Source organism: Telopea speciosissima, chromosome 7, assembly GCF_018873765.1.
Source record: "Telopea speciosissima isolate NSW1024214 ecotype Mountain lineage chromosome 7, Tspe_v1, whole genome shotgun sequence".
Classification (NCBI taxonomy): Eukaryota; Viridiplantae; Streptophyta; class Magnoliopsida; order Proteales; family Proteaceae; genus Telopea; species Telopea speciosissima.
Window position 1 is genome coordinate 53,514,183 of NC_057922.1, and position 117,943 is coordinate 53,632,125.

The window sequence follows — 117,943 nt, forward strand, 5'->3', positions numbered from 1 at the left end:
ATAAATACTAATGATGGGGTCCCTACAGTCACTATTCTATTCTCTTTTCTCTTTTCTCCACAAGAGAGAGAACTCAGTGGGAGAGTCTAGGAGACTGTAGAAGATCCCCATCGTGGTTATTTGCAAACATCAATTGATGGATTGCTGTTGTTCGTGGGTAGATTCTTATCTCTTCTCCATCAACAAACGTGGTGTAAGGTACTCTTTACTTCCCTGTTTTTGATTCAATCGTGTTCTAGATGTCTGTAAGGGGATGGATTCGGGTTTTGACAAAACCCTTGCTTATTCTAACAAGTGGCATCCGAGCTGACCATACAGACCTAGGATCGATTGATTGTCAGTTTAAGAACATGAATCGAGGTTTTGACGGTGAAAAACAGATCTTTTGATCGGATTTTTGGCAAAATCGTACGTTTTGGCCGTTGGCAAAATTTTCCACCGGCAAAAATCAAAAATTTTTATATGGATGCGTAGTGCTCGTCGAGACGATCACAGTAATGTGTGGATCATCACCGGCGACGGTTATTTCAAAAAAAAAAAAATCCATAACAATTATGACGTCATAGGGCTGACGTCAGCAGTTGTTTGGGGGTCACATTTGACCCGGTCAGAACTAACCCGACCCAGGACATGAGTTTTGACCCATTTTTTTGACCCAGTAACCCGGGTGGGTGAGACGACGACTCGGTTAAGGCGAACTGGGTCCGATTTGGTTCGGTTAGGTTCAACCGTTCCGATTCGGATTAACTTTAAACAAAAAATAAAAAAAAGAAGGAAAATGATCAAAAAACTTCAAATGGACCGTGTGGGTTTGTTTGAATGAATTTTGAGACACGCGTTTTTTTTAGTGTGTCTATTTTTTCGTGCTCTTCGTTTTGATATGCAATTTGGCATATCTTGGATAAACAGAAACTATGGCTTTGGCGGTTTTTGCATTTTTCAATTGTTTTGGGAACAGAATTAACTGTTTGTTTTTCGAAACTATTCTAGAACTTTTTTTTTTTTGTTTCAGAAGCTGTTTTTCCTATTTTGGAATGCCGTTTTGATTGGATTCTGTCCTCGGATGCCCCATTTTACTTGTATTTTTCAAGGCTGACGTGTTGGGTATCCTATTTGAATATTTTTATTAAATTTATGGGACCTGTTAATGATGATTGTGTCACCTTCAAGTGACGTATGGGCGAGTGGAGCATCTGATTGGGCTCCGGTTGGTCTTGTTTCATTCGTAATTTTAAGACCTACCTACTGGTACCTGGTTTTGGGACGTTTAATACTTCCAGAGACTTGTTTTGGACAATTATGCTACTTTGAGCATATTTAGACTATTTTGGGTTGACCATTGCCACTTGAATGTGCATATCACAACACATTATGGACGATCAATGTGTTTACTTTCACATATATTGTTGCATATCAGGTTGAAGAATTATGAGAGGGTAAAATGATAATCCATCAAAGTGGCCCATTGAATCCTTTTATGATCCTGTCAAGGCAGCGAAATAGATGACATTAGCCCAAAGGCGATGTTACCAAAGATTGACGAGGTGATATGCGAATAGATTGGAAGGGATAGTGGTTTAAGGGTTCCAGTTGCCCAAAGGTGCTGGGATTTCTGAAAACTACTGATCTTTTCATGAAAAGGCAGTGTATCCATCTAAAGATAGTGTACTCAAAGAATTTGGGATGCGTGGCCTAGGGATTTTCTTACCACCCAAAGGTGGAGGAAAATTTCTGAAAGTCATCGACATCTCGCGGTAATTACAGTACAATAAATCATTATGAAATTAAGGTGCATAACCTAGGGGTTTCTTTATCACCCAAAGGTGGAGGGAGATTTTCAAAAGTTGTTGCTATCTCGCAGTACTTGAGTGTGATAAAGACATGTGCATTTGACCCGCGAGGGCAAAATACAATGTGATGATGATCATTGTTTGTGTTTGCTAGTAGTTTGTATGAATTATTTGCATTTGCTAGCTGATTTAATATGATCATATTGTTGTTGGAAAGTATATATATATCCTTGTTTATTTGCATGAATGAATTTTTTCCCACAAAATGTCTCTTTCAAATAGTCTTTTGGCATATATTCATGTTCTTTCTGGGAACAATTACAAGAGGTGGGTAGAGGACCTAGAAATTAATCTGGGACTGCTCGACCTTGATGTGGCTCTTCAAGAATCAAAACCTGCTGATCTGACAGATGCGAGTACGAATGCTGAGAGAGTTAAGATGAAAATGTGGATGACAGCTAATTGAACGTGCATACTGGTTATGAAGAAACTCATTCCTGAGTCGTTGCGTGACAGTGTTGAAGTGAAAGATACTGCCACAGAGTTTCTGACTGAGATAAAGGTTATTTTTGAGGTGTCTCAGAAGGTTGAGAAAGGGGATCTGATGAATCAGATTACGTCAGCTGTATTCGATGGTACTGAGAGTGTCAGAGAACATTTACTGAAGATGGCTAACAAGTTGAGGGATCTTGGGATGCCTATAGAAGAAGAACTTTTAGTGCATCTTGCACTTAAATCTCTCCCAGATGTGTATGCGAATATAAAGTCTGTAAATACTGCTCAGAAGGACAAATGAACCATGAAAGAACTGATATCTATCTGTGCACAAGAAGAAGGAAACACGAAGAAGAAGACTATTGAGAGTGCGAACCTGACTGAAAACAAAGGAGCTTCTAGAAGTGGAACAAAGAAAAGGAATCCAAGATTTTTCAAGAAAGGTAAGTATCATCCATACAATAAGAAAGGAGAAGCGTTGGTGAAATTTCATGCTACTGATGTGATCAGAAGGGACACGTGAAAAGAGATTGTAATGCACGAAAGGCTTGGCTGGAAAAGAAGGACGATGCAGAAGATGGCAAAAAAGGGGATTGAATTTTTAGTTGAATTAAATTATTTCATGCAAGCACTTTTAGTTGGATGTTTGTTTTCAGACTTTTGATGATTTGTTTGTTTCTGCTTGATCAGTGGGAGTTTTATATTTGATATGCTTGTTTAGTGGGAGTGCTTGAAAGGATATATGTTTCGTTTTAATTATAATGCTTTTGCTTGATGTGATGAATAGCACTTACATGCATGCATATGTTATTTGATGTGTTGAAGGCCTTTTGGTCTAAGGATATTTGATTGGCGATGAGCCAAGTCGTTCGGCTATTTCTAGCCATAGATGTTCGATTGGTGATAAACCAAGTCGATCGATTACCGGCGAATATGACGATATTCAAAAGTAATCTATGAGTCATATGATGCTCATGATGCGTTCAAGGACCCACAAGGAATGATGACGATATTTATATGATCACAGACGTGTACGACATTCCTTGTACAAATTTATCTCAAGACGGTTCATGTTAGTAAGTAAATCCTTGTTTGTAGCTGACAAAAAGTGATATGCCATATGTTGAGGTGTGTTTTCTGCTGTTGCTCGATATCGATGTATTTGCTAACTGGATCAAGGTTTAGTAGCATTATTATTGTATTGATTTCATGGCGACATCTGATAATGATGACCTTATAATTAATCTAGCCCAAGTGGGAGATTGTTAGGAATTTTTCAAATTACGACGAATGGACTTAATTAATTATCGGGTCGATCATTGATGGGGATCAAGAAATACAAGGGCTGACATGGCTTGCTACTGTTTTATTGAGATGGACCGGACCGGTCTGGCCCATTGTAGAAGTGGGTTAGGGTTTTGGGAAGTATTATAAATACTAATGATGGGGTCCCTGCAGTCAATATTCTATTCTCTTTTCTCTTTTCTCCACAAAAGAGAGAACTCAGTGGGAGAGTCTAGGAGACTATAGAAGATCCCCATCTCGGTTATTTGCAAACATCAACTGACTGATTGCTGCTGTTCGTGGGTAGATTCTTTTCTCTTCTACAGCAACAAACGTGGTGCAAGGTACTCCTTACTTCCCTGCTTTTGATTCAATCGTGTTCTAGATATCTGTATGGGGACGGATTCGGGCTTTGACAAAACCCTTGCTTGTTCTAACAGCGAGGTGGGACTATAAGTGACCGTGTTATTTACAGAAAACGTCAAAAAAAAGGGAAGTTGATTCACCCCCCTCTCAGTTTGATTCAGTGTTCACAACAATGATGATTAGTGGCTTCCAAAAATGATAAATTGTTCTTCACATCATGCCCAATCAATCCATAGTAAGTACAAAATATGGGTAGATGTTTATATGAGATAGGAATTGAACACTACTAATCCCTCTTCATTTAATGTGAAAAAATTGTTTTTGAAGGGCCGATCCACATTCATATTTATCCTGCATCGATTAAGACACATTTCCCCCTCTTGTAAAGAGATTAATCTCCCAAATTTGCAATGGAGTTCCGACCTTGGTGGTAAGATTCAAAATAATATCATTTGATCGAAGATCTAAGGGTCATCATGTTCATCAGAAATTAGACGAGTGTGTGAAAAACTTGCCATATAGATTATTGTAGCAAAGTAACAGTAAAAACTGAAGAAGAAAATCATCAGATATAAACACGCTAAATGGGGGACAGGAACACACTCAATAACGGACAGGATTACACTCAATAATATTCTGAAGGCTACGGAATTTGTGAGTGGTAGATCATGAAAAAGGGGGGAGGGTAAAAAAAGCTCTAGTGATTACTTCTCCGAAACATCTGCGAACCCAAATAGGGTTTTGTTTAACTATTTTGGGTTGACCATTGCCGACATCAATCGTCTTCCCGATAGTTAAAATGATAATCCATCAAAGTGGCCCATTGAATCCTTTTATGATCCTGTCAAGGCAGCGAAATAGAACTCGATGTTACCAAAGATTGACGAGGTAACCTCTCTCTCCCTCTTCTCTCTAAAGATAGTGCTACTCAAAGAATTTGGGATGCGTGGCCTAGGGATTTTCTTACCACCCAAAGGTGGAGGAAAATTTCTCGAAAGTCATCGACATCTCGCGTGTAATTACAAGACAATAAATCATTATGAAATTAAGGTGCATAACCTAGGGGTTTCTTTATCACCCAAAGGTGGAGGGAGATTTTCAAAAGTTGTTGCTATCTCGCAAAGATTTGAGTGCGATAAAGACATGTGCATTTGACCCGCGAGGGCAAAATACAATGTGATGATGATCATTGTTTGTGTTTGCTAGTAGTTTGTATGAATTATTTGCATTTGCTAGCTGATTTAATATGATCATATTGTTGTTGGAAAGTATATATATATCCTTGTTTATTTGCATGAATGAATTTTTTCCCACAAAATGTCTCTTCCAAATAGTCTTTTGGCATATATTCATGTTCTTTCCGGGAACAATTACAAGAGGTGGGTAGAGGACCTAGAAATTAACTGGGACCTGCTCGACCTTGATGTGGCTCTTCAAGAATCAAAACCTCGCGATCCGGACAGGATGCGTACGAATTAGAGAGTTAAGATGAAAATGTGGATGACAACTAATTGAACGTGCATACCGGTTATGAAGAAATTCATTCTGAGTCGTTGCGTGCGAGTGTTGAAGTGAAAGATACGCCACAGAGTTTCGTGAGATAAAGGTTATTTTTGAGGTGTCTCGAAGGTTGAGAAAGGGGATCCGATGAATCAGATTACGTCAGCTGTATTCGATGGTACTGAGAGTGTCAGAGAACATTTACTGAAGATGGCTAACAAGTTGAGGGATCTTGGGATGCCTATAGAAGAAGAACTTTTAGTGCATCTTGCACTTAAATCTCTCCCAGATGTGTATGCGAATATAAAGTCTGTAAATACTGCTCAGAAGGACAAATGAACCATGAAAGAACTGATATCTATCTGTGCACAAGAAGAAGGAAACACGAAGAAGAAGACTATTGAGAGTGCGAACCTGACTGAAAACAAAGGAGCGTCTAGAAGTGGAACAAAGAAAAGGAATCCAAGATTTTTCAAGAAAGGTAAGTATCATCCATACAATAAGAAAGGAGAAGCGTTGGTGAAATTTCATGCTACTGATGTGATCAGAAGGGACACGTGAAAAGAGATTGTAATGCACGAAAGGCTTGGCTGGAAAAGAAGGACGATGCGAGAAGATGGCAAAAAAGGGGATTGAATTTTTAGTTGAATTAAATTATTTCATGCAAGCACTTTTAGTTGGATGTTTGTTTTCAGACTTTTGATGATTTGTTTGTTTCTCGCTTGATCAAGGGGAGTTTTATATTTGATATGCTTGTTTAGTGGGAGTGCTTGAAAGGATATATGTTTCGTTTTAATTATAATGCTTTTGCTTGATGTGATGAATAGCACTTACATGCATGCATATGTTATTTGATGTGTTGAAGGCCTTTTGGTCTAAGGATATTTGATTGGCGATGAGCCAAGTCGCTCGCTATTTCTAGCCATAGATGTTCGATTGGTGATAAACCAAGTCGATCGACACGCGAATATGACGATATTCAAAAGTAATCTATGAGTCATATGATGCTCATGATGCGTTCAAGGACCCACAAGGAATGATGACGATATTTATATGATCACAGACGTGTACGACATTCCTTGTACAAATTTATCTCAAGACGGTTCATGTTAGTAAGTAAATCCTTGTTTGTAGCTGACAAAAAGTGATATGCCATATGTTGAGGTGTGTTTTCTGCTGTTGCTCGATATCGATGTATTTGCTAACTGGATCAAGGTTTAGTAGCATTATTATTGTATTGATTTCATGGCGACAATCTCGATAATGATGACCTTATAATTAATCTAGCCCAAGTGGGAGATTGTTAGGAATTTTTCAAATTACGACGAATGGGCTTAATTAATTATCGGGTCGATCATTGATGGGGATCAAGAAATACAAGGGCTGACATGGCTTGCTACTGTTTTATTGAGATGGACCGGACCGTCGGCCCATTGTAGAAGTGGGTTAGGGTTTTGGGAAGTATTATAAATACTAATGATGGGGTCCCCGGATCAATATTCTATTCTCTTTTCTCTTTTCTCCACAAAAGAGAGAACTCATGGGAGAGTCTAGGAGACTATAGAAGATCCCCATCTCGGTTATTTGCAAACATCAACCGATCGATTTGCTGTTCGTGAGGTAGATTCTTTTCTCTTCTCTACAAAGAACAAACGTGGTGCAAGGTACTCCTTACTTCCCGCTTTTGATTCAATCGTGTTCTAGATATCCGTATGGGGACGGATTCGGGCTTTGACAAAACCCTTGCTTGTTCTAACAAAGAGGTGGGACTATAAGTGACCGTGTTATTTACGTAAAACGTCAAAAAAGGGAAGTTGATTCACCCCCCTCTCAGTTTGATTCAGTGTTCACAACAATGATGATTAGTGGCTTCCAAAAATGATAAATTGTTCTTCACATCATGCCCAATCAATCCATAGTAAGTACAAAATATGGGTAGATGTTTATATGAGATAGGAATTGAACACTACTAATCCCTCTTCACTTAATGTGAAAAAATTGTTTTTGAAGGGCCGATCCACATTCATATTTATCCCGCATCGATTAAGACACATTTCCCCTCTTGTAAAGAGATTAATCTCCCAAATTTGCAATGGAGTTCCGACCTTGGTGGTAAGATTCAAAATAATATCATTTGATCGAAGATCTAAGGGTCATCATGTTCATCGAAATTAGACGAGTGTGTGAAAAACTTGCCATATAGATTATTGTAGCAAAGTAACAAAAAAAATCGAAGAAGAAAATCATCGAGATATAAACACGCTAAATGGGGACAGGAACACACTCAATAACGATGGATTACACTCAATAATATTCAAGGCTATGGAATTTGTGAGTGGTAGATCATGAAAAAGGGGGAGGGTAAAAAAGCTCTAGTGATTACTTCTCCGAAACATCTGCGAACCCAAATAGGGTTTTGTAACCTCGACATCAATCGTCTTCCCGATAGTTAGAACTCAGGGTAACCTCTCTCTCCCTCTTCTCTCTTTAAACTTAAGATATTACTAGTTATCTCGCTCCACTCATTCTTATTTCCCTCTCCATCTCTCCTATCTCTCCCATTTCTCTTACCAATGTTTACTAGTAGGCAAAAAAGTAGAATCATCTTTTGGAACGGCAGGGTCATTATATTCTAAGTTTTAAAACCTTACAAAAGTATCTACACTTATGATAATCCATAAGTAGCCACACGATGAGGAAGAAAAGGGCAATAATGTCATTCTACCCTATCAAGGGTGTATTGGCCATAAAATGTCTAAAACACTCTTACTATTCATAACTAACTCGAAGAACTAATAGAGTGGATTTATTTATTAATTATTTTGCAAAGTAGGGGTGGTATACATAAATATTTAAAACTCACGGGTGGACCTATAATTAGGCGTTACCTCCAACGGAGATACATGTAAATTACCCTTTATTTTTTATTTATTTTTTCATGAAAGAGAAAAAAAATAAAAATAAAAATAGCTATGTAGGAGAGAGTAGGAAACGCCTTAGGCTTAGAGAGATTTTTCCCATATATTATACGAGAAGCAGTTTTTTGTCCAGGAGTGTGGCCTACGCCAGTACTCTCATATGTCTATCTTTCTCCTCCTCAAAACAAGGGGGTAGAGGTGTCTTTACATATGGGAAGAGAGAGAGAGAGAGAGACTCAAGGCAATGCTGGTGTAGGCCACATTCCCGAACAGAGATATTTTTCCCATATTATACATACACTATAGAATATGTATTTGCAAGAGTTTCTAAATGAAGATCCATTATACGTAATAATCATAGGAGAGGATTCTCTGAGCAAGGGGTATAGGAAAGCGCATCTATGAAGTGTGACAAAACAAAATCTACAAAGGAGAGAAACAAGGTCATTTCATGCAAGGAGGAGAGGAAGAGGCACAAAGGTGCTAGAGTACCCTGCCTCGATGGCTTAGAGAACCTTTTTTCTGCGAAAATTTTAATAATACACAAGTGTTTCAAAAGACAACCCAATGTATGTACAATAATGTCCATATAAATTTTATAAGATGTGACTATCATGGAAGACACTTTATTTTTATATTACACTTAGTAAACAATTAATTAAAACAATCTAAACTATCACAAGAATCCAAACAAAAAAATGTAAACTAGGAAAAACAAAAAGTAATGCCATACTCTTTTTTTAGTAAATAAAGTAAGGTCATACTCATGAGAAAGATTATAGCAACTTGATATAATAAATGCACCATGATGACATTATACTATAATATAATCCAATTATTATAATAATGCATGGTTCACGTAGTAAGAATAATGATCCAAAGTGCCAATCAATTTTACCATTCACACTACTTGAACCAAGTATACCATTGCAAAAAAACAAAAAAAAGGTTTTGTTGTTGGGTTTAGATGTAGCACAAATACTATGCAATTTTAAAATGTAAATTTTTATTCCCAATGGAGTAGGTCAGTTGGCAAGAACCAACACCTCACAATAAAAAGCAATGAGTCCAATTTCCCTTAAGTCCTAACTCCTAACTGTCCAGGAAAACCCAGAGACCCATCTACAAAAGCTTCGTATAAAAATTCATAAGAAAATGATACAATTGGTCAAGATACACAATAAGGGTCATATCCATACTAATTTGCACTTTTCAACAAATATATAGGAATTAAAAAAGAAACGATACAATTGATCAAGATGCAAAATAAGGGTCATATCCATATTATTTTCCTCTTCTCAGCAAATATAATCTCTTTCTCTATTCCAAGTGGTTATTCTAATGCGCAATGAATTGTTACCCATGGGCTGAACTTAACTATTATACTACGTTTCAGAGATATATAAGAGATAGTGATCAAGCCAAAAGAACCTTCAATTAAAGATTGGGCGAGTTTTCATCAAGCCATAGTGAAAAAGGAATTTCTTCGCAAATGGCAACCATTGAGCTTGAATGGATGCCAATATCAGTGAAGGACATTTCTGACCTCCAACAATTAGAGAGACTAACATAGAGGGTAGATTCGTGGGTGTTTCCTTTATTTAGAAAACTTTTTTCTTTAAAATAATATTAAATCTAATACAAAAAAATGCCTTTAATTAAACAATGTCAAATCTATTGAGATGGTCACCATGATAGCATCAATTATTTTCTTTTCCACTCGGACTTTCTACTCTAATATGATGCATGAGGAAATGTCCTTCACTTGTGATTGTTCCTACTTGAATTGTAATCAAATGAACTGATTGAGTTGGCTCGTAATCGACTGGAGTTTTTTTTTTTGGATGAATGAAAGATATATTAATGAAAGCACAAGGAATCTTTCCCACCCAAAAAATAAAAGGGGAAAGAACATGGAAGAATACAGGAGAAAGCTCCAAACAAACAATAGACTAACCTATAGCCTAATCAAGCTGAAGGGAAACCATGCAAAGAGGAACAAAGGACAATATCTGACCCAAACAACTAATCACCTATATATAAAATTGACCTTCTTCCCATTAGGATTATAGGGAGGAATGGGTGGAATCACCCAACTCCCACTTTAATTCTTAGAAGCTAAGGAAAGACTCGTCCGATCCAAAATGACACCATTAGATAAAAAAACTCCCCTACCATTGTCCCCATTTGGATTATCAATTGGAACATCCATAGCCAACTTGGATTGGGGATCCAGATCAGTCAGTGAAGCTTGTAACAGACCTCCCAACATGGTCATCTTAGCATCTATCGATTCGACTTCATCCAATGCAACGTGATGGCTAATACGATCAATATAAATAGTGCCTCCCTCTACCATAAACCCATCTTTGACCACCAATTCATTCCCCACAGAACAAATACTAGAGAAACCTCCATTTATGGGGATCACAAGGGATGAAGAGGTACCACCTCCTAGGTTGACCAACTCAACATCACGTTCATCCACTTGTAAATTAATCTGTAGATTTTTGCCTCTCTCTTCAGAGTTTCCCTCAGCATACGAGGATCATTGTTCCCCCCGTGCTCAGCCCTTTATCACTTAAAAATTTGTGGCCTTGAGGTTGTAGCAGAACTGAGGACATGTGTTGCTCTCTAATAGGTTCCTCAATAACCGTATCACCCATCAGTCTAGTAGCCTCTATAGATTTCAGAATAACATAAGCTATTAGAAGCCAACAAATTTTGGAGATCAAAAGTTGGGATGGCACTTGGCCTAGAACTTACACCAAGAAGGGAAGTCTCGAGATTTTCCCCATTGCAGACACCAGGAGCCCAACTGTCTAACAGCAGGGTGGAAAGTTGTTGAGACTTGGGATTGGGTGTCATCCTTGCAACCAATGCTGTGGAAAGACATTTTTTTTTTTGTGAATGTCGTAGAAAGACATGGCCACTGCATACCATTCAAGCCAATGAGAGGAAAGGTAGACAACCTGAAACGCTGAAATTGGGTATGACCTATTCCATCGGAGGTAGATAACGAGACTGAATTCTTATGCAATGGAGAATCGCCAGTAGTTCTCCCCTCTCTACTCCACTAGCTTCCCACCATTTTTGGCTACCCTGCTTCATCAGAGGGCGAATTGAATCAAACTTGCAAGCTCCCGTATAATGGCAAAAAATACGACAGTTGCTACAAGTTGGTGGTTTCCATTTGTACCTAACAGCTTGGTAGAATGCAAAGCCCTCATCATATTCTACTAGCACCGAATCTGGGAGCTTCCTTTTCGCCGAGACTTCGACGCACAACCTCGCAAAGGCCAATCTATCTTGGGCTTTGATTCTTCCATCCGAGCAAATGGGCGATCCTATCACCAATCCAATAGGAGTACTGAGCCCCATTTCCCCCCATAGATAGAATGGCAGTCCTGGAAGGTTTATCCAAATTGGCATGGTGGATAAGCTAATTATCTGCAATGGTAGGTACCTATCCCACTGTCAAGAACGATTGGTTTTCTAGCAATCATCCACGGACCTTCTTCAAGAGCCTTGCATTTGTCAGTTTCTTCTGAAAATTTGAACACGAATGACCCATTTTCAAGCACATAGACTTCAACCTCAGCCCCAGGGTTCCAATATCTTAACAGCACCTCCCTCACTAAGTGAAAAGGAAGTCTTTTACCTATGAGATGCCCAATCAGTGTATTTTTCCATTTTAGAATCTCCGGTTCAAGTTCCTCATTACATATTTTAGCAACATTGGTGCTTGATGGAGGAATAAAGTGGAGATTTAGGCCAACACCACCTTTAACTTGCCCAAACTCAAACAATGAACTCCATGTATGTCCAGCAATAGGTGCACTTAAAGACTATTGCTGCCGCTTCGATGAAGACACATCATTAGCCTCTGAAGACCCTATGCATGGGAAAAAACACTATTATCCTCCTGCTCACTAGCTACTGGAGAATCATTCCCCACAAGCGGAGGAAAGGCAACCCCATCTGTGAGGGAATCCAGACAAAGGGGCTCTCCTCCCCCTCTCACACTTAGAATCCTCTACAACTACGATTACTCCAGTATGAACATCTTCACACACGTTATCTGGACCAAGATCTAGCTAAATGGTTCCCTTCTGGCCACCTCCATTCCTCTTCTTTTTCCCCATCAATCAGAAAAACCCATCACCTCATAAGCCGAATGTGTTAAGTATTCCAAAAGGTTATCGATTGGAGTGATTCCAATTAAACTTGATTCTATCCATATTGAATCAGATCGAGTTAGGCCGAGTCAAGATAAGTCCCATCGATTCAACTTAGTCTAACAGATTCTACAACAATTCCCAGATTGAGGGAGAGATGCGGTGTTAAGCTTGTAAATGCATAATATTTGATGTTAATATTTATTACTTTTAAGGATATGAGCAAACCATGCATAACGGGAAAAAAAGGAGTAAATTTTACCAAAAGTATCAAAACATTTAAGGAAACTATGTTTAAGGTATTTTACATTTTAGAAATTATATGTTTGAAATAACCAAGCACAAACAATGCATGTCAAGGAGATATTAATATATGATGATTAAATTATCAAACTATTCCAAGTTTCTACATAATATTGATTGGAAGATAAAGTTATCAATAATTACAAACATTTCCTACATCATTCTATAGTAATAGTAAAGGCTAATCTATGATTAGATCATATCTTTTTGCACGACTGTCATGAGAGATGTAGGAAAGAAGCAATAAAATTAATGTCACTATAATTCCACAATAACTATATGATATTCTCATTTATCATGGAAGGGCAACCATGGACAACTTTAGATATCCACCTCGTAAGTTTGTTAGACATTCATTGACCAAAACACCATTATATATATGTTGTTTTTTATTCGAACCCCTTCCCCTTCTCTTCAACATGGATTGGCTAAATCTAATCTGGCTGGTGGGGCAAAAAGGTACACCCAATAAAACTAGAAGGGGCTAGTCTATATTTGAGTACAATGATTTATTATGTAAGGACAGAAATGGTATTACATATTCAACACTTTACGTCACATTTTATATTTACCTGAAGTGATGTTTGTGTACGTATATAGCAGTGCTCAAATTTTTTCATCAAATCACAATGCCTAGTGAAGTATAACACTTCACTATTTGCCACATGACAGTACATAGATTTGTCCATGTGTTCAGCTTAAAACGAGTAGAGGAAGTAGCTAAAATTATAAAAGATGTCATTTTATATTTTATATTCATCTTTATTTGATGGAATTTTGATAATTTTACTAAAACTTTGAATTAGAGTTTTAACAACTTTCCTTGCTTAGTTTGGATTAAAATTTGATCATTAAGATGTACGTGGGGTCTTCTATCACATGGACTTACCCATGTACTACAAGTGGCAAATAGTGAAGCGATATACTTCAATAGGCATAGTGACACCTAGAAAGATCCATTAAAATATTCCATATAAAAATTATTTTTAACAAAAAAGTTATGTGCATGGTTATATATGCACACAAGTGTCAATTCAACCATTAGATAGATATGGGATCTTTATCCCCTGCAATTCCCTGCCCGGTCCAGTTCTCCTCATGCCTCTAACAGGGAGGACAATGACCATTCCACCCTTGCTCGAACATTCTACCTGGGGAGTCCACCCCCCCTCTTATTACATGCACTAGTGAATTGGACCAGGCAGAGAATTGCACGAGATAATTTGCCATAGATATGTAGTAACTGTTGGGTATATTATATATCCTTTTATATGTTCTAAAATAAGTCTACTTGAATAAGGAATGAGACTGTGGTGGGTCTCATTGGATAGAACCCGTCCAACCTTAAAATCCTAGTCTTTCATATAAATACTAACTGGAGGCAGCAACCTGCATTATTACAAACTTGATATATAAGGTGTAATGCTTTAAGCAATCTTGTGCTTAAACTTAAAACCCTAACAATAACAATTGTATAGTACCATTCTACTTCCTATTGGCGTCTTGAAGAAAGGTGGCCGAGTATATACAAGACAATGAATGAATTGAACCTTTTTTTTTTAGAGTTTGGGATAAAAAAATGTTTTATTTTATAAAATTTATTTATTTATCAATAAAATCCATTATGATAAATGCTTCCAAAAAGTATCATAATAGAAAAAGGGAGAGAGTTCTATACGATAGCCTCATATATTATTATCATATATGCTAGAGAGAGAAACATCCCTTTCTCTTACCACAAAAAAAAAAAGAACTGTCTTTTTCGACGGGTGTTGAAGTATATAAAAGGAAGTGCATAGTATTAATAATATGAAAGAAGAAAAATTATATGGGAGGGCATATATTTTAATGCCAAAATATAATTCGAATGAATTAGTACAATAAAATTCATGAGTAAAAAAAGAGGATAAAAGTCATTTTTTAAAAGTCACATGTGTAAGTTTAGTAGAGAGAAAATACGTATATTAATGATTTTTTAAATTTTTTTTTTTTTATCACTTTACACTAGAATTCACAAGAGAAAAAAGGATTTATATAAAATTCACATATGTAGTATTATTTATGGGTGTGAATTGCAATCCGGAAATGTTTACCAAAATCCAAACAAATCATTTAAACCATATACTAATCAAATTGCTTATGGTTTTAAAATATGAAACTATTTATCAAATGTTGTGGTTCAATTTTGAACCACTAAACTACTGGTTTTGAATTAGTTTAACCGATCAGAATTGGTAATTGTTGAACCAATTACACATATTAAACTGATTAGTCTTGGTAATATATATGGAAAAAATAATGCTAATTGGTCACGTGGTTACTGTACCTAAACACAAATCAATGTCTTTGTGTATGAAAAGACCATTCAATCCCTAATGAGATCGAAAATCGCATCCAAACCATGCTTCTGTGCGCACATTCATTGGCTACTGTGTTGGTGCAGGGACTACATGACCGGTTAGCATTCTCTTTTTTTATATTTGTATATAGGGTAAGAGATTGTTGTTTGATCATGTAGCCCCTCCACCAACATGGGGACCAATGAAAGCGTGCATATGGGTATCAACATCGATGAGATTTTTTATTTCAGGAAGAGTTGAGTTGTAATTTTGCACATTCCTATGTTTGGGTGTAGGAACCATGTGACAAAGCATCACTTTTTTTCTATATAAATTAATTTACAGGGAAAAAGATCTCTATTTGGTGGTGTTTCCTAAGTCCTCTCACAAGGCACCATGAAATGACACCTTTACCCCTAGATAGATACCCAGGCATGCTTCCCCATTGGCCAGATGCTTGTGTAGAGTCCATGCAACAAAGTAGAGATCTCTTGCCTTAATTTAAATTATTTGTATTTTTTAAATCTTAATTTGGGCATATCTATCGTGGTTAATTCAAGCCCATCATCATTTGATTTATTTATTAGGCTTATAAAATAGATTAGTTCCTAATTAGGCCTAGACTTGTTAACTCGAATTAAAAAAAAAACAGTTGACTTGAACCAATAATTCAAAACGCCAACAAACCAAAACCTATAAGAAGTCGGTTTAATTGGAATCATTTTATTAAATGGTTTCGATTTGAGATATTGGAACCGTTTAATAAATGGTTTGACTTCGATTTCTATCATTCATACTTTGAATCAAACCAATTAAACCCTTTATAAGAAAAAAACCCCAATTAAACCCTAGACTTCATTTGGTTGCAAGGAAAATTAAAAGAAAGGGAAGTGAAACTTTTAAACTCATAAGAAAATTTTTTGTAATTATTACCCCGAGTGAATATATCACTAAGTCTAAATCATTCTATATTTGGTTATTAAATTTCACTCTACTTTGCATACACTTCCCTTTGGTTTAAAAAAATAAAATAAAAGTTACATATAAAATGTATTATTACTAAATATGATAAGAAATTTAAGTTTCTTTTTTAGGTCTAAAAAAGTTCACGTCCCTTGCCCTTTAATTTTCCTTACAACCAAACGTAGCCTTATTTATTATTACTCTACGCTTTTAAACGTAATTTAGGTTTCTACGCTGTAATCCATATTTGTAATGTAGTTTAAGTGTCGGATGTTACGGGATACCCCAAGGTATTCTAACAGCGTTAATCCCCAAGTCAATCTTTGTTGGTCTTTCAGGATTAAAATAGCTAATCTGCATTTCTTAATTTACCTGAAGCGGAGAAATCTCATTTGATTTTGAAAAGAACGGTTCAGAGATTAGGTGTTTTATTCCCCTTATCTTATTTATAATGGGATTGAGAACCTTCTCCCTGTATATATATATAAAAATAGTCAGGAACTATATACCATAAAACCAATTGCAATTTGTCAATATTCAAAGGGTTTAAGGTATTCTGATCTTCCAATTGAAAGGTTTTTTGTTTGTTTTTGGTAAACCTTCCAATCGCAAGGTTGGTGATTCCTTCCATCTGAGTCAACAGAATCAGTTGCTATCACAATCACATTCACTGTTATCTGACCTGTATTTCTAGTGTTTTTTGTTTACTGAAAATGACAGAATGAAGGACAGAATCATTGTAACTCAGCAATCTCTCGGTTCAATTGATCGAACGGAGAAGAGAATTTCGTTTTTCACACTTGTCGTAGAAAACCCATAAGATTAATTTGTGTCCCGTAATGTTACTTTCTTAAGCCCATGATTTCTTCTCCTTAATAAGTCTCTGCTTTTCATCTTCGTCTAAAAGTCTTTGAAGCTTTCTTTTTGTGATCATGGTCCTTTAGGCCAGAGCTGGAGAAGGGTTTGAAGTTTGAAAGTTGAGGCAGGTTGAAGAGTTGTAGTTATGGACGGCGGTGATCCTGGCAGGCTTGTGGGATGGGAGATTCATGGGTTTCGTACAATGGAAGGTACAGAACCTTCTTCGATTTTCCTTTCTTGTCTTTATTTTTCTGTTTTTAGTGACGTTTGAAGAATTTTGTAATTGGGCGCTTTTGGTCCTTTCTATGCATGGATTGCTGGAACTGGGTGTTCAATTTTGACTCGTATTGTCTTCCGATTGTTGTTGGAGTCGTTTATCTGATTTCGTTTCCAGAGATGGGATTAACTACGAGTACCTTACTTATAAAAAAAAAAACTTTACTATTGTTAGGCTAATCGATTTCTTTCTTGGACTTTTGTTTCATAATTTCATCTATGTTGGTATAGTCCCTTTAGAATTTATAATTTCCCATAGTGGTGTCATTTAGTCTCTGTGATCAATCCATGTTTGGAACCCGTGGATCTTTGGCCCCCTGAAACACTGAATGTTGAATTCCACTGAGTGCTCAACTCAAAGATGGGTTTTATTTATGTGGGGCACCTCTAATGGACCTTTTGACTTGTTCAATGATGTGATCAATCCAGTATAGAACTAGAGATGTATGCATTTCTATAAGTATATGTTTCTTACCTAGTCTTCTCCTTGATCAGAAGATATATTCTATGTTTTATCTCAATTTATGGTTCTTCTTTAGTTATTTTGTTTCCTTTATCCTGTGAACAGATTTGGATGTTGGAACTACAATGAAGGAGGCCACAACACGGTGGCTGCGGCCAAATGAAATTCATGCAATACTCTGTAATCACAGTCGTTTCAACATTGGTGTCAAGCCAGTGAACTTACCTCCAAGTAATCACTTGTTTTTTCTCATCCTACTAGGTGTATTGTACTTTATTTTCATGTAAAATGCATGTTTACATTGTAATTTAGAAACCTGTAAGTTCCTCCACCCCTCCCCCCCACCCCCCTTTTTTTAATATATTTGCTTGCAATAATATGAGCTATTTGACTCATCAAAACAAAATATAAATGTACATGTAATGTTATTTTTTTTCCAAGACGGATCAGGGCCCTGGATTCCCAATAAAATAAGATAAAACCTAGAAACAGTTCAGAATCAGAGTTGGGAGAATGATGTGACTTGTCATTAATGATAGAGGGTCTATTAATTTATAATGTAGTTACAACCCTAAAGGGGTAAAAAGGTAAAAGGGGAAAATAAAATAAAACCCTAATGTAACCTAATGTAAGGTGCTAATATTCTAATCCCACAGTTCTCAACACCCCCCCTTAAGTTGGTGCAAATATATCATACATGCCCAACTTTGAGACCAGTGGATGAAACACCTTACAATTCAAACCCTTTATAAATACATCAGCAAGCTGATTAACAGAACTAATAAAAGGTATATAGCTGATTCCTTGCTCAAGCTTCTCTTTGATGGTGTGTCGATCTCAATGTGTTTTGTCTTGTCATGCTGGACTGGATTATGAGCAATACTGATTGCAGCCTTGTTGTCACATTAGAGGCGCGTAGGATCTTCAGAAGTAACTCCTAGATCACTCAATAATCCCTTAAGCCACATGAGTTCACAAATCCCTTGAGCCATGGCACGATACTCTGCTTTAGCACTGAACCGTGATACGATTGACTGTTTCTTGCTTCGCCTTGATGCAAACCCGAGAGGGTAAGCAAGCCAAGATCGAATCTGGAAGAGAATAGGTAGGTATGAAAATAGATAGCTAGATTGTAGAGCTGAAGTCCCACCTAGGCCAATCCGCAGGAGTCCCACCTGGGTTGCTGAGTCTCACAAGGGTTCTCACAAGAGGATTTTGTTTTCAAAATTCTGGGTTGCCTTTGAGAGCAGCCAAGACTTGCATTATATAGAGATGGAAATCTTGAGTACAGCACAATGACACTAAGAGACTCCTTTTGGAATTCCCCATACATAGATAACAAATCCTAAACATAGATATTTGCCCACAAGACATAGATAACTAAACCCAAAACATTGAACCCCAGCCCCAATACATAGGAAACATAAGCCAAGAAAATTAACTAACTATTAGAATTCTAAAAGACATTAAGAAAATTAACTAACTCTTGGAATTCTAAAAGACACTAAGAATACCAAAAGTATTCTCCAGCAGCTGTTCCAAAATAATGGACCCAAGTGGACCCAAAAAGAACTATATAAAATAAACTTAGCAGGGCCAGGTCGGGACAACAAGGACCTGCCTGTGGCTTGGGCTGGTGTTGGCTTTGGACCAAGATTTGGCCCAGGTTCTGGAAAAGAACCTTGTGAGCCAATTTCTCCCTACATCACACCATGTGACAAGGTTACCACCAAGGAAGGAACAATAACCAAAAGTAGATCTCTGATCATCAATAGACCCAACCCAATCGGCATCAGTAAATGCCACTAGTCTTAGGTTCCCATTATTAGAGAAGAGAATTCCTTTCCCAGGGGCAGACTTCATATACCTTAATATACGGTGCACTGCATCAAGATGAGACATCCTGGGATCATGGAGAAACCGACTAACAATGCCTACAACATAGGCAATATCGGGTTTGGTATGAGATGGTAGGAATCCTGAGAAGAAAAGGGAAAACTAGATCAACAAGTCTCAACATGAGACAAGTAAATTAGCCGACCAACAACTACCCTTGTACCACCACGGCACTAGGGCCCATTCTCAACATGTGACAAGTAAATTAGCCAACCAACAAATCTCTGGTACTGTTCTCTGTCAACTGGATCACCCATGCCACTACACAGCTGATGATTAACCTCAATAGGGGAGTCTGCAGGCTTACATCCAAGGATTCCTGTTTCATTGAGGAGGTCCAAGACGTACTTCCGTTGGGAAATAAAAATGCCCTTGTTGGACCTTGCAACTTCAATCCCAAGAAAGTACCGAAGAGGGCCTAGATCCTTTGTTTCAAACTCCTTTGCTAATAAAGATTTCAGATGGGAGATTTCGGCATTGTTGTTCCCGGTAATCACTATATCATCTACATATACGATGAGGGCTGTAATTTGGATACCACTTCTTTTCACAACAGGGTATGATAAGCTTGGCTTTGTTGATAGCCAAACTTCTGCATAGCTTTCAGGATGCAACCAAACCGCGCTCTAGGAGATTGTTTGAGTCCATAAAGAGACTTCTGCAATATGCAAACACGACCAGTAGTAGATGGGGAAGCAAAGCTTGGAGGTAAGTCCATGTAGAATTCTTCTTCAAGGTCTCCATTTAAAAATGCATTCTTGACATCCAATTGTTGAAGGTTCCATCCCAGAAGGACATGCAGTGGCATTACATGTCTTAACCAGAGTAGTAGTGGAAGAAGCGAGCTGTGAAATCTGGAACTGATTGTGTCACACCCCGCTCCCTACACCTAGGAACGTGTGACTAGAATACCCCTGTTATTCCATACTAACCCCAAGGATCTACGCTTTGCAGTACCATGATCACTGATCCCACATAACAAATCAAATTAGAGTGTGTGCGACCTATGGTGGTCGTGGCGGTGGCAGTGGCAGTGGTGACCTGTGGTGGTCGTGGAAGCGGTAGGAGGCGACCTTGGTCGCGTTAGGCAACGACAGCAGTGGGTAAGGTTGGCGGACAAGGCAACTGCAGCAATGGTGGTGGGAATGGATGGTGAAGAGTCGTGACGTAGTGAGAAACTCAAGAGTGCATGGTGCAGGTGTCGTCTACCATGCTAGAGGAGGAGGCTACAACCTCCAATAGGAAGCAGTGGCGGTGGAGAAGAACAATGCGAAAAACAAAAAAGATTTACTAGGGTTTTGGGCTCTGATACCAAGTTTAGAATCAGAGTTGGGAGAATGATGTGACTTGTCATTAATGACAGAGGTCCACTTTATTCATAATGTAGTTACAACCCGAAACGGATTACAGGGAAAATTAAGTAAAACCCTAATGTAAGGTTCGAATATTCTTATCCCACGGTTCTCAACAAAAACCAATCAATTTCATTCCGTCTCATGTAAGCAAATTTAAGATGTTGATTGGTTTGCCAATTATATCAGGCAAATTCAAGGTGAGGTTCAGAGGTATATTTCTTTGAATACTGAAAGTTACATAGAACAAGCTTATGCTCTCTCTCTCTCTGTTTAGTTCGAAGAAGGCAACATGGTGATGATTCAATAAAAGCTTCAAATGTTACCAGCTTGAACGGCCAGACCTTCTACCTTCTGAAGAAGTTTGTGGAGAATACTTAAGTGTGGGTGCTTCCACTTGGGTTTTGAGTCGATACAATTTCAATGTTGGAGGTTGTTCTGCTTACATTGGTATTGACAGGCATGCTCTTCAACTGCCAGAAATGTGTATGGTGGTTGACAAGAATGGGAATGTGGTTGATGGCCAACTTGCCTCTATAAGATGGGTCTTTAGGAATTCTTTGCAAAATAGAAAGGGAATCCATTGCCTGATTGCCTATGGATCTCAATACCTAATTCTAGCTGCCTGGTGTATGCCTCTGTTCGAGATTTTTGGTTTTCAACAACAATAGAACTTAGTTTTGTTAAGCTCACAGAATATGATTTTGATAGGCCCAAAGGTCTTGAAGGCCTAGGAACAGGCCCCATATCCCTCTCCTAATTTCTGATCTAGCCAAGCCTAAGCCCAAGCTCATTACCAGATCTAAGTTGAGTCGACCCAAAGACAAGGCCCATCACTTGCTTGCAGGCCCATAAACTCAAGGACCATAAGATATTTGTTGAAGTAACTCTTTACGAGTTATCATCTTGGGCAACGTAACCATTTTGGAGTTCTGGAACTAGTAAGTTGAGTGCAAAGAACAAGAGGTTATATGGAAATGTTAAAATGGTGGTTTTCTAAGTTACCTGACATTTGAAGATGTACTAGTAGAATTTGTAGTTCATCTTTTTAAGTATCTTCGGCTGTAAGATTCCAGCTACTAGTTTCTTTTGGGTAGTGAAGCTGGTATTTGGAATCCTACCGCAATCTGCTTATTTGTCTGGTGAGACTCCATAGATTCATTGTTGTTGTCTTCATTAAGCCTTGTTTAATTCCTGTGAGACTCCAAGCTTCTTTTATGTCCGAGTTGTTGTTCTCTCTTTTACTCGTTAGTTTCTGTGTAATGTTTTGTGCACTTGTTATCCTGCCAGACCTCAATCACATCAAAACCCAGTTCTATAACTTAGACTAGTCCCTATTTGTCCTGCATCTATTGCTTGGTAGACATATTTTTTCTATCATTTGGCATGTCAAGTATGTATATTAGAATCAAATCTCCATTCTCAACTTTCTTCTGCAGTCCGTGTGAACTAGGAAATATAATAGATCAAGACTCATGATAAGAGGTTTGCATGTTGAGGTTTCAAAGGGATTCTCTCATGGAATTTTATGCAATCTCCATATCCTCTACATGTTAGGCATCCACTGATATATCCATACATTTGGCAATGAGAATGATCTTGTTGTCTGAGTTCATTGCTTTTTTAGGTGAAACAAGATGTACTTTTGGTCCCCCCCCCTCTCTTCTGTTTGAATTTATTAATTTAAGGTTTATGTGTTATGACAACAGTAATTAGATAAACAATGATTCTCTTCAATGTCTTTTCTCCCAACCTCAGGTGGCACAATTGTTTTGTTTGACCGTAAAAAGCTGAGGAACTTCCGGAAAGATGGTCATAACTGGAAGAAGAAAAAGGATGGGAAGACTGTTAAAGAAGCTCATGAACACTTAAAAGTCAGTTACTTCCTCTGATGCAGCTTGTTTTGGTGTAGCATGCAACATATGCCTTCCTGAAATGTCTATAAATTGTGGTAGCTGAATGACCAAAATATCCTCTTAATTCTGTACTTGTGGGCTTTCTTTTCAGAATTACTGATTACATGTTTCTTATCTCCTGTGGAGCGTGAATACTTCAAAGTTCCAACCAAGCACATTCCTAGTTCACAACCTCTCATTGACTATATTCCTTTTCTGGAATTCAGAATATTATATATGCTCACATAATTCTAAAATATTTGTATTCGACTATCTCTTGTACCATGAAAGAATATCCCTCATTTTTTTTTCTTCTAACCAATTCATTGGATAATCTCTACTTTCTCTGAATCTCTTCATCTTCTCACTTCATCATACAGGTTGGTGATGAAGAAAGGATCCATGTTTACTACGCACATGGCCAGGATAACCCCAATTTTGTTCGTAGGTGTTATTGGCTGCTTGACAAGTATGTTGTGGTTAATTAAGTCTAGAAAAATTAACATTTCAACTACTTATTATTTTCTGTCTTTTTGGATGCTATAAACTTCTATATTTGCTAGTAAGTGTTCAATCAAATTTTCTGATTTTGGAATCTCCTGGTCTTTCCCCCTATTCTTTTTCTCTAGGAAACAGGAACACATAGTCCTTGTGCATTATCGTGAAACATTAGAGGTAACTTTGTTGGTTTACTATGCTTTATTAACTATTGATGTCAAGTAAGGTAATCATACATATATTGCATATATCATATTATCACCACATGTGATACAGTTGCAGGGTTCTCCTTCTACACCTGTTAATTCAAATTCTAGCTCAGGCAACTCTGACCCATATGCTTCTAGGGTTTTATCGGAAGAAATTGATTCTGGGATAGATCCTGCATTTTATGTTGGTGAGATAAACATTCCATGACTGTTCTGTAACTTTTTTAGTGAAAAATAAAAAGGACCATGTTATTCGATTATGGTGAAACTTTCCTCTTTGTTCTTGATCTTGCAGTTTTTCTTTACTGATATGGTTCTTGATATCAATAATATCCTAATGTATTGTTATTTATAATATTAGATTCTGTCTCTTCTCTTGTTGGTGAACCGGTAGAGCTTGGTGATAGTATGACTGTTAGAAATCATGAGATGAGACTTCATGAGATAAACACTCTTGACTGGGAAGATCTCCTCGCAGCACAAGATCCCAATGATCCTGCAGGCCCCAAGAGAGGTAATAACTTAGGATCTTTTCCTGATATAGCCAGCTGTTCACCTTAGAGACCAATAACTGCATTTTATTTATGACAGATGAAGTTTCACATTTTGAGCAACAGAACCTATATGAAATGAGCAACTCCAAAAGCAATGTAAGTCTATCCAGCCACAGTTACAGAATGTTCTTTTAGTGTTTAGTCCTTTCCATAAGTTGTCAGTAATACTGTGTCCTCCTTTTATGTTATATATATATTCTCCCAGATTGGTGAGCTCTGTAAAAGTCACCTCTTGCCACGTTGCAAGAAATGGATTACATGGGTGGGCATTGGGCCAACCTTTCCTTGACAGCCCAAATATATGCTATGTGGCAGCTCTATTGGCCCTCAAATTTGTTGGACACGTTGTCCACATCATATCATCTATCAGCCTAATAAGTTTCAGGTCAACTCGTTTTAAGACATGAAAACTTTGGAATTTGGGTGAAAATTCAACATTGACAACATTGGGGCAGTCTAACATTGAAAATACAAGGGCTTAAGTCTTTACATGGTCATCCGTACAATAGAGATGGTATTATCAACACATGGCTTATCCTCTTTCTTTTTTTTTTTTTTTTTTTTGGGGGGGGGGGGGGGGAGGGTCCTATCCAAAGGTCAGTTGACCCCATGTGGCAGAAGTGGTCTATCAAGGCAAGCTTGACTTGATGGCTGCCAGGGGAACCTTTGGTGATGCACACACAATGCCTTATGTGATATGATATGTATTATTGCTGAATTTGTTTCAGGTTAGTTGTCTCTTTTGTTTGTCTTGTTGTTTGAATCCTCAGATGCGGACATATGATACTTCACATTTTTTACTTTTCCATTATCATATCTGGGCTTTGAACTCAAAATGTCAATTCAATTCTGTTTTATGGTTCAGTCTTCTAGATTTGGTTGTGTGGGCTGCTTTAAATGACTAAGGTTTCCATATATTAATAGTTAGTGCTGAGGTATATCATGGTTAATCTGGCATGCATTAACCTATCTATGGTTTCCATGGCAGGGTACTCTTCTCCCAACAAACAATTTACCTGCAGCTGGAAGTGTTTCTGTTGATGTGAAACTTCCAACTAGTGATTACTTTCAGACAATGGGAATGAGTGACCACAGAAAGGATTCTGAAGAGCCTACAAGGGGAAAAGATGAATCCTTGTGTGTTTCCATTGAAGATTTGCAAACTCAGGACAGCTTTGGCAGGTGGATGAACTACATTATGACTGATTCCTCGGGATCGGTAGATGATCCACCGCTTGAATCCCCAATTTCCAGTGGTCATGAATCAAGCTTATCTGCCGTGATGGATTGTAATCATCCTTCTATTGAAGAGCAAATTTTCAGTATAACTGAAGTTTCACCTGCATGGGCTTATTCAACAGAAGAAACGAAGGTCCTTTTCATCCTTTGTTCTTAGGCAGTTCTTTATTATGTTGACAAATTTATTCTCACTATATTTCCATCCTGCAAAAATAGCTTGTTGTTTTGGCTTGCATATCTTATTTGAGCCTAAAACTATTTTGAGCCTGAGAAACAAGTCCCCCATCATTGTATTTCACAAACACATTTGTATATGAATTACTTATTGAATATTTTATGGACTAAGCGTTGAAATATCTTAGGGATATATGGACTTTCTACAATTGCAAAATAACATTTCTCGTCACTATCATGTTCATTAGAATGAGAGTATATACGAAAAGAATGGGTGTGATAGGATAAAAACCCTCTTCACCTCAGAATTCATCACACGTTTGAGATAGGTAGAGCAGAAACTATAAAACATTATATACTACTCTTGAAATTATTAAATGGCCTGGTATAACTACTTCGGAGTACTGATTGAGTCATTTTCTGTTGGACTAGAAACCTATCTTTTGCAGAAGACTCTCCCTTAAATGTCTAGATTCAGTCTTGACCTATGAAAGACTATCTGGGTTTTGATGATAGAACCAAATGGGAATCATGGATGACCTTGTAAATTTTATGGAACAAAGCAATGCAGTCTAAATTCTAAGGCTATCTATACACTTGAGTATAGTAGGGTCCACTTTCTGAAATTGATCCAAACAATTTAAAGCTGACAAAACTGAAGTCCATTACCGAACAGAATTACCAAAATTACCTCTTGATTATGAAGTCAAGATTTTGAAAATTCTCAAATTTGGAAAGTCCAACCACCCCAGATTTGATTTTTTTTTTTTTTTTGGGGGGGGGGGGGTGGCGGCTACCACTGGTCCAACCAAGGTTTTAAAATTGGGATCGCTGTCTCTTTCGATCTCCAAATCTGGCCTATTCTGAAGTTCTGTTAGTTTTCTGAAATCAGACTTCTTCTGACCTTACAATCCTGTTCTGAACTTCCAACCATCACTACCTCAGACTAGAATCAGAAAGGTGTTTGAGGAAGAAGATGGTGAACGTGATTTTTGACGCACTGACTTGAGAATTGAGATAAGTATTATGATGTGTGGATGGATGCATAACTTAGACTAGGAACAGCCACTTTTAGCGAGCTTCTGACCTATGCTACGGTCCTGTTTGTTGTTCTTGAGACATAAGTCTGTAATCATCCTTATTTAGCATTCCCTGAAGTTTCACAGATAAATTTCTTGGATTTTTCAAAATTTTTACCAATATATTCCCTTCTTCACCTATTTCCATTCATTTTAAAACAATTCAGTGCAGTTTTCCCTAAAATTCCTATAATTGCCTGAGGCTAAATGTCTACATGAATTGAAGACTGCTTAGAACTTAAGGCTACGTGGATCATGGCAAGCTATGAAGATCTGCATAGTTGTCAAGGCGGCTAGGCGACCTAAGGCGGTCAAGGGTAGAAAAAAACCAAGGCAGCACCAACAAGGCGCCTAGGCGACGCCTTGACATCTATTAATCTATGGTTAGCTAAGCAATCACAAGAAAACAATAATATGGGTCAAGTTGGATGGGCTTGACCAAACTTGAGATGGGCCAAGTATAGGATGATGTGCTCGATAGTTTGGCCAGTGTTGTATTAAATCCTTTTACAAGAGTTTTGGAGAAACTAAGTTTAATTTTGCAGGTAAGTTCAGTTCTATTTGCTTTGAGTTGTTGACCATGATTCATGAGTGTCCCTTAGGCCATCATCTGACAGCTGATGGTTTATAACATGAAGATCATAGTTGTCATGGCGTCTAGGTGATCCTAGGCATTGGAGGAGGGAAAAAATAAGGCGTCAAAACGTCGCCTTGACAACTATGATGAAGATAGAGCCCCCTCTCCTCCCTCTAATAAAGGCTTCTTCTTCTTCGGCCTGTTAATCTTCCTTCTCTTGTTGTATTTTAAACTTGTAACAGGGTAGAACCCTAGAACACCAGAACCGAAAAGAGGAACAGGGACTGTTTAGAGACTAATGGTCGAACTAAACAGTCCCCCCTCACTGCCTTTATTTATATCTTTAGATTACAAAGGACTCCTAATCATGTTAGGATCCACAAGCATAGACATAATAGGAAATAGAAGGAAAATTGAAACTAGACTAATCCTAGTTACAAACAACAATTAGAGACCATATAGGAGGACTCTCGATTAGACTGTGGGAATATTCTAATTGAGATTCTCCTCAGCGCTATATGGCTGATATACTTTAACTAAACTATTCTATTCTAATTCACCCAAGAAAAAACAGTAATGGTTAGTGGTGGTGGAAAGTGTCAGGGTGTCTCGAATTCCTTCCATTGTTTGGAAATCTTGCATTTAACATAAGATATGGTTGTAGATAGAATGGAATAACAGAAGATGCTACAGGATTCTAGTAGACAGTCCTAAATACTTGCAAGAAAGGCTTGGACAATCATAATAGTGATGATGTTTCTTGATTATGAGTGTGAATTTGTCGCAATAAACTTCCATTTTTGAGGAAACTTACTTTGTAATAATGGGAAACTTGTCATCAAATCATCCAGAATATCACGTATTTAGATTAGTGTAGCATCCTGCACTCTGTAGTCATCTGATCACAGAGAGCCCATTTTTTATTTTCTCAGTGACTATATGACAAGGATTAAATGGTAATTATAAGCTGTTGACATTTAATTAGTGTTTTCTGCAGGTCGATGTGATTGGATGTTTTAACAGAGAGGCTTCACATCTTGCACAGACCGGATTACTTTGTGTGTTTGGTGATGTATGTGTTCCTGCAGAAATGGTTCAGTTTGGGGTGTTCCGTTGTGTGGCATTACCACATAACCCTGGCCCAGTTAATCTCTATTTGAGTCTTGATGGTTGTACTCCCATTAGCCAAGTACTAAGTTTTGAGTATCGCTCCCCCATGAATGGCCGAGTGGCTCAACCAAAAGATGAGCGGGAAGAGTTTCAACAACAGTTAAGACTGGCGCATTTGCTCTTCTCTACGACTAGTAGTCTAAATCTTCTATCTAGTAAGGTATCAGTAAATTCCCTGAGGGAGGCAAAAAGGTTTGCACATATGATCTCTAACATCGACAAAGGTTGGGCACATTTAATCAAGTCAGTTGGCAATGGGATCTCGTTACCTCTAGCCAAAAACAGTTTGCTGGAGCTCTCTTTGAAGAACAAGTTTCTAGAGTGGCTTTTAGAAAGAGTAGTTGAAGGGTGTAAAACCCCTGCTCGGGACCATCAAGGTCAAGGAGTAATTCATTTGTGTGCTATCCTAGGTTATACCTGGGCTGTTAAACCATATTCATATTCAGGCCTCTCATTAGATTTTCGGGATGCATCTGGATGGACAGCACTTCATTGGGCTGCATACTATGGGAGGTATTTTCTTTTCTACTGCTTGAAATTGCAAAATATTTATTTTCACTACCTGTTGCCTTCTCTTTCACTCTGAATAGTTCAAAGCATTCACTCCAAGATTTATTTAATATTTTCTTCACTAGATGGCATCCTCTTGAGCATTTACATCAAGGCTCTCTCTCTCTCTCTCTCTCTCTCTCACACACACACACACACACCTGTGCGGCGTGTACACTCTCATATCTATTCACCTATGCATGCACACACCAGTAATTTGTTTGAGCTAGTTTTATTTAGTTTATGCTCTGATATCTTGTTGGAAATTGTGTTTATGAGATAAGATACATGTTCATCAACCATTCATCCCTACTGTAACAAATCGGGATCTGAAATCAGTACCTGCAAAGTAGAAGAGAGAGAAAGGAGAGATGAAGAGGAGAATTTTTGAACCATGATAGATTCAACTTGTTCTATCGTGGTACCCTGCAGTTTATTTATAACTTAGCAATTAGACTGTTAGTAGGATAGAGTCAATGTCTAACTACAAAAGGAATAAAAATAAGACTTAAACTTACAACAAACTACTAACTAAGCTAACCTATATCATGATAAGGACACTCCGCCTATCGTGATCACTAACAAAGAACATCACCACCAACTATACTGCAGGGGAAAATACAAAAATACCCCTGCAGTACATGTACATAACTTAACTCTTCCCCTTAAGCTGGAGAGTGTGTGTGTGTGTGTCATAAGAAAGCTCCAGCTTGGATTAACAAGAATTGATATTTAAAAGCAGCATCGGTCTTGAACATAAATAGCTATTGTTAACGCCAATATGCACAGAGAACTTCATTCTGGTAGCAACATCAACTCAGGCACACCAATCATCAGCAGAAAAAGTAGGAAAAAAAATTGTGTTGAATAAATCCAGCCAGCAACGAACAAAATAAGCGGTAGAGAACACTAATCGCAATCCAAAATTTCACAACATCACAAGCCCTTTTCAAAGAAGGCAGGTAGTATGTAGTAATCTGCACAAAGAAGAGTGAATAATGCAGCATAGGTTGTTGCAAACCATTGGTAAGAGTGCAGTATAGGTTACTGCAGACCGTTGATAAAAATGCAGTATAGGTTACTACGGACCACTGATAAAATGCATTATAGGTAACTGCGAACAAAGTAATAGCATAAGGTTGTTGGGGACCAACTAGCAGAGCATCAGGTTGTTGGGGACCTAGTAGCAACATCAGGTTGCTGGAGAGTTGTTGGGGACCAACTAGCAGAGCATCAGGTTGTTGGGGACCTAGTAGCAACATCAGGTTGCTGGAAACCAACCAAGCAGCAGCATCTGTGTTTTTTCTTTGGATAGTAGGCCCCAAAGAGAGTTGAACTCATGACCTCTTATTTTTGAGGTGTTGGTCCTTACCAACTGAGCAGCATCAAGTTGTTGGGGATCAGACAACGTAAGGTTGCTGTGAACCAGACGACATAAAGGTTGTTGTGGACCACTTCTAAATTGTATAGTTGCTGAATACCACAAATAACTAAAGATAAAATTGTTGCTGAGGACACGAGCAGATGACATGAACAAATAAATAATAATAATCTTCAGCCGATGACTTGAATAGAAAATGTAGATAATAACTCCAATCTAACCCATGTGTAGCTTTACACATGGACAAATAATGCAGACTGCAGCGGGTACAATAAAGAATATTCCACCATCATATGGCAGCAATAAGCCAATAACTAGCATTCCAAAAATCCCATAATCAAGAGCAGTCGTAAATAGGATCTTAGATTGGCTAGATTTAAACAAATCTGAGCAAATATTCGCCAATAATAGCAATAACAACCATCACCTCCATGGAAGTTCCAATCTTCAAAAAATTGCAACCCCAAACTGATATGATCTAGGGTCCACCAAAGCAATAAATTGCAAATATACGACCAATAACAGTTTTGTAAATTCTAGCCATTTATGGGCCCACTCAAACAAGAGAATACTCAAAATAAATTTACTAGAATATTCAAGGTGGTACTTGATAAATCAAAGGAGAAAAAGACACACAGGATATTAAGATTTATTGATTGTGTACAGACTCGGAAGGGATGATAAATTAAGGACAAAGGAGGATAGAATAAGATTGGAGGGGCATGAATGAAAACTCAAGTAATGAAATAAAGGAGAAGAAGAATAGTGAGAGGCAAAAAGGGAAAGAATTACTAAAACAAGGTAACCTGACTGTCTTCTACTCCTTGACAGTCACACAACCAGCAAACCTATCGACTTACGAAGCAACAGTAGCGCAACCAACAGCCAAAGGACAGTAACTCCAATCAAGAAGAGACACTTTGAAAGGGGAACAGCGGCGGTAGCATCTTCAAAACCCTATCAGCAGATTCAAGATCAAAACAGTAGCAGCAAATAAATCTTCAGCGATAAATTCTGTCCAGAAAATCAGAGAACAGGGCATTGCATAAGCAGTTCTTCTTCTTCGATCAGCATCAATCAGTATTAGAAAAAAAAAAAAAAACAGATATCATGTAGCAGGAACGATAAAACCTAGTTCAATATCCCTTTTTCAATTGACACTGGTTCTGTAGCCTCCGACAGAAACGGGAAAACGTAGTTCAGAAGCAAATATGATCTTCAGCAGTAGCAGCAAATCAATACCAAAAATCGAAGCAGTAGCAGATCGAAGAATCAATTAGGGGTTTCAGCAGAAACCAGCGGAGCAAGCAAATCAGCGGACCAATTCAGCAGTAGCAGCAGGTATGATCTTCATACTAATCAAATCAAAATCAGTATACTAAACCCTAGTTATTCTTCTTCTATTAACTAGGGTATGACAACTAGAAAAGGTTAGCATAGGTGGTTGTACACCACCAACCAGAACCTAGAATAACTCCCAAATAGCTATCAAGGAGAAGGCAAGTACTGGTTACAACTCTGATACCATGCAACAAATCAAGATCTGAAACCATTACCTGCAACATAGTAGAAGAGAGAGAGAGGAAAGAATGTTGGGATAAGAAGAGAAGAGAAGAGAATTGTTGAACCACGATATTTCAACTTAGTCTATGATGGTATCCTGCAGTTTATTAATAACATAGTCTAATTGCAAGAGGAATAAAAGTAAGACTTAAACTAACAGAAAACTACTAACTAAGCTAACCTATATCACGATAGGGGCACTCTGCCTAGAACATCGCCACCAACTGTACTGCAGGGGAAAGGACATAAATACCCCTGCAGTACATGTACATAACACCTACCTTAGCCAAAACGCATATGGGAAAATGCAATACAGGAATGATCTGATTTATACAACTGTAGCACAAAAATAAGATGTAAAAGGATAGGTGAAAAGCAGAAAACACCAAAACTATTTTGAGTGAATAGTTGTAGTTTAATGCTGTTTTGGTTCTAACATGCGAATCTGAAAAATGTGACATAAATAGACATACCCATACATGTATTAGAAACCTATGAAAAGTTATGGTGCAGATAAATCATCTAGAAGCCTTATTCTATTGGAAATAAGCCTTGGGTTGGGTTATGTAGGTGTTGGGCCTCTGATCCCATAGTTTTACTTTGTAATGGGCTTAAAAAATGGGTAGAAAGTAGGGAAACGGGATTTACTTCATTAGTTTAGTTAGAGTCCTGTTTTGAGTTAGTTTCTTTTATTATTTTAATTTCCTAGTCAGTTTTTGTTACCTTATTAGTTAAGGATTGAGTTAAGCCTTTCTTTTTTAGTGTTTGAGTCTTCAATATAAGTTTGTAAGGGGCTACAACCTTGTACACGAATTTGATTGATGAGGTTGAGGAAAAAAACATAGTTTGTGCTTTGTTCTGTGCGAGACCAAAATACAGTGAGAGGTCGTGGGTGAGAGACCTGAGTCTGAGAGAGACTACCCCATCTTTTTCTTCTCTTCTTCAATTTCTTGTTTTTTCTTTAATTTTATTCTTCTGAAGTTTCCTGCAAATCTGAGAACCGATCGAAGCATTTACTGTTGCTAGACCTAAAGTTTACAATCCTCTTGTGGACTGTTTAGCACTTGTGACTGATCTACATTATTTTGGTATCAAAGCCATGGAGGGACGGCAGATGAAGTCAAAGGTTGCTGAGTCTACTTCCCATTGAAGGATGATCGTGCAAGTCTGATTAGACATCTCTACCTGATGAGTTTTTTTTTTTTCAAGAAGGGGAGAATTGATGCACGTAAGTCACCTAGAGGGTATTTCATTGGGTTGGGTTATGTAGGTGTTGGGCCTTTGATTCCATAGCTTTTCGTTGTAATGGGCCTAAAATATGGGTAGAAAGTAGGAAAATGGGATTTACTTCATTAGTTTAGTTAGAGTCTTGTTTTGAATCAGTTTATTTTATTATTTTAGTTTACTAGTCAGTTTTGTTACCTTATTAGTTAAGGATTGAGTTAGGCCTTTCTTTTTTAATGTTTGAGTTTGTTTTTGAGGGTTCTAAATTTGATTAATGAGATTAAGAAAAAAAAAAACATAGCTTTGTGCTTTGCTCTGTGAGAGTATGGTGAGAGGCCCGAGTTGGAGGGAGACTACCCTATCTTCTTCTTCTTCTTCTTCCCTTCTTCTATTTCTTTTTGTTTTTATTATTATTCTGAAATTTCCTGCAAATCTGAGAACCGATCAAAGCATTCACTGTTGCTGGACCTGAAGTTTACAATCATCTTGTGGACTGGTCTACATAAAGTTATTTCGTGTTTATTGACCTCTTTCTAACACTTTAAAATCAATCTTAGGAAATCCTTATAATGCAAAAGTCGACCTCGAACCAGTGAGAGATCAATTGCAGCCAGGATCAACACAACAAGGATGAACAAATTGAATAACTGAAACTTTATTCCTTTTTTTTTTTTTTTTTTTTTGTTAATCTGTTTACATATAAAAGAAGAACATAGAAAAGGATAAGAAGAAGAAGAAGAGGATATAGAGAAGATAGAAGAAAGGGGGGGTAGGGGAATAGCCTTCTAAGCCGGGGTCTCTCATCCACAGCTATCCCAGCTGTTGAAGCATGGAATTTCTCCCATAACCGATGGCAACAAGACCTGAAAATTCTTTTCTCCTAATATGATCATTCCTTACAATAGGGGGAGGGGGGCTATTAATAGCTTAGGCAAGCTTACAAAACAGAATGTATTAAATAGAAACTTCCTAAAACCAAAATAGAAGGTAGTAAAATAGCAACTAATGAAAAATAGAAACTAGATGAAAATAGAAACTACCAAGGCTTTATAGATCCAGCCTTCTAAACAAGCAAGGAAACAAAAATAGAAACAACCTGAAATTAGAAGCTACCTAAATGAAATAAAATAAACTTTCTAAAACTGAAAATAGAAACTAAACTTCGGCAGCATTAGGATGGGATCTTTCTCCACTTGATGGCCCCATAAAATCTTCTAAAAAATATCTCCACACAAGGAAAATATGGTTTTTTCCTTTCTTCACGCAAACAGTGTCTTTTGGTCTTTTATTTTCTTCATGCTTCACTCTGGACTGGGGCTGTCTTAGGTGATGCTCCATCAAACCAACAAAAACTTGCCACATCATCAGACCAGGCTGCTTCTCACAGCAATCACATCCCATAACCTTGCTGGGCTGGTTTTGGGGCTTCTTCCTGCGGGCATATGGACTTGTGATCTACATCACCTTGTTTCCTCAAATCACGTAATGTACTACATAAAAAATTAATCTATTAACCAAAAGAGAACTATTGGGTTCCCTTTTTCATGGGGGTGGAGTAGTTAAAATCATGTAAAAGAAAGAGCGTATAAAGGAAAGGGGACTCAGGAACTTTAGTCCACCCAGCTTTACACCAAATTAAAAGCATGGATCAAGAGGGTACGTTAGTAATAACGTGTGCTAGGTGATATAGAATGCTTAACTGGATTTATCTAGACTCTCGAGAGAGACATACTTTTTGAAAGATGTAAAAAATATGTTTAATATATTTTGCTCCTCAAAAAGAAAAAGGTAAATGTTCCATTTTCTCCAACAAGGAGAGACATTATGTGTGCATATAGCAGTCTGTGGCATTTAATATGCCAACCCTTGATGTTTTGTTTTCCGCGTGTGTGTGTTGTATAACTAAACCTGTTTCAATCTGAGGAGTGACTTTCAATGTTTAGCTATTTACTACATTTTTAGTCTTTTACACTTGGTGATCTCCGTATGTAGGAAGGAAATGGTTGCAATTCTTCTATCCGCAGGGGCAAAGCCAAACTTAGTCTCCGACCCCACTCCAGAATTTCCTGGTGGACGTACTGCTGCTGATCTTGCATATAAGAATGGATATGATGGCTTAGCTGCTTATCTTGCAGAAAAGGGGTTAATAGCGCAATTGAATGCTATGCGCATATCAGTAAACTTAAGTGGCTCCCTGGAAACTAGCTACACAAACCTGGTTAACCCCATAAACCTCAGTGAGGATGAGTTGTGCCTGAAGGATACCTTGGCAGCGTATCGGACAGCTGCTGATGCAGCAGCCCGTATACAATCTGCATTCAGGGAAAATTCTCTAAAGCTACAGACAAAGGCAGTTCAGCTGTCCAATCCAGAGAACGAGGCTCGTACTATAGTTGCAGCTTTGAGGATTCAGCATGCCTTCCGGCACTATGAGATGCGAAAGAGAATGGCAGCTGTTGCACGAATCCAACATGGTTTCCGTACTTGGAAGATCCGGAAAGAGTTTCTCAATATGCGTCGGCAGGCTATTAAAATTCAAGTATGCTCATTTAGATAATGGCTTATTATTACTGATACATTTACTTATATACAACCTTGTGGACTTATGATATGAATGGAAGTTCCCTAACCATGGTGCTGACTGGCTTGGTTTAACCTATGGTAATAGCTGTCAGTCCAAGTGCTTTCTTTGTTGGACCAGTTCTTTTTACCCTGTCCAGTTGGCCCAAATTAAGCAAGTTAGCCCTGGTCGAATGGTTCACAAGTACATTCAGTCATACCAGCCCAAGTACCTCCTAACTACTTGGAGGGTTCTCTTTGCTTGTTTCTACCATTATTCATGTGTTAGTGTCTCTTTATGGTCCTGGGGCATATGTACTAGCAGTACTTTTGACCCTGCCAAATCTGCCCAAATTTTGGCAAGTCATTTGTAACTAGACACACCAAGGCCTCCCAACTACTGGGGGGGGGGGGGGGGGGGTTGCTACATAAATCCTGAATTGAGTCATGTTTGTGTGTCTCTTTATGGACTTTGTGCTGGGCATATGCATTGGCTAAGACAATCCCCACAAACCTTTCCCTTCCATTATATAGGATATTTTGATAAATTATAAGGTGGCTTGAATTTTTTCAACATCATGATTAGAATCATGCAGTTATGTTATATGTAGCTGCCTGATTTACGTGCGTTTTCCAATTCAGGCTGTCTTCCGAGGTTTCCAAGTAAGGAAGCAATACCACAAAATTATATGGTCAGTTGGAATATTTGAGAAAGCAATTTTACGTTGGCGTAAAAAGAGAAGAGGTTTCCGTGGGCTTCAGGTCCAAGTTGCTGAAGCTCCCGGAGTAAATCAGAGCCAAGAGAGTGATGTGGAGGACTTTGTTCGGATTGGCAGGAAACAAGTAGAAGAGCGTATGCAAAGATCTGTTGTACGGGTTCAAGCTTTGTTCCGATCAAAGCAAGCACAGATGGAGTATCGAAAGATGAAACTGGCCCACAGTCAAGCAGCGGTAGGGTTTTTTTTTTTTTTTTTTTTTTTTTTGTGGTGATTGGTGAATACTCCAAAGGTGTGATTCAGTTTATGTAGACCTTGATTACTCAATTATTTCTACTTTGTGCAGTTGGAATACGAAGGACATCTTGATCCTGAAGTCAGATGAGAGGTGAAGGTCTTGTGGGTCCATTACAGGTTTTAGTTCTAAAAAGTACACATTTTACAAAGTAATCCTTGACGAATATCTTTTTTTTAGTTTTTTGGTAGAATCCTTGACGAATATCAATGTATCAGTTTAACTGACCCAATTCAACAGGTACATGGTTGTAAATTCCTGTCTGGGTCATTGTAAATCCTTATGGTCTTCATACAGAAATTTTGAGTTTGGAGGCTGATCATCTTGTAAGAAATTAGTTGAATACATGATCTGATTTAGAACTCAAGAGTATATGATACCCCAAAGATGAATGCAGGCACTGTTTCATTTTGTGAAATTACTGTTAACCCATTATCTGCTCGAGAGGGTGGGGATGGGGTTGGATTTTCTCCCAATTCATCCTTTTAGAAATGATTCCAACAGCCTCCCCACCTCTTGATACGATGGCAAAAGAAATAAGGTTACAAATTATTTGATACCTTAAGGAGTGTCAATAAGAAAAATCCTATTTATAAAACAAACCTCAATAAAGATAAAGCAAGAAATAAGTATTAAGTGAAGCAGAGGAGTTCTTCTCTTCTGGCCAAACTTTTCTCCAGTGTCTCAGCTCAAAACAGCAAAAAGAAGGGAAAAGAAAAATATATTTCTAAAATTTTAATCACAACATAGTCAACAAAGCACTCTTTAAGTTCTCAGACTGAAGATTGGAGTAACTTGTACATATGTAATTTCTTAGATTGGCTGCATTTCTTATATGCAGTATGCAGGGCATAGATATATATAAGGCAAGATTACATTTTCATACAGAGAAATGCCTCTTAACTTGTTACTAAAACAACCAATGAGGGGCCTTCTTCTCTATAGCTTTCTCCTTGATGGTGTCTAAGGTGGGCTTCCATCCCTTACCAGAGAATTGCCTGCTCAGAAACTCTGGCCTCTCCTCAAATGCCTCCAACAGAGTCTCCAGCTTGTAGACCTCTGGTTTCTCCAGCTGACTACAATCCTGCCCATGAGACACAACCACATCACCTTCCATTCCTATTCCAGATGGACATATTCTGGCCAACAAGGGGAGAATCCTTGCCGGCGACAGAAAAGACTGTGATCTTAAGAGTAACTTGGCCTTTGAAAGAATATGGCGTGCGTCTTCTGCTGATAATGCTGCTGCCTTCCCTCCCTTCATTGGTAGCATTAGATAGATTTTGTAGGTCTCCAGTTTCTTATCTGCGGGTAATGGTACTGGTCTCCAGTTTCCAGCCATGAGGGATTGGAATTCAACCACAACTTGTTGTGGGTTCTCTAACATAAGCTCTGCAACAGCCAAAGGTTGATCAAACTCATGAACTTTCCCATCACACAGTATGACTTTGACCTTACCAGTGTTGTATGAAGCCCGGCGTGGGATGTAGTTGCCCATTAGAGAGACAGAGAGAGAGAGAGAGATGAAACTATGAAGGGAAGGGAAGAGACTATAGAAGAAGACCGGTGGTGGTGGTGAGGGAAGTGGCACCGCTTGGAACTGAATTCAGAGGAGGGTGGCGTGGAGTGAGTTTTTATTAACTTTTAAAGGGATGAGTCATGGGGTGGAAGGAAGGTGTTCGTTAAACTGCTCCATCTTGTGACTTCTTGGTTGTGTCTTGTGATGGATTTGGGTTTCGAACTGACCATGAATGGAGTCGGTGATCTAAGTGAATGTGTTAACTCTCAAGACCAATTAACTGCTCCTCAAATGGAGACAGAGAGAGAACGGGCCCCACAGTTCTAGATTTAGAACTGTGGGGCCGGTTCAGTGGTTCACCCGCCATCTCTTTTTTTTTTTAATTTTTTATCAATGTTTACCCGCAATCTTACCCTACCTAACCAACATGAAACGAAGTCAAGAAACAGTTCAACCATAACAGTTCTCTTAAACCCCAGTTTTGGGTCATAATTTAATGCGACCAAGTTGGGTTGAAGTTGAATGAGCCAGTCTGGTTCACATCAGGGAGGCCTTGTGGTCCAATAACTTTAGACAAGCATTACTAGGGGTGTAAGTTTGGTCATGTTGACCCGAGCCCAACCTGGCCCGCCCTGAGCCGGAATAGGGCTTGAGCTGGATTTTTCAATCCTGAGGGCTGGTTAGAGTTGAAATTTTCAGGCCTTGGGTTAGGGTCAAGCTGGGCCAGGGTTGAGGCTTCGGGCTAAGCCCAGCTTGACCCTCCCTATGTTAGGTTAAGTTTTATAATTTATTGTTCATATTTTACAAAAATTTTTTAATATCTAATTATTTATTGGTTTACCAAAAAAAGACTAATTATCTATTGAATGAAAATATTTACAATTTTAAGATTGGGCTAAGTTTTTTAACCCAAAGAAAAGTGTAATAATCAATTGAGTATGAAATAAACCAATACTCAATCACATGTGTCTCATTTTTTTAATGCATAGGATGATGCAAATGGCAAAAAGGCAAGGCAAGTCAAGGCCAATCAAGCCCTAGCAAAAATCAGGGTCAATCAGGGCCAACTCGGCCTAGCCTAGCTCGATCAAATTCAATCCGGGTCGAGCTAGGCTGGGCTGAGCTCGACAGGGTTGGGACTGGGCTGAGATATCTCAGCCGACCTAGAGCTAGGTTGGGCTTGGCTTGAACTAAGAAGACTTAGGGTTGGGCTAGGATTTTAAAAAAACTCGGCCCAACCTGGCCCTGTTTCACCCCTAAGCATAATTGTTTGGAGCAAGCTTTCCTCTTCCATGAGTAAAGGGAAAGTACACCCATCTACAGTCATTATTACTCTGCTCCGCACTTCTACTAGATAAAGTTGAATGTCAAAACTACCCCTCCCCTTGTTATGATGCCTATTCCCCTAGGTTACTACTCCAATGAATCACAATCAAAGGATTCTCCTTCACCGTGGGTGAAAGGAAACTAGATCCTGACTCGTAACTTTTTTGTTGTCTTCATTTTCCAAGTACTACCTGACTTGCTTGCATGCTTCATTTTAAACGATGTTGAACCGTCAAGTAGAAATTGAAACTTGTGTGACCATCTCCTGCAATAGCAATGACCTCTTCTCCTCTCTGTCCTTCCCCTTCCCCAATATTTTTGTAAGTTTTCTACCCCCACTACCACCATAACAGCCACAGGTGTAAATTGAATTCTTCAAACAATTTTTAAAGCATTATATCAAACACATTACTAGCTTCCTTGCATATGTTTATTCAATGTTTTGGGTAAGTGATATATGTTGTGTTTGATATGTTTTCTCAGAATAGATTCCGAGTCTAAAACGAATTAGAAGCAAGAAGATAGAAAAGAATCTTTTTAAAATACATTCTAAACCCATAGTCTATAATGAGAATGCATACTAAACACAACTATAGTTGCAGCGCGCTCACCACCTTCATCTTCTTCTCAGTATATATGGAGCATATTCTCTATTTGTCCTACTGTTTGGCTATTGCCATTAACTCCAAACAAACCCTATTGACCTTGTCTCGACCCATGAAGTGTTTGACGATTCTGCCCTCAAATAGGAATCATAATCTGATTGGTGGCAAAATTGGCTGATCTGATTGGAATCAACTGGTCCTCGATCCCAATTCCAATTTATCGGAACGTCAGATTAAAATTGATGGCATCCGATTCCCCGCCAATTTTGATCTCGATTCTAAACTTTTTTTTGGGTAAAAGATTCTTTTTTTTTTTTGGGGGGGTAGAAAGGAGGCTATTCATTCATGCCCGCTCAATGCCAAGAAAAGGAAACCAAGATACATAAAACAGATAGAGAGCATGATAAATACAAGGTATGGATATACTGTATCCAAAACCAAGGAGTACAAGTAGACCCGGTCTCACATGACATTGACTGGGTCATCCAGGCTAAGGGATGGGACAGAACCTCTTCTCTAGAGAAAAAGCTGTTGGCATAGCTAAAATCAAGCACATGCATAGACGTACCAAAAGATGGAGCCCTAAACATGCCGAAAAGATCAACACCAACTTGTCCACACTTGTCGACACGCTGCCACAACCTACTTTCAAATAGACTTGTCGGTTCGGCAGAGGGCTGTTGGATCGACAAGTGGAGCTGTGAGCGACAGTAAGAAGATCACCAAAAAGGCTGCCACAACCTACTTTCGAACAGAACTGCAAGGAACTGCTGGATCGGCGAGTGAAATTTCGTTTGGTGACAAGAGAGGGATGGTCGACAAGTGGAGCTGCGAGCAACAGCAAGAAGACCACCAAAAAGGCTGCCACAACCTACTTTCGAATAGAACTGCAAGGAACTGCTAGATCGGCGAGTGAAATTTCATTTGGTGACAGGAGAGGGATGGTGAAGATTGAATGGCGGTTGGAGCCTTGATAACTGCGGTGTAGGCACATAAGTCGATATCACCTGCAAACACAAAAACAAAGAAAAAAGAAATACCTCCCTTGTTTGGAAACCCTTTGGCGTTTTCCATAGAGAGCCCCGAAATTGAAACCCAAAGTTGAAGCATAGACACCGATTGGTTGTCGACGATAGGTAAACACCATAACTAATCGTAGAGTTGAAGCTCATGCAAGGGGCAAAATGGATCGGGCAGAACAAGAAGCTTCACGGGAGGGAGAAGGGAAGGGGAAGGGGGAGGGCAATGATCCATGACAAGGAGGATGCTTTCCAAGGCATGGTCGTCGTCATCATCGGCATCGTTGGCATCATCATCGATGACGGTGCCGAGGATCATGGTGGAAGGTGCAGAGGAGGAAGGAGGAGAATGGATTACATGCACAAATGGCGGAGATGACACACGCACTAAGGCAAAGATGAAACACGCACAACGGCGGACAAAACTACACGTACAAATGGAGGAAAACTAGGAATCCGTCTAGCAATTGCCTTGTAGAATTAGAACAAGATGTCCAAGGTATCCTTGGCGAACCGAAGCACTCGATCACACAAAGCACTCACCAACGGATCAGGATCGTCTCCAGGGAACCCAACGCCCAGGGTGATGCCAGGGGGCATCCAGCGGTTGAGCTATGCTGCACACATCTCGACGTACACCTAGGGATATGTGCGGCATAGCCCAACGGCTCACAGCACCCTAGGCGTGTTGGGCTCCCTGGAGACGAGCTAAATTCCGATTATGCCGCTGACACTTTCACTACTGTACCATTTGAGAGAGCAAGCGAGCAAGAGAGCGACAGCTTCAACGACATTTACAGCTCGTTTACCAATTAGAGCCAAACTTATGAATGTTGGCATCAAATGAGAGAGAGGGTACTAGAAGTTTGTAACCCTTTATGATTATTGCACATACGATAAAGAGAATCTTAAGTTTTATATTCATAATTTTATTAGGGAAAAAAGAAGTTGTCAGGTTGTAGCGTATGCTAGCACCTCTCTATGCCTATCTCTCTCCTACCTCCTATAAAATGACATATCTACCCCCTATTGAGGGGAGGAATGAGATAGACACAAGAAGACAATGGCATACACTACGTAGCTGGACATGGAACTCGATCCATTTTATTATTAGCAACTCTTATGGATTAGTTAGTATATAGTATATACAAAGAATTTTGCAGTAATTAATTATTCTTTTGTACAATTTTAATCATCATGTGTATCTATTAAATCTATCTGAGTATTATAACCCAACCCAAAGGCCAAGCCCTAATGCAACACCCTCCAACTCAATAAAAATAGGGAAGCGGTAAGCCTATGCAGAGTGGGCCCATTTATGAATCCTTGAGTCCATGACCATGAGTTTCGCTGTCCTAAGGCCCAAGCCCAGGCCCAATTCAAAGGGTTTTGATATTGAAAGGGTATTTTTGTCATTTAACATAGTGTTCGAAATAGGGTTTGAAGCGGCTCTATAAATTTTATAACGCTACAGTGATTTTTCTTCTTCTGCGCCATACAGGGCAAAACCCTAGCTCGTAAGTCTAATCCTTCTGGAAGAGATCTTAGGTACTCTCTCTCAAACGATCTCGTTCTATCCCCAATTTCTATTCTCTCGATTTGTTTGGGTAAAAGTTTACCATTTTCGTTTTGTATTACAGAGAAATGGCGAAGTCGAAGAACCACACTGCGCATAACCAGTCACACAAGGCTCACAAGAATGGAATTAAGAAGCCCAAGAGGCACAGACACACATCCACCAAAGGGGTATGGTGTAGGCTTGGTTGTTTTGAAGCTGTATTTAAAGTTTTTCACGATCTTCATTAAGACATGAACTCCTATGTGATCATTCCATTTATTTGCCTTATTTATTGTTAATTGTTGTGTTTAGATGGATCCCAAGTTCTTGAGGAACCAGAGGTATGCTAGGAAGCACAACAACAATACCGGTGGATCGGGGACAGAGGAGGAAGAGTAAACAATGGAACACTATGAAACTACGAGGGGTTTTTTAGTTGTAGCTTATGAAGAATGGTTTATTTTTGAAACAACATGTAATGAATGCTAGACTAGTTCTTCGTTTGTTGTTGAGAACATTTTCCTGCTTGCAGGAAGTGGTGATATTCTTTATAGTTATATTTTTGGGTGATTAATGGTTTCAATTGTCTGAGCCTATTCCTTTCTGTGAAAGATTTATGTATGTTTTTGCTGTGATACTGATTATCTTACACTTATCCTACACATAAACCGGAAATTATTGGGAAATTTGCTCAGATTTCTTTTGTATTTGATTTGTAGCTGCTGTGAATCTATGATGTACAGTGTCTGTAAATGTTAATCTCCAAGTGAGACTCTACCACCATGACCACTTCAGTGAGAGTGCATCAAACAGTTTGTGCTCGGCGCCCAGGGCCTACTTTCTGGTGGTTTGAGCTATTAGGTAGCTTCTTGTGTTTTTTTTTTTTTATATGTTGAGGGCCACAGCTGCTATAGCTTAGGAATTTTGATTGGCTTTCAGTATTTGTATGAATTGTCTGAAATTCAAGCTCGTGAAGCTAATGGCTCGAATGGATCTACCTCAATTTTTTCCCCCCTAGTTCTGGTTGAAGAGAATTGGTGGGGTTAAGCTATCAGACACTGGGTTATGCATCCCTGCTATGTACTCCTAATTTGCACATTCTGTGGTACTGTTTAGAGCAGCAGATGTTGAGTGCATTTTGTTCTCAAGGGAGCACTTCAATTTTACAGTTCTGTGAGGTTCTTTCTAATTTTCTTCCTGTATTCATGATGTACATGTACCAGCAATCCAGTGATTACTGCATAAGATTGCTGAATTTGCTTCTGTCTACTGCAAATCTCTTTTTTTTTTCCCTAAATATTTCTTTGTTCATGGATGGTGTTGTGGAGCTTATGTTGAGGGTTCATGATGGAGACTGAGTTCAGCAGGACTGACTGAATGCATCATTTTCTTGAGTTATTGTAAAGGGTTTTCTGACAATGAGTTTAGCTTTTATTGTTACTTGAATCATGGTTTTGAGGATAAGATTTCCAGGTCACAAAAATTATTGTTCTGGTGGCTCTGAGGAAGTTAGAACTTGTTCTAAACAGTTTGCTTTTGTGGTAGGTGTGTGGAACCTCTGGTATTTAGATTGATTGATGAATTTTTGCATACGATAGTATCTTTGTCTATTCTGTCTTGAGCAGGGTTTTAAAAAATCGAATCTGCTTAGCCCCATATTCTGAATTAATTCTAATCAGATTTGGATTGGGATCAATTGGACCTGATTCATAGGCCGATTCCAGCTTTTAAAACCCTGCTCTTAAGTTCACTGTTCAAAAATAGATCTGAATCGTCCTTGACTGATACCAAATCTGGAATGTTCTTGAGAGGTCGATTCTAGGGTTTTTGGGACCAGATAGCTGGGTTGAGGGGCTGATTTTAGTTTTTTGGGGATCGATTCCATCCAATTGGATTTTAAGATTCTGAGTTTAAAATCCTTTGCTTAATCATTTCACATTGAAATTGATGTATGATTGGAAGGTTCTTGGTTAATCAATGAGGTGCATTTGTTTTACCTGTTTAATAACGACTGAGATGCATGTCTGCTTGATGAGCCAGCCTATATACATGAGGTGCATTTGTTTTACATGTTCTTGGTTCCTGAACGCTTGTGTTTGGATGTTGGAGTAGGCTGGCTCATGAAGTACCAGGAAATAATATGAGAAACTTGGTGTAATTTCCTAGTGAACGATGAAACCTGTGGGGTGAACGGATGGGAAACTTTGATCCACGGTTGTCTTCTTCGTTACTTTATATTTGTCGACTTAAATATCTTAAAACAATAGTCCAGTTTTTTTTGTAGAACGGTAGGAATGGTGATTTCCCTTTAAATTTATTTATAATGTTTTGCAATACAGACTACAGAGAGCGTTGGTCCTGTGAGTGCATGGGGGCATCAAATGCGGATGCAGTCATTTTGCTTCATGTGTTTGGACGCACACTCCTGGACACAGTTCTATTTCCCATTTCACAAACTCCCTTCCTGCATTGTTACCTATTTCAAAGTGATTATCTGAATAGGTTAGATTAGTTTAGACAGTTTAGATCTGGCTAAGAATTGATATATTCCATGTCAGGCTTTCCTTTGAGAATTGGTCCGAGCCAAATTGGAAAGAATCAGGGTGGGCCAATTCGTGAAACCCTATGTCTGAATGACACATGTATAGATGTTTTTAAAACATGTGCTTTTCTTTATTGTTCATAGTAAAAATAGAATTTCGTAATAGAATATTAAAAAAAGGTAAGAAAATGCTAACTAGTTGTGTAGCCCCTGCACCAATATGGTAGCAAATGAAAGTATGTATAGACGCATTGGTTTGTGTTTAAGCATAGATTAATGTGTTTTTTTTTCCCCCAAAAATATATAAAAATGGTTTTCCATAAACGTCATTTTCAAGAGTTGTCATTGTTTTGTATTTTCTTTCAAGTACACATGTAATATAATAAAAAAAAAATCTTATTTTCGTCAACAATAACGAGAACATATCAATTGAACTCAGACCTCTCCCATTTGCGAGGGAATTGTAGTGGATTACGTAGGTAGCTTTAAAGGGAAAAGTGAATGCGACAAGATAAGCAAGCTCACCTTTTGTGCATTAATTTACCACATCCGGAGAGAACACAACCTTACAAGATAGAAGAATAAATTCAAAAGAATTGTTTGGATTTGGGAAGCCATTTCCTTCCAGATCAGATCTATATTGAGTCTCTCTTTTGGTCCTTGGGTGGATTCTCCTAAGAATCGTCATATTGCTACTTCTTGGAACTTTCCCATCCCTCCTTAAAGGGGTAAGGTTTTGATGTTTTCCTCTCTTTTGTTTTCCCATTTTTGTTTTCCCCTTTTGAGGCATTCTTTTGCCTTTTTTCCTTCCTTCCGATCGTTTATTTGATAGAAACTTAAGTGGGACGAGAGATTTAGGGTGAAAAAATGCTGATGTGATACTTTAAATCCCATTTCAACCTAGAGTAGTGAACTCAAGAAACAACATAAAATGTTGTCTGCTCACATGACACTTAAAAATCCTATCCCCATGCAATGACACTTGAATATATGAACTGCACGACTTTGGTTACTGTTCATGAGAAAAGTAAAAATCTTATCCCTATTCTCCAACCCACTATACAGTGAGACCCAGTCCCACAACATTCCCAACCCCATCCTCCCCGTCAAACATACCACCCCTTCTTGTTTTCTCCTTTTGGGGTATTTTGGTTTTTTTGGTTTCATTAAATATAAATTTTATTCACCGGGAAAAAAAAAAACAAAGAAGATATCCACGTGTCTAATAAATCTTATTTCAGCAAAAATATTCTCAATATTTTACATAAAATTAGAGCAATTTGTAAATGACTAAATGGACCAAGTTTCGGAGGGAGTGCCATTTTACTTCCAGGCGAGCCCGTTACCTTATTTTTTTAAGGTCAACTGATGCTAAATGGACCAACTAATACTAAGTGACTTGCATAAGAATTTGATTGCAAAACTACATAAATAATTAACCAGCCGTGAAAGGCGCTCAAATACAAATGACACCTGCAAATTTGGGGTCTGATTCTTCTTGAAATACTGAACAGAGGTGCCAACCATTCCATTATGTGGCATTTGGGCTGATCTATTATGAGACGTGCAGCTTCCAGAGACACCCTAACAGGTAACATGATCAAAATCCTCAGTGTGGAGAAGCTTATACTGCAACTGGTTCTCTGATTGGACTAGAAACACTAGAGACCTACCACAGAGAAACAGAAATTGGAAAAAGGGGGAAGGAGAAACGAATTTCATTTTCAATCTATATAATCTAATATCCAATTACAAGCGCAAAGGAATGTAGACATTATTTCTCCAGAAGAATTATCATGTTGAGTAATACAATGTTGATTTTACTGAAAACTCAGGCGGGAGGGACAACTTCGATGCCTTCCTTTAGCCGCCCAGCAGAACAAGTGCCCCTTCGGATCATCAGTTCAATGTTGAACGATGAGGAAAGAAAGGAGTTGATCTCCAAAATGGGAGAAACGAGGAAAAGTATTTATTTTGGTATATGGGGGGTGTGGGCTATGTATGTAGAAAGGGATCAGTCTCTATCCATCCATCCGGATTTTTTTTTCTTTGATGGATTACTTAGCCTCATACTGGGTGGTTGGGACCATTGTCAAAACAGTACTAGAAATTTTCCCTACCAAATCAGACATTTCTTACCATATAGACTAACATCTATTTCAGTTTGAGATTTAACAGTAGACTGACATCTGCTGTCAACAGAAGGAATCAGAAGCATACCTTAGCTGATTTAAAGAGCTCATCAAGCACTTCTGACAAAGTCGGATGTGCATGAACAGCAAGTCTTATATCCTGCACAGTGCCAGAGATGCCAACCATAAGAAATTGGTACATTATAATACGGCAATGTTTAAAGTTGAACGGAAGACCAAAAATTAATTCTTATAAGTTGGAAAACATTTTATACTGTAAAACAGGTCCACATAGTACAAGGTCTCAAATAATCAACGTTTTATGCTGATTATGTTGGATCAAATACCGATCAAAACTGGTCCTATCCGACAGATGACTGCACCATAAGCCAGACCCTATGGCTCCTCAGCAGTCTAAACCATACATTCCTCCACCCCTGATGGTGCAAATCCCTTCTCCACTAGTCAAGTCCTCATCACTCCAGTTATCCCTTCTGTGTATTCGGCTCCTGCACCCGTCCCTGGTGTGTATTCGCTCCCCCAGTATCTGCATGTGTGTGCATGGTTTGAATTTGATTCACTGCTGCTTCAATTTTTTGGCTTTATCCACAACATTGTCGATCTTTACCACCTTGTAAAGCCACTTGGATATGCAAGTGGTTACTTGCAGACTGAAGCGAAGAGGATCCAGAATGAAGAGAGAGAGGGGGAGGCCTTACCAGAGTCAACGGATACCCGGGGAGAGCACTGCCGTGGAGACCGATGATGGGTAACTAGTTACCAGTGACACGGTTTTCACACGACAGAGCGATGGACAGAATTAGGGAGGAAGAGTAACAGTCGACTTTTCGATGGAAATTGGGGTTTCAAAACCCTAAAAATGCATAAACAGTTCCACTGCTGCCAATGGTGCAACCATTCATCCCTTTGAAGCTACCAGTAGCTGTGAAAGCTAGATTGATCAACTTCTTCCTTCATCCTCGTCCACCCATGGTGCTCTACCGGGGAGATTTGCAACAGTGGTGGGTGGTAGAGCTGAAGACATGGAGAGGGAGGAGGGAATGCCGGGGAAATTATTATTATTATTATTTCTCTCATCACTTTTTCCCTGATCCAGATTTTCAGATTGTTGTATTGGAATCAGGCGATTCCATCTGATTCATCGGATTGGAAATGGCGGAGACCAATTCCTTCCCTGTTTCCGGTTACTTAAAACCATGCAAGTAGCAGTTCACTGGGATGGCATAAAGATAATTCAACATGAAGGCCTTGCAAAACCTTCAGTGCAATGTGCTTCATTTTTGTCATTCAAGGGCAAAAAAATTACCTGAATACGCGTGCCCAAGGCTATTGCATTGGATGCTTCATGGATGAGGTCTGCAGCATGCAACCCAAAAATATGAACTCCCAGAATCTCTCCATTGTCAGGCCTGTATATCAACTGTTTGAAGATGCAGAGAGAATTTAGAATAAATGGTAAAATTCTCTTAAAACAATAATTTAAATCAACAGAAGATATATGGTTTAAAACCTGGAGAGTTTGTACTAGTCATGTAAATCCTAGTATGTGTCACAGCTTTCAACTAACTTTAGAAGCAACCACTGGTTAATCCTGTGATACTACTTCTGCTCATTTGCAATGTATAGGAAAAATAATCATTTACATAAATAAATAAAATTACCTTAGCCAGCCCCTCTCCTTCATTTTCTGCTAGGGCCTTTGTGTTAGCCTTAAAGCTAGTCTTGGCAACACTTACTTCAAATCCTTCCTTTTCACCTTTCTCCCTTGCTTGAGGCTGCAAATGTTTAGATTTTTGTGCAGTCAAAAACTGGAAAATCAAAGAAATGCTCCACAAGATCCCATAACAAAATTGAAATTTAGAAGAAAAAGGAGCGGGAAAAAAAAGATATTGAAATATATCCTACATTTTCTACCTAATACAGCTTGCAGCCTTTGGATGGTCTTTGTTCGAATGTCTAAAGTTTTCTAAGTTTTAAAAAGAATGCTGAAGCAAGAATTTGGTGAAAGGAGAATCTATAACATCTGAAGATTATGTGGAGTTATAAATGCCTTTTATTATTTTTTTTTTTTTTTTTTTTTTTAAAATGTCTTTTCTACATGTATATTCTGGGGATAATCTCTTTCCCCTTCATAAATTTTTTATTGTCTACAAAATTATACATTCCACATCATGATATCATCATTTAGTGCAGTGGGTGGAGGGGGAGGGGGGGGGGGGGGGGGGGAAGAATATGGATGATACTATCACATAACTTCACCAATACAATATTACAGAATTACTACCGAAACTGAATAAGCCTTCAAATGTTCCTGATCCCCTATTTCACTATTTGCATGCAAGTTTTCTGAAAATTTTTGTTAATTTAATTGAATGTCTCTTCAAAATAATATTAATAATAATAATAAATAAATTGGAATTGCGAAAGCAGATAACATGTCAGGCTACAAATCTTGTGTCAAGACTATTATAGGGGCTAGTAGTTTTTACAAATCCATAGGGCATGCTTGAACTATACTCAACTGGCTGGAACTCTTGATAACGTCATTACAGAAGTCAAAAGTTATTTCTTTCCTTGATGCTTTGATTTGAAGATAACCATCCTGTTTACTTACTAACTTACCCTTTATGTATATATATTAGCTTAAGTATCCGTTTGCCGGGACTGAACCTGGACCAGTCTTGCAATCCATGGCTATGCTTGACAGTTGACACACACAAACAACAGTATGAAATTGAGTTACAGCACAGATTTTTTTAATTTTTGTACTATATGAACTCAACAAATATCCAGTATTATCAAGCGCTTCATGCACAAGCCATCAAATATGTAAGCCTCAACCTCCTAACTGTTAGAAATGTGACACAACACAACACCCTGTGATATAGCTACACTTGATGTTCCTCTTTCTTTTAACAATTAATAGTTGAACATTTTCTATCCATTGAAGACCATTAGTTTACATTCACACGCAAGCTCATCAAGTTTGAAGGTACTGCGTGTAGATCTTAATTGTCTTCATAGAGACATTTGTCTTTTCATACGCCACATCACTAGAAACCAAGTAGTGACACAGCAGTTGGACATGACATCTATTTCATGGAAAATGGGAAATTCCAGATTCAAGTCAAGGATGATTGGACAAGTAACTTTCGGCAGGCCAATCCCAAAGTTGAATTCTAAATAAACCGGAAAGAACACATCCAAGTTGGAGTTCATATTGATGATTATAATAGATATATGACACTGAGAAAACCATAGTAATTGACATATGTGGATCTTTGCAGAATTTTGACAGCAAACTGTGCATATAGATGTAATGCACCAACAGCATGTTGTGTGTTGACAGCACATATATTACCAAGCAATGCATCTCTATTACTTCTGAGATGTACTTGTTGTGATAAACCCAATAAAGGAGGTGTTGGACATCAATCATCAGTTTGTCAGCAAGCACTGAAAAATATATATCCAAGACCTCAAGCATAGGCTGACCACAAGGCTTCAGATAAGGCCTAGTGAGTTGTATATCCATGATAAATAAGAAAACACAGGTAATCTTTCATGGCATGAAGACAGGTCGCAAATATATAGACAGTGCATAATAACACAACATTGAGTTCAAAGGAATAGAACCTACCTCTGTCAAACCAACCATACTAATTTCAGGATGAGTGAAGCAGGCTGCCGGGATGCTCAAATGGTTTAGCACATGATCCTTCCCACCGACTTGTTCAACAACTACATAATAGGTAATTGAATAGGTGAATTGATAAATAATTAGTGCAAGTATTGTTTGAGTGAGAGGAAGCAGAAGACAAGAAGACAAAAAAGGTTTATACCAGATATCCCTTGTGCGCTTGCAGCATGAGCAAGCATCATTTTCCCATTTGCATCACCAATGCAATATACATGTGGAACCTGATTAAACAAAACCTCATGTTAGTTACAACAGGCAGTATTTCAATGAAAATTTGTTAACAAAGGAAATTCATATCAGACCAGATTGCCATTCTTGTCAATTACTCGCATGCGCTCATCAACAGGAACAAAACCACGTTGCGTTTCTACATTAATCTGCAACCAAGATTTCAAACCAACTCAATTCTCTAATTGCAAAGTGATCTTCTTTAGCATTTCTAGTTCATAAGATCATTAACATACTTACATTTTCCAAACCAAGTCCTTTTGTGAACGGAGCCCTTCCAGTTGCAATAAGTGCAGCATCCACCTACAGTGATATGTAGTACATTATACACAGTTGTTGGGAATTCTACAGCAGCACTAAACACCACTGAAGCATTAGGATTTTATTTTTCCTGGGAGCAGAGAGGGTGATTTCATGAATTATAGATGTTTAAATAAATGGGTACACTTCTGCAGGTAGTGGACACCACATGCCAACAGAAAGCCAATGATTTTTATTTGAAAAGGTGGCCTAACTGCCAGAGCAAGGCAAACACCTCATGAACAAAGCAATGTCACACAATGTTTTCTACTTCATAGATCATGCCTAACCTACAGTATTTTATTTTAATAACTATTAAGACTATAAATATAGCAAGTCGAGCTTTTATTTCATTTCTCCTTTCAACACTTAATTAAGGTTCACCATTTCACCACCACCATGTGGGCAGACAGGCATGTTATTAGATGATGACATCACACATATTGCATTTGTCAACTTTTAGCCCCTAACAACCTAAAAAGCAGGGAAGTGCTGAAAAGTTAGTAAGAAATTGACACGAAAATTACAAGAAATTTCATTAGATCCCTTTATTACAAGAAGGCAGTTTTGTAATTATGAAACTTATGACTGAGGTTTGAGCCACTTTCTTGCTCATATGGGGCTGAAACTTGACCAATGACTGGGGTCTGGCGTCCTCATGCCACAGGGCAGTTTTTAATACTTGGAGAACCTTCCCAACTCTTCAAAAAACTTCACTTGAAATAGTAAAAAAAAAAAATCCCTACATTTCTTGAGAACAATGTAATGTAAGGTTTGCCAAGCTACAGAAATGGCTAACTTTAATCACTTTTTCAGGTCCATAAGGTCAGTGTCTACGACCTTAGTAATTGAATTATAGAAATAGCATTTTCTCCCAATACTATAACAAGCAAAACATGCTTAATGATTTGCTAACTCCACTTATTTCATGAAAGAAACAAGTAAAGTCCTGTACAACTAGTTCAGAAATTTATATGAATCGTGTCAAATCTGGATAGGTTACAAAATATGTTGACCAGGAACTAAAACCAAAAAGATATCCAGCTACATCAAAATGATTAAAAATGTATATTAGTAAATCTATCCAAAAAAAAAGGGGGGGGGGGGGGAATAAAACTATAAAGGCAACAGTGGAATGTAGATTTCTTTGTCATATATCATCAGCCAACAGCTGTGATTACAATGTCTCCCTGTCACAAGTCACCATTATGGAGGAATCACTGATGAAGTTGCACAAACGAGTAATATTGAACTATTGCTATTAGGTCTCTCTTCTCAGGATGAATCCATATGTTTAGCAATTTTTTAAAATCATATCATATGGAATGTCTTTTCTTTTTTCTTGATGGTCTAGCAGTCTGATTGACAGGTCTGACAGTCCAAAACGATCCTGCCAGTTGAGTGTAAATGGCCAAAACAACGAGCAGTGACAATCTGAATGGTGGTCGTACTCTTAGTGTTCAAGTTCTAGGATTTTGTGGGACCAGGGTTCAAATCCCTCTATTTGGTTGTTTTGTGATGAGATTAAATAGATTACACAATAATTATCAAGTCTTGCCACAACTTACTTACGGAGTAGTCGTGGCATAATGTCATGAAGTTTGTTAAAGGTTATGATAGGGGGAGTGTCCCTATCATGTGTTATGTTGAGTTGTAGAGTTTAGGTTCATGTCTTCTTTCTTTAGTCATTTACCTTTATTATAGTTAGACTTAGGCTTGGTTATTACTTTCTATTATAATTAGACTTAGACTCTTAGTAGGTTTCTTACTAAGAGTTGGTTGCTTGTTTAATATAAGGGAGAGGCTGTCCATGCTAGAGGCATTCTATTGCATTCTGTTCCTATCGTGTTCACCTGGTTCCTTTTTTCTCTTCATTGATTCTGGTTTGTTTTCTCCTCGATTTTGTCACATAGTATCACAGTGATGAAGAAGAAAAAAAAAGGAAAATCTACTGAGCTGCATACGTTGGTGAGTCTTCGTGTGTTCTGCTGGTTGAGTTGGGCGACTGCTGTTCCTCAATAAGCTTCGTTGGTCGTCTTATTTTTCTTCCCGGTGGCTGCTGGTAGGAAGAACCAACTGCAATTGCTGACTGAGTAGAGTCTGAACTGCTATTTGCTTCCCTCTTTGGTGAGGTTTGCCCATATGCGATCTTCTGTAAGGATAATATCTATTGGTACTGACGTCATCGATACAAGCCTCATCCGGGGGTGATGCCAGAAATTCTGCCATTGGAATCTTGAACACCATCGTCTTTTAACACTAGATCTAGAGCCAGGTGCTTGATCATGACCACGATCATGGTTGTTTCAGCCACTGGCACAATTCATCATCCTTCCAACAGAGTAATGTGTGAAAGTTTGGTGGGAAAAGTAGGGTTTGGATAGAGAAAAGGCTGGACAAGTTACAGTACAAAGGAGGAAGAGCAAGGGCTGTCGATGCTACTGTTGATCAAGGGTTTAGCATATTGTCTCTCTTCTGTTAAAAGTCTTGGTTTCAAACCTGATGCTGATCGATTCATCCCCCTTCTGGATTTGTGAGTTGCAGGAATTGGTTTCAAAATCTGGTTTTTGCAACCAGAGTAGAACCTGTACCTAGCGCCACATCTTCAATCAGATTGATCTTATTCACTTGTTGCTTGCTCTTTGATCTGCTACCAGTTCTATTCGATAGGACTTTGAGTGGCAACTCTTCGGTCCCCCCCCCCCCACAGGTTTCTTTGTCTGTTTTCAGCACACCTCTTCTTAAATGTTGTTGGCTGCTTGTTTCGAAGGTTGAAGACAACCTTCACCCCCATGATTTTAATAGCTTTTATTTCTTATTTTGTTTTCCAAAACAACCTATCTCTGTTGCTAGGCCTTGTATCATGTATGACTTTGAATAGAACTGATTGGAAAGCAAGGATCCATGTCATTGACCCCATTTAGTTGGGATAAGGTTATGTTGTTGTCTTTTATTTTTGTTATAAGATTGTCCCCTTACAATAAATCCTATTTCCTTTCATAAACCAGCTCTCATTTTAACTACTTACCCTTTTAAGATTGCCTCTTATTTAGAACCTTGCCATCCTATTGTAGATTTCAGTTTATTACAAGTTTTCCATTACCCTCTTATTAGTTCCTTTTCTTTCAATTTTACTTCCCGCTTAGTCCCAGCTACTATTTCAATACCAAAGGGGTCCTAAACTGTCACCAGATTTCACGGAATTGCGATTGGTTTTGTATGTTTGCAATTTTATTGCTTTGATGGACCCTAGATCATATCAGTTTGGGGTTGGATTTTTGGAGAGTGGTATTTGCATGGAGTGGTGTTGGTAACTTGGTATACTGTTCTGTAGATGGTATCTACTCTTCGCATATGAAGATTTTAATGCTCTCTTAATATTTATTTACATCGGACTGATCTGGGATTTTATTTGCTACCGCTGTTTTTGGTACGGGATTTGAGTGCGGATGGTCTTTCGTGATGCTGGTTATTGCGGACATACGATGATGGGTTATCCTTTCTTGCATCCTTTGCATTATTTGTCCACGTGTAGTGCTACATGTGAGTAAGAGATTGGAGTTATTTTATTGGAGATTGTTACCAGAGATATTATTATTGTTATGGGTAAATTACACTGCGACTCCCCGAGGTTTGTCCTAAATACGGTGCGACCGCCTGTGTTTCTAAATTATACAGCCAGCACCTTTAAGTGGACGGTGATAAATAATAAAATATAAAATGCCAACTTTGCCCTTCTAACATTTATTACCAAAAACCTATTCAAACCGTCTTTACCGTTGCCTTCTTCCCCACATCTGAAGTTGCTGCTATCTTCTCCGAAGTCACAAGACCTGCAACTCCACCGTACAGGTATGCCCTTCTCCACCTGCCATTGTCTCTCTCTTCTCTCCCTCATCTCAACTACCCCTGTCTTCTCCCTCTCTTCTCTCTCGTATTTCCATTCTATTCTCTATTGTATTTCGTTTTTTTTTTCTCACGCCTCTCCCTTATAGCCATTAACCCTCAAATGTTAGCTTTTTTCTTTCTCAAAAATAAGTTAATATGAAGAAGATTAACATTGTATCGAGAAAACATGGAATCTTCACAAGCCATTTTAAACATTAAAAATTGCAGAGAGAGAGAGAGAGAGAGAGAATGAATAAACGGCCACCAACAACTATGGCCCCATTGGTAAGAGTTAAGAGTTGTTGAGGTGGAAATCCTTTCCCTTCTCTTCTCCATAGAGATCTATTCTGTCCGATTGTGGATAAAGGTTGTATAAATAGGCCCTACTCTCCACCTTCTCTTCATCACTTCTCCCAATATTCTCTTCTTCTTCTATCATTTATACAGACTCTCTGGTGTGTGTGTTGTTGTTGTAAAGAATCAAAGAATGGCAAAGGCTGCGAAGAGAATCCCTCATAACAAAGAAAAGGCTGAAGCAAGAGAAGGACACGATGGTAATCAACAGCTACTGCAAGAAGCTCCGATCTATGGAGATCTGTTGGAGACAATCCTCACCCGCCTCACCCTGATTGACATGGTGGCTGCGTCTCGTGTCTCCAAGTCATTACCTCCCTTGTTGTTGCAGGTCATCGCCGGTCGTCGCAGGTCTCGGTGATGGTCTCATCAGATCCCACGTCGCCAGTCATCGCAATTCTCGATGACGGTCTCAATAGACCCCACGAATGGTTCGTGTAGCAGGCAAGGGATGGAGTTGAAGATGGCCTCAGTAGATCACCATCTTGAGAACCCTAAAATGCATCTTCCTTATCATGCCTTCGAGTAGCAGAGGAAGAGTTGAAGATGGCTTGAGGCAGATCGCCAAAACCCTAAACCCGCAACTGATTTGAGTAGCAGGGGAAGGGGGTGTGAAGTTAGGGATGCCCTATGGGCAAAATGCTAAGCTCACACCCCATTAGGGGTATATTAGTCATTTGAAGGCATCAATTACCAACACCGTAATACCTAACTAATGGAGTGGGCCTGACTGTAACAACTAACCTAAACTCAGGGGATCTGGCCGTATAATTTAGAAACACGGGGTCACATTGTATTTAGGACAAACCTTAGGGGGTCGCAGTGTATTTTACCCTTATTATTATTTGCTCTAGTCATAACTGAAGATTATTATTATTTTCTTGTTCATGTCATTTGCTCGTGTTCCTCAACAACAATTTGTTACTTGTGGTTTTCAGCAACAAGATTCTTTTATGCGGTTCCCAGCAACCTTATGCTGTTATCATTGGTTTCTAGCAACCTTATGTTGTGCTATGTGGTTTGCAGTAACCTATACTGCACTTTTACCAGTGATCCGCAGTAACCTATACTGCACTTTATCAGTGGTTCACAACAACCTATGTTGCACTTTTACCAATGGTCTGCAGTAATCTATACTGCACTTCTACCAGTGGTTCGCAGCAACCTATGCTGCACTTTTACCACTGGTTCGCACCAACCTATGCTGCATTTTTATCTGTCTTCTTTGTGAAGATTACTACTGGTGTTAAGATATACCAGAATACCAACCGTGAGGGTATTCTGGTCTTTTTTCCCTTTTTATTTTATGTTATTATTCTGTTTTATGTATTCCTGGATTCCTAGTCATATTTCGGCTAGGACTAGGGTTATTTTAGACTTGTGATTTGTATTTTTCATTCTATAAATAAAGGACTTGACTGATCTAATCAATCACTCAAGTATTCTCCCAATTCTCTTTTCTAATATGGTATCAGAGCAGGTCTCTCTGATCTAGCCTGGTTCCTAGCCCCCCCCCCCCTTCTTCCATTGTCCTCTTCCCCATCCTTATTCCACTCGATCTCCATTCCCCTCCCCCCCAACTCAAATTTCTTCCCTTTTTTTCTGTTTTTCTTCTCCAATTAGGGCAGATCTAATGAGGTGATCTATGAGATAGATGCTGCCCTAATTTATCACCTCACCAATTGATGATTTAAGAAGGTTTTTGGATCGATAGCTGCTGCCCACACTTCTGCGATTTTTTTTGGAGTTCTCCCCTGTTGAAGATCAGATTCTCCTTGCAATTCAAGCTAGTTTTCTTGGGATCCAACACTGCAGGTTTTCTGGACAGCTGCTGTCTCTGTTTCTCTTCCCACCATTGAGGCATCTATCCATATCGATCTCCTCTCCAGGTTTTTGAAAAAAAAAATAAAAACCTGCTACTTCTCGATCTGGTTTGTTTCTCCTCTCTGTGTGGGCTGTTGATTTGAACACATCTGCATCAACTTTCAAGGCTGCTTCTGCAGTATTTTCTCACTGGTTGAAGACCTCTCAATCTCTATTTGAAGACCCCTAAATCTCCATCAATTTCTCTTCTAGGGTTTTACTCAAAACCCTAACTATCGATTGTGGATTTAGGGCTGCTTGTTGCTGCCAAAGGGATTCATTCATCTATCACTTTTTTATTTCTGTTTTGCTGCCACTGTTTTGTCTGCAATATGGGGGACTCAGAAGTGACCACGGCCAACTCTGGAGTTGATTCTCAGAAGCGGACAGAATTCCTCCCTTATGCCGCATCTATTAAACTTGATGGATCAAATTACCTCATATGGGCCAGATCTCTCTCCTTGATTGTGGCTGGTAGGGGACTCAGTGGGCATCTTAATGGCACCTCCAAACAGCCTACTGAAGAAGGCACTGCCAAGACCCGATGGGTTGCCAATGATGCCATGGTTGTCTTTTGTCTTGAACTCTATGCCCCAAGAGCTTTCCCGCCAATATCTTCTTCTTGAATCCGCTGCACAAATATGGGCTGCTGCTAAGGGCACTTATGGACAATTGGGGACTGATGCACAGGTGTATGACATTAGGAAGACACTCCAGTCTACTACCCAAAAGGAGCTGTCCGTAACTAAGTACTATGCTGTCCCCAAAAGTCTGTGGCAACAATTGGATCACTATGCCCCCTTTCAGCCCACCACAGCTGCTGATGTTACTGCTTATTCAGCCTATGTGGATAAGTTTCGTGTTTATGATTTCTTGGCTGGTCTTAATGCTAATTATGATCCAATACATGTGCAAGTCCTTGGTAGGGTGCCTTTCCCTACATTAGAGCAGGCCTTCTCTTATGTTCTTACTGAGGAAACACGTTGGGCTGCAATGATTACAGGCTGCTGGTTCTAAAGCCACTTCTTCTGACTCTACTGCCACTGCTACTGCTGCTGCCCCTCCAAAGGAGCCTGTCAAGTGTGAACATTGCAATAAACTATATCACACTAAGGCTTAGTGCTGGAAATTACATGGGAAGCCTGCTGATTTTGAGGCTAAACGTGGCCGTGCTAAACCTAAAAACAAAGCCAATCACACTGAAAGTGTAGCTCCGGCACCCACTGCTCACAATAGTTTCTCCCAGGAAGATTTCCAAGCTCTCCGGCGTATGTTACAGTCTTCCACTACATCTGTTCCTGCCGGTTATTCCACACCATCAGGTTCCCACTTTGCCCGCTCAGGTATCTCTTTTGCTGGTCACTGTGCATCGGTTGTCTCCTCTCCCTGGATTATAGATTCCGGTGCCACTGATCACATGACAGGTTCTTCTAACCTTTTTTACACATATTCCCCTTCTTCTGGGAAAGATAAAGTTCGGGTGGCTGATGGTTCCCTCTCCTCTCTTTCAGGCAAGGGGTCCATCAGTTGCTCTCCTTCACTTACTCTATCCTCTGTTTTGCACATTCCAAGATTTATTACTAACCTTCTTTCTATTAGTAGTATTACCAAAAATTTAAATTGCAAAGTGACTTTTTTTCCTACTCATTGTGTCTTTCAGGAACTGGACTCGGGGAGGACGATTGGATCGGGTAGGCTGCATAATGGATTGTATCTCCTTGATGATGGGCCGCAACAAGCTTTACCTTCCCAATTATGTCAGTCATCTTCTTTTTCTTCTGAATTACACCAACGGCATTCTAGATTAGGACACCCCTCTTTGGGCACTTTAGCTCTTTTGTTTCCTACTTTGTTTAAAGATTGTAATAAGGAAGAATTTTTTTGTGAGCCTTGTGTCTTGGCCAAACAGACACGATCCATTTATCCTATATTTAATAAACGCAGTGATGCAGGTTCATCATAGATATTGGCTCATTTCTTTAGACATAGGCCTAGGGTTGGGTTATATACATGTTGGGCCTTTGTTCCCAAGGGTTTTCTATGTATAAGGCCACTTTAATGGGCCTAAACTAGGGGTACATAGGTTGCATACGGGATTAGCTCAATACTTAGTTTATTTTTATGTTTTCTAATTGAACCGGTTCAAATTGGTTGCATCCAATTGGTTCAATTTAAGTGATCATGTGACTTGGTTAAGTGATCATGTGATGTAAGTTGGGCTGGATTAGGACTCTATAAGTCCAGCCATGTTTTGAGTCTATTTCCTTTAGTATTTTAGTTTCCTAGTCAATTTAAATTACCTAATAGGTTAGGGATAGGATTAGACCATTCCTTTTTAGTGTCTAAGTCTATTTTTGAGTCTTCTATATAAGTTTGTAAGGGAAGCCAGCATTGTACACGAATTTGATTAATGAAAAAAGCTTTTGCTTGTTGGCTGCCATTGTTGTTACTCCTGTGCTCCTTGTGAGTGTGCATCCTTGTGGTTCTATCAAGGTGGAAAGGGACTGGTGGAATCCGGTTGACTCCTTACGCCGTGACGGCTGGGAGGATCTTCTTCAAATTCGAAGGTGGCTTTATCCTTCACAACTATCAAAGCTTGCTGCCAGTGGAATCTCTAGTAAGTTTGACGCCAAAATAATTCTTCTAATCCTCTAATCCTTTCCCCCAATTGATCCCCTTTATTTTTTGTTTGAATCCCATAAACCCTTACTCCATTAAAGCCCAAAACCTGCAACTCAATTCTGTCCAGAATTGCAGAATTTCAAAACTCATCCAAACCCTAACCTTTTTATACCATATTGACCCCCTAGACCTGCCCATTAATACCCTATAAACCCCTTTCCCAATATCCAACCCAAACCCTAGGAATTGACCTAAATCCTAGTGTTGTCCATTCGAACCAGCAGCCCCTTTTGTTATTTGATCTGGTTGTTTGGCTCCTAGTAGGTCTCCTACCTATCTAGGACTACATTAATTGGTATCAAAGCTATGGCGGAGGGAAGCTCCAACCAAGCCTCAAAAGACCCACCTCCATTCGTTTTTAAGACCCGAGTTCGTCTACCCAATGGGAGCACAACCATATTAATTGTTGATGAGAGGCGACGTAACAACATTATTTCACAATCCATGGTGGATATGTTGTCCCAATCAGGAGAGATTTGCATCATGCCTACAGGTAAAGTCTGTGTTTAATTTAGGTGTTCTTCATACCATGATGGTGCTTGGTGTCAGCCGGTACCACATTCAAAGAGTTTTATTTGCAGTAGGTGGTGATTGGTTGGACGAGCGACAAGGTTGGATTGAACCTGAAAACAACTCGTGTGTCCTACCTGATCGACACCATCTATACCATTTATTTACTCTAAAAGGGTATAACCAAAGGTGACCACATCGACTGTACAACCACAGGGACTGCCGAACATGTCAACTCAAACGCAAGTGGCATCGACTGTGTTTGAAGTTTCACCAATGGCAGATGCACCAACAGAAGATCCTACTGAAGTGATCTATGTTGAAGAAACCAATATAGATAAGGCTGAACCAGTAGAAGATGAAAGGCTGATTGAGAGCATTCCAAAGGAAACCAATGACCTTCAAGATGCTGCTCTTGAAGAGGTGGAGCTTGTGTCTCATGCATTAGATGAGAAGGTTGCTAACACTGAAGGCTCTATGGATGAAACATTGACAATTGCTGTTGATTCACAGGCAGAACACATAGAGTCTGTTATGCCACCATGGTTCTTCGAAGAGAAAGCTCCACGCATTAAAGACTTTATCCCCAATGTTCCTGCCTCATCGGAATTTTGTTTGGGGATAGTCAAAGTTGTTGATCACATGTTGATTCCCCCTCATCACGGCAAAATTCGAGGACGAATTTTTTCAAGTTGGGGAGAGTTTATGCAGGCTCATCATAGATATTGGCTTATTTCTTTAGACATAGGCCTAGGGTTGGGTTATATACATGTTGGGCCTTTGTTCCCAAGGGTTTTCTATGTATAAGGCCACTTTAATGGGCCTAAACTAGGGGTACATAGGTTGCATACGGGATTAGCCCAATACTTAGTTTATTTTTATGTTTTCTAATTGAACCGGTTCAAATTGGTTGCATCCAACTGGTTCAATTTAAGTGATCATGTGACTTGGTTAAGTGATCATGTGACAACTTAAGTGGTCATGTGCTGTAAGTTGGGCTGGATTAGGACTCTATAAGTCCAACCATATTTTGAGTCTATTTCCTTTAGTATTTTAGTTTCCTAGTCAATTTAAATTATCTAATCGGTTAGGGATAGGATTAGGCCATTCCTTTTAATGTCTAAGTCTATTTTTGAGTCTTCTATATAAGTTTGTAAGGGAGGCCAGCATTGTACACGAATTTGATTAATGAAAAAAGCTTTTGCTTGTTGGCTGCTATTGTTGCTGCTCCTGTGCTCCTTGTGAGTGTGCATCCTTGTGATTCTATCAAGGTGGAAAGGGACTAATGGAATCCGGTTGACTCCTTACGCCGTGATGGCTGGGAGGATCTTCTTTAAATTCGAATGTGGCTTTATCCTTCACAACTGTCGAAGCTTGCTGCCAGTGGAATCTCCAGTAAGTTTGACGCCAAAATTCTTCTTCTAATCCTCTAATCCTTTCCCCCAATTGATCCCCTTTATTTTTTGTTTGAATCCCATAAACCCTAACTCCATTAAAGCCCAAAACCTGCAACTCAATTCTGTCCAGAATTGCAGAATTTCAAAACTCATCCAAACCCTAACCTTTTTATACCATATTGACCCCCTAGACCTGCCATTAATACCCTATAAACCCCTTTCCCAATATCCAACCCAATCCCTAGGAATTGACCTAAATCCTAGTGCTATCCATTCGAACCGGCAGCCCCTTTTGTTATTTGATCCGGTTATTTGGCTCCTAGTAGGTCTCCCCCTATCTAGGACTACATTACGCAGTTCTTCCTTATTTCACTTAATACATTCTGATGTGTGGGGACCTAGCCGTAAGACCTCTCTTCATGGCCAGCGATGGTTTGTCACCTTTATTGACTGTCTTCCCGTTTCACTTGGGTATACCTTATGCATAACAAGAGTGAAGTCTTCTCTTGTTTTCAGCATTTTCATAAAATGATCCAAACTCAGTTTAATGCCTCTCTCAAGATTTTGAGAAGTGACAATGGGACAGAATATATGGACGGTGAGTTCCAAAGATACCTCTCTGCCCATGGCATTTTACACCAAACTAGTTGTGTTGATACTCCAGCCCAAAATGGTGTGGCTGAGCGAAAGAATCGCCATCTCTTGGAGGTGGCCCGGGCCCTAATGTTTGCCCATCATGTTCCTTCCTTTTATTGGGGGGATGCTGTCCTTACTGTAGCCTATTTGATTAATAGGCTGTCGACTCGGGTTCTTGCTTCCAAGTCCCCTATTGAGCTTTTACATGGCTCTTCCTTTTATATTGTTCCCCCTAGGGTGTTTGGGTGTGTATGTTATGGTGGGGATACTAGATCTCCTGGCAAACTTGAGCCCCGCAGTCTACGCTGCATTTTCTTGGGTTACTCTGCCTCCCAAAAAGGGTACAAATGTTATTATCCTCCTGCCCGCCGTACCATGGTCAGTATGGATGTTATCTTTCACGAAACTCTCTCCTATTATTCGTCCCCACCTCTTCAGGGGGAGAGTTCTAGTGAAGATGTGTTGACCGTTGACCCCCCTCTTAGGCATGTTTATGAGGAACCTACTCCTGCTGTTCTGAGTATGCCTACCCTGCTTACCCCTACCCTTCCCTCCACGTCAGGGGGAGATATTCCTACACAGGGGGAGGTTCCCCATTCTCCTTCAGGGGGAGATGTTCCCGCACAGGGGGAGGTTCCCACAATTCCTGCTCAAGGGGAGGTCACCCCAGTCCAGAGAACCATTGGTGAATTTCAGCGAAGGATTGATGTGATAAATTTGAAGGTTTTTTCAAGGAATAGGACCAGAACTAGGGAGCTTCAATCCACTGTGACACCTGTTCCCGTCCAATTGCCAACTTCGGCTCCGGAACCTACTTCTCCACCTGGTAATACTTCTTTGGATCTCCCCATTGCTGTTCGCAAACGTGTGAGAACTTGCACTCAACACCCTTTATCTCATGTTGTTTCTTATGATGCTTTGTCTCCATCCTTGCATGCATTTGTTTCCTCGCTTTCTTCTGTTCGTATTCCTCAAAATTGGCAGGAAGCTCTTACAGATGGAAAATGGAACGCTGCAATGATGGAGGAAATGGACGCCTTGAAAAAAAATAACACATGGGAACTTATGACTCTTCCACCAGAGAAGCAAACTATTGGATGCAAATGGGTGTTTGTAGTGAAACAGAAGGTGGATGGAACTGTGGATAGGTATAAGACACGTCTCATGGCCAAAGGATTTACTCAGACATATGGGATAGATTACCAGGAGACCTTTGCTCTTGTCGCTAAGCTGAATACTGTCCGAGTACTATTATCTTGTGCAGTTAATCTTAGATGGGACTTACAACAGCTTGATGTAAAGAATGCCTTCCTCAATGGGGAACTCGATGAAGAGGTTTACATGGAAATTCCACCAGGGTTTTCTTCTGACAGCAATCGAGGCAAGGTTTGCAGATTGAAACGTGCTCTCTATGGGTTGAAACAATCCCCCCGAGCATGGTTTGGCCGTTTTCACAAAGCAATGGTTTCTGTAGGCTACAAGTAGAGTAATGCAAATTACACTCTCTTTATCAAGAGAGTTTATCAAGAGAGTAGGCGAAAAACTCACTATCTTGATAGTCTACGTTGATGATATTGTGGTCACTGGCAATGATAGTGTTGAGATCAGCAGGTTGAAGACATTTCTTGGCCAAGAGTTCGAGATTAAGGATCTAGGAAAACTAAGGTATTTTCTTGGGATTGAAGTTGCCAGATCTTCAAAAGGCATCTTTCTTTCCCAACGAAAGTATGTCCTAGACCTACTGACTGAGACTGGTTTGTTAGGATGCAGTCCTTCAGATACTCCTATGGATGCAAATGTTTGTCTCAAGGAAAAGGAGGGTGATCCAGTTGATAAAGTGCGATATCAAAGACTAGTGGGAAAGTTGATTTATCTCTCTCATACTCGTCCCGATATTGCGGTTGCTGTTAATCTTGTCAGTCAGTTTATGCATGATCCCTATACTTCACACAGGGAAGCTGTTCTTCGAATTCTTCACTACTTGAAGTCCGCTCCTGGGAAAGGAATTCTCTTGGCTCCTCATGGTCACCTACGCATTGAGGCGTATACTGATGCTGATTGGGCAGGTTCCCCAGACTGTAAGTCTATTTCTGGTTACTATTCTTTTGTGGGTGGTAATCTTATCACCTGGCGTAGCAAGAAGCAAAATGTGGTGGCCCGTTCTAGTGCTGAAGCCGAATTTCGTGCTATGGCACATGGTATTTGTGAGCTACTCTGGTTAAAAAGTTTTCTACAAGATCTTGGCGTTGCTATTCGTCTTCCTATGATGTTGTATTGCGATAATAAGGCTGCCATTAGTATTGCACATAATCCGATACAGGACAATCGCACGAAGCATGTTAAGGTGGATTGGCATTTCATCAAAGAAACGTTAGAAGAAGGCCTTATTTGTGTTCCTTATGTGAAATCTGCTGATCAACTTGCTGATATGTTTACCAAGGGACTGCCTGGACGGGTCTTTCATCCTAACTTAGTCAAGTTGGGCATGCTTGATATCTTTGCTCCAACTTGAGGGGGAGTGTTAAGATATACCAGAATACCAACCGTGGGGGTATTCTGGTGTTTTTTCCCTTTTTATTTTATGTTATTATTCTGTTTTATGTATTCCTAGATTCCTAGTCATATTTCAGCTAGGACTAGGGTTATTTTAGACTTGTGATTTGTATTTTTCATTCTATAAATAAAGGACTTGACTGATCTAATCAATCACTCAAGTATTCTCCCAATTCTCTCTTCTAACAACTTGCCTTCCTTGAGAAGGGCTTATGATGTTTTTATTGTTGCTATGATATTTTGGATTGCAGTTGGTGTTCTCTGCCCCACTTATTTTGTTCGTTGCTAGCTGGATTTATTCGACACGAAGAGTTTTCTCTACCATTGCTGATGATGATTGGTGTGCTTAAGTTGGTATTGCTACCAGAATGACGTTCTCACTATGCTCACTGGCATCTACGACTGCTACATATGTTCAAGACTGGTTCTGTTGTTAATATCTATTCTTTTTTTTTTTTTTGTTGCAACCGAGTAGGACATAGAGATTTATTGAAGTGTTAATATCTATTCTTGTTGTTCCAATCTGGAGTCTTTTGACAGAAATATATACTCCAGCTTGAGGTGGGTGTTAAAGGTTATTCATGATAGGGGGAGTGTGCCCATCGTGAGTTATGTGGAGTTGTAGAGTTTAGGTTTATGTCTATGTTTCTTCTTTACTTATTTACCTTTATTGTAAGCCTTTATTGTAATTAGACTTAGGCTTGGCTATTACTTTCTATTGTAATTAGACTACTCTTAGTAGGTTTCCTACTAAGAGTTGGTTGCTTGTTTCCTATAAGGGAGAGGCTGTCCACAATAGAGGCATTCCATTGCATTCAGTTCCTCTCTTCATAGATCCTCGTTTGCTTTCTCCTTGATTTTGTCACAAAGTTCATATTGATGTGCCTGATGATCAGGGTTCGAGTATCCTGTACTTCACTTTTTTTTTATTGGAAATGACATGAGGCAGCTCAACGGTCAGAACGATTGAAACTGTCCGATTGTCAAAACAGGACAGTCTACTGGCATGTAAATGGTTCTTGGGCACCTTGCAGTCAGATGACTAGTACAGAACAATCCTCCCTTTTCAGGCAATGGTCCAAAGGGTTTGACTGCTGTCAATCCATTCAAATGGCATGTAACATATTAATATTTACTAGTCTACATTTTTATCTTACAGTAGTTGCACATAGATCTAAGTGCTGATTTATACTTTGTGTCTCTCAAGCAGCACCTCTGACTCTGGTTTATTCAACTGTTTTGATTATTACAACTATGCAGCTCCAACAATCTGTCTGAATAAGATAAGTGCAAGTCTAAGAGATGAAAAATTACCTCCAAAGTATCTTTTGGCTCCTTTGTCTTTGCATCAATAAGCTCAATAGTGACAGGTTTTCCATCCTTTGCCGGAGTGATCTGTAGCAAATGTCAAAGATGTTACCTTCTGACCAAATACAGAGGAAGAAAAAAAAAATCAATTTTCAATGACGGTATGGTAATCATTGAAAATAACATTCACCTTGCTTGCAAATACACCAGTATGGTAATCAATTTTACGAGGATTTATGAGAACTCTCTGGGCTAACTTTCCGATTTCAGGATCAAAGCCAGGCATAAGCTGATCCAGTGCTTCAATAAAAGTAACCTGTGTAACCAATTCGTTGTTAACATAATCCCATTCAGAAAAATTTACGGTATCATGAGGGGCAAACAAAATTTAGTAGTTCCCAGAGCAAAAAACCTAAAGAAAATTGCAAATATCAAATAAGAAACCAACAGATTTTGGTACGGAAAAGATTAGGAAAATGACCAAAACTGACTTAGATTGAATGCAGTAATAAAAATAAAGGTAAAGAAACCAAATTGAAGCAAAAAATTGTAGAAAATCAAACAAGCAAAGATTAATGGCAAAAAAAATTGTGAAACAAAACGAAAAGGAACTGCATGAATTCACAAATAGAATTTCTTCATGGTTTGACACTCAATAGTCCACTAAATAGTAGTGGCAACAAGGAATGTGAGCATTTTCTTATTCAATTTGGAACTTGAATAAATATCATTAGATACATGTGTGAGTTCAAGTCACTGAATAAAAGCACTGGAAATTCAAGCAAGGATTCATGTCTTCAATAATATTGAAAGATGACACAGTACATGCCAGTTCTCGAGTATGAATTGATTGAACATAAAGTCATATAGTGGTTCAGTAACAATCCCCACAAGAACTGAATCCATCTGATAGACTCAGAGTCCCTGAAATGGATGAAATAGCGAAGATCATATGCACTATGAAGGTGGCAATGCATACAATCAGCAAACATTTCAAGAAGTTTGCCTATGCTATGTCCAAACTGCCATTGTGCAAGCAATGGACATGACCAAATGCTGGATCCAGTATGGGACAGATTCACTTGCAAAGAATTCAGTTCATAAAGCAAAGCTTATATGCAAGCTAATTCCAGAACTTATACATAGAAAGACTAGTCATTAGTAGTTGAACCACTATAAAAACATTCGTAGCAGTTAGATGACTCTTTAGTAACCCAGGATGACCCCTTCGACACTTTTCCTTCGGAGGTGGAAAAAATGATATTTGCTCACTTACCTCTTTTCAATCCTAGCCATTTGCACCATGCATAGTTGTCAGGGCGTCGCCTAGGTGTCCAATCGCCTTGGGCTCCTTGGTCGCCTTGCGTCCAGGCCCCCTCCAACGCCTTGGGTCACCTAGACGCCGAGACAACTATGACACCATGTGCTACTACATGACTGACTGGAAAAAAGGCACTCACTCATTCAAAACATGAAGGTAATCATTAGAATATGCCTACCTCACTTCCAAGTGCCGTATACACATCACTGAATTCAAGGCCAATGTAACCACTTCCTACAATTGCTATCCAATCAGGAACAGACTCCAGCTTGAGTGCATGATCACTGGTAATTACAGTTTTTCCTGCAGGACATTATGTAATAGTATTCAGTAATTAAATGAGCAAAATGTGAAAGAATTCATGGTTTTGAGCCATAACCAAGAGTTAAAAGAGGAACTAAAAAATCAGTTTTGTTTTTATTATTTGCTTTTCAGCTACCTTTAAGAGGGCGGGCCTTGGTGCAACAGTAAAGGTTGCTCCATTGTGACCAAGTGGTCAGGGGTTCAAGTCTGGAAACAGCCTCTCTATGAAAGCACAGGGGTAAGGCTGCGTACATTATGACCCTCCCCAGACCCCGCAGTGGCGGGAGCCTTGTGCACTAGGTATGCCTTTTTTTCCGGCTACTTTTCTCCCCGTGCATTCAACATATCCATATTTAGCTCCTATATCAAAATGTTTTGATATTTAGTAACTATGTTTTCAATCTATCATTCACAGAACATGTGTAGCAATTGTTTAGGGTGTGGGACATAAAGGGAAATCAGGCCTAAGTTTCTGCAGATAGGGTGTGATTGAGTTAATGCCTAATGCTACTTTGTAACTACAGAGATGGTGAAATAAAATCAGTGTGTTGGAATAGGTGAAAGGATCTAGCTGCGGGATATAGATGCAGGTCTACAGAAACTGATTATAGGTCAATTGAATGAAACAAGGTGAAAGGTTGGTTGATTCTCAACTGCTGATCCCTATCACTTTGGACAAGTTCCTTGTATAATAGTAGCTCATTCTTTAAACACCTTGAATATTTTATTTCCTAGAACTTGCATGAAATGCCACTCAAATACAAAATGGTGAAATTAAAAATTACTGTTTTCAATGGAAAAAAATATAATTTTATAATAAAAAATATAGCTAACTATGGGGACTTTAGCTCTTACCATCAACTTCGATGCCCTTGGGAACAAAAGGAACAGAACCAGTAGCAATAATTATATCTTTTGCAGTAATAATATTGTCAGAGAAGCCAACTTTTCCATATTTCACCTTTTGTGGACCCTGACATGAAACATCATATAAAATCATGATACCATAATAATTCATGGAGATAAATTCTACAGAAGAAATTACATCAGTAATATTTTGATGGCAACTCTACTTTTGGAACATGAAATGGATAACTTGTATACCATTTACCATAGTGAGAGATCTGGTTTCATATTGCACACAAAAACATTAATGACTTACCAAAATTGTGCCGACACCTGTTAATATATCCACACCAAGAGCTTTCATTGAATTGGTCAAGTTACTACGAATTTTTGAAGCAAGATTATTTGCATGATCAGCAACTCCTTTTCTGTCATACCCAGCAGATGAAACCTACCATCAGAAGATATATGAGTTGTCAGAGCAGCATGGAATATGTTGCATATTGTAATAAACAATATGATTCTAGATGTGATGTATGACAGTCATTTGCAAAGCCCCTGCACAACCTTAAACAAGGCTGCAGTTAATTATAAGCAACACAATCGAATTAACTTACCTGAGTACTAAAATAATGTTGAAACTGCCACAAAGGCGGTTCCAGGTAAAGAAAAACAAGAAGTAAAATTATGTTGAAAGAAAGAAATAAAAACCTCAAAGCTGGACTTTTTTAGATTGTTTTGCACTCATAATCTAGCATCACAATATTATTCCATATTTGAAGTTATTATACTGTGGTTACTACTCGAGATGCCTTATCACATCCGTTGCAAGCATGTCTTAGCAATCTGCAAAAAGCCATACATTATTCCATAAATTAACTAAGGCCCCGTTTGTTTGACGGGGAGGATGGGGTGGGAATGTTAGTCCCACAGTGTGGTTGGGGAACAGGGGTGGGATTTTTACTTTTCCCATGAATAGTAACCAAAGTGCTTTGTTTCTTGTGGGACTTTGGAATAACATAGGGGTGGGATTTTCAAATAACACGTCAGCAGACAAAGCATTTAATGCTGTTCCCTAAGCTTTTGTAAGTTCACCACTCCAGGTTAAACAAACAAGGATGGGGTGCGATTTTGAAGTGCCATATCAGCACTTTCCCACCCCACCTAAGTCCCCGTCAAATAAATGGGGCCTAATAGTCATTACCAAGAAATTTTACGCTACCAGGAAGGCAAAATAATTTTCTTGTAATTTATTTGATGGGAGGAGATCCTCAGTGCTTCGCAGAAGGTTTTGGGAATAATACTGGAAATCATTTCATACTGTTTTCATGCAGGAAGAATGTGATGTTTGGGAACTTTTTTTTTCCTATCTAACTGCCCAATGGGACTTTAACTACAGCTACAAAGGGGGGGGGGGGGGATGGGTTCCTTATGGGACAAATAGGACATTAAATAGGACATCTAGAGGAATGGTAATAGTGGTTTCACTTTGTTGGCTCCAAAATTGGCAGTTCTTTACAGATTTGTTCCAATCAGTGGCAGTGTCTAGCTTCAATGCTTTCTAAGTGGTAAGTGGGTTTGGCTTTTGGGTCTTCCCCTCAACCTGCTTCAAAGATATTTAATAGGAAATGTGTGGTTCATTATTGGAGGTTGATTAGAGGATGATATCTTGGAGGGAGTGTCTTATGCTTGTGTCAGTTACACTGTTTTCGGTTTTGGACTTTGGGGGGCAACACCACTTGGATTTTGGTGGTTGACACAGTCTTCTTTTCAGATCAGGTGTTAGTTGATGAAATACAGTGGCCAGAAGTGATGAGAGAAGTGAAACCAAAGCCAAGCTTCTTTCTAACTCCAGTCCGACCGTTAACCCTCTCTAATCAAGGATTTAGAAGTGGCATACCCAGCATCTGCCAATTTTATTAAAACTGGCTCTTGAAGGATCGGATGACTCTTGTCCTTTTCTTTCATGTTTCATTTTCCACTTGCAGCTTCCACTCTGAGTCATCTGAAACCCAGGCCGCCTTCTTATTTTCCTTTTCTTCAAGGATCGGAGGACTCTCTTCCTTTTCTTTCATGTCTCATTTTTTCACTTGCAACTTCAGCTCTTTGAAGTCATCTGAAACCCAAGCCTTCTTCTTATTTCCCATTCCTTCAATAAAGCTTCTTCCTATCCCCACCCCGTCATTACCCCTCACCCCACCCCCACCCCCCCTCCCCCTCAAAAAAGAAAAAGAATCCATAAGAGTCAAAAGATACTGGAAAGCTGCATATGTAAGTGTAACAAACAACGAGTCAACCCAATTATAACTCAACCATTACTTCCATTAAACTTCATTTGAATAGATATGCCTTTCAGCATATTTTCAACAAATACATGCGACCATTGCATGTTAATTTATGAGACAAGCCTTAACGTTACAGGAAAACCATGATAGACAACATTACCTGCAAACCCAATGCCTTCAAGTGATGCTCATTCTGAAATTCGCGCATCCGACCACTCACAGCAAGCAGAGCTTTAGAAGGAACACAACCTCTGTTTACACAAGTTCCTCCCACCACATCTCCCTCAATGATTCCAGTTTTCATCCCCTGTAACCAGTGTTAATAATCATTTTCTCATGTCATGCATGAATCCATCTCAAACAGTGGGAATTGAAGAAACAGATAAAACCATGTCAAACAAACCACACATAAGTAAGCACCATACACTGGAAAAATTGTTACCGGATCAAATACAGAGCATCCAAATCCAGGTAAAGCTGTGTATAGCAACTAACAAGTGAAAAAAAAAAAAAAAACAACTTTGATCTTTTAACTATTACTAAGCATGAGGCATCCCCAGAAGATGATTACAATAACAAACATTTTGAGCTGTTTCTTCACCCGTGTCTATAATTTGATTTCCCTCAGCAAGATGAGACAACATCTTCTTACACTATCCCGTCCTTAGTTAGTAAGTTCGGGAACGGCAATTGAACGGGAACGGATACGTACGGCAATTAAACGGACTAGACAGTAATAATACTTTTCAAAAATCCGGCTTCATAAAACGCATACAGTAATAATACGGTACGCGTTTAATACGGGTATAATACGGCATAGACGGCAATAATACTTTTAAAAAAAGGGACATATATTCATTATATAGCATGCATTCACCACCTAATAAACAAAATAATATCATGATTTTATTAACTAAAATAAACACAATAATATAATATGCTATATAACATCTCTAAGATTATCATTTAACATACCAAAATATCAATAATCTACAAGAAATGAATGTAGATTGTCTGAAAATGACATGAGCAAGTTGATTATCTTATCATTAAATCATTCTTCCAACATTACATTTATTTCTATCTACAATGAGATAACCATATATTTTTAACCAGATGTGTTCTTGTGAAGGGGGATGAGTTCCCACTAATTAACCAACACAAGACAAGAGGGAGAGTTCCAGATATGGATCTCCACTGTACACATTAGCTACAAGAGACAGAAAAACAAGAATAAAATAAAATAGAGATTGAGCCGTTCTCGCCAATATCACACCAGATTCATTTGCTTCACTACCACCATCAAAGTTCAAAGACCAGAGAAACAAGAGGAGAATACAAGACTTAAGTGCCGCTTTGTTGAACGGAGATGGCGAGGATGATTGGAGATGGAGGGCGGCTACTGTTGCCTGCTACGGTTGGATGTTCAACGCAAATCGAAAGGGACGAAAGGGAAAGTGAAATCGTTTCCCTAAATTCTAATCTTTTGGGTAATTTTTTTTTAAAAAAACAAACGTATAATACGCGTATTATACGAGTATAATACTCGATCGATTAAAAAACGCATTTTTTATAAAAATACGGGGACAGGAGTATTATACGTTTAAAAATATGGGGACGCGTATAATACGCGTATGATATGTGAATTTACTAACTAAGATCCCGTCTACCGTCTATTAAAACAAGATGACCTGAGTAAACACTAAGCTGACTTGGTCTAAAGCTGGAGTTACGGATTGCCCATCCCATTGGAAACGTAACATAGCATTCCAAATAACCACTTTCAACTAATAAATAATTTTAAAAATCAATTATCTTCATTTCCATCTACAGTATATAGGGGTCGTTCAAGTAGAGTTACAGACAGCAGCACCCAAACCAAAATTGTTCAGTAAACCATGGTGCTCTGTTATAAATCCCAGCTTATTTTTACTTCTTTCTATTTGAAGGATTGAAAGCGTAACAAACCAGTAGAAAGCTTACGTGATCTGAGCTCAATTGTGAAAGACGAAAGATTCAGTATCAACTAATTATAATAACTGAAGACCACTCTCCTCTCATTAGCGATACAGTTAAATCGAAACTTAATCATAGCTACCAAGCTAAACTTTGGAGAACTGCCAGGATTTAAAAATAAATAAAAAAATAAGGAAAAAGCAATACCTTCTCGACAGCATGAAGAGCAGCTCCATGACCACCGACGCCAGCTCCAATAATAACTAGATCGTAGTCAAACCCCTTTGAGGAAACTCCATTTTGGGACAACGAAGCTGATAACTCCCTCGAGGAGGACCTTCGTCCCGACAGCACAGCTGAACGAGAACCAGACCGTTTCAAAGCACAAAATCCAAGGGCCTCTCTTCTGAGACCACAGAAACGGAGATTCACAGGCTTGAGAGCATTGGTATTGATGAATTCTACCGAACGGTCAGATCTGGCAATGGCGGGGGAGGAGTGAGATGTAGCTGAAAGGGAGATGGAAGCCTGCATTGCTTCAATTCAATTAGTTTCAGTTTCAGGAGAGAAAATGAGGAGCAGAGAAAATACAGGAGATTAACAGGCTAATAGGGTTTGGGTGGAGATTTGTTTGATGAAATGAAATATAGTTTGGGCTGTTCTGGTTTTGGGGTTTAACTGTCGAAGCCCTCCTCGACAGCTCCGTTGCAACCTTGTGATGGGCGGAGTTACCTAAGTGTGGCAGATCACCTACTCTTTCCCATTATTTTCCACTGAAATCCTCTCTCTCTCTCTCTCTCTCTCTCTCTCTGCTGAGTTGGCGAGGAACCCACGTTAATTATTAACAAAATCAGGTCAATAGTGCGTGTTTTTTTTTCCTGGTAAATGGTCAATAATGGTTGGATGATCTAATCAAGAACACAAAGACTATCTTTGGAAAAGTAAGAAAATAAAAGATCAAAACAAACACTGTTTGTAATGGCCAGTAGGGGTGTAAGTTTGGCCCTATCCGCCCTCAACCCAAACAGGGCTGGGTTAGATTTTTCAATCCTAACTACGGGTTAGGGTTTAAATTTTCAAGTCCTGCATCAGGATCGAGCTGGGCCAAGGTTGAGGCATTGAGCTAAGCCCAGTCCGACCCGCCCTTTGTTAGGTTATGCTTTACGATTGTTTGCACTTTGTAATTTTTGTTCAGTAACTAATTATCAATTAGTTTATCAGAAAAAAAAAGGAAATAATTATCTATTGTACGAAAATAATTACAATTTTAAGATTGGATTAAGTTTTTTAACCTAAAGAAAAGTCTAATAGCCAATTGAGTATGAAATAAACCAATACCTAATCACATGAAGCAGGGTAACTCAACCAGGCCCTAGCAAAAACCAGGGTCAATCAGGTCCAACCCGACCCAACCAGGCCCGATCAAGGTCAATTAGGGTCGAGATGGGCTGGGCTAAGCTGAGCTTGACAGGGTTGGGCCTAGACTGAAATATCGATCTTAGCCCGACCTAGGGCCAGGTTGGGCTTGGATTGAACTAAAAGGACTCAGGGTTGGGCCTAGGCTGAGATATCTCACCCCTAATAATGGGGGATAGAGATTAGGTAATAGTTCATAATATGAACCCAAACCAATTTCGAACCAGATTTGGATTAGCCCAAATAAATGATGGGTTGCTCTCTCTCTCTCTCTCTCTCTCTCTCACACACACACATAAGTCATAACTAAATTATGAGGCACCGCTAGTGTCTTAACCAAAGGCTTTGCTTTCTCTTTAACCAATGCAACAACAAAAATATTTAATATATATTAAAGACAAGCTATTTTGCACTTACCTTTCTAATAGTAGGTAGAAAGATATGGGGTTAAGCGGTGGTGGAGTGAGCCCAGAAGGAAGCCATCAAAGAAAAAATATTACAGCAACAAAAAATGTCGATTTCAATCCGTGGAGATCCAGCCAGCAAAAGAATTGCGGACCACGGAGATCCATCTCGCAGGAGTTGATCACCACAAGAACTTAATTTCAACACAAGATAAACAATTGGAGATAAACAAACTCGGCTACTATAATGGAGAAGGAATATGATCGCACATGGAGAATGTAATTTTAGCACTTGAAAGTTGTAGCAGCACCAAGGGCGTTGTATCGCAACTCAACAAGTTGGATGGTCATGCACAGATTCCGGCAACGTGAAAACAAAAACAAAAGAGCAACATATGCTCTGATACCAGTATTGTGCTACAATGATTGTAGAGATGTTCCACCAAGATGAGTTCCTACAAATCCAAAACACACAGAGAGAAAGAACAATAGAGTAATCAAAAGATTAGATGGGATTGCTTTTGAGGGCTCCACTATAACTGAGTGTTTCAATCCTTTTCAAAGTCTATTTGTATACTCTTAAAGTTTCCGTTGGAGAATAACGCAATTCCATTCTATTAGGAGTCGCCCCCTCCCAATAGTCTATCTTCATCCCTTCCTATACGAGATAACCCAAGATAGACGTTGGATGAGACCAACACGGCCACCTCACCAACAGAAACTAAAGGCTATACCAAAAGATTTAATGATATAGTAGTTGGTTATTTATATGTTATGTTTCTAGCATTAGTGACAACTCTCTAGTCCCTATCCAAATTAGAGGTTGTATTGTTCATATCATTTCTAGGTGGTAATTTGTTATTTTATATGGAAGCACAAGAATTATTACATCTTTCAAAATGGTTTCGTTGTTAGGACTCGGGTTGAACTTATCCATAAAAACTAGTTGTTAAGTAGAAAGTATCCAAGTCCTTATAAGTTTTCACGTCGAATTTGTCATGCCGATAATCATTTTCATTTTTTCACATAAAACTCAACATTTGTTTTTATAATTCTTTAATTAAAATTTTCACTTGAATCAATTTGGATTGTGGGCATTTCCTTCAGTCTCACTACCAAGACTCTTATACTTGTGGGCTCATGTTGCCAGAATAAAATGGATCAATTTCTATGGATTGTAAGGAAATGATCGATTTTTCTTCAAGAAAATAGATATGAGCTTATATGCCTACAGTATAAATCTTTGCATCGAGTTACTCTTATCTGACATGAGATCGTTGCTTCTTTTTTTTTTTTTGGGTAATCAAAGCTTTATTGCTAAGAACATGTAGTACACATGGATTTTGAGTTACAAACATCTAGAAACCATGGAGTAGAAATTGGCCAATCAGTCCTACATATCAAGGGCCAGGCCCTCTTGAAAAGGGAGTCAGCCAAACCATTTCCCTCCCTTGGAATGAAAGCAAAAGTACACAATTCTAAATTTGATGCCAAAAAGGTGATATCTTGGATAATAGGGATCACCGAAATTGGAGGATCAATGTGGTTGCCGCTAAAAAGAGAAATCAATACTTTGTTATCAGATTAAAAAATTAGATGCTCCAAACTATCTTCAATAGCTTGAAGGATGCATGTCTGAATTGCCATTGCCTCGCTGATGAGAATGGTTGAGAACATAGCTAAATCAGAAATAGCATGTCAAGGTCAGCCATTATTGTGACGAAAAATAAACCCAAGGCCTCCATTAGAGCTACCAGATACTAGTGATGCATCGCAATTAAGTTTTAAGTAGCCTCTTGTTAGAGGCTCCCATAATGACTCTTGCAGAGTTATGTGAGCTATCAATGTACTATTTGGTTCAGGAGAGCATGAATCTCGAAATTCATTTAAGGCCCGCTAAGCTTATTGAATGACTTCATTGGGAGACCATGAATGCCTTTTGAAACGAAATCATTATGTCTGCCAAATATACTATGCAATAAAGTGTGGGTACCGTGATCGGGACCCCCAGAGGACAAAAATATGTATGGGAATGGTGTGAAAGGCAAACCCACCGTCCGCCCCCAAGGTGGGGGTGGTCTTTTTGCGACCCGTTTTTGTGTGGTACGTATCAAATTCCTCATTTAGATTCATGATTGGGGATAAGGGGGTGAGGTTATGCTTCATACATTAAAGAAATAGGAGTCACTATTCTAGGATTTGGGCCTAGGACCCAACAAGTAGTAGCCCAATCTCTCGGAATTGGAAAAGGCTACATGAATCCATATGGTCTGGTAAGAGATTCTAGGTAAGTGGTCAGGTTACAAGGATGGGAAGGTATTAGCACCCCACCTGCCCGGTTAAACCAGTATTTCTATCAGATGCTAGATTTCGAATGTTCTCCCGTAGTAACATGTCCTATATTAATATGTATGATTAAATCATGATGCATTAAATACTAGGAAAGGAAAAGCAAACATACTATTTATGAGTTAGAAAGAACTATGTACATTAAACGAAATAATTTAATAGTCTACATTGTGCAAAAATGAAGAGGAAAAAAAGTAAAAATGTATACCTGTACGCAAAACAGATGAAAACACGAAAAATGCAAGATGCAAAATGTCCCCCGACTCAGGTGGAGAAAAATGGCTGACTTATCCTTCGTTGGATAGAGTAATGGCTGCAAAGGTTAGGTTGGATGCTGAGAATTTGGGCAAATGGTTGATCCTCGAACAGAGTAACGATGTTGCAGAAGATTTGGAGGCCAAATACTCGATCTTCGAACAGATTAACAACGTCATAGAAGATTTGGAACCCAAATGCTCGATCTTTGGACAGAACGACACTATATGGGACTCATGGGACCTACAGAGGCAAGGTATGGGAATTGGTTGGATAGGCGGATTCGGGTGACCCGAACTACAGATAGGGTAACGGGACTAAGGATTTTAAAGTTGAGGATGGGGCGGACCCCAGGACAAGCGGAACAAGGCTTCGGACACAGAAACAAGCGAAACAGGGCTCTGGGAGCACACTTCCTAAGAAAGAGTGTTCTGTTCAAAATTCAAATGAGGGGGGTGACCATATTTATAGGGGTCCTGGGGCGCTTCGCGGCGGCGCATAGGCCTTCCGCGGCATCATGACCCTAATTTGAATCACTAAGTCACCGCAGCTGCGGTGGCTCAATAATTCAAATTTTTTTTATCCTCGGTGTTGCGGGATTTCTTGGCTTAGGTGCATTTTTTTGCTTTTGGGAGAGGTTTCGAGGTCTCGGGAGGGTCTTCGAGAGACATCATCAATCATCTGTGTCCTGTTGTCGTCATCGATGGGGTGGTGGTGGCAAAAATGCAGTGTCTACATAAAGCTGCAAAGGGATGTGGCCTCACAGTATATTTTCTTCCCATGGACTCCTAAAGCCACCCAATTCTCAGTCCAAAGTTGTATGTTTGGCAATTTCGTAATTGGGGCAATATAGGATAGTGCACTACCAATCCACACTGCCCTTGCAAAGGGGCATGCAAGGAGGACATGACCAATTGTTTCCATAGCCTCTCCCCAATGTACACACTAAGTACCCAAAGGAAATTTTCAATGGGATAAAGCTACCGCCATGGCTAGTCCATCTACGTAAGCACGCCACAAGAAGGATATAATTTTTTGTAGGCTTTGAGAAAACCATATTTGTTTCCACACCCTTAATGGCACCACTCTTCTCGAATTGGTTGAGGATGCCAAAGATGAGGCATCACTCATGTTTTTAGCACATAGGACATGGTAGGCGGACTTAACATTGTAGCATCCATTTGGGAAACCACCCCATATAAGGAGTCATTCATTGGAAACAAGGAAAGAGGGATCTCAAGGATCAACTTAATGTCACTAGGGTGAAGGTAGGCTTCAATGATTTGGGTATTCCAACACCTATTCTCCTCATTAATGAGTTCGGAAACAAACATTCAGATTTCAAGTTCGGGTTCAGGACTCACCATTTACTAGCACCTCGTATTCTATAAACATTTTATAAAGCGCATTAGCGCATCCAGCAAGCTGAAAAGCTATTGCGCGCTAGCCTGCGCATCCATTTTGAATGTTTTCCTTGGTTGGTCAGGTCAAGTTTCTGCTTGGTGCGCTTAAATGGTTTTTTTTAGGGGTGCAAGTTTGGCCCTGTCGGCCCGAACCCGTCCTGGCCCGCCCTGAGCCCGAACAGGGCCTGGGCTGAGATATTTGGCCCTGAGGGCAGGTCAGGGTTGGAAATTTTTGGCCCTGAGTTAGGGTAGGGTCGGGTCGGGTTAGGGTTGAGGCCTCAAGCTAAGCTTGGCCCGGCCCGGCCCGGCTCGACCCTGATTTAAGTTATACTATAAAATATATATTGATATAATTTATACATTATAAACTTTAAATTTCACCCACATTTTTTTATATAATATATTATATATGAAGACAATAAGTGCTATAATATATTTTATTATATTATTATTTTATGTAAAATTGATAATGTTCTTCCCGGCCCATTCCAGGTCATGCATTTCTTTCCCTCTCCCCATGATCAAGGCCAATTCTGAGGGTGGGTCAGGGTTGGATTTTTCTAGCCCTGAGTCAGGGTCGGGTCGGGCTTGGGCCCAGCTAAGGGGACTTAGGGTTGGGCTAGGATTCTATAAAGCCCGACCCAACCCAACCCTATTGTAGCCCTAGTTTTTTTCATTTTTTGTTATCTTGGTAAAGAGAAAAGAAGGAAATATACAGATTATGCCTGTCAAGTGAGGCCTTCGGGGGAGCTCTCTTAGGGTTTTGATCGCCGCCATCAAGAAGAAAAAAGTGCCATCGATCCTGCAGAATTCGTTCATTCTTTGAATGCCTTCTGCCGTTTAGCATCCTTGCGATCTTGTCCTAATCGCTGGTAAGTCTCCTTATTGCGATCCATGTTCCATCGCAACCTCCTTTCTGTCTTTTTGTGTGGAAGAAATTGTTGATTAAAATTCCTACAGATCTCCGAAATGTCTTAATGAAGCCTCTACGCCAGCTTTGTTGTCGGGCCCTGATTGTCGACAAAAGATCCAAAGAAAAAGAATAAAGCTACGGGAATGAATTTCAATATCAGGCGGTACGGGAACCATGTTATCCAACAGATTAAAGATTTCTCTCTGAATCATTTCTTTTTCACAAATTAAACGGAGTTCAAATAAGACAAGACACAGATGTAAGTGAATCTAATCTATTTGCGATCCCGATAGGATGGGAACATAGATCATTAGATGATGATGATGCTATGGTGAAATATCCAGTCGAAAGACTTAGATTGCTGGAGAAAGGTGCTGGAAAAGTGCGAGTTTTTGCCATTCCAAATTACTTAAAGCAAGCAGGCTTTACTGCGTCCTGCACATGATTGGTGCATGAAGGTTCTTCGTACCATAGTGCAAACGCCCTATCACGTAAGGCGCTATGGTAAACAACCTATCGCACTGCGGCCCCCTTCCTTGGGGGCCTCCACTTGGTGGGTCACTTCACTCCACTTCCTTGAACTGGCTAAAGTTGCACCAAGCGTTGGTTGGCACTTTATCGAAATAATCCTGCTAGCAGAGGTTCTTATGTGCTCGTTAACCTACTTGATAAAGATGGGAATTCTAACTCATTTAAGTCGATGAAAACTACTACTGACTAGTGGCAACTAGAATGAAATATTATTTGATCGTGGAAATGCCATGTCAGGTGCACCTATCAGAATCGAAACAGACCAATTACCAAATCCACCTATCATCGCCGGCATAACCATAAAATTATCATTAAAGAAGCGTGAGCCGCTATTAAAACATTATACAATTGATGATTCCCACCAAGAATTTTCTTGCTTTGGAAGACGGAGCTCACCATATTTTCTAGGAAGCGATTCAGTCTCCCGAGTTAGGGCCGGTTCGAATAGTCTCAAGCTTGATTCAAAAATGCCATCCTTGGTCACTACTGTCAGTGGTAGAGCAGGCTTTGAGGCAAGATCAGAAGAAATCGAGAGGGAGAAAGAGTCCGGTTTCAAAGGCTTGATCAACTTTGTAATCATGGATCATCAACAAATCCCTAAATGCTTCTATATACTGTCGCCACGGCAAAGGTTCAAGTAAGGAGAACTCTTAGATTCTCAAGTTTTATATACTCTTTATGAAAATCCATCTCCACCTATGTTGTGCCCTTCCTCCCAAAGCATTTCGTCTGATAAACGTATTGGTATCACCATGTGGTGGTTTAAGCTAAGTAGCCTAGGTCGAGTTATGCTCAAACAGAAAAGAAAAAACAGACTTCACGCCGACTAAATCTTCATTCTAATCTAGAAAGATCGATTCTCAAGCCCTTCGGTTTGGAAACTACCTCTAAACCCCTTCCGGTAACAAAAATAATCAATCGGCTTATTTAGGTATGGCTAGTTTTCTCATTTGATTCCTTCCCCCGAATCGGTTCATCAAATCATTCTGTCACCTCTCAGAACTTCCATTCAGAGGTGGGAACGGTTGAGATAGTTTTACGATTTGAAGACCAAGTCAGAGACTACTGGACGTCTTGCAGAGCGACTCTCAATGAGGACGTTGATACTTTTCTATTAAAAAAAATGTTTTTTCACTTAATCCGCCTTTACTAAAGATCAAGGGGAACACTTGTACTCCGGCTAATAAGGGAAATGTTTTCTTTTCAAAAAAGAAAAGCCCAAATGAATTAGTTGGTACTAGAAATGTTAGAAAAAGTGAACGAAAAGAGTAATAAGAAGTGAAAAGGACAGAGACACTTTCCAACCACTTCCAATCAACTAGTTACGAATCAGTAAGGGTCTGTTAAGAACTTGTCTTAGCAAAACCTTGCCTCAGGGTCATCAACTGAAATTACTGATGCTTACTCATATGCTGGCCGGTCCGGTTAAATCCAATTTGATCTACCTTAGTCTATACCTAAAATATCTGTTGTGCTCTTCCAATTGGTTCAAGGTAAGCAGCTGAAGCAACTGCTAGGGGTACCTATCTAACTGTCTCTGGCGTTGGTTTTCTAACCCGAAGTGACAAGTTACACTGTTCAAAAGAGTGGTTTAGTACAAGCTCCAGCTTAGGTAAAGATTTAGTAGATATGCATCCAAGAGAGGGTGTTGTAACTTGAAACTGGGAAGACTTAGAACCCATTGGTCTTTCAAAATTTTGAATTGGTCCCCTTTCCTATCCTACCAAAGAACGCTTATAAGAAGTACTTTACATCCGACTAAGATACTTCGCCATGCCCATGACAACTATCATCCCAACATGGCTTGCAAGAAGTCATATCTTGGAAAATAAATTGCGTTCATAAACGTAGCCCATGGACAGTTCGAAAATTACATAGACGCCATGCTACTTTGACAGGTTATCTTGTTTTGAGTCTCTAAAACTCAATCCAACACTGAATTTCGGCTGACACAATTTTTTTCCCCAAAAAAGAGACCCAATGGAGTTTTCCCCCAATAGAAATAGGCTGCCTCTTGAAAAGTCTTTGAGACATGATGAATTACACTTAGTGTGAAACAGGGTCAGGTTGGGCCGGATGTTTTAAAACCCTAGCCCAACCATGAGTCCTCTTAGTTCAACCCAAGCCCAACCCGACCCTAGGTTAGGTTGAGATATCTTAGCCCAGGCCGAACCCTGTTGGGCTTGACCCAGCTAAACCCGGCTTTGATTGACTCTGATCAAGCCAGGTTGGGTTGACCCTAATTTTTGCCATTTACATCATCCTATGCATTAAAAAAATAAGACACATGTGACTGGGTATTGGTTTGTTTCATACTCAATTGACTATTAAACTTTTTTTTTTTCAAGTTACAAAACTTATCCTAATCTTAAAATTGTAAATATTTTCATTCAATAGATAATTAACCTTTTTTTGATAAATCATCAGATAATTAGATACTAAATAAAAATTGTAAAATGTAAACAATAAATTATAAAAAATAACTTAATATAGGGCCGGGCTGGACTAGGCTTAGCCGAGGCCTCAACCTTGACCTAGCCCGACCGAACCCAGACCTGAAAATTTCAACACTAACCACCCTCAAGGTTGAAAAATCTAGCTTAGGCCCTGGCAAGCTTACGGCAGGTTCAATTGACTGGGCGAAACTTATACAAATGGGACACATGTGATTGGGTATTGGTTTGTTTCATGCTCAATTGACTATTAAACTTTTTTTCATGTTAGAAAACTTATCCCAATCTTAAAATTGTAAATATTTTTGTTCAACAAATAATTAGCCTTTTTGGTAAATCATCAGATAATTAGCTATTAAACAAAAATTGTAAAATGTAAACAATAAATTGTGAAACATAACCTAACACAAGACCGGACTGGACTGGTCTTAGCCGAGGCCTCAACCCTGCCCAACCCGACCCTAACTCAGGGCTTGAAAATTTCAACACTAACCCGCCCTCAGGGTTGAAAAATCCAGCTCGCGGGTTCAGTTGACTAGGCCAAACTTACATCCCTAGATTTATACTGCTAGAAAATGAGAAATTTCCCACTCTATAAATTTGATACAATTCAGCGATTTCCATTTTTCTGTATCGTTGACTTTGGAAGGAATCGAAGATGAATCCCAATTCCAACCTTAGGGATTTCAATATAAGCAAGCACTAGAGAAGAAGATTGAATCTCAAACTCAAATTGAAAAAGGATTTTCATAAACAGAGGCAAGGAAAATAGGCCACAGACATGATGAGCATTTTTATATTGATCACTTGTAAGGGGAGGGATAAAAGACAAAACAAAAATTCCTACAAAAATCAGTATTTACACACTACAGTAACTACCCATTCCCCAAAAACGATTACCCAGACGAGCAGAACTCACGAAGCTAAACTCCGATTACTTGCGGAAACTGGTACCCACTGATTTTGGCATCTTCACAATCAAAATAGGGCACTTGACGTTTTGCGCGCAGTGATTACTCACACTTCCAAGGAAAGCCCTACAAAGATCACCATTAAGCGTCAGTACTGAAAGCGCCTGCAAATTCACAACTTGAAACAATGGTCTTTGATTGAATGGAGAAAAACATTCATGATTGATGAACCAGATGAAATAACAAACCTCTTGATGAGACCGTAACCATGGGTTCCCATGACCAACAAATCAGCAGCGAGCTTCTCAACCACTTCACATATCACATCCCTCGGATCCCCATTCCCTACCTTCGTTTGCACCTTAATCTGCATAACCAAGAAAATGACTGCTCTGTTCTAATTCTAAGTTCTAAACCAATCTGGGTAAATGCAGAAAAACTTTCATTTTGATAGTTTGCTCACATTAGGAATATCCTTGCAGACGTTATTGGCCTTCTCCATTACACAATCCGCAACATCCGCCCTGTATTTCTCCATCGACGCAATTATATCGGAGGAAAACAAATACCCTGCAAGATTCAAGTTCAAGATTTTTAATTGTGAAACCCCTAAAGCTATAAAGCTAAAGCTATATCAGAAAGAGGAAGGAATACCTGTTCCATCCATAACAGGGTAGACGGAGCTAGACGGTTTGGCGTAAAGGAGGATAAGGGTGTCTTTCGAATCACGGGAGACTACGTTCTTGAGACACCAGGATAGCGCATACATGCTCTCCTGTCCTTCGTCCACCGCTACCACAATCCTGCGTTCGTTCGCTTCCGCTTCAGCCATCGATGATCAAACCCAATTACAATGATCGAAATACGCAATGGAATAATAGACTATGAGAACACTTCTCTCAGATTAACGAAGATCTAGAGAGAGATTGCAAAGACTATATATAGAATGACTAGTGAGTGGTGGATGAGTCAAACGCTCTCGAAGAAATTCCAGATTCAATTCGTGAACTTTTTTTGTATTATTTCCAAGGGGCCAGTGGGCCACTGATGCATGGCGGTTTGTGGTTTCCGGCTTTCAGCGGCTGCTGTCGGTTTTGGTCACGAGGGGTCCGCCAACGAATTAGTACCCTCTTTATCAGTTTATCTACTTTCGTGGCAAATCGTCTTGTGCAAGGCGGTGCATAGTGCAGCACACAAGACAAACACTCTATCTCTTTGACGAATCGTTGATGAACCTTCTCTCTTTCACATAATTTTTTTTTGTTTTTTTGGTAAATTTATCATAAATTATTCAAGACCAAGTATTCCTTCAGCCAAAGTAGATGAGAATCCAATCACCACAAGCTTCTTGACAGGCGCAAGAGGGTATTTTGGGAATATGTTAAAATTTTATAAGATTTTGGAAATCTTAGGATGGTGGCCGAACCCATGGCTTGAGGTATCCGTATTAAATTGCCTTATCCAATCAATATTGCAGGGTTTTAAAGGTTATCGATATCTGGCCGATACTGTATTAATTAAAAAGTACAGACAAGGAGTATAATAGTCCAAAAACTTATTTTTTTAAAAAAACTAAAGATAAACTTGTCCGATATGACCGATCCATACCAATACCGTACCAGTTTTAAAGGTGAGCAATATCCAATCCAATACCTTGCATTAAATTTAAAACCATGGCTTAACCTTCACTGTGTTGTGAAGGAAAACTTCATCCAATTATTTTTGTAAATCACACATTTATTTGTGTTATGTGGAACAATTTGAAGAATTGGAATAGGATTTTTTTTTTTTGGTAAAAATTGGAATAGGATTACTTGATCTTTCAATCGATTAAATCTATTTAACCCTTCTATAGAAAAAGGCCAAATGACATTAAAAAACCGGTTCCAATATTGATCCAAAGATCCAAATCGATCTAGGTCAATGTTGATACGATCTGGATCAAAATTTGCCAAGATCGACCCGAATCTCAGATCCATGTGTTTATACCTTGAAGTGGAAAGATGATATGGTAATTTTTATTTTTATTTTTTTTTTTTTTGGGTATTGAGTTTTTACGGTTAGATGTGTGAAAAAAAAATGTGCTTGTCACTCTCTTGTAATTTCAAAACAGTATTAACTCATTTCATCAATGTAGGGCATACTTGTGCACTTGACGTGAGATTTTTTTTTTCCTAGTGATTAAGTTTAGTAGAAAAGTTCTCTGAGGGGGACACAGGTAAGGGTGTCAATCGGTGCGGTTCTAGTTATTCAGTTTGGTTGCAGTCCGGTTTACATTTTGATAAGGTGAAATCAAAATCGAACCGGATAAGAATTAGCCAAAAGTAGAATCGTTTTACATATGGTCCGGTTTTATCGGTTTCTATTTGGTTTTTGTTATCCGATTCACAATCGGTTTGTGTGTATCGTTTTTGAGAAACAGTATGAAGACAACCTCGGTTTTCAAGACCTCTAGATTCTTGTGTTTCCCCATTCTCTCCCCGTCTCCCTCATTTTCCATGCCTATGTGATAAAAAAAGACTTCCCATCTTCGTCTATCCTCTTCCTTTCCCATTCTTTATTTTTCTAATTTTTTTTTCTTTTCTTCTTACATGATAAACAAACTATTTCTTTTATGGGAAGTAGTTTTCTGTTTGGGAATGTGGCCAACGCTAGCACTCCCATGAGTCTATCTCTCTGTTCCTCAAAATAAGAGGTCAGAGGTGTCTTTTCATATGGGGAGGAGAGAGATAGACTCATGGAAGTGCTAGCTTAGGCCACACTACCGGATAGAGATCTTTCTCCCATCTTTTATTTTAGAAAGTAGGGTTTTTTAATTCATTTTAACATCATTTTCAATTCATACTTGAACCCAAGACATTTTACTTATTTTATTTTTCAAGTATGATGCAATAATTATTGTTGATTAAATTAATTATTATGTTATTAATTAATCCAATTGATGCATGGGTTAGCATTCAAGTAAGAGGCACCGGCAGTGTGGGCTACGCCAGCACTCCCATGTGTCTATCTCTCTCCTCCTCAAAACAAGGGGCTAAGGTGTCTTTTCATATGGGGTGGAGAAAGATAGACTCATGGAGTGCTGGTGTAGGTCACACTCCCGGACAGAGTTCTTTTTCCTTATTTTAAAAACCCTGTTGTTAAAAAAAAAAAAAAAAAGGCGCATAAATCACCACTAAATAACAAACATTTTATTCAGATGTGTATTTTTGCCATCTGACCCTTTCACTATAGCTAATCCTTCAACCCTCTCCCCAACCCCCTCCCCCCACCACCCCAAAAAAAAAAACTAACATGGAAAAACAGCTATTTGGGTTTGGGGGAAAAATTCTTCCTCTACGTTTGAGTGTAATTTCTTTCACATTTTTTTTTTTCTTTCTAATAATCTAAATATGTGGGGTTCATGTGGGTGATGTCTTTTTCAGAACAACTATGGGCGTGATGTGTAGACTCATCCTCACATTGGCGTCGTGGGGAACCCTCTCCCTTGGTCTGGATGCGTAAATCAAACTTTGTCATTCAATCCTAGTTAGATCTATGTTTTCCACCAAATTCACAAAATTCTTGTCTTTTTTTACTTCAATCCAACTCTTTTTTATTAAATAATTAAACAATGATTCATTTTTAATCTTTTTTCTTGTCCTTGTAACTCTTCAACTTCAACTGTCACACTTCTCATTGTTCATTTATTAATCTATGTTTCACACATAGCCAAACTATCTTAATCAACTTCCACCCTTCACTTATGGAGAGAGTATTCCCAAGTTCTATTGAGTGCATTTATTTTCAATTCTATATTTTGTGGTCCTTCCACAAGATTCACTTAAACAATCATACCACTTATTTATTTTTTGGACCAAATTTTTCTTGAGTCACAGTGACCAAGGAATTTCTTCACCGATGACCATCATAGCATTTGGATGGGCATGGCTGCATAAGGGAACTTTGAAAAACATTTTCAATCTTTAACATATAGAAAAGAGTAAATTTAGCGATAGATTTGTGGGTGAAGGAGAACGTTTGCCTTTTTTATGGGTACTCCAAATGGTGTTACAAGCAAACTTCCCCACTCCATTCCACCCAAATCCGCATGTGAGGCAGGACTCAGATCTTGTTCTTCACTATCACTAATTGTAGACTTTACCACCAGGCCAGGGATGGTACCTCATGGTTCAACTTTCAGATCCATACGGTATGTTTTATCTTTATGAATGCATTGCATTGATTACTTAAACTTTGAAAAAGATCATCTTCAATCTCTCTTATGGGTGATTGAAACAAGATGATAAATTAAAGAGTAAATGTCCCTGCAATGTCATAGTGCAGTTTACTTCTCACGTGAATGTTTTTTATTGAATGTCCGAGTCTTATACCTTTTTTTCATGACAATCATTGGTTTGGCGTGCAGATTCCTCCCCACATTGATATCCTGGGGAACCCTCTCCCATAAATTAATATTTTCTTAAAGAAGAATGCTTGCCCTAAGATAGTGTAACAATACAATGTAAGATGTGCCATTGATCAATACATTTGTTACACTATATGTACTAAAATATGTTACACTTATATAAGGCTAACATAAACATCTATCTTTTTGAAATATTAAAAAGTGTCCCTTACTTTATTTTTGTGGAAAAAACATTTTATAAACTAAACAAACCAAGCAATTACAGTGTCTAAAACAGAGAGATTAATGTTGTATTTGGTATGCATTTTCTAGAATGCATTCTAGGTCGATTTCGCATTCTGGGACGATAAAAGCAACTATTTTTATCTTCCAAGAATATGAAATTGACTAAGAATGTATTCCAAGAATTCATACCAAACACTACCTAAGTTTTCAATCAAAACTCTAGAAACCAAATTATGAGCTATCGAAATTATGTCTCTATCAAAAGTGTTTAGTAAGATTTCTCCTTGTATCCCACAAAAGAGTAAAGATCTCCCAAGGTCAGTTCTCATTTTCTGCCTCCAACCACTACACTAAACTTTGGCAGTCAGTCCAAACGTCGACAATTGTGGTGCATAGCTTCTTTGCTCTTTGCAATCCACTGAAAATGACTCTTGCCTCTGACTCTGGTGCGCTCCCTGAGAGATCTAACCAAAACACGTTAATTCAGTTGTTAAATTAGATTAATAGATACTCAAGAAAATAAAAATGAACACACAACAAGGCATAGTAGAAGGAGATCCAAAATGGAAGGAATTACTCGAGTATAGGAGGTTTGAGGAACCATATGCACAGTTGAGCCATCATCTCCACCACATTGATTTTCATAGTTCGTTTCTTAGAAGAAGACTGGTTATAATCCTTCTCAGTAGTGAGCTCACACACCAAAGATCTCATGTTATCAAAGAGGAAGAAGGGATGTTTGCCTCTAGAAAGAAGATGAAGGGAAAATTTAAGAAAAACCTCTAATTCAACAACCTCAAAAGAAACATCTTTAATTAGATGGAGATTTCTACATCAAAAGAAACGGAAGGCAATCGTAGAACATGGAATAGAACGTTGTTGGAATTTTAATTGTTTTTAAAAATAAAGATTTAAAATACCTTTCAATTTTGTTGGGTGTGTTAGAGGATTGAGTCATTTCCTAATAGATACCTAAATAGCCAATGGGTGTCTATTGGAAGATTTGTTTGAGTGGCTAACAAACAAGCCTTATAGGAAAAAACATGATTTGAGGCATATCTCATCTTTTGGAGACAATGCTTAGTGGTCTCTCTTCCTCTCCAGTATAAAGATAGGAAGTCATGCTCAGTCTCTAACAATTGTTTTTTAAAAACATATTTAAAAGCAATTTTAGTTTATGTTTAGGACTCAACCCTCTAACAATGTTCTCCAGAAATTGAAGAAGACATAGGAGGAGAAAAAGAGATTGCACGATTAGGATTCAAGCATGTTTGGGAGGAGGAACTAACATGAAAATCAAAAGAAGCAAAATTAAAAGACAAAGGGAAAGAAAAGAGAAACCCCAAAAGACGTATTATAGAGTATGATTGTTGTTAGCAATCCATTACGAGGAAAGAATGCATTCCGGTTTTGAATCAATCCTAAGAAATAAGTAGAGGAATCAGAATAAGAGATAAATAATAGCCCATTAATAGAATGAGAATGGAAGCTTACTGCTATCATTACAGCTCCAGCCCACTTCCCTCCTATTCATCCTCAGAAAGTGGGCCTTGCAATTTTCAGAGTATAGTTTGATACCAACCAACATCTGTTGTACCCTTAGAGCTTACATGGGTGGGTATTTGATTGAATTGGATTCCAAAATTTAACACATGTGACATCAATCCTTAGATTTCCAATTTGCATTGATCACTTGTAAGGGGAGGGATCAAAGACAAAACAAAAACTCCTACAAAGATCTGTATTTACACACTACATTAATTACCCATTCCCCAAAAATGATTACCCAGACGAGCAGAACTCAAGAAACTAAACTCCGATCACTGCAGACACTGGTACCCACCGATTTTGGCATCTTCACAATCAAAATAGGGCACTTGACATTTTGCGCGCAGTGATTACTCACACTTCCAAGGAAAGCCCTACAAAGATCACCATTAAGCGTCAGTCCTGAATGCGCCTGCAAATTCACAACTTGAAAGAATGGTCTTTGAATGATTGATGAACAAGATGAACTGACAAACCTCTTGATGAAACCATAACCATGGGTTCCCACGACCAACAAATCAGCAGCGAGCTTCTCAACCACTTCACATATCACATCCCTCGGATCCCCATTCCCTACCTTCGTCTGCACCTTAATCTGCATAACCAAGAAAATGACTACTCTGTTCTAATTCTAAGTTCTAAACCAATCTGGGTAAATGCAGAAAAACTTTCATTTTGAAAGTTTGCTCACATTAGGAATATCCTTGCAGACGTTATTGGCCTTCTCCATTACACAATCCGCAACATCCGTCCTGTATTTCTTCATCGACGCAATTATATCGGAGGAAAACAAATACCCTGCAAGGTTCAAGTTCAAGATTTTTAATTCTGAACCCCCTAAAGCTAAAGCTAAAGCTATATCAGAAAGAGGAAAGAATACCTGTTCCATCGATTGCAGGGTAGACGGAGCAAGGCGGTTTAGCGTAAAGGAGGATAAGGGTATCTTTCGAATCTCGGGAGATTACGTTCTTTAGACACCAGGATAGCGCATACATGCTCTCTTCTCCTTCGTCCACCGCTACCACAATCCTGCGTTCGTTCACTTCTACTTCAGCCATCGATGATCAAACCCAATTACAATGATCGAAATACGCAATGGAATAGACTATGAGAACACTTATCTCGGATTAACAAAGATCTAAAGAGAGGTTGCAAAGACTTTATATAGAGGGATCGACTAGTGAGTGGTGGATTAGTCAAACGCAGAGCCACTGCTCGAAGAAATTCCAGATTCAATTCGTGAACTTTTTTTTATTATTTCCAAGGGGCCAGTGGGCCACTGATGCATGGCGGTTTGTGGTTTCCGGCTTTCAGCGGCTGCTGTCGGTTTTGGTCACGAGCGGTCCGCCAACGAATTAGTACCCTCTTTAACAGTTTATCTACTTTCGTGGCAAATCGTCTTGTGCAAGGCGGTGCATAGTGCAGCACACAAGACAAACACTCTATCTATTTGACGAATCGTTGATGAACCTTCTCTCTTTCTCATAATTTTTTTTTTGTTTTTTTAGTAAATTTATCATAAATTATTCAAGACCAAGTATTCCTTCAGCCATTCAGCCAAGATGAGAATCCAATCACCACAAGCTTCTTGACAGGCGGGAGGGTATCTGGAGGGTATTTTGAGAATACGTTAAAATTGCATAAGATTTTGGAAATCTTAGGATGGTGACCTGAACCCATGGTTTGAGGTATCGGTGTTAAATCACCTGATCCAATCAATATTGCATGGTTTTGAAGGTTACCAATATCTGGTCAATACTGTATCAATTAAATGGTACGTACAAGGAGTACAATAGTTAAAAAACTTATTTTTTTTAAAAATCTAAGAGTAAATTTGTCCGATATGACCGATCTATGCCAATACCATACCGGTTTTGAAGGTGAACAATACCCAATCCAATACCTTGCATTAAAACCATGGCTTAACCTTCACCGTGTTGTGAAGGAAAACTTCATCCAATTATTTTTGTAAATCACACATTTATTTGTGCTATTTGAAACTATTTGAAGAATTGGAATAGGATTATTTTTTTTTTTGTGGTAGGAATCGGAATAGGATTAGTTGATCTTTCAATCGCTTAAATCTATCTAATCCTTCTATTAGAAAAATGCCGAATGACATTAAAAAAACGGGTTCCAATGTTGATCCAAAGTTCCATATTGATCCAGATCAATGTTGATCCGATCTGGATCAAAATTTGCCAAGATCGACAGAAATTTCAATTCCATGTGTTTTATACCCTGAACTCCTAAAGTGGAAGAATCTTGGCTCCGTTTGGTGGCAACGGGAATTAGAGGAAAGGGAATGGAAATTTTTCAAACCTAAAAAAAAAAAATTTATATTTTTTTTTTAATCATTACCCCATGTGATTGTATAAATTACTTAAATTTCTTACCATATCTAGTAAAGATACATTTTACATGTAATATTTATTTTACATTTTAAACCAAAGGGAAATGGATGCAAAGTAAAGTGAAATTTAATAATCAAATATGGAATGATTTGGAATTAGATCTATTGTCACATGGTGTCACATGGGGTAATGATTAAAAAAATTCATTTTTTAAGTATGAAAATTTCACTTCCTTTCCCTTTAATTCCCCTTACAACCAAACGGAGCCAATTCAATGGTAATTTTACGGGATTTTTTATTCTTTTGATAATGAAATTTTGCGGTTTGATATATGGGAAAAAAATTTGTGTTTGTCACTCTCTTGCATATTTTCAAAATAGTCATTAACTAATTTCATCAATTTAGGGCATACTTGTGCAATTGACGTGCCATATAAGAGATTCTTTTTTTTTTTTTTTTGGTAATTAAGTTTAGGAGAAAAGTTCTCTGAGGGGGACACAGGTAAGGGTGCCAATCAGTGCAATTCTAGTTATTTGGTTTGGTTGCGGTCCGTTTTATATTTTTGATAAGGTGAAACCAAAACCGAATCGGATAGGAATCAACCAAAATCAGAATTGTTTGGCATACGTTCCAATTTTATTGGTTTCTATTCGATTTTCGTTATCCGATTCACAACCGGTTTATATGTGGTTTGTGTGTGTCATTTTTGGGAAATAGTATGAAGACAACCTCAATTTTCAAGGCCTTTATATTTCTATGTTTCCCCATTTTCTCCCGGTATCCTCACTGGCTCACTCATCATATTTCCCATGCCTCCATGCCTATGTGATAAAAAAAGATTTCTCATCTTTGCCCGCCCTTTTCCTTTCCTATTCCTATTCCTATTTCTTCTATTAGAAAGTAGGGTTTTGTTAATCCATTTTAACATCATTTTCAATTCATACTTGACCAAATAAAATATATAGTTAACCCAAGGCATTTTACTTATTTTATGTTTCAATTATGATGCAATAATTGTTGTTGATTAAATTAATTAATCCAAGTGATGCATGAGCTAGTATTCGAGTAAGAGGTACCGGTTTTTAATTGCTTTAGAAGAGCAGTTTTGTGGTACAGATCGAAACCGAACTGAGAAAAGAACCTACCGAATCAAAACCGGATTATTTTGTGGTGCAGTTCGATTCGATCATAAACGGTCGGTTCTAATTCCATTTTGACACCCTTAGACACAGGGGCTACACCCAAACACAATGGGGGTGAAATGACTGCCCCCTCCCCCATGAAAGGCGGAAATCTTGCCCCCAAGATGCCAATCTATACACTTGCATTGACTGTTGTGCGCGTGGCCCCTGTGCTCCCCCACTGAGAATACTCCCCCTTAAGTTTATTAAGGAAAGCCCTTGGGGAATCTAACTCCATGTAAGAGATTCTTTTGCAAAGTGGATACTTTTAATACCCCACTCTTATTTTTATGGAAAATAATCCTCTTCAATTCTTAAAAGTGTGCAGTGCGACAGTACCAGGTGGAGATGTCGACACTTGGCAGCTCGAACATCCAACAATCTGAGCTCATTGATATGGACCGTTGGATGTTCTTGTACACCTACAAACCATTCAGATGGAGTCCAGAGGAGGAGAGTGGATTTCATCTAGAAGGCTTGTACGTGTACGAGAATGTTCTCGTATGCGAACCTAAGCTGAGTCCTTTTACAGGGTCTTCAATGCTCAAGATCCTAGTTGATGAGGCATAAAACAGCCCACCTATCAGAGGCTGCCATGTGGCCGACCCGACCTCAGCCCGACAATCGAGTTGGGCCGAGCAGAAAATTGGGCCGACCCCATATCCGATAAGTCACCTGACAAAGCCTGGTTTGAGCGAGCTGGCCGGTGGCTGAGGCCGAGATTATACGGGTCAGCCATAGACTCCTAGCCGACCTCATGGCCGAGACCGACCTCCTCCCGGGCCGACCTCCATTGCCGACCCCACGGGCCGACCTCGTAGGCCGAGCCCTCCTCCATTGAGGCTCTCATAGCACCCCACCGGGGATCTCCGAGCCACGTCAGCACATCCCGAGAATCACGGGATAAGAACCGAGCCATGATCCCAGCGCAACACGGAATCACACTCTACATGGACTCTTACCTTAATAAGAGTCCGACCCCGAAAATAACTCTCCACTCCGCTCTACGCGAGAGAACCTTCCGAAAGAAGGACTCCTACCATACTAGGACTCTCCCAGCCGTCTCATCTCCTCCTTATTCTATAAATACCCAGGTATGGAGCTCTAGTCGAGATCTGGCTTTTTTACTACGCAGTTACGCTGTCGCGTTGAAGACCTGACTTGAGCATCGGAGAGTCCTAGGCCGGAGCCACACCGGCCCTCTTGCGCTCATTGCTTGGTTTTTGCAGGTTCATCCACGGGCGAACCAGGTACCGGAGGTTTTCACACGCAATGATTTGGCGCTGTCGTGGGAACGACATCGCAAGCATCGCTGTTTCGCCAATTCCCGAACAATAATAATGGTGCATACGAGGTCGTGGCAGCATGGCTCTACTTCCCGCACGGAGGAGCCGCAACCCGTTGTGCCGACGAGACGATCACCGCCCCCGAAGCCTCTCGGCAGGGGATAAACAGAAGACCCCCTAGGGCAGGTGGTGCGCAGCCCATCACGGGCACCATTCCACCTCCAGAGAGCGGGAATGGGGGAGGTGCACTAACCACGGTCGCGGCTAGCCGGGTACAGGCCGAGCCAAGTTTGGACGGGAATGTCCTACCTGCACCGCCGCCCTTGCCGGAGAGTTTGGACCCAGAAGCCCCGACAAATAATCGACAGGTTATGGATTTGTAGCTGCAGATGCTCCACACCAACGAGATGCTGCGCGCTTCATGAACCGGATGGCCCGAGGTGGGCTGATGGGTCACCGCCGGCCGCGCTCCCTCCGATTTACCGCTAACAAAGAAACTTGCAAAGCAAAATGGTGGCCGGCGTAGGGCCGAGCCGAGTCGGGCTGCGTCCTCGCACCCGTCTCGCCGAAGACTCCACCTCCGCGCCCAAGAGGCGCTCGACGGAGTGAATAAGAACATCGCTAAAGCCCGCGAACAAGGCGGAAATTGAACCAGCCGGCTCAGAGCAAGGAGGTCGCATTTTTGGACGGATCGGAGAGGACGAACCGCCGAGGATATTCCGAGAACAAAGGAAAGACCCGGTTGAAAGGCGCGCGTCGAGACACGGAGAAGGATCGCGTCATACTCCCCGGCGCGAGCTCACCTCCCCGAGAAGAACAACAGGGGAGCCCCGAGGGTCCAACTTCCAAGAAGAAAAAGAACAAGGAAGGATGGTGAGGACCGAGTCGACTGAATGGCCGACTACAGGGACGACCGACCCTATCAACCCCGGGCCGAAGAGCCAGTTGGCCGAGCACCGAAACCGAGCTGGAGAAGCGGCTACGAGATTTGGCCGAGCAAGTGGAGGGGTTGAAGAAATAAGCGACCCCGGATGCCTACTCTTTGGCTCCAAGGCCACCCTTATCCTCCCGAGATCATGACCGCGCCGCTACCACACGGTTTCAAACCTCCCCGCTCGACAGGTATGACGGGACGATCGACCGATAGATCACATCAACTACTTTAATGCGATGATGACCATGTACGGGTAACCAAGATCGTTTCTTGCCAAGCCTTCCCCGCATCCTCAAGGGCGCGACCTCATGGTTTTCCGGTTGCCGCCGACCCATAAAAGCTTGCTCAACTCGTCGAGCCTTTGTCACGCGCTTCCGCAGTAGTATGAAACATAAGAAGACCACGGTCAACCTCCTCACGTGAAGCAAAGGCCCGACGAGTCGATCCGAGCATTCGTCTCCCGCTTCAACAGGGAATCCTTAGATATCAAGGATTTGGATGAGGCCACGGCCCACACGGCTATGAGCAACGGATTGGTCGACATGGACCTTATCAGGGACTTGGCCCGTAAGCCGACAAGAAACCTGGCCGAGCTCTTGGAGAGGTGCAACGAGTTCGTAAATATGGCCGAGGTCCTCCAAGCCCGGAAGGGCAACGAAGGTCGTATCGACAAGAAAAGGCCGACAATGCACGACCAAGAGAAGACAAAAGGCTAAGGATGGATCGCCGAGGTGCGACAGGTCGGATCGAGCTCGAGCCCCGACTACACGCCTTTATCAATGCATCTCGCAAGGAGATCCTGATGCAAATACAAGATGGGGGTACATCCGCCGACCCCGACCGATGCAAGCGGGGTCATCTCGGAATCCCAACAAATATTGCCAATTCCACAAGGACATCGGTCACGACACCGAGGATTGTTATCAGCTGAAAAGAGAAATCGAAGAGCTGATAAAGGCGGGCCACTTGAAGCGATATGTCAAAGGAGGCCGAGAAGATCGTGGAGGTCGGCGGCCCGATGACCGAGATCAAAGAAGAGCCGAGCCTAGGGCCGAAAACAGGCGAGTTGAAAGAGATGAGGACAAGGTCCGAGCCGAGAAGAAGGAGGACGAATCCGGGCCGAGCAATGGCAAGGGAGCCCCCATATACACTATCCTCTGAGGGCCCGGCAAGAGAGTACTCAAAGGCTAAGGCAAACGCCGCTTCTGGCCGGAGTAGCCGAGATGCCCGCCAAGAAACTCAAGCCGGCGGTGACTATCTCCTTCACGGAAGCCGACCTCGAAGGTATAAGTTTACCTCATGACGATGCTTTAGTGGTGCAGGTAAAAATTGCGAACAGACCCGTACACCGTGTATTGGTCGATACCGGCGCATCCGTGGACCTTATGTCACTGGAAGCGTACCGACAATTTGGCTTCGGCGACGAGGCGCTCAAGCCCGAAGGCACCTCGCTTCACGGGTTCTCGGGAGCGGCCGCAACCATCAAGGGCTCGATCGATCTACTAGTCACAATTGGGCTAGCTCCATGCCAGGCGACGATCCAAGTCAAATTCATGGTGGTACGGTCGGTAGTGGCTTTCAATGCCATACTCGGCCGTCCTTCATTGACCGCCCTCCAAGCCATCATCTCCCCGACTCACTTGAAGATGAAGTTCCCCACCGAGAACGGTGTCGGCGAGGTCCGAGGCGACCAAAAGAAGGCACGAGAGTGCTACGCTACTTTCGTCAAGCAAAACAAGGGTAATGTTCGAGGAATGGCCATGTGCGTCGTACATCTCCTCGAAGATCAGCGGGATGAGCTTATCGAGAGAAGAGGGCGACCCGTGGAAGACCCGACCCCACTTCATCTCAGCGAAGATGACCAGCCAAGGTGGTCCAGCTCGGATCACTACTAAATGAAGATCAAAGGAGGCGGCTTGGAGTTTTCTTAAAAGCGAACGCCGATGTCTTCGCCGGTCGGCCGACGACATGTCGGGCATACCCGGACATATAGCCGAGCACCGACTCCATGTGGATCCGGGTCGGAAACCAATCCGGCGTAAGAGAAGGAACTACGCACTTGATCGGCAAACCGCAATCAAAGAAGAGGTGGAGAAGCTTCGCCGATCGTGGATTCATCCGAGAAGAGAAATTCCCGACCTGGTTGGCTAACGTCGTCATGGTCCCTAAACCGAACGGGAAGTGGAGAATGTGTGTCGACTACACCGACCTCAACAAGGCCTGCCCAAAAGATGAGTACCCACTACCTCGGATCGACCTCTTGATCGACGCCACGAGAGTCACGAGATGCCGAGTTTCATGGATGCGTACTCGGCTACAACCAAATCATGATGCATGAGGAGGACGAGTCGCATACGGCCTTCCGAATCGACCAAGAGAATTTTCGCTACAAGGTCATACCGTTCGGATTGAAGAACGCTGGAGCGACATACCAGCGCCTCGTGAACTATATATTCCGCGAGCAGATCGGAAAGAACATGGAAGTCTACGTGGACGACATGTTGGTGAAAAGTTTGAAGGCCGAAGCACCACTTGGCCGACTCGGGAAGAAGCCTTCGGCATATTGAGGAAGAACCAGATGAAGCAATCCCGCCAAGTGTGCATTCGGCGTAACCTCTGGAAAGTTCCTCGGCTTCATGGTCTCTCGTCGAGGCATCAAGCCAATCCGCAAAAATCGAGCCATCCAAGAGATGAGTCCTCCAAGGACGATCCGAGAAGTACAAAGGCTAAACGGACGTGTGGCGGCGTTGGCGCGATTCATGTCGAGATCGGGCGACAAGTGCCTACCGTTCTTTAAGGCCCTAAAGAATATCCGGAACCCAAAAGATTTTATCCGGTCATCCGAATGCCAAGAAGCTTTTGAAGAGTCAAGAAATATTTGGAGAACCCGCCTCTTCTCACCGACTGAACCAAAAGAGGAGCTTCAAATCTACTTAGCCGCCACTCCCGTAGCGGTCAGTGCGGTGTTGATCAGGGAAGAGAGTCGAACTCAAAGGCCGATATACAATATCAGCCACGTTTTTGTTGATGCCGAGACAAGGTACTCCGGGTTCGAGAAAGTAGCATTCGCTCTAATCACGGCTGCAAGGAAACTAAGGCCGTACTTCCAAGCTCATCCGATCGTGGTGGCCGACCGACCAGCCACTCAAAAAAGATATTACACAAACTCGACGTTTCGGACGGCTGATTTCCGGCAGTTGAGCTAAGTGAATACGATATAAGCTATCGACCGAGGACGGCGATAAAAGGACAGGCCCTGGCCGACTTCATCGCCGAATGCACGGGGCCCGAACATGAGGTTGGAGAAGAAAAGACAGTCGAGGAGGTCGGGGCTACGGCCGACCCTATTTGGACCATGAATGTTGACGGCTCAAGCAATTCCGGAGGAAGCGGGGCCGGCCTAATACTTGTAAGCCCCGAAGGCTTTCTGGTCCAATATGCCCTAAGGTTCAAATTTCCCGCCTCAAACAATGAGGCTGAGTATGAAGCCCTTCTAGCTGGACTTCGAGTCAGCAAAGCTATGGGCATAAAGCGGTTGAAGGTGCGAGGAGACTCCCAACTCGTGGTCAACCAGGTCAACGTAGACTACGAGGCAAAAGACGAAAGGATGATAGCATACCTGGGTCGAGCCAGAGATCTGATCTCCGAGCTCGAACACTTTGAGATGACTCGAATACCGAGAAAAGAGAATGCCGCGGCGGACTCCTTATCTAGGTTGGCCGAGGCCGACCTCCAATATCTGAGCCGGTCAGTATACATAGAAATATTGGAGAAGCCATCCTTACAAGAAGAAAGCATAAAGCACATTGAAGAGGATGGGCCAACCTGGTTGGACCCCATTGTCAACTACTTGGAGAATGACCTCGCTCCCGGAAACCGAGACGAAGCAAGGAAGGTCAAGATCCGATCTTCCAAGTACTGCGATCGACGGAGTACTCTACAAAGGGCAATCTCGACCCTCTTCTCCGATGTCTGGGACCGAAGGGGGCCGAGTATGTATTAGCCGAGGTGCATGAGGGAATATGCGGGAGTCACATGGGCGGCCGAGCTCTTGCATACAAGATACTTCGGCAAGGATTCTATTGGCCAAGAATGCAAGAAGAGGCCATGAAATACGTGAAGACGTGTGAGAAGTGCCAACTGTTCGCGCCAATCCCAAGCCGACCAGCAACAAAATTAACCTCAATGCTGAGCCCAATCCCATTCGCTATGTGGGGAATGGACATTCTCGGAGATTTCACCCGGCATCGGAAAGAAAATACGTAGTAGTGGCGATCGATTACTTCACCAAGTGGGTCGAGGCCGAGCCCCTTGCCACCATCACCGAGAAGAACATGGAAAAATTTTTCCGAGATAAGGTCATCTACCGGTTCGGGCTACCAAAAATTCTCATCACTGATAATGGCACGCAATTCAATAACCCGGCCTTCCGAGAATTCTGCGAGCACTTCCACATTGACTTCCGACCCATCTCGGTAGCTCATCCACAAGCAAATGGACAAGTAGAAGTGTCCAACCGAACATTACTTGCCGGCATTAAGAGGAGGTTGGATGAGGCCAAGGGGAGATGGGTGGAAGAACTCCCAAGCGTCCTATAGGCATATCGGACGACTGTAAGAACTCCAACCGGGGAGAGTCCATTTCGCCTCGCTTATGGGACCGAAGCCCTCGCACCGGTTGAAGTTAGGGCTTCATCGTACCGAGTGCTCAACTTCGATGAGAAGACCTATGAAGATGGGCTGAGAGCCAATCTTGACTTCCTCGATGAAGTCCGAGAAAATGCCCTACTCCGAAACGCGGCGTACCAACAGAAGACGGCAAGCTACTATGATTCAAGAGTCAAAGAGCGGCATTTTCGTCAAGGGGACCTTGTTCTCAGAAAACTCAGCGCATCCCAGCCGAGGCAACAAGGAAAATTAGCACCAAATTGGGAAGGCCCGTACATAGTCTCCAAGCAAATTCGCCCTGGCACATATCGCTTGCAGACTCCGGGAGGCAAGAAGGTACCGAGACCTTGGAACTCGGAAAATTTGAAAAAGTTTTTTCAATAATTGAGCATGCTTGTATTCGGCTTCAGTTCCGACATTTGATTCAATAAAGTCTTTTCTCCAACACTCAATGTATGGGCAAGCTCCCAAGTCAAAATCGTAAGACCGGTCCTCATAGACTAGGCCGACATCAAAGACCGACCCTCATAGGTCGGCAGCCAAGTCATAAGACCGGTCCTCATAGACCAGGCCGACATCAAAGACCAACCCTCATAGGTCGGCAGCCAAGTCATAAGACCGGTCCTCATAGACCAGGCCGACATCAAAGATCGACCCTCATAGGTCGGCAGCCAAGTCATAAGACCGGTCCTCATAGACCAGGCCGACATCAAAGACCGACCCTCATAGGTCAGTAGCCGAGTCGTAAGACCTATCCACATAGACATGGCCGACCTCTCAAGGGCCGACATCCCTATTTGGCCGAGCCTAACAAAGTACAAAAACCAAGCTAAGGCATTAGGCTCGGCCAAGAAGGATATTCGGCCACGCGTCAGCTTATATGACAGCCTCTCCAATCGGACTGAAGGGAAAGGCGAATTAACCAACCAAAGCGAAGATCACATTGACCTCGGGCGTTGAATGGCCGAAACCGCCGATAACGTTGGGCATGGATAAAAAAGAGACGAGTTCCTAAGCTCGGTTAGTGTAACGACTCGGCAGCTTGGCCACAAACAAAACAGAGTACGCAAGGAAAAGAATGCTGAGGGCGCCGAGTTCAAATACTCAGACAAATTCTGAGACAAAAATAAGTTGTTTTATTCATTGTAAGTCAACCGACCAAGCACGGTTACAAAAGGGCAGCTCGGCCCCACACCCACAAAAATAAAAAAAAAAAAAATAAAAATAAAAAATTTTACATCTCCGTCTCCTCGGCGTGGGACTTGGAGGCGCCTCGAGGCGTCCACGATATTGGGCTCGGCACAGGTCTTGAGGTCCCGCTCCCGCAGGGAAGACGTCGGGGAGCAGTGCCTGGGCTGAGCTTGGGTGACCTCGGCTCCTCCTCATCTCCCATCTCCCTGCAAAAGTAGTCGCATCATCACAAACGGGAGAGATTGAGATCGGGATACGCTGCCTTGATCTCGCCAAAAGCTCGCTCGGCTCGCTTCAAAACCTTCGGCGAAGGGAGGCTTCCGATCTCATGGCAGATATCGGCGTACTCCTCCGATTGGAGATAGTCGCTGATCGCCGCGCTCCGAGCCGTGGCCGGATCCTCCTTGGCCTTCTCCTTCACCTCGGCGAGCCGAGCCTGGCAGAGTCCGGACCTTTTCTCTCGCCTGGCCACCTCGGCTCGAGAGCTCTCCACTTCGGCCTCGGCAGCGGTGAGCTTCTCTTGGGTCTCCCGACGCCTCGAACGGCATCCTCGGGCGTCCCGATAAGCCTTCTTGCACTGGACGCCCAAGGAATAGTTCTCGGTCAGGAGCCGCTCGAAACGGAGCATGGTCTCCACTTGCTTGGCGAACCCCTACAAAAAGCATGAGAACAAAAATCGGGATAAACTACACATATCAGATCATAGGCAAGAGCCGACAAGGAAACTTACCATATTGAAGTCTTGAAATAGGGTGGAGAGGAGCTCAGGGTCGGACAGCGCCTCGAGCTTCTCCTTGTCGACCGGGAGCCGACCTGCATCCAGCCATTCCTTGGCGTGAGCGGCCGACGTCAAGGCCGAGTCCCCCGGGAAGAGGCGCCAGGTCGGCCTCACAGGGACGTTGTTGGCCGAAGCCCTCCCAAGGACGTATCGGGAGATGTTGGTGGGAGAGGCCACGGGCGGAAGGCCGCCACTCGTCAGGTTTACCGAGAGCTTTTGGCGTTTGATGTCTCTTGGCGGGCTCCTCTCGCCCTTTCGGCCTTTCCCCTTCCTCGGAGACCCGGCCTGACCCCTGTTCTTCTCGGCCTCCAGACCGACCACCGCGTCCGATGGTCCCGGCATCACCCCCTTTCCCTTGGAGGACTTGGAGGACTCGCCCCGGGGTCTCTTCTCGACATTCTTCTTCTTCCTATCCGCGATAATCTCGACCCTCAGCCGAGCTGTGTCCATTGGAGGAATGTGGCAGACCACTGCAAGAGAAACCGAAAACATAGGAAACAAGTCGAAAAAGGAAAAGAAAACTAAGTTAAGTAGAGGGGTCGGCTCGGACAATCGAGATAAGCTCGCAAGGGTTCCTACCAGGGGTCATATGCCAACTCAAGAAACCCTCGTCCTAAGTCGGAGAACATCGAAGGGCGGACGCCGGGGATCAGTCAAGCGAGGTCATCTCGTTTCGGCCAAGGGTAGTACTCTATTTACATAGTTCGATTCATCTCCTTCCACTCGGTTCGGAGAGGGCTGTTGGGAATGGAAGCGAAGAAAAAACGGGGCTTCCAATACTTGTCACGCCGACCAAAAATTTGTGACCGCCTAGAGCCGTACTCTTCCCGATCGGGCGGCAGAAATAATACCACCCCTTCTCGGGAGACTTCTTCGGAAGAAGAGCCGAGAGAAAAGCGCCACGCCGCACCTCGGCCCATCTCGCGCAATCAGGCGTAGAAGCCGCATACACGCCAGCCAAGAGTTCGGCACCGGTGACCACCAGAGACAGTGGAAGTGGTCCAAGATCTCGGTCCACCAGCCGAGAACGGGAGCCAACGCATACTTGAAGGGTGTCTCGTGCAGAGCCACCTCACCGGCCTCGATGAAGGTGCCATCTCCCAGGATTAGGAACTCGGAGTGAATGTCCTCGGGGATGGCGTAGGTCGTCCTCCCGGATAGTCGAGGTCGGCCTCCGTGATTGTGCTCGGAACGTGCCGACACCGCCTTCCTCGGGCTCGGGGCGTCGGTGGACGAGCTTACCGAGCCAACCCCATCTCGGGACGATCTCCTCGCTTGATTCCTCATCGGATGAGGACGACCCGGAGTTCTCGGCCCGGTCTGCAGCGTGGATTGGGCCGCATGGTCAAACTCCATGGGTAACGGGGCTCGGCCACCTCGGCCCGACGAAGCTCCACTACATCGGGCTCGTCTGAGGTCGAGCCCAACAGGTCTATGGTGGGAGAGCGGACGGGGAGTTCTCGGCTCGGACTCGCACCCCTCTTCCACCCTGGCGAGCAGTTCGCCCATAGGACTACTACCAACTGACATACTCGGGCGGGAGAAGACTTACTGGTTGAAGAAGAGTTGAGCGGGAACGAAACGACGGCCGAGTCGATCACGAACGAAGCTTCAGCCGAGTCGATCACGAGCAGGCAAACGACGAGATCTACCGAGTTGACGGTTCCAAAACTTGCCGAGAAGTCAATAGCTTAGAGCAGTGAAGAATGAATAGTTAGGAGTCGCCTATTTATAATCCTTGGGTTTCACTGATCCAACGGTCGACCAGAGCTCAGCATGATCCAACGGCCCAGATCAAAGGACATTTCGAATTCCCGAGCCCGCCATAATGACTCTGCTGACGTGGCACGGACACCCAACCGTCAGATCGTGCAACGTCAAATCCGCAGCAATAAATAATCTCGGCCCAACCGCAAGAATCTTCCCGACAAGCGCCCAGGAAATTTCACTCATCAACGCCGAGCCGACACCTGATGAGTGGGGGGGCCTATGATGAGGCATAAAACAGCCCACCTATCAGAGGCTGCCATGTGGCCGACCCGACCTCAGCCCGACAACCGAGTTGGGCCGAGCAGAAAATTGGGCCGACCCCATATCCGATAAGTCACCTGACAAAGCCTGGTTTGAGCGAGCTGGCCGGTGGCTGAGGTCGAGATTATACGGGTCAGCCATAGACTCCTAGCCGACCTCATGGCCGAGACCGACCTCCTCCCGGGCCGACCTCCATTGCCAACCCCACGGGCCGACCTCGTAGGCCGAGCCCTCCTCCATTGAGGCTCTCATAGCACCCCACCGGGGATCTCCGAGCCACGTCAGCACATCCCGAGAATCACGGGATAAGAACCAAGCCACGATCCCAGCGCAACACGGAATCACACTCTACATGGACTCTTACCTTAATAAGAGTCCGACCCTGAAAATAACTCTCCACTCCGCTCTACGCGAGAGAACCTTCCGAAAGAAGGACTCCTACCATACTAGGACTCTCCCAGCCGTCTCATCTCCTCCTTATTCTATAAATACCCAGGTATGGAGCTCTAGTCGAGATCTGGCTTTTTTACTACGCAGTTACGCTGTCGCGTTGAAGACCTGACTTGAGCATCGGAGAGTCCTAGGCCGGAGCCACACCGGCCCTCTTGCGCTCATTGCTTGGTTTTTGCAGGTTCATCCACGGGCGAACCCGGTACCGGAGGTTTTCACACGCAACACTAGTTGTAATGCTCATATAGGATGGTTAGATGGGGTCACTATCATTTTTGTCTATCTAGCAAAGCTCTTGTCATTCTTTACCAAAAAAAAAAAAAAAAGCTCTTGTCATTTTATTCAAGAAAGTTTGTATTTTATGCTAGTGTGTGTGCGCGTGTACATGTGTGTGTATGGCTGTGTACTATTTATGAAGACTAAATTAGATAAACTTGTTAATTTTTTTTGGTAACTTATAAACTTCTTAAATTACTTACGGGTTTTTTTTAATGGGATACCTTTAAGTTCTCAAATAATTTGTAGTTTTACTTTTTGCCATTTTAGTATTACATGTTTTTTATTTTTAAATGAGGGTAAATCTTATTATTTCAATGATGTATTTGAAAAATGTATAATACAGTGATAGTTTTTTATAATAACAAATAAGTTAAGGGGTTTTATGTACGGCCGTGTATGGTGGGTGCATGGTGCATGGTGCATGGTGCACGGTGCAAGGTCGTACTTAAAACCCTTGAATAGGAACAATAATCCCTTCAAAATACCAAAAACCACCTCTTTCCACTATTTACAAATTAACAATGGCCTTTCCCTCCCGTGCATGAATCTCCTTCCCATAACATAATGATAAGTTATTTTAAATTTATTTTTAGGGAAGTAGTTTTCTGTCTAAGAGTGTCGCCTCATCAGCACTCCCATGTGTCTATCTCTGTCCTCCTCAAAACAAGGCGGTTGAGGTGTTTTTTCATATGGGGTGAAGAGAGATAGACTCATGGAATGTTGACGTAGGCCACACTCTCAGACAGAGTTCTTTTTTCTTTATTTTTAAAACCCTTTTTATCCCTAACTTAAAGAACTTTTGAAAATCATACAAAGGGCATCAAAAGAACGTGTCAAGTTCTAAATACACCTATAGAAGTGCCGTTTAGATAGTTCCATTACTTACATATGATATAAATTAGAGAGAGGAAAAATGAGATATTTGTTGTTGGGATTTGATGCTATGTAAATATGAAAAAAGGGGCACATAAATCACCACTAAATAACAAACATTTTATTTAGATGTGTATTTTTTGCCCTTTTTTAATTTTTTGGGTGGGGGGGGGGGGAGCGGTGTGCAATACTCAATATAGCTAATCATCGAACTCTCTACCGCCCCGTCCCCCCGAAAAAAAAAAAGAGTGCAATTTCTTCACCGATGACCATCATCCAACCATTTACACAATTGAGCCATCATCTCCATCATTGATTTTCATAGTTCGTTTCTTAGAAGAAGACTGGTTATAATCCTTCACACACCAAAGATCTCATGTTATCAAAGAGGAAGGGGGGACATTTGGCTCTAGAAAGAAGATCAAGGGAAAAATTAAGAAAAATCTCTAATTCAGCAACCTCAAAAGAAACATCTTTAGAAGGAGAGTTTCTACATCAGAAGAAACCGAAGGCATCATAGAACCTAGAATAGAATGTTGTTGGAATTTTAATTGTTTTTAACATTAAAGATTCAAAATACGTTTGATTTTTGTTGGGTATGTTAGAGGGTGGAGTCCTTTTTCTAATGGAAAATTTACGTAACACCCCCTGAAAATGGATCGAAACTCAAATCACCCCCTGAAATTTGAAAATACTCAGATCACCCTCTGGAATAGAGCCCAATACTCAGATTCCACCCTATCGTTAGTGGTCCACCATTAAACGATGAAGTCAGCCACTTAAATAATTTTTAAAACCCTAAACCACCCTTGTGCAACATAAAGTTACAATATTACCCTTGCAGAGAAAAACCCCCCAAATTCTAATGTTTTCTTCTTCGTTCTTCACTCTCTTCCTAAATGACCTGCAACTCCAAAACTGAAGTTCGTCGGACTGAAGAAAGACAACGAATTTCCTCTTCTTCCTATTTGCTTTTCTTCTTCTTCTTCCGCTAGCACCACCATCATCGCCACCACTGCAGCCGTCGATTCTCTTCCACCGCCATGGCTGCCACCAATCAAACCGTCTTCGCAGCAGCAACATAAGAGCTTTTTTTGATCTGCTATCCAACCCCTCACCCCAGCTACTATATATCACCACAGTCCCGCCATCATCCACCTCAATTTCCCACTGCCAAACATCTCACCGCTGTACACCACCGCAACAAGCCCAGCTCTATCCCGTCCCTGTGCATCCCATGTGCATTGTAAATCTGTGGCGAAGCAGAAACAAAATCCCTCAAACCCATCTGAAACTGAAACCTAATTACCACTAGTTTCTCTGATAAATGTAAAAATAACCCACAAAACCATTTTCAAAATTGGTGGAAACCATAATGATGAGATGCATACAGAGTTTGCAATAGGAACAAGAGCCATGAATTTAATCGCTAGTCAAAGAATCCAAAAGTGAAAAAACAATCGAACCAACAAAACCCATTCCAGATTACTCATACTATGGAATCTTGAAGAACAAAAACGAAAGTAGAAAAATCAGGCTTTATTGTTCATCTTTCCAAGCACAAGTGCATGTTGGTGTTTGATTTGTTCAATAAAAAAGAACGAAGAAATGAACTCCAAAATCAAACGGGTTCTGCCAAAATTCCAGGGACGACGCAGGTTGAAGGGCTTGGTAATTGTGACAATGCAGCGAAGGAGGCCACTGTGCTTGCACTTGCAAACCAACGTTAGGGCTCGTCTCAGGTTCTTAGTGACATCGGAGAAGATGCAGTGGACAGGGCGCTCGTACAAGGAAGAGGTGGGTCAGTGGGTGAGTGCTTATTTGTCTCTCTCCCTCCTCTGCTCTCTCTGTCACCCAAATTCCTGAAAAAATCTAACCAAGCGACTTGGGGTGGAGATGAACAGTGACTCTCCTACCCTTTACCTTTCCTGTCTTTTAGCCCTAGAAGAAGAAGAAACGCAGAGAGGAAGAAGAGGAGATCTGTGTTGAAAGAAAAAAAAATAAAATTAGAACACCAGAAGAAGAAGAAAAAGTATGAGGTTAGCCAATTAAAGGTTTCTTTTCAACTTCTCTTCCCGGGGTTATTGAAACCCTAAGTCGCGGGGTTATTGAAACCCTAAGTAAAGAGAAGCAACGGCAGCGGCGGCGACGACGGCTGTGGTGGTGGCGGTGCTGCCAGCGGAGTTGCAGGGAAGGGGTGGGGTATCTTAGGTTGAAGATGAAGGAAAGGGTAGTATTGTAACTTTAATTCTAATGATTTAGTATAAGGGTAAAATAGTCTTTTTACACCAATAACTAACAGCAGACTAACACCGTTAGCGTAGAGGGGGTGATCTGAGTTTTGACCCATTTTTAGGGGGTGTTTCGTAAATTTTTCTTTTCTAATTTACATCTAAATAACCAATAGGTGTCTATTGGAAGACTTGTTTGAGTGGCTAACAAACAAGCCTTATGGGAAAAGATATGATTTGGAGAATATCTTTTGGAGACATTTCTTAGTGGTGTCAATCTCTTCCTCTCCTATATAAAGAGAGGAGGTCTTGCTCAGTCTCTAACAATTATATTTTGAAAACATCTTTAGAAACAATTTTAGTTTATGTTTAGGATTCAACCCTCTAACAAATGTTCTCCAGAAATTGAAGAAGACATAGGAGGAGAAAAAGAGATTGCAGGGTCAGGATTCAAGCATGTTTGGGAGGAGGAACTAACATGAAAATTAAAAGACAAAGGAAAAGAGAAGAGAACCCTAAAAGACGTATTATAGAGTATGATTGTTGTTAGCAACCCATTATGGGGAAAAGAATGCATTCCGGGTTTGAATCAATCCTAAGAAATAAGTAGAGGAATCAGAATAAGAGAGAAATAATAGCCCATTAATAGAATGAGAATGGAAGCTTACTTCTATCATTACAGCTCCAGCCCACTTCCCTCCTATTCATCCTCAGAAAGTGGGCCTTGCAATTTTCAGAGTATAGTTTGATACCAACCAACATCTGCTGTACCCTTAGATCTTACAGGGGTGGATATTTGATTGAATTGGAATCCGAAATTTAACACATGTGACATCAATCCTTAGATTTCTAATTTGCATTAAAAAAAAAAAGTCTTTAAAAGCCCAATGGTCATAATTGTCATATCACTCATCTATTAGCATAAATGAAAAATTCCACTAGAAATTTTGTTTCCAAGCTTAGTGCTCTTCCCCCCAAATCAGATTCATTAATTCAAATCTGTGATTTTTTTTTTTAATCTTTGAAATTTAAAGCTTTCATAGCCCCACAATATCTACAATTAAGCTTTTGTGGGAAATGGGTGTAGAAAAGTAGTAGTAGTAGTAGTAATAATAATAATAATAGGAACCGTAAGGAGTTGACGACAAGTAAGGGTGTTAAATAGTTTGAATAGGTTTGGTTAAAAGTGTAGTCGGCAGAAATGGAAACTGAACCGTTTATTAAATAGTTTAGGTTAGTGAAATCAAAACTACTTATCGGATTATAAATGATTTTGATTTTTTGATTTTAAATGGTTTTTGACTCAGTTTTGTTATTAGTTTGAAGTAATACTCTTAAATGGTTTTCTGGATTTAAACCCCTTTCTTGATTGCATTTTTTGTATTTCTATTCTAATTTCTAAGTGCACTTTAAGGGTATTAAAGTGGCAAGATCTTTCCCAGAAATTACTCATTTGTTGTTTGCAGATGACACATTCATTTTTTGTTGAGCTTTTACTGATGATGTTCTCACTATTAGAGTTGTTTTAGATTTGTTTTCTGATTTGTTGGGGGTAAGAGATCAATTTTCAAAAAAGTTATAATTTTTTTCAACAAAAATGTTTCTTCTTCGAATAAGAGAAGGGTATGCTCATTGATTGGTATCAAGGAGTCTATTCTCTAGTTACCTTGGTACAAACTTGGTCCACTCTCGTGCCAAAAGCCGAGATTTAGGACATGTGATCAGGAGAATGAAAAATAGGCTCTCTTCTTGGAAATCTAACTTTCTCTCTTATGCAGGAAGGAGAGTCCTCATACAATCTGTTTTGGCAACTATACCTGCTTACTTAATGTCTTGTTTCCTCTTTCAGGATCTACAAAAGTATTGATTCTATTTGTTTAAATTTTTGGAATGGTATTAGTGACTCTGGTAAGAGGACTTGTCTTGTGGCTTGGGATAAGATATGTTCTTCAATTGAGAAGGGTCGATTGGAAATTAGGAAAACTGAGGTCCATAACAAAGCATTGACTTTAAAACTTGGTTGGAGATTAATCTCCAATAAAAATGCTCTTTGGGCCAAAGTACTGAAAGGTAAATATTTTCCACAACTCTGTGTTTGATCACAAGGTTATGTCAAAAAAAGGATCCTGACCATGAAATAATATTGCTTGTGTCCATCCCACCCACAAAGAAATGGTATTCTGAGTTATTGGAAATAAAAATTCATCTTTTTTTTGGGTTGACCCTTGGATCTCTAACATCCCTAAAGCTAGTATTCCCCATAGCTTGAGTGGTACTAATTCTAAGGACCTAGTTAGTATTTTTATTATAGATAACCATTGACATTTATGTTCTTTGTGTTCTCTGTTACCTCCTGCTTATGCTTTTTCCATTACTAATGTGCATATTTCCAATGATAATGACAGGTGGACTTCGTGCCATCTAACTACAGATGGTAGCTTCTCTACAAGATTAGCTACTAAATTTTTGATATCATCGAACAGGCTTGAAAAAAATTCAAAGGTATCATTGCGGTGGCGTTTTCTATGGAAGCTTCCTTTGCATCCAAAGTTTAAAATGTTTTTCTGACGTGTTTTAAATGCAAGAATTCCAGTTAAGACTATTCTTTTGAAATGGAGTCCGGTCGACCCTTACTGTGTCTTTTTTGGTTCTTGTTTTGAATCCATTTGGCATATTTTCCTATCGTGCGAGTGGACTAAGCGTGTTTGGGCAGCAGGTCCATTGGGTTTGAGAACAGAATTTTTCACTTCTCCTTCCCTGAAACTGCTCTACATCTCCATTATCACTAACAAGCAGTTTGATAAACCGCTTCTCAAGTGGTTTTTTCTGTGTTTATTATTAATTGTTACTTTATTTGGCAACTTTGGAACAAGGTGGTTTTCAAGTCTGTAACACCTAACCCTATATGGGTTCTGCAGAACAACTCTCGTTGGTTGAATGATCTTAAGATTTATCCCTCTTCCCCTGTTTTGCCAGATGAAGTAAATAATCAAGATAGTTCTCATAGACTTCCTCTGTCTATTATGCAATCTTTACCTATGTTAAGTTATCCTATTTTGATTTGTGCAGGATCCTCTAATTCAGTCATAGGCAGAGCAGGGTGGACATACTACGTTCTGTTTGAAGGAAAAATTGTTTTGGTCACTGTAGGTTTCTTGGACATAAGTCAGGACTTGGAATATGAGATTCTTAATTTGGAGAAGGGATTGGAGCATGTGACTCGATTGCATATGATAATTGACGAAATTTGGTGTAGAAAGAAGGAACTATTCGATTTTTTGCCCACTTCCAACGTGACGTGGCCATGGCATTTAGTTCCCCAACTTTTGAATCTTTCAAGCAGGATTTCTGATATTCTAATTTTTGTTATCCCTCACCCAGAGTTGATTCTCCTTTCAAACTTTTTTTCTCACTTTTACTCTTCTAATAAACATGACTTTGTATATCAGAGGGATACTGTTAACTTGTTATTTTAAGTTTATTTATATTTTCTTATTATCAAAAAAAAAAATGTGGAGACTAAACATTCTCGTCGGGTTAAATATAAACAGTTCAACCTTTGATGGTTAAATGATTTAAAATCAAACTTTAAGGCTCTCTTTGGTATAGTTTAAATTTATGTTTATATGACACATAAACATAAATAGATCTGTTTGGTATAATTTATAACCCCTATTTCTCATTCAAATAAATCGATATAAGCATAAATTCATAAACAACTAGAGAGTTGTTTATGATTTATCACCATAAACTGTTAATGTTTATTTATACGGGTACCACTAAAGAATATGTGCAGAATTACTACTTAAGCGGGGGGTAAAATGGTAAAATTAACGAATATTAGAATAAACCTCTCTTTTGCCCTCTCTCTCTCTCCAACCCCCACCCCGTCCCCACCCTCTCTCTTAACATATATCATATTATATAATGAAAAAAAGTTCTTTGTGAGGAGTGTACCGCCCACGCCCAAACATAAAAAGGGGGGCAAAATAACCGTCCTACCCTCATGAAAAGTGAAAATGCCACCCTCACGATGTCAATGCGCATGCAATCATTGATGCCCAAGTGCGCGCAGGGGCCACACTCCCCTACAATGAACATCAACACTTATATTATATAATATAGTATCTTAATATAAAATATAATATATATACTACTATATATATTATAATATTATATTATATAATATAAATGGAAGGCTCTTGTTATATAAATATATGAATAATATAATAATAATATGGAGAAAAGAACGCTACCTGGCCGTGTGGCCCATGTGGCTCCCACGCCTAGACACAGAAATGCACGAAAGTACCACACTATCCCATGGAAAGGATGAAACTACCCAAGGCGATGCTTGCTCCTGTGTTCCCATTGGCTAGCGTGCGTGTGCAAGTTGTAGAGGCCTAGATAGCGATCTCTTGCGCTAATAATATATTCTTCACTTAAGCATACCAAACATATTTTCATTATATAATCTATTAAGTCTAGTAGTAACCAAACGATTATTGTTTATAGCCCATAACCCATTATCATAATTGATTATTCATAAATATGTCATAAATATAAATATAAACTATGCCAAAGAGAGCCAAATAAACAATTGCATTTTCTCAAGTTAAAATCAAATCATTTATTAAACGGTTTGCAGATTCAAATTTAAACGGTTCAATTCAATTTCAAGATTTGAAATCAAACTTAGCCATTTAATAAACAATTGCATTTTTTTCAAGTTAAAATCAAATCATTTATTAAATGGTTTGACGATTCCAATTTCAGTTTATTTATATTTTCTTATTACCCAAAAAAAAATTGGAGACTAAACATTCTAGTTGGGTTAAATATAAACAGTTCAAACTTTGATGGTTAAATGATTTAAAATCAAGCTTAGCCATTTAATAAACAATTGCATTTTCTCAAGTTAAAATCAAATCATTTATTAAATGATTTGACAATTCAAATTTAAACGGTTCAATCCAATTTCAAGATTTGAAATCAAACTTAGCCATTTAATAAACAATTGCATTTTTTCAAGTTAAAATCAAATCATTTATTAAATGGTTTGACGATTCCAATTTAAGTTTATTTATATTTTCTTATTACCCAAAAGGAATGTGGAGACTAAACATTCTAGTCGGATTACATATAAACAGTTCAAAGTTTGATGGTTAAATGATTTAAAATCAAACTTAGTCATTTAATAAACAATTGCATTTTCTCAAATTAAAGTCAAATCATTTATTAAACAGTTTGACGGTTTCAATTTAAACGATTCAATTCAATTTCAAGAATTGAAATCTAACTTAGCCATTTAATAAACAATTGTATTTTTCCAAGTTAAAATCAAATCATTTATTAAATGGTTTGACGATTCGAATTTAAACGGTTCAATTCAATTTCAATTTACATAATCAGAATCAGCCTAGCCAAATTATCATTAAAACGCCATTCCATGCTCAACTCGACGGCTTTGAGAAGTGTTTTTTTTATGAAGACTAGAGAGAGAAAAGTGGGATTTAGAAATGAAGTTTAGCAGATATAGTAAATTGGAATGGCATTAATGGGAAATCGAGTTATATAGATGTTCATATCTTCCTCCGTTTTGTGTTTTTTGGGGCAAGAGATAGCTGCCAGGTTGCGTGGCACCACACCAGCGTGGGGGTCAATGAGAGCACACATATACAAGGACATCAACATGAGTTGGATTTTTTTATTTCATGAGGGGTAGGGCAGTAATTGTGTATGCTCCAGTGTCTGAGCGTAGGCACCACGCATCCTGACAACCTTATTTTTAACTAAATGCCTAGACACAGAAATGGTGAAATGACGGTTCCACACCCTCTGAAATGAAGATTTTTACCCTGTTGGATGCCTTGTGTGCTCATTGGCCACCGCCGCGTTCAAGGTTCATAATCTCAGATCGAATCGACCGATTTTGGCCGGATTGGATCGGTATCGGCCGAGACCGATCCCAATACCAATCCGATCCATACGGACAAGGGTAAAAGGGTAAAAAAATCAGATTTTTCACAAAAAAAAAAAAAAAAAAAAGGGGCAAAAGTGTCCTATTTGTCCGAGTTTGGGCGATCCTGATCCAATCGATACCGAGATTATGAACCTTGGCCACGTTAGTGCAAGGACTTTTGTTAGCAAAAACGCGTTTAAAACTCCGTTTTAAGCGCATTCCCGTATATTACTATTTTAAACACGTTTTGCCGTATATTTCCCAAATATACTGTAAAAAAAAGGCAAACTCCAACCATTCCTATTTTAAACGCGTTTAAAACACGTTCCTGTTTTTTAGCGTTTTTTAAGAACTTGAACTTGTTAAACAATGACTTACTTAATTGATCATATCTTTTTCTCTCAAACTCTGATTGACTTGATTCTTTCACCGACTTAAAGATGACTCCCAAGGCTACATTTCTCATGATATCACCTTTAACTCAGGTTCATTACATAGACCTTGAAATTGAGCTACAATTTGATGCATCTACTGAAAAGGGTTTCTAAAACGATGACTCAACTCTAACTAAACATGCATCACTCCAAGAGTGTGTTGACACTAATGACCAACACCATACCCATACCACATTGGTCAACTTTGGACATTATGGTGTATGAATTGGGAATTGATATTGGATGATAATAGATGACACGTCTTGGAGCTTACAAGGATCCAGATCCTCTACTGTCGAGCTGTCCGGCAGGACTGTGTTGCAAAGACACGGCGAGACGTGCAATAATCGCCTTACCCCCAATCGGGCAAGGTGCTCAAACAGGGGTAAGGCGGTCATTACGTACCTTACCGTGTCTTGACAGCATAGTCCTACCTGGCAACTCGGCAATAGATGATCCAGATTGAGCTTACAATGGCTAGTGGAATATATATTGATTAATTTTGGATGTTACAATTATTCTGAACATTAGAGACATGTATTACAAATAAAAAATTCTCAATTTATATGAGAATAATATCATTTTTTTGGTTCCGTTAAATGTTTAAAATATGTACCATTTATTTTCCATTTTTATCATTCTCTATTTTTTATTTTTTTTAATCATTTTATTTAACCATCCATTTGTAATATTTTACCGTTTAAAACCTGTACCATTAGACTCCGTTTTTTTTGTCGTTCCTGTTTTTGCTAACAATGACACGAACCACATAACTTGACAACGATAATAATGAAAATATTTCATATCATTTTCAGTTCTCTTTGTTAAGTCGGTCTAATCCAATGTGCACCTTGTAGATATCGTCCATTTTAGTTTATACAGTCCACAAGGACAAAAGGAATTGAAAATTAATTAAGGCCAATAGATAGTATCTAAAGTGACGAACTGAGGACGCCAGCAGTTCCTCTCTTTATCTCTCTCCTAATGTTCTCTAGTGGATTCTCCATACCGTTAAGTCAAAGAAACCTCTCCCAACTGTTTTTTCTTCTTTTTGGGAAAGGAGAAGGGAGTGGTAACTGGTAAGGATGCTAAACGGGATGGTTTTGGATAGCGGTGGTCCGGCTAGTCCGGTCCGGTTCCAATTCCTTAGTGGTTCTGGCCCTTAAAATCACTTCTTTGACACATTGTCCTTAATTTTTCTTTATAATTATGACATAATCATTATTTAAATTATAATAATTAAATATTAACTAACCTTATATATGTATATATCTTAAACAGGTCCTAGCTATTCCGGTTCCAATCAATTTCCTAATTGTTCTTTGAAGGTAGGAATGGTCTTGCCTCTTGCAGATTTGAACCACCTCATACACAGTTAGATCCACCACTCTCTAAGTGTGTCAATTTGGTACTGGAATCGGGAACTGGGAACCTGAAACCTGAAACCAAGAACCGGAGCTATTGAAGCTCAGAATTGATCCATCTTTCTATACACTCAATAAATCTATGTTTGAATCATGGTTTGAGGGATTGGTATCAAATCGTCCGAATTATGCAATTCATATCAACACCGATAGAAGTTGATCATGATTCTTATCCAATCCTATGTATCGATGGATCAATACAAACCAAATAAATAAAAAAATTAAGGATAAACCTAAACAATCCAGCCCGATTCAAGATGATCCAGATTGATATCGAATTAGTTTCGAATGGGACCAATCCGTATCAGATACCGATTCCTAAAATCGTGGTTTGAATCTGCAATTGTCAACTAACCTCACTAGTCTTCAATTCTTAACAGGAAGTCTCATATTGTATAACTTACAACGCACGTGGCCATCATAATTCATAACAACATATCTATAAAAATAAAAATAATAAAAACAATGACTATGCAGGTGAACCACATTTTATTTGGGTCAGCCCCAATATTTACTCTAGGGGTGTCTATGTCTGGTTGGTTTTGGTCGGATTTAATTGATCTCTCATCAATTTATGTCCCACACCGTGATTGTCAAATCGAATCTCACAAATCTAGACGTGAACATACTTATATTCGAATGGATTGCATCAGGTGTGACCTAGTCCGATTATGGATGTTCTAGAGCCATTGATTTTAGGGTTTTTATGGACCTCTCTTGACCCCCCCCCTAAATTATTTGGGCGTTGTGTGGCACTTAGGCTTAGGTCAAACCATTTGAAAAGTTTAGACTTTGTACGTAGGGTCCTCCTCACCAGATTTTAGATTTTTTAAATTGAGGTACGTAGCACGCGAAGTGGAGAAAAAGATGGAAAGAATCTAAAATCTAAAATAAGTTAGTCATTTCTTAGACAAAACAAACATGGCTTATAAGAGAGAGCGATAAGAACAAGGAGTCATTGGAGGTGGCGAGAGCGAAGGAGATAAGCACAGATGTCAACAGCAGTGCAAGCTAGAAAAAGTCCAAAAAATCAGAAAGGAGGAAGCATCGAACCACAAAACGATCCCAACCAAATCATAGACACCCAGGAATGACCTCTTGCTTTTGTTTTTATGATAAAAAGGAATGACCTCTTGCCTCTCTTTATCTTATTGTGTGGGGTCCGTCAACTTTTGAAACAAATTAAATAAAAGAATCTAAGGTCTACATGGATTTTGTGCATGGTATCGGATTGGGTATTGATCATCTTGAAAATCGATATGATATCGATACAGATTGACACAGATCAGCCTGTAGTCTTGTACCATATAGTTTTGCTCTCAGTTTTCCTCAAAAAAATGGAGTTTTTTTGACAGTTTTACTCCTAGTCCATATCATTCTATCCTATAGGATCGGTGGTCAAGTATCGGGATTTGCCTTTGCCAATACCGATACGGCCGATCCGGTGTAAACAACTTAAACCATGAAGGTCTGTAAATTCGCCGTGTTTCATAAGGGCAAGGAGTCGTTGCTAGGCTGTATGGCTGATGCACCAACG

The 117,943-nt window shown here is 40.1% G+C and overlaps 7 protein-coding genes and 2 long non-coding RNA genes across 15 annotated transcripts; 4 read left to right on the plus strand and 5 right to left on the minus strand.

Annotated features, from left to right (window-relative positions):
• The first annotated feature begins 2,055 nt into the window (after positions 1–2,055).
• Positions 2,056–2,586, plus strand: LOC122668686. The gene is made up of 2 exons (XM_043865222.1): positions 2,056–2,223; positions 2,278–2,586. The coding sequence occupies exons 1-2, from the start codon at positions 2,056–2,058 to the stop codon at positions 2,584–2,586; spliced, it is 477 nt and encodes a 158-aa protein (XP_043721157.1).
• Positions 2,587–17,074: 14,488 nt separating this feature from the next.
• On the plus strand, positions 17,075–36,776 carry LOC122669048 (calmodulin-binding transcription activator 5-like). Of its 2 annotated transcripts, none has more exons than XM_043865675.1 (13): positions 17,075–17,203; positions 17,839–17,964; positions 22,740–22,855; positions 23,257–23,345; positions 23,506–23,551; positions 23,651–23,771; positions 23,945–24,097; positions 24,175–24,233; positions 25,126–25,509; positions 28,204–28,889; positions 35,086–35,632; positions 36,295–36,603; positions 36,715–36,776. In XM_043865675.1, the coding sequence occupies exons 1-13, from the start codon at positions 17,140–17,142 to the stop codon at positions 36,751–36,753; spliced, it is 2,739 nt and encodes a 912-aa protein (XP_043721610.1). In that variant the 5' UTR covers positions 17,075–17,139; the 3' UTR covers positions 36,754–36,776. The 2 variants fall into 2 exon arrangements, with proteins under 2 accessions (XP_043721610.1, XP_043721611.1); XM_043865676.1 differs by having other exon boundaries at positions 23,978–24,097.
• Positions 35,492–35,883, minus strand: LOC122669054. Its single transcript, XR_006333959.1, has 2 exons — positions 35,750–35,883; positions 35,492–35,687 (listed from the first exon to the last, which is right to left on the minus strand). It is a non-coding gene; the product is annotated as an uncharacterized LOC122669054 (long non-coding RNA).
• A 728-nt stretch (positions 36,777–37,504) lies between the features above and the next one.
• LOC122669050 lies at positions 37,505–38,205 on the minus strand. Its single transcript, XM_043865683.1, has one exon. It carries the CDS (start codon positions 38,159–38,161, stop codon positions 37,574–37,576), a length of 588 nt encoding a protein of 195 aa, XP_043721618.1. The 5' UTR covers positions 38,162–38,205; the 3' UTR covers positions 37,505–37,573.
• Positions 38,206–42,718: 4,513 nt separating this feature from the next.
• LOC122669053 (60S ribosomal protein L29-1-like) lies at positions 42,719–43,281 on the plus strand. The gene is made up of 2 exons (XM_043865687.1): positions 42,719–42,878; positions 43,003–43,281. Exons 1-2 carry the CDS (start codon positions 42,777–42,779, stop codon positions 43,087–43,089), a joined length of 189 nt encoding a protein of 62 aa, XP_043721622.1. The 5' UTR covers positions 42,719–42,776; the 3' UTR covers positions 43,090–43,281.
• A 3,174-nt stretch (positions 43,282–46,455) lies between these two features.
• On the minus strand, positions 46,456–87,809 carry LOC122669049 (dihydrolipoyl dehydrogenase 2, chloroplastic-like). 5 transcript variants are annotated; one of them, XM_043865677.1, is made up of 17 exons: positions 87,801–87,809; positions 87,513–87,524; positions 73,723–74,051; positions 71,720–71,866; positions 69,591–69,725; positions 69,284–69,401; positions 68,304–68,428; positions 66,995–67,120; positions 66,811–66,891; positions 51,554–51,616; positions 51,388–51,462; positions 51,228–51,306; positions 51,026–51,126; positions 49,047–49,160; positions 48,692–48,805; positions 47,453–47,524; positions 46,456–46,901 (listed from the first exon to the last, which is right to left on the minus strand). In XM_043865677.1, the coding sequence occupies exons 3-17, from the start codon at positions 74,047–74,049 to the stop codon at positions 46,857–46,859; spliced, it is 1,722 nt and encodes a 573-aa protein (XP_043721612.1). In that variant the 5' UTR covers positions 74,050–74,051; positions 87,513–87,524; positions 87,801–87,809; the 3' UTR covers positions 46,456–46,856. The 5 variants fall into 5 exon arrangements, with proteins under 5 accessions (XP_043721612.1, XP_043721614.1, XP_043721615.1 ...); XM_043865679.1 differs by having other exon boundaries at positions 73,723–74,050; positions 87,514–87,528; XM_043865680.1 differs by lacking the exon at positions 87,801–87,809 and adding an exon at positions 87,729–87,741.
• On the plus strand, positions 53,676–66,140 carry LOC122669055. The gene is made up of 3 exons (XR_006333960.1): positions 53,676–53,767; positions 56,462–56,466; positions 66,129–66,140. It is a non-coding gene; the product is annotated as an uncharacterized LOC122669055 (long non-coding RNA).
• On the minus strand, positions 83,976–85,040 carry LOC122669052 (universal stress protein A-like protein). The gene is made up of 4 exons (XM_043865686.1): positions 84,805–85,040; positions 84,614–84,720; positions 84,399–84,517; positions 83,976–84,276 (listed from the first exon to the last, which is right to left on the minus strand). Exons 1-4 carry the CDS (start codon positions 84,980–84,982, stop codon positions 84,174–84,176), a joined length of 507 nt encoding a protein of 168 aa, XP_043721621.1. The 5' UTR covers positions 84,983–85,040; the 3' UTR covers positions 83,976–84,173.
• Positions 83,976–91,469, minus strand: LOC122669051 (universal stress protein A-like protein). Of its 2 annotated transcripts, XM_043865685.1 has the most exons (5): positions 91,212–91,469; positions 91,023–91,129; positions 90,808–90,926; positions 90,615–90,705; positions 83,976–84,188 (listed from the first exon to the last, which is right to left on the minus strand). In XM_043865685.1, exons 1-5 carry the CDS (start codon positions 91,387–91,389, stop codon positions 84,174–84,176), a joined length of 510 nt encoding a protein of 169 aa, XP_043721620.1. In that variant the 5' UTR covers positions 91,390–91,469; the 3' UTR covers positions 83,976–84,173. The 2 variants fall into 2 exon arrangements, with proteins under 2 accessions (XP_043721620.1, XP_043721619.1); XM_043865684.1 differs by lacking the exon at positions 83,976–84,188 and having other exon boundaries at positions 90,490–90,705.
• Positions 91,470–117,943: the final 26,474 nt, after the last annotated feature.

Bases quoted from the DNA above. Each gene is read 5' to 3' on its own strand.
- LOC122668686 (XM_043865222.1), top strand. From the start codon at position 2,056: ATGTCTCTTTCAAATAGTCTTTTGGCATATATTCATGTTCTTTCTGGG. The intron at 2,224-2,277 runs GTTAAGATGAAA...CTGGTTATGAAG, and splicing joins CGAGTACGAATGCTGAGAGA to AAACTCATTCCTGAGTCGTT.
- LOC122669048 (XM_043865675.1), top strand. From the start codon at position 17,140: ATGGACGGCGGTGATCCTGGCAGGCTTGTGGGATGGGAGATTCATGGG. The intron at 17,965-22,739 runs GTAATCACTTGT...TCCCAACCTCAG, and splicing joins GCCAGTGAACTTACCTCCAA to GTGGCACAATTGTTTTGTTT. The intron at 22,856-23,256 runs GTCAGTTACTTC...TTCATCATACAG, and splicing joins AAGCTCATGAACACTTAAAA to GTTGGTGATGAAGAAAGGAT.
- LOC122669050 (XM_043865683.1), bottom strand. From the start codon at position 38,161: ATGGGCAACTACATCCCACGCCGGGCTTCATACAACACTGGTAAGGTC.
- LOC122669053 (XM_043865687.1), top strand. From the start codon at position 42,777: ATGGCGAAGTCGAAGAACCACACTGCGCATAACCAGTCACACAAGGCT. The intron at 42,879-43,002 runs GTATGGTGTAGG...TGTTGTGTTTAG, and splicing joins GACACACATCCACCAAAGGG to ATGGATCCCAAGTTCTTGAG.
- LOC122669049 (XM_043865677.1), bottom strand. From the start codon at position 74,049: ATGCAGGCTTCCATCTCCCTTTCAGCTACATCTCACTCCTCCCCCGCC. The intron at 67,121-68,303 runs GTAGGCATATTC...TTGGTTACACAG, and splicing joins ATACGGCACTTGGAAGTGAG to GTTACTTTTATTGAAGCACT. The intron at 46,902-47,452 runs GTATGCTTCTGA...TCTCTGTGGTAG, and splicing joins AGCTCTTTAAATCAGCTAAG to GTCTCTAGTGTTTCTAGTCC.
- LOC122669052 (XM_043865686.1), bottom strand. From the start codon at position 84,982: ATGGCTGAAGCGGAAGCGAACGAACGCAGGATTGTGGTAGCGGTGGAC. The intron at 84,721-84,804 runs GTATTCCTTCCT...TGAATCTTGCAG, and splicing joins CCCTGTTATGGATGGAACAG to GGTATTTGTTTTCCTCCGAT. The intron at 84,277-84,398 runs GTTTGTTATTTC...TGATCTTTGTAG, and splicing joins GGTTACGGTCTCATCAAGAG to GGCTTTCCTTGGAAGTGTGA.
- LOC122669051 (XM_043865684.1), bottom strand. From the start codon at position 91,389: ATGGCTGAAGTAGAAGTGAACGAACGCAGGATTGTGGTAGCGGTGGAC. The intron at 91,130-91,211 runs GTATTCTTTCCT...TGAACCTTGCAG, and splicing joins CCCTGCAATCGATGGAACAG to GGTATTTGTTTTCCTCCGAT. The intron at 90,927-91,022 runs GTGAGCAAACTT...TTGGTTATGCAG, and splicing joins TCTGCAAGGATATTCCTAAT to ATTAAGGTGCAGACGAAGGT.